The following is a 144,179-nucleotide window of genomic DNA, read 5'->3' on the forward strand; positions in this document are numbered from 1 at the left end:
AATTAATATATGTATGTACACACACACACACACACACACACACACACACACACACACCATTATAAACCACAGTCATTATGAATTGTTTTCTGCCCAGATTGAGTTTCTTAACTGAGGCTGGAGAAAAGTCACTGGGGAAAAAAAATGGCCATGAATATTGCCCCAACTATATAGTTCAGAGACAAGCCCGGCCAAAATCTCTACTGGAGATTTGCTTAGTTTCCTTTAATGAGAACTCCAACAGCCAGAATTTTGCTTGGGCAGCCAGAATTTGAACTGAAATACTCTCTGGAGAAGTCACATCAAAAGCTTTAGGGCTTTCCCGCATGTCTGGGGCTGCTGAGACCTGGCCAGAGTCTTCGTGCAAGTCAGTATAGAACCCATAATGAAAGCTTAGGTTGCTAACAGTAAGTTCAAATCATCCTTTCTTTCCCAATATTTCCAGAGACTTTTTTTTTTTGTTTTCATCAGTCTGTGCTGGCTCAAGTTTTTAGATTAAGTTATTTTGGAGTTTCCACATCTAAAATCCTCTCAAACTTTTAAAAGTGAAAAGCATTACTCAAAGGCATCTAAGTACTTTCTTCTAACACTATAGGTGCACATAAATAAATCAATAAAACTGGTCCTGGGGCTATGAATATATATGGAAAAATTAGGTCCCTAGAGATGAGTTTTCAGAAAGCTAAGGGGATGTGAAAATAGAGGCTAAAGCAAACGTTTCAATACTTTGTAACAGGGTGGCACATTTAAGACAAGGGCACCAGGTTTTAAAGTGGTCCTGTGCAAATGGACGGTCGGATGGGACATTTAATGTAATGCTTTTATCAGGGATAAAGATAGTTGGTGTATAGGTTTATTTTTTCTTTGAAAAAAGCTAACCACAATATAATTAGCTCTCTTTTTTGTCAGTCTGGGCTGCTGTTGATGAGGTATCTAGAGGCCTTCTGGTATAGGTGCCTAAAACGTTAAACTGCATTTAATTATTATTATTACTCAATGTCAGGCTACATAAATGAAAAGAGATAAAAAAGAATCGCTTGCAGCTACATTGCCTTGGTTTGTGATTTCATCGCATCTCACAAGCGAAGCAGGTTTGAGCTGGCACTTGGGGCATGAAACCTCCAAGGAAAACCCAGGCAGCTAGAGATGCTGTTTCAACTGAGTTGAAATCTCTCCACATTCTGGGGAGGGTAGAGGCTTGTCACGCTTTGATTTTCCTCCCCAACTTTATTTTTAAATACCGTAATAACTGTCTGACTTATTTCAGAGAAGGAAAGCAAATAGGGGAAATGGAGTCACAGGGACAGTGGTCTTAAAGGCACATAGTCTGGAATGCGAAGATTTCTTGGCTCCCAACACTTATTGATGGTCTGTCTTGCTGCCTGAAATACCAGTGAGGGCGCCAAAGGAGCAGTGGTATATCATGAAGGGCTCAGTTAACTGTGGAAACTGGAATGGGCTTTCCCACCTGAATGCAGGCAGAGAGCAAAGTGCAGACAAGGAGGCTCAAAAGGCAGATGGACCAAGTTCTGCCCACTTTTCCTACAGTCTATTTCATCCACAGGTCAGGATGAAAACAGATGGTTTGCCAGAGGGCAATATATTGGCGAACAGTACCTTGCTTTTTAGGCATGAGACGTCAAGCTTAGGAACAAGTGCTTGGCACTGAGTTAATTAACTCTAGACATTCAGCTCAAGGATGACCTTCTTTCTACCTCCTTAGATTAAAAAGATAATGAGTTAGGCAGCCCAGAATGGTCAGAAGACCAGGAGAAACTTTAGCTGCATTCTAGCTCCCACTTTTTTTCTGTCATTCTCTAGCACATTAGTTTGCAAGCCCCTAGGACAGGGACCATGGTGTGCAATGTTATTAAACTTCCCCAGGATGAGTGCTGCAGTTGTATACAACAGGCAGAAAACCAATGTGCTGACTAATATGCCGGTTCCTTTTCTTAGCTCCTGGCCAGCCAGTCTGTTTAGATTATGCCAGCCAGTTCTTTAGATTATGACGCCAGAAACTGTTGCTTTTTGAAGGGCTGCCAGGGAGAGTTCGAGCCATTCAGGCCCTTCATCAGTTGTGTCACAATCCATTTCAGTTACCTGTTGATACCTAGCAAATAGCCCTAAAACTTAGTGGCTTAAACTCAACTATTTATTTAGTATGTGATGCTGTGAGTCAGCTAGTTGAGCAAGGCTCAGCTGGGTGATTCTTCTGCTGGTCTCAGCTGGGCTCACTCATGTGCTTGTCATCAGCTGGGGTGGCGGAGGGGAGGTAGTCAGTGGCCTCACTCACACATCTGGTGATGGTTGGCTGTTGGTTGGGAATCCTATCTTAACCAGCAAGTTATTCTGAGCTTATTTACAAGGTGGTGATCACAGGTTTCCAAGAGCAGAAGCAAGAGTAAGTCCCGATGCACAATTGATTTAAAAGCCTTTATTTATTTATTTTTTTGTTCCAGTAACACATGTACAAATGTTGCTTTGGCCAAAGCAAGTTACATGACTGAGCACAGAGTGAAAGTTAGAGACTGTGGCAGGGCAAGGGACAAAGAAGGGGAATGATTGCAGCCATTTTGCAATCTACCATGTGCAAAACAAGGCCAAGAACAAACTTTCAAGGTGATACTTCATTCCTAGATTTTCAAGATGCTAGAGCGAGAAGTCCTAGTTGAGTCCCTGTTTCTCCACATTTCAGGCCTCAGTTTCCCCATCTGACAGATGGGGATAACATCCATTTCACAGGATTGATCCAGGATCAACAGGGGCTAAAAAATTATAAATAAATGTTGGCGATGATGCTTCCACAACTGTACAATGGGTTCACAACTTCTCAACCTACTTGCTCATCTCCACACACAGCGTTTCTGCGAGTACAGAGGGCTCACTATTGATGCTGGTCCAAGAGGGGATTTTAGGTGTCATAAGAACACCACACTGAATACAATTATGTGTGTGATACACCTTTCCTCTGTCATACACCTTTCCTCTGTCATTCAGTTTCAGTCCTTCCTCTTAGGAGAAATCTCAGCTTCATGCCAATGTCTTCCCTTTTGGCTAATTATTTCATTGTTTTAAAGAGGGGGTGTCTCGCTTTGTTGCCCAGGTGGTCTTGAACTCCTGCCCTCAAGGGATTCTCCTGCCTCAACCTCCCAAGGTGCTGGGATTAAGGCATGAGCCATAGAATGCCACCAGTGCCAATTTGTCTTTGACTCCTCTCCGAACCCATGCTAACCATCTCCCTCAGAGTTTTTGGCCCTATTCACAATTGAACAATGCTTTATTTTCAATTTTTACATTTGCTTTCTATGTATGACAGCGGAACCGTTAAAAAAGTAAATATAAGCAAACATTAATAGTTTAAAAAACAATGCTAAGTATATAATAAAACGCGGTTCATTCATTCTTGCATTCAACAAACATTCGTTCAAGAAATATTTGTAGAGCATCTCCTATGGGCCAGGATCGTGCCAAAGGCGCATCTACGAACCTAGAAAACCCCTGCCCTCGGGGAGCTTTCATTCTACGGGTGGGAGTCGTGATGGTGGTTGGAGGAGGACTGGATTTGGGGATTTGTTTCTTGCAGGGGACACAGGACTGCCCGTGGGGCCCGCCTTCCGCGCAGAGCGCTGAGGGGTCCGATGTGACCTGTAGACTGAGACCCCGGCTTCCCCTTGCCTAGAGGCCGGGCAGGGGGCGCGGAGCCCGGGGTCGCGGGGCTGAGGGAGCGGGGCTCGTGGGCGGAGGACGCAGGGCGGGCCCGGCGGGGCTCGGCTGCGGCCCGGGCTGTGGCTGCGGCCCCAGCGGCCGCGCCCCTCCTCCCTTTCCTCCCGCGGAGGCTGACGTGGAGTCAACAGCGCGGGCGGCCGCGGGAGGCGGCGGCGCAGCGGCTCGGAGGCGCCGGGCCCTCTCGGGGCCGCGCGGGGCCCGGGCAGCGGAGGCGGCGGCGGTGACGCCGCGAGGAGGAGGAGGAGGAGGCGGGGGTCCAGGAGGCCGGCCCGCGCATGGAGGAGGAGACCATGAACGGCGACCGGACCGAGAGCGACTGGCAGGGGCTGGTGAACGAGGTGAGGCCTCGGCGCCGGCCAGGCGGGATGGGCCGGGCCGAGCGGCCGCCGTTCCGGGCCCGCGCCCCCAGAGAGACAGAGAGGAGAGGGACTAGCGGGGGGCGCGCACCCCAAGCGGCCGCGGCTGCCGCCCCCGCGCGACCCCGCCAGGTGCGCCGCTCCTCCCGCACTTTCGGGTCTGCGCGGGCGCCACTTTCTTCCGCGCCATCTGGTGTCAGCCTTTGGGGAGGGGCCTTCCCCCCGGGCAGGGGTTGGCCCTGGATTGGAGGCTGAAGCCCTGGGATCCGGGAGGAGAAGGTGCCAAGCCCCACCTGCCTGCCTGCTCGCCACTGTTGTGGAGCCAAACCATTGGACGCCTGGGACTGAAACGGGAAGGTGGTGCCATGGGGGAGAATCCGAGCCCTGGGGTGGCACCTGGGCCAGGTGGAATTCGGTGGTTCGAGTTGGGGGAGTTCAGGGGTCCGTCGCAGCCGTTCACTCATTCACTTGCTCAATTCAGTCAACACGTGTTTACTGCGGGCCTACCATGTGTAAGGTGGGGAGGGGCATTTATCAAAAAAGTGAAACACAAGTGCAGAAGTGATTCGATTTGTGGAAGCACAGAACAACGTGTCCCCCTGCCCTGAGACTCTTTTGCCATAAACATACCCTGGGGGTCCGCTTTCAGCCTCCTATGCTATTTGCTCTTCAGTCCCCGCTAAGAGAAGCTGCTGGCCTCTCCAGGTGAGAGGGAACGCGGATGTCTTCCTCTCGCAGGTAAGTTGCCCTGATTTGCCGCCATTTGTGGGGGCAGTTCCTGGTGTTACTTACCCATGCCAGGGAATTTCTCCCTTCTGAAAACCAAGCTCCAGCCCAAGGCCAACTTGGGGCTTCCTTTTCTTTAATCCTGTGTACACAATGCGGGGTGTATCAGTTTGCTCTTATCTTTCCCTTGTGGGGTATGGGAAGGGAAACCCTCTACTGTCTCACTCCTTTCATCGTTTTCTGGGTCTCCAGGTCAGTCTGATAATAGTGCTTCATGCCCAGTGTGTGCAGAGCGTTGTGTTTCTGAAGAGGAATGACATGCGGTAGCTTCTGCCCTAGTTTAGTTTGCTCAGCATTGGTCTAGTAGTTGAAAGCTCTCCTAACTGTCTGGTGTTATGATCCATTGTATTGCAGCCTGGCTCCATCTTCTCAAACTGACAGGCTTTATGTCAAGGGACAGATCCTCTGGGGACCTTATTTCTGGTCCCATCAGGAATCATACTTAGTAGTCGAGGAGCTGGAGGTAGTTCTTCTTAGAAGTCCGGTGTTAGGCCCTTAAATAGCAGCAGAATCTTCACTACTCCAACAGTTGCATATCAGGTGCCTGTTAGGAGTCAGGTACATTGTGAGGTTCTTGGGATTCAGTGGTGAATAAGACAACTCCCCTACCCTCAAAGAACTCTTAAGGATTTCATGATATAGTCTGGGAGGAAGGTCACACCATAGACAGTAAGAGTGAACTAAAGGATGGAATGACTTCAAGTGCTAAATGGCAGGGGTGCCCCTCAATGGGTTGGGCTTACCTCCACCTTGCACTGACCACATTATTGTAACAATGGGTTTCCTCACTAGGCTGTGTGCTTTGTTTGGCTCTTTATTTCCAGGGCCTATACACTGAGCTCTGTATGCAGCAGGTGCTCAAAAAATGTTTGTTGAATAAGTCAGTGGATCCTGAAGTAGGTCCTTCAGGAGTTTGCCTGCGCATCCCAGCAGAGTTTCTCCAGAGTAATGCCTCCTTAACTTCACAAACATGAGGTGAACACATAGCCAGGGGCCATGGGGGAGGTGAAAATGGGTCTTACTTCCCACCTTAATAATAACTAATGACTATTTCTTGAGTGCATCCTTCATATTAAGCATTTTACATGGCCTCATACTCACAATGACATAAGGTAGGAATTCTTTCTTATTTTACAGATAAGGAAACAGTGGCTCAGACAGGCTAAGGAACTTGCTCAGAGCCTCACCTCTGGTAAGTGGACGAGTCAGGATTTGAATCCTGGTCTGTCTGACTCCTTGCTTGAGCCTTGCTTGTCTGAGCCTCGCTAGGCCACACTTTCTATTTTAATCATTTCTCATCTGTCTGTATCTTCTGCTAGATGGTAGGCTCCCCAGAGAAGGAGACCATATCTGATTCAACTTTGAGTCCCCAGCAACTGGATTGCTGTTTATTAGAGTATGGCCTACAGATCAGCTGCATCAGAGTCATTTTGGGTGCCTGTGAAAAATTCAAGTTTACGGATCTCTCCCATATTTATTGTAGTGAATTGAATTATGTACCCCGCCTGCCCCCCACCCCCTGCCTGCCATAGATGCATCTGAGACCTAACCCCAGTAGGTGCGAATGTGACTTTATTTGGAAATAGGGCAGATATGATCAAGTTAGGGATCTTTGGATGAGATCACCCTGGATTTAGGGTAGGTCCTAAATCTAATGACTGGTATATTAGAAGAGAAAGGACAGAGATTTAAGCTGTGGACACACAAGGGAGCAGGCTATGGGAAGATGGAGATACATGAAAGGAAGACCGTGTGAAGACAGAGGTAGAGATTGGAGTGATGCAGCCACATGGTGAGGCATGCCAAAGGTCGCTGGCAGCCCCCAGAAGGTGGAAGAGGCAGATTATCCCTCAAAGTCCCCAGAAAAAAACAACTGCTGACACCTTGATTTTGGACTTCTGGCCTCTGTAACTGTGAGTGAATATGCTTCTGTTATTTAAGCCACCTGATTTGTGATCATTTGTTACAGCAATGTATTAGTCCGTTTTCATGCTGCTTATAAAGACATACCTGAGACTGGGTGATTTACAAAAGAAAGAGAGATTTCATGGGCTTACCGTTCCACATGGCTGGGGAGGCCTCACAATCATGCTGGAAGGCAAGGAGGAGCAAGTCACATCTTACATGGATGGCTGCAGGCAAAGAGAGAGAGCTTGCGCAGGAGAACTCCTTTTTATAAAACCATCAGATCTCATGAGACTTATTCACTATCAGGAGAACATTATGGAGGAAACTAGCCCCATGATTCAATTATCTCCCACCAGGTCCCTCCCACAACACGTGGGAGTTATGGGAATACAATTCAAGATGAGATTTTGATGGGGACACAGAGCCAAACCATATCAAACAGTCACAGGAAACTAATACACCTACTGCTCAAAAGTGCCTGGGGGTACAGCCCCCTGATCTGCCTTTCTTACAAGCTGAGCTGCCCAGGTGATTCTTCCCCTGCCCAATCAGGTTTGACTGGCAGGGGTTCCATGGGTGTGACTGGGTCTGGTACCAGCCAGGTAAGATTCAGGGAAGAGTGTGCTCAGCAGCTGTGGTGTTACAAAGTGATTTGGGGGCCTGGCAAAGGACCTGAGGAAGACATCGCTGCACAACTAATCTGCACTACATGGGATTTTCGTGGACTTGCATTTATTTCTGCAGAAGTCCTGGGTGCTGCCTCCCACCCTGGATCCTCTCTCCATCACCTCTCTTTCACCTCATCATCACCTGCCCAGAGCCCTGTCCTCTCTTTCAATCAGTTTGCTTACTCCACTTGCCTCAAGGAAGCAGTTTTCATTTAAAACGATCCTACAGAGATCAGTTTTATTTTCACATATTTGGTATAATAAGCTGAAATTACAGCCTTTTCTCAGGCCCTGAAGTAAACACACCCATGCATGTGAAAGAAGCATGGCCGGGGTTCTGTTTTGGAAATTAAATGTCTGGGGAGGGGCAGATATTCTTATTGCCACCTGAGGTGAGCTTTCAAAATTGGAGACATTTCGAAGTGCAGCTATGCAGGCAATCAATAACTTTTTATTTCCAAGATAAAAATCCTGGTCATTGCTCAGCCCACTACTCTATGATAAACTATACGTAATTCCATTTCACTGTTTGAATTTTGGTTAATTAGATAGCAATCAGTCTCCTATTCCTTGAGCATGTTGTATGCAGGAGCCAGTAGGCAGAAGACAGTTAACTGTGGGCCTCCACCCAAAGTAGAGACTGATTTTTGGTTTTTGTTGTTGCTGCTTTAGAGATGAGGTCTCACTCTGTTGCCCAGGCTGGAGTGCAGTGGTGCGATCGTGGCTCACTTTAGCTCCATCTCCTGGGCCCGAGGGATTCTCCTGCTTCAGCCTTCTGAATAGCTGGGTTACAGGCATGTGCCACCATGCCCAGCCATTTTTTTAAAATAGAGATGGAGTCTCGTTATGTTGCCCAAGCTGATCTGGAGCTCCTGGCTTCAAGGAATCCTCCTGCCTCAGCCTCCCAAAGTGCAGGGATTGTAGGCATGAGCCACTGTGCCTGGCCTAGCCACTGATATTTGGAAAGGAGAGGTTGGTAGGTATAGAGACCAGCTCTGTGGTTAATTAAAGTAAAGACCCAGCTTTGGGTTTCAGTTGTTGATTTTGACTCTGAAGATAATAAGAGACCTGGGGGTAAGTCTTGGCCCTGACTTTTTCTTAGTATGAAAGATCAAAAACCCAAACCAAAGTGGATAAGCTTAGAGGAAATTTATTGGCTGATATTGTAGGTTGTATTGTGTCCCCAAAACAATGTATTCAAGTCCTAACACCCTCCCCTCAACTGCCACTACACAAACACCTGTGAATATGACCTTATTTGGAAGTAGGGTCTTTGCAGATGTAATCAAGTTTTGATGAGGTCATCTTGGGTGGGCTCTAATCCAATGACCTGGTGTTCTTATCAGAAGAGGCAAATTTGGGCACAGAGATGCACAAAGAGAAGAAAATGTGAAGACACAGACGGAAGAAGGCATGTGACAACAGAAGCAGAAACTGGAGTCATGCAGCTGCAAGCCAAGGAAAGCCAAAGATTGCTGGCGACCACCAGAAACTAGGACAAGGCAAGGAAGAATCCTCCCTGAGAGCCTCACTGGGGAACACGGTCCTACCAACACCTTCATTTTGGACTCTAACCCCCAGGACTGTGCAACAGTTGAATTCTGGTGTTTTAAGTCCCCCGGTTTGTGATAATTTGTTATGGCAGCCCTTGGAAGTGAATATAACTAATATGACTAATAATTCCATGCTAGGGCTGGCTTTCAGCTGATTCAACACTAAGATAGTTTCTCTCCATCTTTGAGTCTGCTTGCTGCCTGGCTTTGGTCTCAGCCTCCCATCTTCTCAAGTTCAAGTCCAGACGGGAACACGAGACCCTTCTCTAGCAGATCCTGTGAAACCCTGGGATGCTCCATTTAAATCCACTTAGATCACTCACCTATCCTGCAAGAAATCGCTCAGGCGGGTAGTGATCTGATTGTTTTAGGCCCGGAGTTGTGTTTGGAGCCCTGCCCCAGGACACATGGACTGTGAGTGGAGCTAGGGTAGATCCCCAAGTAAAATTGGGGGGCTTCTTTCCAGAAGAGGGAGAATGGGTGTTGAGGGAATGACTGCACCATGTAACTTCTCTGAGCCTCTTTTTTCTCGTCTTTAAATAGGGTAATAAAAGTACCTACCTCATAGGTGATCCTAATTGTGAGGATCAAATGAAATAATAATGCTTGTGAGTACATAGGCCTCTGCCAGGCAAGGCAGCAGTGGAATAGTGAGATTGAACCTCACGACAGAAACTCTGGTTTGTGAAAACTATAATTTGCTATAATGCCTTAATTTTGATTACAAGTTTTTGTTGTTTGAGTAGTGGAAATGTAATCTGCATGTGAAGCCACACCACTCCCTTTCCCTGAATTTGTATTTTAATTCTAGGGGACTTATGAAATACTAAGACTAAGGCTAACTCATTGGCTGGGGTGCTGGGGTGGGTTGTTTTTATCCATCCACACGCTCCTCATTTAGTCTAGTATTTTACCCTTGGTCACTCTAGGTCACTGTTGTGTCCTCTCTCATCCCCCCTCAGATGTCCCCTGGCCCTCTGGCTGTCTGCACCACGTCCATGCTACTTTTGGGTGAATGAAGAACAAATTGATGAACTGCTTTTCACTGTTCTGGGCATGGTGAACTTTGCTGTCTTGCCCAAGGCGGGACAAGTTTTATTCATTTTTAAAATTTGGCTGGGCACGGTGGCTCATGCCTGTAATCCCAGCACTTTGGGAGGCTGAGGCAGGCATATCACCTGAGGTCAGGAGTTCAAGACCAGCCCAGCCAAAACCCCCGTCTCTACTAAAAATGCAAAAATTAGCTGGGTGTGGTGGCACGTGCCTGTAATCCCAGATACTTGGGAGGCTGAGATGGGAGAATTGCTTGAACCCAGGAAGCAGAGGTTACAGTAAGCCAAGATTGTGCCACTGCACTCCTGCCTGGGCGACAAGGGTGAAACTCTGTCATAAGATAAGATAAGATAAGACAAAAACTTTGTTCTGCTGCCCCTGAGTTACTCTAGGGCTAAATTACTATGCTGCCCTCAAATCACCCTGGGGCTATGGGAAACTTTGGGAAACTTGTTCACACAGCATGTCACAACACCAAGGCTGGGTCCTGGGGATTAGTTTTCACTTCCTAAGAAATAAGGCTGTATTTGTTAGGGTAAAGTCTAAGCCACTGTAAGAAATATGCCTGCCTCCAAAATAGAGTGGTTTAAATAAGGTAAGACATTTGTGTCTCTTTCATGTGAGTGTGGTGGTTCAGGCATGGAGGGCAGCCTTGCTCTGTGAGTCATCTAAGAATTCAGATTTATCTTGTTGCTCCACGATTAGGGTATGGTCCTCATCTGTGTGGCTGAAGCTTGTTGCTGCCACCTTTGTGTCCTAGTCCATGGGAATGGGGAAAGAGAGAAGGGGGAACTCCAGGGCAAGGGGCTTTTCTTTAATTAGGGATGAGTGGAGAATTGTACATATCACGTCTGCTCACATCCCATTGGTCTGAGCATAGTCATACGGCCACTCCTAGCTGTAAGAGAGGCTGTAAATGTAGTCTTTAGCAGAACGTGCCCATGTTAACTTTGGGAGGGTCCTATTAAGATATAAGAGTAGGCTGGGCACCGTGGCTCACACCTGTAATGCCAGCACTTTGGGAGGCCAAGGCAGGTGGATCACCTGAGGTCCGGAGCCTGGCCAACATGGCAAAACCCCGTCTCTACTAAAAATACAAAAATTAGCTGGCCGTGGTGGCACGCGCCTATGGTCCCAGCTATCCAGGAGGCTGAGGCGGGAGAATCACTTGAACCCAGGAGGTGGAGGTTTCAGTGAGCAGAGATCGCGCCACTGTGCTCCAGCCTGGGCAACAAAAGCAAAACTCCATCTCACAAAAGAAAAAAAAAAAAAAAAAAGAAACAAAGAAGAATATACAGGACATGGAAAAGATAAGTTATATTAAAAAAAATGAGTAGGTTGACATATCAAAGTTAAAAATTTATTCTCTTTGGAGGACTCTGTTAAAGCAATAAAGAGTCACAGACTGGAAGAAAATATGTGCAGAACACACATCGTGTATCCAGAATATAAAAGGAACTCTCACTACTCAATAAGAAGAAAGGCCAGGTGTGGTGGCTCACTCCTGTAATCCCAGCGCTTCGGGAGGCCAAGGCGGGTGGATCATGAGGTCAGGAGTTCGAGACCAGCCTGACCAACATGGTGAAACCCTGTCTCTACTAAAAATACAAAAATTAGCCAGGCGTGGTGGCATGCACCTGTAATCCCAGCTATTCGGGAGGCTGAGGCAGGAGAATTGCTTGAACCTCAGAGGCAGAGGTTGCAGTGAGCTGAGATTGCACCAGTGTACTCCAGCCTGGGCAACAGAGTGAGACTCCATTTCAAAACAAACAAACAAACACACAAATGAACAAAAACAAAGAAACAATCTGAATTTTTTAATGAACAAAAGGATTAAGTAAACCCTGCACTGAAGAAGAGGGATGGCAAATAAGCAATGAATAGAGGCTCAGCATCCTTAGTCATTAGGGAAATGTAAATGGAAACCACAGTGAGATACCACAACATACCTATTAGAATGGAAAAGCAACAAATTACAAAACTCATCATCTAAGGGCTGACAGGGATGCAGAGCAACTAGAAGTCTCATACATTGCTGGAGGAAATGTAAAATAGTAAAGTCACTTCTGAAAAGGTTTGCAGTTTCTTATAAAGTCAAACATACACTTAACCAAACAACCCAGCAATCCTTCTCCTAGGTAGGGTTGAAGAGAAATGAGGACACATGTCCACACCTGTCTGCACATCTATGTATGTAACTCAAATAGTATACAACCAAAAAACTTTGTTTTAAAAAAATAATTATTTTAGTAGCAGAGGTACTGCTCCTTGTGGAGCAGGGCTACCCCATAGGCAGTGTGCCCAGAGCAGCCACAACCAAATAACTCATTTGGGGGAAGTGGGTTACAGGGTACCTGGTACAGGGTAAAAGCTGATAGTTTTAACATTTGTGATGAGTGACTATTTTGTACTCATGAACTAATGCTGTCATATCTTTCTAAAAACACCTTTATTAAGGTATAATTAGTATATTAAAATGTGCACATATTTTAGGTGTACAATTTGATGAGTTTGGATGTGTGTATACACTGGTGTAACCATCACCACAATCAAGGTATACATGAAATTTTTGAAAAGCAAAAATTAAGGCCAGGCACGGTGGCTCACACCTGTAATCCCAGCACTTCGGGAGGCCGAGGCGGGCGGATCACCCGAGGTGAGAAGTTTGAGACCAGCCTGGCCAATATGGTGAAACCCCGTCTCTACTAAAATACAAAATTAGCCGGGTATGGAGGCATGCACCTGTAATCCCAGCTACCCAGGAGGCTGAGGCAGGAGAATCGCTTGAACCTAGGAGGCGGAGGTTGCAGGGAGCCCAGACCATGCCACTGCACCCCAACCTGGGCAACAAAAGTGAAACTCCATCTCAAAAAAAAACAAAAACAAAAAAACAAAAAAACAAAAAAACAAAAAACAAAACAAACAAAAAAACCCTAAAAATTAAAAAGACAGAAAACGGATCCGTGATTGCCAGAGCCTGAAGGTACAGTGAGGAAATTGGCTACAGAGAAACATGAGGGAATCTTTTGGGTTTATGGATGTATTGTGTCTCGATTGCGATGATGGTTATATGACTGTGTAAGCTTGTTGAAGTTCATGGAACCTCACACCTAGAAGGGATGAAATTTTCTCCAAATTATACCTCAGTAAACTCAGTATTTTTCGAAAGGAGGTGAATGGATATTTAAAACAGCCATTGCTACAGAGAGCTTTAGTCCTTATCTCTCCAATTCCAGAGCTCATCAGGTTTCCATCAAAACTCGCTGTGCCCCCCAAATTTCAGCCCCGAGTCCTTGCTCTGCCCTCTCGACCCCAGGCTGATTGGGCCAAGCCCAGTGTTCCTCCTTGGAGACTGATAACCAGGCTCTCCTTTGTACTCTGATTCTGCCCTTTTCTCGACTTGGAAGATCGTTTCTAGTCTTTTGAGGAGTTATGGTTGAGGGCACCACTGGAGAGACTCAGCTGTACCCTCGTATCTTCAGGAGCAGGCCCTCAAAATGGAAAAGCCAGTCAGTTGTTACCTGTGTTCTGCTGGGCTGTGCCTTTCTTAGATGTAAAGACGGAATGTCTGGCTTCTTAAAAAGCGAGAGAGAGATGTGGGGGAGAATTAGGGTAAGGGTTGCAGGAAATGGAAGCAAGGTGAGAAGATAGGCTGTCAGTTAATATTTTAAAATACTCTTTTTTTTTTTTTTGAGATAGGGTCTCACTCTGTCGCCTAGGCTGGAGTGCAATGGCACAGTCTCGGCTCACTGCAACCTCTGCTTCCCAGGCCCAAGTGATTCTCCAGTCTCAGCCTCCTGAGTAGCTAAGACTACAGGCATGAGCCACCAATTCCTGGCTAGTTTTTCTATTTTTTGGAGAGACAGGGCTTCACTTTGTCGTCCAGGCCAGTCTCATATTCCTGAGCTCAAGGCAATTCATCGGTCTCAGCCTCCAACTGCGGGGAATACAGGTGTGAGCCACCGCGCCTGGCTTAAAATACTCGTTCTTATTAGCTGTTATTATTAGATAAAAACACTATCCACAATAGTGAGCAATAGATCTGAGACACTAATGTAGGCAGTTGGTGAGGCTTGATGGAGTGGGGAAAAGCTTCTTAGAAGTTGAGCTTTAACTGAGTCCCTTCCCTTTGGTTGAAGAGGGCCAGGGAGATCATGAGCAGGCATGAGCACTGGGCCGAGTTGGTGGCCTTTGCAGAGATGCTCCAGATAAAGGCAGAAATCTCTGGGTTGAGGTACAGCAGAAAATGAGATTGGATAACCTGAGGGGACCATATGGTGAATGACTTCAAAAGCCAGGCTGCAGGATGTGCCCTGATATAGCTGGTAATGGGGAGGCACTGAACGCTTTTGTTAACTGGAGTACAAATTGATGAAAATACTTGGGATAGGTTGGTTTCCACTGAATTCAGTTACTGCGTCTGTACTGTCTGCAAGGTACTATGCCAGGCCGTGATGATATAAAAACTAATTTGGTGACCCTGCCAGGAATCAGGGAAGGACAATTTAGGAAGAGATGCCAGTAATTAGCCTTTTCTGTCACCATCAACATTCTCAATTATTTCCATTGCACCTAAGTCCTACCACTTACCAGGTAGTTTTCAACCTAACCCTTGACTTACCTGTCTCTCCTCTGGACCCAAAAGATCTTGAAATCTTTGAGAGTAGGGACCGTATGTAACTTTAGCACTTAGCACTGTACTTTCCCCATTGCAGGTACTCCATACACGTGGAATGTATGAATGCTTGGATGTTTGAATGAATGAGGTGTTAAGGGGTTACAGCATTGGTGGGGATAGAGAAAAAGGGATGGCTATGGGAAACATTCTAAAGGAAGACCCCTACAGCAAGTCATGGCTAGCAGGATTGGAGAGATGGAATAGAATGAGTCCAAGATGGCCCTTGCTGCATGGCTGGAGAGTGGTGGTACTGGAAGTGACAGGAGGTTAGGGGACATGAGTCTGGTGAGAAGAGCATGGGTTCTCTTCAGAACTGTGCCTCATTCAGAGTTTCCTGGGAGTACTTGAGCTCTTGAGAAGCAAGATTAGTGCTTACTGGGAACATTTTCGATGAGCAGCTATCTTCATAGTGGCAGGCTAATTTCAGAGTAAGTTTATTAAAATTAGTATGTGGGGGAAAGTGAGCTCAACTGCTATTTTTAACTGATGGGATTCATGTTCTCTCCTGTGCAGGGAAGTTTGCATATGTGCTCCTAAAATTGACAATTTCCACTCTTATTATGTTAAAAAAATTAATATAGTGAGTTTCACGTTGATTAAAATACATTGGCTGAAGATGAGAAGAGGACTTTGGCCAGTCCCTGAATGAAAATGACCAGAGTGAATGACATTTATTACTCACTGCCTGGTTTTCCACCCATAAAACCATACTGGGGCTTTGGTACCTCCTGGCAGAGAAGTTGCTTCAGTTTGAGGGTCTGCACCTCTCTCTGGCCCATCAGGCAGAATGATGCCAGTGGTAGGGGAGACCTGGTTCCCAGAGAACACAAACCTTTGGTTGATTTTTACTTTGAAGTCTTTCCACTTTCACCTCTTCTGGTCCACTCTCTTCATTATCTGAAGCTATTTTATTACAACAAACACCCTAATACTGTTCAGGGTATCAGATTTTCTTCAAGTCTGCTTATCCTCTGTACAGCTAGCCAATTAAACGACCTTTAAGAAAAAACATTTTTCACAACGTCCTCTTACTCAGAAAGCTTCAGCGGTAGTTCTCCATCACCTGGTGTTCGAGGCTCTTCATGCTGGACTTGACCTATCTTTCTGCCTCTGTCTCATTGCTCCCCGCATAAGCTGGCTGCTCCAGTCAAAATAATCTGCCGTGTATTCTGGCTCCCCCACCTTTATCTTACACCCTGACCTCTTCCAGGTGGGCCTCCCACTTCTTCTCCGACCACAGCCTTCACCAGTCCTTTAAGGTGGGGTGGAAACCCACATCCCTCCTAAAATCCTCCATGATGCCAATCTTGAAGTGAACTCTTTGTCCTGTTGCCTTATGTGGCTTGGCTTAAACTGATCCTTTCACACTCACTCGCTACCTAAGAAAGAGAGGAGCCTTGTCTCTGTGTAGATATTAACTCCTGTATAAGTTGACAAGCTCCTTAGAGGAAGGACTGTGGTCACCTATGTTGGGGCAGGAGACAGGAATTCTGGAATGATGATGTATCATGCACTGGCTCAGGTGTGCAGGTCCTGAGGCAGGGCACTGATACAGAATACAGAACCAAGCTGGTTCTGGCCCATTTGCAGAGCCCCTACTTTGATCTCACATCCTCATTTAGGGAAAGTAGCTCATGGATGTGCCTGCCCACCTATAGCTCTCTTAATGGCAGGCACAAAGGTAGAGGTCAGTGATGTCAGGAGAGAGCCACCATTGTAGTGAGTTGGCTGGTTGATGTGAAGGAGGAGTGAAGGACAGCCCTCATATGTCAGTGGGACAGGATGTCTAGCAGAGGAAAAGGTCAGCATTCAATGTGCTGGTTACATAGTGAGTATTACTATGGGCAAAGCCTTCTGCATATGACAGTTGCCTTCAAGGAGTTTACTGTCCAGTGGTGATAGAGAATGGGGATGAGGTCACTACGCTGTGATGTACATTGTGATAAGCATTCTTCAGGTTAAGGGGAGGCTAATTTAGATTGGAGGATTGAGGAGGGTTCTTAAAGGAGGTAGCACCTGGGCCAGGAAGGTTGGGCAGAATTTCAGCAAATGGAGATGTAAAGGAAGGGTGTTCTTGACAGAAGGAATGGAGATGGCAAAGGTGCAGATGTAGCAAAATGCAAGACTTATTGGGGGAAATCCCAGATCATCTGGTCTCTGGTGGGGACACATAGTGGGGCATCGGGTGTTTGTTAGGTAGGCCTCAAATGCCCTGTTAACTGTGTAGCGGGCGCGAGGGTCCTGAGTATGGCATTCATTCTGGAGGTGAACAATGGCACAATCGTCTCCTTTGAGTAGAAGTAGCTGCCTGGATGCATTGGGGAGGGAACTGATCTGCCAGGAGTGTATGTGAGGGACTGGACAGGCATGGGGCTTGGGGAGAGCACAGGAGCCTGTCTGTGTCTGTCTGTCCCTTTGCCCTTATCCACTTTCAACTCACTTAGGTCTCCCGTTCACAGCTTCATTGCCCGTGATAATGCTCTTGCCAAGGTTGCCTAAGACCAGCCTCCTAACTACCACACCCAGTGGTCTTTCTTTAGGACTTGATTGCTGGCTGTGCAGCCTCTGACTCCAGGCAACCTCCTCTTCTTTTCTTACACGCTGGGCTTCTGCATCCCTCCATGTGGCTACTGGCCATGTCCCCAGGAACTAAACACGTTACTCAGTGTGCCCTCAGTGGAACTCATGCTCCTTCTGTATTACACCTTTCCTCTCTCTCTTTCCTCCTTCTATCCCGCCTCAATGGTATCGCTGTGAAGTCTACGTTGATTCTTCTTCCCTACTTACACCTCCCAACCCGATTCTAATTCTTATTCATTAAGATCCATCTTTCTGGCTTTTGAACAAGTCCTTAAATAGGGCATCCATGTCACCATTCCCACTCTTTCACTGTGGCCAGATTCTCAACCCCTCTCCCTGGAATATCTTCTAGGACCATCTTTCCTCCATGCAGTTACTAGAGTCATCATCTAAGCATAGAAATGATTTTACCACTCTACTGCTGAGAGATCTCTGATGGCTTTCTAGGGACTGCAGAGCAAAGACCATATCCCTCAGTTGGGGCCTTTCCCACTCCCCATCTCTGGTAACTCCTGTATCCCTTATTTCCACCACCTCCCCTACCCTTCGTAGTACTCCTCACTCTGGCCAGATCATACCATGCCCTATAGCATCTCTAAGGCTTGCTTATGTCCAAAGGTGACATCCTACTCATATATTAAAGCCCAGCTCAAATGTCACAGACTCCCTTTGGGTCTCCCACTTCCCTTGGGCCCCAAGAGGTTAGGCAATGAATGGTACGTGACATGTGGGAAGATGGTATGGGGGATTGTTGGCAGAGTAACTGGGTTCCTGAGGATGGGGGCTCTCAGAATGGTGGGTGGTCACCCATGTCTAGCACAATACTAGGCACAGGATAGACACTTAGCAGTAGCTTGTAGAAGGGAGGGAATAAGAAGGAAAGGCGGTTAACCTTGTCATTTCCAGAGTTCTCTTTGAAGCCAGCCTTGCTGGTGTGCCCCACTTCCAGTCTCTCCCCCAGACCAGTCATGGCCCTAAGGGAGCTGGGAGTGTCTGAAGTGCCCCAGAACATGCCCAATGTCCTGGCCAGCTTCCAGGCTCCAGTTGCAGTGGGTTTTGTATGTCACCAAGCTCCATCAGTAGGTAGCTACCTGGTTTTGAGCAAATCTCCCGACTTCTCCAATACCTCATTTTCTCTGGACTTCATACAGTGAGGATGTCTCTTGGTTAAGATGATGATAAAGTGAGATGATATATAGGAAAGTGTTTTTTAAAGCCCCCAGCCCTCTCCAGATGAGGCGATGCTCCTATCCTTGCCTGGGCTTTGGGAAAACCCTTCCCCAGGGCTTCAGAGATGCTCCTGCAGAGAGAGGTGATGTGTCAGCTGCTGGCTGTCAACATGATGCCATGGAAAAAATCATACTGATGGGGCACAGATTGCTGTGCCTGCTTGCTCTGCCATCTGCAGACCCCATGACCAAGGCAGTATTGGAGATGGCAGGGATGGGACTCTCTCTCACTAGCCAGTTCCAATTTGCTTTTTAATTTGCTCCAACCTGGTGAGTGCTGCTGGGGTCAATCTGTAACCTCTTCTTCCTTCCCAACAGTCTCTGGCTTTGCCAGACTTTGCAGCGTGCGTGCAGGCTGCTCAGTCAAGCCTGGGCAGCCGCCATTTCCGCGGCCTCTTCTGAGAACCTCCTAGTTACCTTCTGACTTCATATGCCTCTTATTGTGCCCAAGTCCAAACTCATGCCCAAATTGTTCTTCCCTCTTCATTCATACCCCTCTCTGGCCTTCAGAGCATCTGTTGGGCACTCTCCTTTGCTGATTTACTGGAGTTTGAATAAGCCTTTTATGAAGCTGATTTCAGTGCTTAGGGAAGAAGACTGCAATTGCTCACAAAGAACTCATAGCAACCTCTCTCTGGGATTTTTGCGGGCCTCTTCAGCAGCCTCCCTACCTTCTGTGTCTCCTTGCACCTTTCCATTGCATTAATTACTGCCTGATCAAGTCCCTGGAAGCAAAACTCTAACCGTGACCCTTCCTCACTCACAGACCTCCATAGCTCCCGTCAGCTCTCATGTTGGCCCAACCTCTGCTGTCATTTAAGGCCTTTCTTACTTTCATCCAAACCAAACTTTCCAGCCTTATTTTTACTTTCTCCTTTTCACACATCCTGCACTCCTGGAAAACAACCACTTCCATTTCTGTCTGAAGCCCATGCTTCCACACACCCAGCCTTTGATCAGGCCGTGCCCTCTGCCTGGATCTCTTGTTCTCTTCCTTTTTCTTACTTCTCTGTCAAGCTTCAGTCACAACTCTCTTGCCCCCAGACTAAAAGCCCTCCTCCCCTTCTGTGATCTTACAACATCTAGCCATGCCTCTCTGACCGCATGTCTCCCGGGCCGCCGTGGGTTGGAATTACATGTGTTTGTGCCTTGCCTCCAGCTTGGAGTTACTCCAGCACAGGAACTGACCAATTCATCTTTGAATCTCCCACTGTGACCGGCACAATGTCCTGCATATAGTGGAAAAATCTAAAAGAGATGACAAACCTCACGGTTTCTCAGTTAATACTTAAATTGAAAAACTACTGAATTAACACAAGGATGTTCATTTTTTTTTTTTTGTCCGAACAACATTATCATCTGTTTCTTTCCCCAAAGTCCCTTTGTGTTCATTTTTATCCCACAGACATGACTTTCAAAATATAGATTGTGATCTTTTCAAGGTAGTAAGTCAAATCACCTTTTAATAAGCTCTAAGGGATTTATGAACTTATTATAAGTCAACTCCTTCCTCCCTCCCTTCTTTACCCTCCTTCCTTCCAAACTAGAATTTTATTATTTCAGATATATTGCTTGAAAAAAATCTAGGCAGAGGCTGTGGGTGGGAAATCATTTGTTATAAAGAGCTACTTTCTATAGTGGGATCTGACCTGTATTATAGCGTGTCTGAACGTCCACCAGGCTTTAACTCTCTCCGGCTCTAGTATTCAGGCTTGCTCCAATGGTTATTTACCACCTACGGTTGACTCTCATGCAAAGAAATCATGCAATTTCTTTGGTCCCTATGGTCTTCTCCTTAAGAAAAATAATGATAAAAATAATTCTTTACATTTGTCTTTCTTCAACTGGTATTTACAAGGATTTACTGTGTCTCAGGCACTCTGCCAAAAGTTGGGGTACACAGTCCACCAGGATGTCATCACCTTCCTCCCCATTTCCTTATGGAACCCTCATAACAAGCTTGTGGGTTAGACTGAGCAGGTGGTAGTGACCTCATTATGTAAATAAAGACGTGGTAGTTCAGAGTGTTCGTGAAATGCTCAGAAATTCAGCGTCCTTCTTTGTGGTCACTCAGCAAGAAGCAAGCAAGAGGAGCTCAGTTTTAACTTTCTGTCAGATGTTTTCCCCGCTGAACCCCGGGTTTGTGCTGGGAACCCTGGATTCAGGCCCCCGGCACGCTCACTTCCAGATGAGAGGCGGCAGCCCTTGCAGGCTGCAAGACCGCTTTCCTCATCTCTGCTTCTGCTCACCCGATCTAAACCCCATGTGAGCTGAAAAGGAGACTTTTGGGATCTGGTTCTAGATTCCTGCCCAGACTTCAGTATAGGCTGGAAATTGAGCAACAGTAGACTGAGGAGTCAGCAAGGGTGGGGTCAGGTCATCCTGAAGGGATGGTCTCGTAGTCCCTCTGCTGTGGAAGCCTGAAGGTGGCTGCACCAGATGACCCAGTCCCATCTGAGCAGAGGCTCCAAGGAAGTGAGATAATCTAGTAATACCTCGGACTCACCTCTCCACCCCATGCCTGCTTCATCCCCATTGTAGAGAATTTCCTCAGGTAGCCATGAGGGGCCTGCCCCAGACTGCCTGAACCTATGAATGAGGACACGTTTGAGAAGAAAGTGAATGCGTGAAGGTGTTATCTAGAGATGAGAAATGCCTTAGGTAACTGGATTTTAACTTTAAACATCGAGCAATGTCAATCCACTGCACCCTCCAAATTTAGAAAATGTAGATACATATAAAAGAAAAAAAAGCCACCTACAATTTGGCTACCCAGAGCTGACTGCTGTAATCTTCCATGTTTCCATGCCCTAATTTCTAAAATTGAGTTTATAGGATAGGCTGTTTTACTATTTCATTTGTATCGAGGCTAACATGTAGACACCAGATGCACACATTTTAAGTGCACAGCTCAGTGCATTTTTACATGTGCCCACACCTGCGTTAACCACCACCCAGAGCAAGTTCTAGAGCATTCCCAGCTCCCCAGAAGGCTTCCTATGCCCTTCTGAGCCAAGATATTGCTCCTACCTCATCCAGAGGCAACCATTATTCAGACTTCCAGTGCCATATGCTGTTTTTATAACTTCTTATTCCTAATCAGCAATAAGTAGTGAATAGTTTCCATGTCATTAACTCACCATCATCACCATCATTGTCGTCGTCGTCATCATCATCATCATCATTGCCAGAGCGGCAACTTGGGATTCCACGATATTGACAAACCGTGCCTGCGCTGGTCTTTAAGCCTATGTTTTAGAAATGCCTACTCTATTTTTTCCCACTATCAGAAAGCCTAAGTGGCTGGCATGAGGGGTTCTGTTTCGTTCTAGCACAGGCTGTAGGGGTGTCAGCGACTTCGAGATTTTTTTTTTTCTCCAAGGCCTGGTTGTGTCTTCTGTGGCTTGCTTAGGTTTTTTGAGTATATGTGTGTTATGCTAAACATTCTAATAACCATTGCTGTGTATGTTCGAAAGAGCATCTCACATCCTAACATGCGTTGTGAGATGCCCTTTCAAACATACATTTGTTGCTCTGGTGTTTACAGGAGAACAAATACTAAGGTGCTTATTTCTCTCATTCCTCAACTTCTTCTTAAAGAAGAGAGAAAGTCACTGGACAATTTAAGCACCTGGGTTTAGAGAGAGGTTCTTTTAAGATGACATTGGTGAGGAAGGAAAATGACTATTTTGATGACTGGAATTTGTGAAGACACCAACAAGGAGGCGAAAAGCTCCACACATCTCCCAGAAATACCCTCCCACTCAGTGCTGAACAGCTGAGTCTTGATTATGTAGGCATTAACTGTGCACACTTGGAAACCTGCCTCTCTTCAACCTCTCTCAGTTTAGGTTTTGATTATTTTACTACCACTATCACTACAACCACTATGCTGATTGCTACCACTACTCTTATTATTATTACTAATGGCAATAAAATTATATTAAATTTCCATTTGCGGTGTGCCAGGCACCACATGAAGATTTTTTAATGTAATTTTCAATTCAGGAACTTATATGAAGAAAAAAGGAAACATTCATTGAGCACTTTTTAATGCTTAAGTCCTGTGCTGGATGCTTGACATATGACTTTCAGTACAGCTAAAAGATGGTAAGTAAACATCAGGGAATATGCAAGGAAAGCCAGAGCTGGGATTTGAACTCCAGGTTTCTCTGATTCTGAAGTCTGTGTTGTTCCTACTCTAACACAGTCTCACCAAATGAATGAATGAAGGAATGAAGGAGTGAATGAGTGGACCAACGAACCTGGTACACTGAAGCCCTCATTTTTAAGAAGTCTGTATTTTAGCCTGGGCGTGGTGGCTCACACCTGTTAATCTCAGCCCTTTGGGAGGTCGAGGCGGGCAGAGCACCTGAGGTCAGCAGTTTGAGACCAGCCTGGCCAATTGTCTTTACTAAAAATACAAGAGTTAGCTGGGCGTGGTGGTGGGTGCCTGTAGTCCCAGCTACTAAGGGAGGCTGAGGCAGGGGAATCACTTGAACCCAGGAGGCAGAGGTTGCAGTGAGTTGAGATTGCCCCATTCCCCTCCAGCCTGATCTGCAGAGTGAGACTTCATCTCAAAAAAAAAAAAAAAAAAAAAAAAAAGTCTGTGTTTTAAATTGTGCTAGAAGGGAAACATTCTCTTATTTAAAACCTTGACTACATAATGCCCTGATGTAGTACTTACATACTTTTGTGTCTCATATAACCAATGTCATCTGTCAGTGGTGACACAGAGTTCTGATTGTGAAGTGGATTACAAATCTTACAATATTGGGTGCCCAATTTCCCCATACCAGTTATTTGGGTATGTTGGTATTTTATTTAGGATTAATTTTAATGAAATGCCAGAAATAATAATGGCTTAAATGATACTGAACTTTAGTTTTTTCTGAAGTGCAGTAAATGTGGGGGTGGGCAGTTTAGGGCTGGCATGCTGGCTTACGATCTGTGAAGGACCCAGCCACCTTTCATTTTTCTGGTTCATCATTCCATGTGTGAGACTTTCCACTTTGCAGACCACTATGTGGCAGGAAGGAGGAAGACATAGGCAAGAGTGAACCTGCTCTGGTTTGAATATCCCCTTCACAACTTACACAGAAACTTAATTGCCATTGTGATAGTGTTACTAAATGGCACATTCAAGTCATTAGGTCAGGAAGGCTCTGCCCTCATGAATGGATTTAATGTCATTATCATGGGAGTAGGTTTGTTATTGAGGGCGATCAGCCCCCTTTTCTCTCTGTCTTGAGTGCTTGCTCACTGTGGGATGCCTTCCCTCATTTGTGTTATGGTGTAGCAAGAAAGTCATTGGCAGATGCTGGTGTCATGCTCCTGGACTTCCCAGTCTGCAGAACTGTGAGAAATAATTACCCAGTCTCTGGTATTCTGTAATAGCAACGAAAAAATGGACAAAGACAGTGCCCCTCCCTTAAAGGAAATGTTTCAGAAATCTAAAACATTGGAAAGGAAATGTTTCAGACACTGTTGCTTCCATCTCACTGGACAGTATTTTATATAGGGGATCCTCATAGTACCTATCTCAGAGGGCCTCCTTGTGAAGATCAAATGAGCTAATGTGAAAAACTGCCCAGAAAGTGCCTGCCATCAGTGTTTTGGCTGATGCTTCTATGGTCATACCTGGGATCTGAGCCCATCAGGCTTGGTAGGTCTTTCCCAAGGACTTGTTTTAACTACTATAGTCTTTGTACCCTTCCACGTAAGTGGTCAGCAAGCAGTGCTGATGTTAACCAGGAAGATGATGATTATGGATAATAATGATGATGATGATGATGATGATGAGTATAAGCTCTAAGTAAATGGCGGCTGCATGCCAGTTACTGGGCTAAAAGCCTTCTTTTCGTTATCTCATTTACTCCTTTGGCAAACCCATAGTACCATGAAGTAGGTACTATCATAGTCCTTATTTTGCAGATAAAAGATCTTAGGCTCAGCAAGCAATGGATTTCCTTGCCCAAGATCATTCAGCTAGAAGTGATAGGGCAGGAGTTGGAATCCAGCGGGAAGTCTGACTCACACCCCGGGTCTTACTTGGGAGTATCCACTGCCTTCTGTCTTTTTAAGTCTCTCTGCCTTTGAATTTCATCTCCTTTTGGAATGGTCAGCCTGGACATATATTTAACAATCCATTTTGATGTTACTCTTTATGATGATCCTGATGACTACCGAATTTTCTTTTGACCTTTTTTTCTTTTTTGAGACAGGTTCTCACTCTCTCCCCCAGGCTGGAATCCAGTGGCATGATCATGGCTCATTGCAACCTCAACTTCCTGGGCTCAAGGGATCCTCCTGCCTCAGCCTCCCAAGTAGCTGGGACTACAGGTGTGTGCCACCACACCCAGCTAATTTAAAAAAAAAAAAATTTCCTAGAGAAGGGGTTTCACTATGCTGCCCGAGCTGGTCTCAAACTCCTGGGCTCAAGCACTCCTCCCACCTTGGCCTCCGAAAGTGCTGGGATTATAGGCATAAGCCACTGTGCCTGGCAAATTTTCTTTATTGAAAGTGAGATTCCCAAACCTTGAGCTTATCTGAATTAGTGATGTCTACATGCACTTCTCCAAAGGAATTTTTTATTTAATATTAGATCTTGTAGATGCACATGCAAGGGAGTAAACGTTCAAACAACCCATTTTTGTTGTCATTTAAGTGTCCTCTTGATCAATAGTGATGACAGAGGTGATGATGGTGGTGGTCAAATGGACTGTTAAGAAAAGCGGGTCAAATCATGCCCATCACTGGCTTGCAGTCCACTGGTGATCTGCAGCCAGTGAAGATTTCGCCATTTTCCCAGAAAGCCATAATTAATTTGGGTCACCCGTGGGAGCCTTTTGCTAACATAATCAGGCCATCACAGTTATCAGCCAGAGAAACAGACCTGGATGGAGTCCCCACCTTGAGCAATGTTTCCAATTTAGTTTGTCCTCTGAAAACTTCAGTGATTTGAATCACCAGGATTGTACACCCACCCATGTCCCAGAATAAATTTCCGCCTGACTTTTTGCTGGGGGGCTGAGTTCTGAACTGACAGTTCTTGTTGAGGAGAGTTTCTCACTAATCAGTAGTGTCTGGAGTTGATGGAAAGAAAACAAAAACTATGAAGATGAAGTGCAGGAGCAAGTTAGCAGCACTCAGGAAAATATGAGCAAGGTGCAGTGAGAGGGCGAAAACAGCTCCCAGCCACAGGGCTCGGCTGGGGAGGCCTGCATGCTGCAGGCGGAAATTCAGGGCCCAAGTGGCCCTTTAGCGATGACTCTGAGGTTCTCATCCAGAGAGAAAGACTGTGTTGATCATGATTGGTTGAAATCTCAGCAGATGGTGGTAAGAGCTCTATTTACTTGGATAAATTAAAGTAGTGATGGATTTGCACGGCTGATTTCAAGATCTCAAGTCTGCAGATGACTGCCTTTTGGAGCAGACTGGGATGGAACACCTCCTTGCTTTAGAGTATGTGCACCTGACTCGAGTATCAGCGAGCTGGGAGTGAGGGACTATTCTCAGACGTGGTCCATCTTGGGTTGAAGCTTCATCTTGAACACACTGGCCCTCTTATGGGACTGTTCATCCCAGCAGGGGACTCATATTTTTCGGAAGACAAGATATGTCGACACATTTAGGAATGGAGATTGTTTTCCGTCTTCAAATGGGACAGACTCAGTTCTTTTGATTACTGTGATAATAAGATTGGTGTCTTTAGAGTTTATTGAGTGCTTTTTCTCACGTGAGTAATTTTATAGAATCCTTCCAACTCTCCTGTGAGTGAATGGGGTGCTGTGGCAGAAAGGGCATGGGACAGTCCTGGGTTCAAATCCCGCCTTTGCCTCTTACAAGCTTCATAATTTTTTTTTCCTAAAAACTCTTAAAGCCTTAGTTTCCTCACCTGTAAAGGGGGGTAATGATGTTTACATTTTGGGGTGGCGATGAGGATTAGTGATTAATGTATATGAAATGCTGAATCATCTGTTAGGACTGAGTAGGCTTCCAAATGCTGCTGGCTGTTTGTATCATTATAGAAAAGAAAACTGAAGCACAGAGTGGGGGAGCGGCTTCTTGTGGTCCTCGTGGTAGGAGATAGTGGCAAAACCCACATCATTTCACTGTAAAGCCCAGGTGCCACATTGCTTCTATTAATGATGCCTTCCTGTCTGTATCTCCTAAGTTTCCCTTTTGTTAAAGGACAGTCAAGGAATCAGTTCTAGTTCTGCAGATGTCATCCTGTAACCCTCTCAGTACCTCGTCTATAAAGTGGAAGCACGATTACAGGTCCCCTTTGCCTCCCAGGGTTCGGGAACAGGTCTAAGAAGTTAACAGCTGATAATATGCAAAAGTGCACTGGGCCTCATCAGGAGTAGGGGTGTTAGGGGCTTTTTTTTAAGAATTTCTCTTGAGATAGATAAAATGAACCACAGCAGTTTTACAGCTTTTAAAGTCAGTCGGACCAAAATATTGTACATGCTTTGCTGACTTTTTACTGCTACAAAGCCCACAAGGAAAGCCCTCTGCAACTGAATTGAATTATTATTCTATAATGAAGTAACCAGTGAATCTATCGTTACATTACGTATGTGACAGTTATATGCCATAATGTGTAACTGCAGTACGTGAGGGCTGGTGATGCAAGCCGCCTGCCACCTGTATCCGACAGATCTCAGGCCCCTGGCAACCTGGATGGCAAAGAGAGGGTTTCAGATGCATGGATAATTTTAGTGCTTCATCCTGAATACATACATGATCTCTGAAACAAACCAGAGCTGCAAGGTGCACTGGCAGCATCTCGGCCTGAGGCAAGGTCGGATCAGCCTAGCACTGGGGACAGCAAATTCACTCTAGGCAAGCAATGATTTTTAGAAACAGATGCTATCTTCAGCAAGTGAGTTTCTTAGTCCATTTATGGCCAACAAGAAAAAAGCCAATCTTTTTTCCATGTGTTTCCTTCTCATCTTTATAGGCTTGCAAAGGACAGGTGTATAGTCAGTGGAGAATGCAGAGACTGAGAAGATGGTGAGAGGGAGGAAAGGAGAAGTAAGAGAAGTGAAAGAATTGAAATAGATATTCAGGCAAACCTTCGTTATTCAAAACTTCGGTTAGCCAAGACTGTCAGTGAATTTCACATACCCCCCAGCTACTATAGTTCACATTATAAACTCTTCCAATTACCTGAAATCTCACTTAAATTTCAGCACATCCCCTGGGGCATTCAAATAATCAAAGTTTGCCTGTCAAAAGTAATACCGGAGAGGGGAATGGTGAGTCTGAGAAAGATAGATCATAAAAAAAAAAAAGAAGTCTTCCTTCTTAGAGAATGGCATTAGAATCATTAAGCTATGAACTTGAAATTGCTGAAATGTTATCTAAAAATTACAGAGGTGAATACAGATTTAGAAAAGGCTGTGGAAATGCCCAGGGAGTCTTACAATTGGAGGACAGAGGATCGGCGTGGACAGGAAAGGCTCACACCCAAGATGTGAGCGTGTTAATGTTGCACGGCTTAGGGATTGCCGCAGGCTGGAGAACTTCAGCAAAATGAACATCAGCATGTGACTAGCCCCACAGGGCATTGTACTCCATAGATACCCAAATCCATGTCTGGAGAGGTTAAATGTACGTGTATCTTCAAGTGGCAGTTCTGAATGCCTATCTGGGGTTGGTGAATCTGCAAGACTTTTAAGAACGAAGGTGCTGAATGGAGTGTAGTATACCCCTGTAATGGCAGGGAAGTGGTCCTTTTAAGCAATAAAAACGAGGTCAACATACAAATGTCGTTTTGATGATTCTATAGGAACTGTCCCGCATCCTCTCCATACACACTCAGTTTGTGTAACTGGATATTCTTTTTTCCCCAAAGCATGATGCTAAATGAGATTTAGACATTTAGGCATCATAATAAATTGATGGCTATCTGACTAAAATATGTAAAATCTATCTATCTTTATATGTATGTATATATTCAGCTTGGTGGGAACTGAAATTTATTTCTCAAATATGTATTCACCACACATTGCGGGCCAGGAGCTGTACCTGGCTCTGGAGGTGCAAAGATGAATAAGATGGGCCCTGGCTGCAAAGAGGGCTCAGTCAGACAAGTGGGCAGGTGGGCAGGTGCTGTGATACAGGGTGTGTGAGTGCTACTCTAAGTATACTCACAGTGCTGCATGGCTCTCACTCTGCCTGGGGGCATGGCAGAAGCGTCCCAGACAGGGACTCGGGAGCAGGGCGTAGGACAGTGTAGAAAAAGAGAGAGGTGAAGAAGCTTGAGCGTGGGGGCAGCCGTAGGTGGGCTGAACAGGAACGTGGAGGGCAGGAATAGAAGAGCTGATGATGAAGTAGGAGAGGTGCGTTGCAGCCAGATACTGAAAGGCTCCTGTTTGCGAATCTCCTTAACTTCAGAGTTTTTTTTTTTTTTTTTTAAAGAGTGGCAAGCCCTAATTTACATCCTCCAAAGGACGGGTACCCAGCCTAGACAAGTAGGGAAACCAGAAGGCTGTTGTGATGATCCCTGCCAGAGATCACAGGGCAGAGCAAAACAGAGGTTCCAGGCATGGAGGGGCGGCTTGTTGGAGGCTGGGGAAAGGAGGTTGATTGTCGAATGCTCTTCACCTGGAGCCGTTTGTTGGGTGGGAAGTGAGGTATTGCTGGATGGGGGATGGAGAAGAGGGGAAGGCGAGTGCAGTTATGAGTAGAGGGTGATCGGGGAGGAGGTACCTCTGCAGAAAGAATGAGTCTGCAGTTGAGAAGTTTCTAAATTATTCCTGAACATGAACCCTTTGGCCATGTCTGTTTATCATCTGCTGAGAAGCCTGTCTGGATTCGCAGGCATGCCCTTGCAGTGGCTAATGAGAGCTAGCCTGATCCCATTAGTAAAAATCTTGAAGGAACAGGAGTCTTTGTTTGGTGAGAGGTGACTCCACCCCATCCCCACCCCCTACCCTCCCCCGCCCCCCCGCACTACACCCCAGCTACCTTCATCTCTCATTTATCTGACTATAAAGCACCCAAATAGTAATGTAGTATGTCAGATAGCCATTTAATTATTATGATCTTTTGATCTTTGTTGTAGCAATTATGATTTGCTTTAATGCAGATAACAGTAAACGGGTAGATAAAAGCCCCTCAATGGCCAATAGTTTGGGCTCTTAGGATGATGAGCACAGGGCTACCTTCATGGTGTTTGTGTGTGGGCATGAATTAACATCGACAAATGAGTTGTGAGCTCTGCTTTAAAAATGTAATGGAAATGCAATTCCAGAGAAATTTATTTTTGAGAGAATAATAAAAATATTTTATGATATCTAGTATTCACACTCAAAACTGGGCATATTTTACTGAGCTTATTCCATTCGCGTGTCACTGATTACCTAGTATATTTGGCGTTAGTATATACCAGGTGGTTTCTTCCTTACTCCAGCTGGTAGGTGTGTACCCAAGGGCAGCCACGTGAGCCTCGCCCTGAGTGTTCCTGCAGCTCCTATGCACTCCTGTGTTTCTGTGTATGATTAATAGAGACTTAGAGATTAAAGTAAAAGAATTATTATTACATGATCACCATTTCTTTTTCAATCTTTATTCAAAAACCACAAGAAGGGGAGCCTTAGCAAGGTTGAGAAGTAAACTCAGTAGCATGGATTCTCCCCAGGTTGGTGCGGTGCACATTTGTTGTTTTCTCACTTCCCAGAATTCATTGCTTTTTCTCAATAGCACTTCCAAGTGGAGGGCATTACCATTGGATACAGTCTGTGTACATTAACAACTGTGGACAGGTGCCTAGGCAAAGGCTCCCCATAATCTGCTTTAGGCTATTGGAGACATCCTTGAACAGAGAGACAAAGAGATTGAAATGTAGCAGAGTCCAGTTCATCCCATTTGGCAACCTCTGATTCAACCTTTCCTGCAACAAGACCTGGTGATTGGTGGTTCCTGGTTCCCGTCTCCTTTGCCCAGATTTGCCTTGCTGCCCACCTGTGTCTAAGTCTAGTTCTGCATTCTCTTGCCAAGTCTATAAGGGCCAGTATCCTTCCAATATATTCCTTTGTTAGAGTGTCAGTTACTGTTGCTTACACCAAAGAATCCTAATTGATATACCCAGGTAACAGTCTGGCTCTTCCACTTACTACCTTTGTGATGAAGGATAAATTTACCTGTTTGAGGTTCTGTGTCCTTCTCTGTAAAATGGGACTAATCTTACAACCTATTTCATAGTGGCCATATAGATTAAATATGATGTTTCAAGTAGAACATTTAGCAGTTTGGAAAATACTAGTGCTCACTGGATAGTGGCTGCTACTGTTACTGTTATAATCAAATGAAGGTCATCTTCTTACTCCTAAGAGTGCGTGGCACATAGTAGATATTCAAAAAAATACTAATTTCATTTCTCTGTCCCCTCTTCTGAAAACAAACTGAAACCTTCCTTAGCTGGGAAGGAGAGCAAATGTCGGTGGTCCCTACTCTACACATGAACTTGACCAGCAGAGTTTCGACTTGACTGAAGAGCGAAAGTGGAGGCATTAGGAGAATAAAGTGTGTGTCTCTTGGCCCCTCCTAGTGACCAGAAAGTGGGGTATTTCCCTGTTTTTCCCTGCTTAAGTTGGCACTTTGGAGTGTGTTTGGGCAACCATGTGACCCACTCACCCACTGATGTGATTCTGGCACCAGCTGTCACAGCAGAGGCTGAAACCACGCATGAGTCTGGTTGCCTGGGGAGCACCCTGTGTAACAAAACTGCATTAGACACCGTGATCACAGACTGCATTAAGAAACAGCAAAGCCAGTGTGTTCTCTGTAGGACTGACAGCTCAGATCAAACTGCAGGATCCAAAGGTGTATCTGTAGAGTGGGTCCTGACCCACAATCACTTTCTCTTCTCTTCTGAAGCTTGGCAACACATTCCACCCACACTGTACTGTCCGATATAATTTACACCACAGGATGAAAGTTTCTTCCTGAGATGATTCTTAATGACACTCCCCCATTCAGAGCCCCTCGGGGCTCCTGATTGCTGAAAGAATACAATCTGAACTCCTCAGCACCACATCCAGGCCCTTTCTGACCTGGCCACCCATCTGTCTTTCTGACTTTATCTCTCACACTTGTACTCCCACCCTCCACTGCAGCCAGCCCAGGGTGTGGCTCACTGTTCTGACCACACATCTTCTGGCCTCTCACCTTTGTGCTTTGCTATGGCTGTTTCCCAGCCAGGAGTAACATTTTCCCTGTCACTGCCACTTGTCACAACTCCATCTATCCCCAACCAAGATGTATCCCTCTACCTCTCCCTCCTGATCCATTTCAAATACCACATTGTCCTCCAACTCCTTGAGCACCTTCTTTGCTAAGCTGTGATCACTCTGTCCTCCATGATAACAATAGTAGTAATAATCATTAACACGCATACAACACACGGTTTTAAATGTTTGACATATACTCACTCTTAATTCTCATACCAACCCTCTGAAGAGGCTATAAATATCTTCATTTAAAAATGGAGAAACCGAGGCACAGAGTGGCTAGGTAATTGGTCATGTCGCTAGTGAGTGACAAAGTCAAGATTTGAACTCAGGCATTTTTGGCTCCTCCTGCCATGTTCCCAACCATTAGTCTAAGCTGCTTTTCTCTCTTTTTGGGAGTTTTGTGTCGTCTCTTTTATAGCATTTAGTGTACTGTAGGTAGCCACTATTAGTGAATGATAATCTGCTACTTATTACCATCTATTATTATCTGTGCCCATGCATTGCTTAATGACAGGGATATGTCCTGAGAAATGCTTTGTTACACCGTGTCATCATTGTGCGACCGTCCTAGAGTGTACTGACACAAACCTAGATGGTATAGTCCGCTCCACCCCCAGGCTACGTGGTATGGCTTGTTACTTCTGGGCTACAAACCTGTACAGCGTGTGCCTGTACTGAATACTCTAGGCAATTGTAACACAGTGGTAAGTGTTTGTGTATTTAAAGATATCTAAATATAGAAAAGGTGCAGTAAAAATATGGCTGCATAATCTTACGGGACCACTGTTGTACATGCAGTTTGTTGTTGACACTGTTAAATCTATAGGTGGCCTCTTGGACCTCAGCCATTCCCTGTGGAATTCGATTTAGGGCCCCAGGAGAGCTGCCTCTCGTCCAAACAGGACCTGGAAATGAGTTACAATGTATTCCTCTGAGCTATGCAGTTACCTCTATGGAGTGACTTGTTGAAAATGCTGTTTTGCTCAACACAGGTAATGTGTTGAACCACTATATAACTAATTTGGTGCCAATACAGAATAGTAAAAAGAACCTGGAATGTGTAATGGAAAGTTCTGGTTTGAGCTGACAGTTGTTAGTTACTTATCTCTAGGAAAGCTGCTAACCTCTCTGAATCTCAGCTATTTTGCCCATAAAATGGGGAAAGCAGTTCTTGTCCCACCTGTCATAGAGTGTTGACTGTCAAATGGGAGCGTGTCTGTGAAAGTGTTCTGGATGCTTTAAATGCTCTAAAAGTCATGTGTTCAATCTTTTTTGAGTTTACAAAGCCTTTAGCGTAGCACATTTCCTTTCAAGCTCACAATAACCTCAATGTAGGGGGCAGCAGGTGGTGGGCAGAGCAGGGATTAAATCCTCAGAGCTGTGACTCAATCCCAGAGAACAACTGAATGATTTCCATGGCAGAATGGTCTCTATTCAGGTGCCTTTTACACCCACTCACCTCTCAAAATTCACATCGAACATCATTTCTCAAGCTTTCCTCCCTGCCCCACCCCCACCCACCTGTGCCTCTCTTCGTTCCTTTCACCAGATATTTGTTGAGTGAATGGATAAGTGTCCAGAGTGGCTTATTAGAGAACAGTGGTTCTCAGACTTTTAAAATGTCAGCTCATAAGAAATATGTGAAAATAGGCATATGTGTGTGTTTATTCCTATAGACTTTTCAAATAGAAAAGCTTCAGGAAACAATAATTACCCTTACTACAGGGCATACACCCTGATATTTTCTGCTCTGTTCTGTATCTTTTTTTTTTTTTTTTTTTTTTTTTTAAAAGAAAACAAGGATTGCAACTAATGTATCATGACCCACAATTTGGAAAACACTGTCATGGAATATGCTGGAAGTAAGGAGCCTTGTTCTTTACAACTGGGCAAGTCACTTGGGTTATCTGTGAGGTTTATCCCAGCTCCAGCATTCAGTGCTGACTCTAAAGGGCAAGGAAGTTAGGAGGCTGGGGGAACAGGCACGTGAGCATATGGAAGCTTGAAGATTTACTGCATTTAATGCACTTACAGTTTTTTTTGGCCTATGTGAGGAAGTAGAAATCTAATGAATACTTAGCTATTTGGGCAATTACTGTTGGAGAAAGATTTGATTTTATTCACACATTCATCATCGAGACTGTAGAGATTTGTAAGGGTGACTTTCCAATAAAAGATTCCATATCTGAAGTCCTTGGAGCCCAGATGTGTTTCTCATGCAGGAGTTTTGGGAATCTGAAACGAAATGCAGTACACACACTGTGTATTATATGTCATCCCCAGCAGAGTCTCAGGCAGCAGCCAGGGATCAAACACATTGATTTTTCTTCAGCAAATACATGAATATTCACACTCCGTGGGATAAAGGCCACAGACACCCTCACGTCAGCTTAGGTCACTAACAAGATAGAAACACATTTTCAGTTTTCAGAACCTTCAGAATTCCAGATAGCAGGAAATAACGTTTTGTTATCCAGGTATCATGCCTTCCCTCATCAAAATCCAATGATATCATTTATCTCATGAGGGTCCCAATACTTAGCTCAGTGCCCAGCACATAGAAGGCACCCAGAAAATATTTGACTGAATAATGAGGCCAGCTATAGCTTACAGAAAACTCCTGTTGCGATCAAATTGCTTTTGAGAAAAGAACCTTCTAGTTCCATTCTGAGGCCCTTTAGTTTGTCCCATTTCTTAGAAGTGAATGGAAATCTTACTGTTTGCACTTGGCTCCCTCATGAAAAGGAGAGAATAGTGAGGCTTGTGGATTTTTAAACATTTTTTTTTCCATCTTCCTTCAGGCTTTGCATCTGAGGAAATAAGTGGCAGACCCACTAGTTTTAGAAAAAGTTGTTTGAATCAATAAAACCTTTATTACTATTTGTTCTAGGTCCAGAAAAGTAGCCAAATTCAAAATGTCTCTTTCTTTGTTTCCTTGTACTAGGAATACCAACTAGATGTGGTAACCAACTCCATGAATATTCTGATTTTGGGGGGTGGGGCACAGAATGTTTAGTGTGTCAGGAGCTGGGGTTCCACAGGCTTAGCTCTATAATGAGCTGGGTTCCAATTCTGGCTTCGCAGTCCCTTGGCACATTATGCAAACACTTTCATTTAAGCCTCACTTCCTCATTTATAAAATGCAGATGATAGCACAGTAACTTCATTGCATTGTCCTGAGGATTAAAGGAGATTATGCAGGTAAAGCGTGTGTTACAAAACCTTGCTTTTTGTCATCAATAGCACTACTGATAGTGATCACATGAACCCTCGTCCTCAGTGTGGCGACTCAGTGGACACACAGCCCAGGGGCAGGTATAACCTCTCTCCACCCCAGACAGTCCCGTTCTTTGATACAGACACTGTGAGTCAGGATGGGTTAAGTTATGCTTCAGTAACAAACCCTCAAATCTCAGTACTTTGACACATCAATCATTTTTTTTCTGGATCACACAAAGTTCTCTGTGGACCCAAATGGCTCTCCAGGCAGTTGTCTGCTGTGCTTGCCCCTCCGAGCTCTGTTATCCTGTGGCAGCCCCATAGTGACCTGTGCTTCCACCATTGTTGCTGCAGGGGAGGAGAAAACCCAGCAATTCTCACCTCCTCTCTCAAGTGCCTTCCTCCTGAAGCAACTCACATCCTTTCCAATCCCATTTTATCAGGCAAAGCAGGTTCTGTGTTTCTGCTTTAGCCAAAAGCAGTGGGGATGGACAGTCCTGCCACATGCCTGGAAGGAAAGGAGAACTAGAAATAATAGCAAGAGCCATGAATATTGACTCAATAGATGTTTGACGTTTTCTCACTCGATTATAAATTGCTGCTGCAAACGCAGTTTCAGTCCCAGCACCCTGTCCCACCAAGTGACTGTCCAGAGATTCTGGAAATACTCTGGCCGCAGACGGTCTTTGGAAGTCATTGAGCCAGCTCTGTCTTAGACAAGGCAGAGAAAGCAAGTTCTGGGTGCTCAAAGTGAATCGTACCTTCTGGACTGGAGCCCTTACCCCGTGCTTTCCCCTGCACTCTTCACATCCAGTGATATTCGACAGTGGTGTTGAAATCGTGAGTTCCTCAAGGTGGAGAGTGCCCTGGGAACCCCCTCATCTTCCAAGTGTGGAAATGAGGCCCGGGGAGTGTGCGTTCTTTTGGTCCTTGTGTTTTATGTCTTTCCCAAGGTACCTGCAGTTCATGATGAGCCCATCGCGGGATCTGCTCTCTATAGTCACTGATCCTCCTCTGGGAGCCTAAACAGCCCAAGCACAGTGACTTAGCTTGTCTGGTTTTCCATTCTAATTTGGGTTCCTTCTAATGCCTCAGCCTTATAGTTGGTGATTGTTCAAAGCTGCCCACCAAGAAGGATCTTCATGACCTTTTTCTCTCCAGTTTTTTTGTTGTTTGTTTCCAATCACAGGGATAAGAAATGGGACATTTTAACAGCTGTCCTTACAGGGAATACACTTTTACTTTTTTAGAATGAGACCAAGAAATTTCATCTCATTCTCCAACACTCCCTTCTCCCCACTTCCCAGAGTTTTCTGTTGTTGTTTTGATGAGACATGCATATACAATTGTGCGTCTCTTAACGACAGGGATGCCTTCTGAGAAGTGTGCCACTAGGCGATTTCATCATTGTGTGAGCATCATAGAGTGTACTTACACAAACCTAGATGGCACAGCCGACTACACACCTAGCCTATGTGGTATAGCCTATTGCTCCCAGGCTGCAAACGTATACAGCACGTTCCTGTACTGAATACAAGGCAATTGTAACACAATGATATGTATTTGTGTATCTAAATGTATCTAAACATAAAAAAGGTACCATCACCTTTCTATGGTAGGACCACTATCATATATGCAGTGTGCCATTGACTAAAGTGTTGTTATGTGCTACATGACTGTATAAGATTTTTGGCTAGAAGCAGTAAAATGCAGTCCATGTTTGTACTTGTCTAGAATCCCAAAAGCTGCAAAAGGTGGCTGGCACAGACGCTCACCGGAATGGCTCTGAGACTGTTCCTCGCCCCTGAACTCGTGGGCTAACTGTGGCCTCTCAGTCCCTCCAGACCATTTTAGTTGGTTCTAACTTTTCAGACACTGTGCAGCTTGAAGCTTCCAGAGCCTGAGTTTTTAAAGTGTGGACTGGATAAGAATCATCTGGACCATGGGCTAAGAATGCACATTCCTGAGCCAGGCACCAGAGATTCTGATTTAGTGGGCCTGGGCTGAAGCCCAGGAATCTGCATTTTAACAAGCATCCCTTGCTGGGCGCGGTGGCTCACGCCTGTAATCCCAGCACTTTGGGAGGCCGAGATGGGCGGATCACGAGGTCAGGAGATCCAGACCATCCTGGCTAACACGGTGAAACCCCGTCTCTACTAAAAATACAAAAAACTAGCCGGGCGTAGTGGCGGGCACCTGTAGTCCCAGCTACTTGGGAGGCTGAGGCAGGGGAATGGCGAGAACCCAGGAGGCGGAGCTTGCTGTGAGCCAAGATCGCACCACTGCACTCCAGCCTGGGCGACTGAGCAAGACTCCGTCTCAAAAAAAAAAAAAAAAAAAAAAAAAAAAAAAAAAAAAAAAAAAAAAAACAAGCATCCCAGGTGATAGAGAGCAGTGTTTTCTTTTTCTTTTTCTTTTTTTTTTTTGAGATGGAGTCTCATGCTATCACCCAGGCTGCAGTGCAGTGACATGATCTTGGCTCACTGCAACCTCCATCTCCCGAGTTCAAGTGATTATCCTGCCTCAGCCTCCCAGGTAGCTGGGATTACAGGCACCTGCCACCATGCCCAGCTAATTTCTTTTTTTTTTTTTTTTTGAGACAGAGTTTCACTCTTTTTGCCCAGCTGGAGTGCAGTGGTGTGATCTCGGCTCACTGCAACCTCTGCCTCCCAGGTTCAAGTGATTCTCCTGCCTCAGCCTCCTGACTAGCCTGGGACTATAGGCACCCGCTACCACACTCGGCTAATTTTGTATTTTCAGTAGAGAGGGGATTTTGCCATCTTGGCCAGGCTGGTCTTGAGCTCCTGACCTCAGGTGTTCTGCCCACCACGGCCTCCTGAAGTGCTGAGATTACAGGTGTGAGCCACTGTGCCTGGCAGAGAGCAGTGTTTTCTAGGGTTCCTTATAGATGCCAAAGACTGTCGTGCCAGGGTGCGGCAGAACTACAGGGGAGGTGTCTCACCTTCAGCCAGAGCTCTGCTTCGAGCTACTTTACAAATGAGGCTTCAGCCTCAGGTTTGTCCTGCTGATAAAAATAAATAACATGGAGTAAAATTGTTGGGACCTACAGAACTTTTCCTCTTCAAATCCCAGGCCAATTGGTCTCAGCAGAGGCCCCTGTGCCTGTTTTCTACCAGGCACTTCAGACCCAGAAGCAAGGGAGGCATTTTACTACCCTTCCCGGCTTTCATGGCCTTATCTGGACCGTGCTTTGTGAGTGAAATAGCTTTTCTCTTAGACCCTAACAGAGACTGTTCAAGGTCAAGGAACTTGAATTTCCACTTTGACAGTCAGCAGTGGCCCTTACCTGTTACCCTTCAACAGGCGGGGTGTTCCCACGGAACTTACCTACTGCAGCTTCCAGTGTCTCCGTGCATGAGGATTTTTCTCCGCTAAATTGGAAGGCAGGAGTGTCTCTGGGGCCTCAGGTTTGAATCTGATAAATTGAAGGGATAAAGGTGACTGTCTCTGGGTCACCGATACTCGCAGTGCTGACAACCAAGGGTGCTGATTACGGGAAAAGAACTGGAGGAACAAGGGCAGATGTGTTACATTGTGTGTAAATAGTGTTTTTCCTGTGAAATCTCAATACGTCCCTGAGGACACTGCAGTTTGGGTTTCTGAGCCACTCTCCTCTGATATTTACTCATTGGGGATTTTACTCTTGAGAAATCACAGTGACAACAGAACCATTTTGCCTCCATGAAGACGATGTCAACGTCTCAAAATCCAAGACATTTTAAGGCAGGATTCCAACCTCATTACTGCCAGGAATAAAATTCATCCAAGGTGGAAGTGTCCTTTTTTAGAACTCAAATCCGTCTCAGAATTGCCTTTTCTTTCCCCTTTGTTTTTGAAGCTAAGCAATTACTTTTTTTTTTTTTTTTTAAGGAAAAAAAAATTGTGCAAATGTACAAAACTCTCTTTTTCCCTCTTTCATTTATTTGAAATTGAACTTAACAAAGTCAGTTCCGAGCAAGCACTATATATGAGTAATGCTTTTTGTCCATAAAAGAGCATTGACTCTAGTGGAATGGGAGTGCTGATTCTCGCTCCGCTTTGTGTGCGCGTCCATAATGACAAAGTACTCATGTCAGAGTGTATAATGAAACTATAAATTGTTTTCATGAATGCTCTGAATTTGGTCTTTTACGGGGCAAATTCAAAAGGTATTTAGTGCCACATTTCACATATGTGAATAATACCAGACGGTGCAGTATATCCAATGAAAAGTGAAGTGTCCTATTTGGGCCCACGCTGGCCAGTATGGTGGGTCAGACGTAGGTAAGGGTGGTTTGCGGTGCAGGAGAGTGAGCAGAAGGAAGGATGCCACATCACTCTGAGGCAAGAGTTCCAACCAGGTGTACTCATCTGTTTTGGGAGGATTCAAAATGGGGCTAAAATACTTAGCTTCTAAGATTGGTCTCTGGATGGGGAGTGCCTGCGTCTGAATCACAGGAAAAGTTAAACACATCATCAGGGCCATGTTAGTGGACAAATTTGCAAGTAAGAAAATAGCTGCTGGGTTTGGTGGGCAGTTGCAATCTATTGCAATGATTTATGGTTCAATTATTTTTACTAACTTTTTTGGGCTTTTTTTTTTTTTTAACAAGAAAAACTATATGGACCAGGTGTGGTGGCTCATGCCTGTAATCCCAGTACTTTGTAAGGCCAAGGTGGGCAGATCATCTGAGGTTACGAATTCAAGACCAGCCTGGCCAACAGAGCCTGGCTGTCTCTACTAAAAATACAAAAATTAGCCGGGCATGGTGGTACGCATCTGTAGGCCCGGCTACTTGGGAGGCTGAGGTGGGAGAATTGCTTGAACCCAGGAGGTGGAGGTTGCAGTAAGCCGAGATCATGTCACCGCACTCCAGCCTGGATGACAGAGCAAGACTCCATCTCAAAAAACAAACAAGCAAACAAACAAAAAACCATATAGGTTTACTCTGGAAACTTAGAAAACACAGAAAAGCATCAAGAAAAGTTTTAAAACCTGGGTGAATAATTTGACCACCAAGAGATTATCGTTAGTAACATTTTAATAAAATTTGTATTAAATATCTTAATAAAATTGTACATAATCTTACCTGGATATATAAATCCTTTTTGAACAAAATTGGGGTCCAATTGTCTACCTGTTTACCCGTTTATGCAACTCTTTGAAACGTTCTGGTTTTTGACTTATTGTCCAAGGTTTGGGTTCTGTCGTGAGGGCACTGCATGTTAGCACTGTCGAAACCTTTATGTACATGTCATTTGCTGAAAAATATTTCTCTGGGCATATGAGCTCTAAAAATGAGAATAGCAAAAATTCTCCACAGGGTGTGTGAAGTACGTTGTGTGTTAAATGGAGGCCCATGGATGTTTTTAACCTGTTGCCTGGATTTTTTGCTTTGTAGTACCTGGTGTGTAAGAGGAAGCTGGAGAGCAAGAAGGAAGCCCTGCTGATCCTCTCCAAGGAGCTGGACACCTGTCAACAGGAAAGAGACCAGTACAAACTCATGGCCAATCAGCTCCGGGAGCGCCACCAGTCACTCAAGAAGAAGTACCGAGAGATGATCGTAAGTGTTAGGCTGCCCTGTTCGGCCACTTTCCTGTTCCCTGAATTAAGATATAAAGAGATTTTCACATGCTGTTTCTTTAGAAATGGTTAAATGTAAACAGTTCAAAGTGGAAAAATGTAGAAGTAAAAGTCACCACCTCTATTTCCTCCACAACCCAGTCCCACTCACAAGTTAATCTCTCTCTCTCTCTCTGTGTGTGTGTATGCGTGTGTATGTATATGCTTCTTGCTCTGGCATCTGTGAACACACACGTGTGTGTTTGCACTAGGCTCCCCCACTTATCCAAGGGAGGCATGTTTCAAGACCCTCAGTGGATGCCTGAAACCACAGATAGTATGAAACCCTATATATGCTGTTGTTTTTTAAATCTGATAGCCAAATCAGCTCCTAAGTGACTAGCGAGTGGGCCACATAGACATCGTGGATACCCTGGATGAAGGGGTGATTCACATCCCAGGTGGGATGGAGGGGAATAGTGCAAGATTTCACCACACGACTCAGAACAGCATGCAATTTAAAATTTATAAATTATTTATTTTTGAAGTTTTAGGGAGAACATGTTTGGACCATGGTTGACCTCAGGTACCTGAAACTGAGGACAAGTGGGGACTACTGTATGTGTGGCCGTTTACTTGTTAATTTTATTATATAGAGTTCTTCAAAAAGAGGATTCATAAGTCTACAGTAATACAGAGGCCACTAGCTACAGGTGGCTACTTCGTTTTAAATTAATTAGAATTAAATAAAATAAGAGACTCCATTCCTCAGTCTCAGTGTCACATTTCATGGGCTCAGGTGACTGATGGCTACTGTATTGGACAGTGTATATAGAGAGCATTGCCATCCTTCCAGAGAGTTATATTAGGCCAGATGCAGTGACACACCTGTAATCCCAACTACTTTGAGAGGCTGAGATGAGAGGATTGCTTGAGCCCAGGAGTTTGAGGCCAAGCTGAGCAACATAGTGAGAACTGTTCTCAAAAAAAAAAAAAAAAAAAATTCATGGAGAAATAAAATAAATTCCAAATTTATTTTTAAAAATAATAAAACATGCTGTTTTCCCTCAGCACTTTATTTTGGACATCTTTCTAGGCCTACAGATCTAACTCATCCAGATTTGAATCATCCAGATTTCTAGGCATACAGATTTAACTCAGTCTTTTTTTTTTTGAGACGGAATCTCGCTCTGTCACCCAGGCTGGAGTGGAGTGGTGCGATGTCCGCTCACTGCAAGCTCCACCTCCCGGGTTCATGCTGTTCTCTTGTCTCAGCCTCCCGAGTAGCTGGGACTGCAGGCGCCTGCCACCATGCTCGGCTAATTTTTTGTATTTTTAGTAGAGATGGGGTTTCACCGTGTTAGCCAGGATGGTCTGGATCTCCTGACCTCGTGATCTGCCCCCCTCGCCCTCCCAAAGTGCTGGGATTACAGGCGTGAGCTACTGCGCCTGGCCTTTAACTCAGTCTTTTAAACAGTTGCATGGTAATACACAGTATGGACATAGCCATACTTTTTGTAACTTTTCTCGTATCTTGGGCTTTTTTATTTTCTCTAGGTTTTTATATGGCAAAACTTTTAAGATGCAAATGATACTGAAATGGAGAATGCCAGCTACATAATACTAGTTTTCATTCTTGCTGCTTTTGAGGCAATCTCTTTTTTAAGTGGGGCACTATTACTGACATTTAACTATCTGTGCTGGCATTATTAAACAGCCCTGGAGTAGAAATAGAATAGAATAGATTCCTCAGGTTAAAATCATGTTGACTTACATGTGGACAGCATTAGATATTAGAGTGCTCATTTAAGGAGCATTTGCTTATTCACCTGAAATATTCGTATTCCCTGATATGGCACAAAAGGGAGAGGAATTGAATCCTTTTTTTTTTTTTTCGGAGACAGAGTCTTACTCTGTTGCCCAGGCTAGAGTGCAGTGGTGTAATCTCTGCTCGCTGCAACCTCTGCCTCCTGGGTTCAAGCAATTCTCCTGCCTCAACCTCCCTAGTAGCTGGGATTACAGGCACCTGCCACCATGTCTGGCTAATTTTTGTATTTATTTTTTAGTAGAGACATGTTTCAGCATGTTAGCCCAGCTGGTCTCGAACTCCTGACCTCAGGTGATCTGCCCACCTTGGCCTCCCAAAGTGCTGAGATTACAGGTGTGAGCCACCACGCCCGGCCTGAATCCTTTTAAGGCCAAAAAAAAAAAAAAAAAAAAAAAAAATCTAATAGGACTAGAAGTTCTCAATGTCTTCTTAACTTTGAGCAAACACTGTCCCTCCCAACATTGATTGTTCTGCCCATAGAGAAAACTCTCTCTCTCTCTTTCTCTCTCTTTTCCTCTCTCTCTATGTGTGTATGTGTGTCCCCATCACTGTTCTTTGGCTCTAACTATTTAAAAGAGGAACTCAAACCAAATGAAATATTATTTCAGTTTAGGCTCTGATCAAAAATAATTTTGACAAATCTAGTTTTTTTATTCAAATAATTTTAGAAAATATATAGATTTGGTCCTAATGGGATTGATTCTCTAGAGGTTTTTCCAAAATAACTCTGGTTCAGTTTGTAGTTTTTTTTTTAAAGTATATTTGAGCTTGCTTCAGCACATTACTGGCTGCAGGGTGGGGAGGGTGGGGAGAATCTACATTTAGGTTCATAATTTAGTTCAACTTCTTGTTTCTAAGTCCATCTATATTTTTTTACAGAGTAAAATGTAGCATGTGTTTCTTTGTAGGATGGAGATCCATCACTTCCTCCTGAAAAAAGGAAACAGGTAAGACTTATTTCTGATCTCAGATTGTTTTACTGATAACTTGCAGCAATTGGGAGGATCAGGGAATGTCATAATGTAAAGGACTTCCTTTAATTTCCTGGAATTCTTTCTGTTATTGGGAGGAGTGGGTAGAGATTCCAACTGCAAAGAGAAATTGGGAGTGGAGTGAAGGAAACCCAGTGAAGTCTGAATGGGGGAGGTACACCAGTTGACTGCATTCCCCTTCTTGTTGGGAATCCTGATGGGAAATAGAGTTGAGGGCACATGGTTACAGGACTTGAGCTACCTACTGTTCAGTGGGTACAAGCTGTGGGCATATACCATTTGGTGGGTGCATACTGTTCAGTGGATACATACTGTTCAGTGGGTGCATACCATTCAGTGGACACGTACCACTTGGTAGGTGCATATCTTTGTGTGGCTGTATACTCTTCTATGGGTGCATAGCATTTGGTGGGTGCATACTGTTCAGTGGGTATATACTGTTCAGTGGATACATACTGTTCAGTGGATATATACTGTTCAGTGGGTGCATACCATTCAGTGGACACATACAACTTGGTAGGTGCATATCATTCTGTGGCTATATACTCTTCTATAGGTGCATACCATTTGGTGGGTGCATAGTGTTCTGTGGGTGCATACTATTCTGTGGGTACAGACCGTTCTGTGGATGCATACTGTTCAATGGGCACATACCATTCGGTGGGTACATCCCATTCTGTGGGTGCAAGCTGTTCTGTGGGTGCAGACCATTTGGTGGGTGCATGCTGTTCTGTGGGTGATTACCATTTGGTGGGTGCCTACTGTTCAGTGGGTGCATACCATTCGGTGGACACATACCACTTGGTAGGTGCATATCATTCTGTGGCTATATACTCTTCTATGGGTACATACCATTTGGTGAGTGCATACTGTTGTGTGGGTGCATACCATTCTGTGGGTACATACCATTCTGTGGGTGCATACCATTCTGTGGGTTCCTGCTGTTCTGTGGGTACATACCATTTGGTGGGTGCGTGCTGTTTTGTGGGTACATACCATTTGTTGGATGCGTACTGTTCAGTGGGTGCATACCATTCTGCAGGTGCATACCGTTCAGTGGGTGCATACCATTCTGTGGATGCATACTGTTCTGTGGATCTATACTGTTCAGTAGATGCATATGGTCCAGTAGGTGCATACCATTCAGTGGGTGCATGTCATTCAGTGGGTACATGCTCTTCTGTGGGTGCATACCATTTGGTAGTTGCATACCGTTCTGTGGGTGCATAACATTCAGTGGGTGATACCATTTGGTGGGTAAATGCCATTCTGTGGGCACATAATGTTTAGCGGGTGTATACCATTTGGTAGATATATAATATTTGGTGGGTGCGTGCCATTCTGTGGGTGCATACTGTTCTGTTTAGGTTCTGCCACTTCACACTCTTAAAGGCCATCTTCCATTAAAATTCACATGCCTTTACTTTCTTTTCTCCTGCACCGTGGCCAACACTGTTTATTGACCAAACCAATGGTTTTAGATGCACATTTTTATCATCAAATCCTTATATATATGTGGATCTGCTTCTTAACTCTATGTTCTGTTTCTTTGATCTCCCTGAAAAGTCCTGTGGTTCTACCACATTATTCTTATTGTTTTGCTTTATAATACTTCGAATATCTTTTTGGGCTAACCTTCTTCACTTTGCTCTTCCTTTTCAAAGGTTTCTTATTTGTTACTTTTCTCAGATAAAACCTAGAAACATTTTATCAAGTTCTCCTCTGATCCTTCCCACACAAATCCTACTGGTATTTTGATAGGGGTTTGTTAAATTTATAAATTAACTTGGTCTCTCTCTCTTATAGATAGATATGTTCTGTGGCTTTATAATTAAAACATTTACATTGACTAAGGAGAATCTGATGAATTCCAGTAGTCTGTTAAGCTGCATTCTTACAACTCTAAAAACGCAAGTTCAATGACCTACACATTGGCTTTGTAGCATTTCAAATTGCATTAAGTTTCTATCCCTTTAGGATTGAGAGTGTGGTGGTGGGAGCTTGGACTTTGCAGGCTTTCTGCCTGGGTTGGAACCACTGAGTCACTCTTCTTTATACATGTATTTATGAGAAAGAGAGAGAGAGAATGAGAGAGCAAGCTATTTTCATATATACTTTTGTTAGAACTTTCCTTAACTTTATAGTTGTTCTGTACTGACATGCCCTAAATGATGACTTTTTATGGACTTGAAGGGAGTCCAGATCATGGTGATGTTAATGCTGTGTGTTTCCCATTATAGGGAAGCCTCTGTGCCTGAGCAGGACTTTGAAATGGGTGGATGCAGATAGCAACCCAGGAATGATTTGCTCTCTTCCCAGCTATCACGACTAACCCTGCATCCTGCTTCTGCTCAGTGATGGTGTACCAGCACCACATGTATATTCCTTGATTCTGTGGAGTCATTACCTTGAGACTTTTTTATGCTGGTGAACAGTATGCCCAACACACACACATTTATCCTCAGAGATCAGCTCAGTCCTATGGTTACCCATTCATTCGTTCGTTCATTCATTCATTCAGTGTGCTTACTTATACACTCCCTCTCTATCTTACGGATTATTTTATAATGCTCCAGGTTTGATCTAAAGTCACATTTTTCTGTGATGCTCATTGACTTTTTTTTCTAAACAAAATGTAGAAATTTATCTTTTATGTTTAAAAATTGGAGTTCTTAATCCTGAATTGCCAGGTGTTTTGGGTTTTGAGGTTTCGGTGGTTATAAGCAGCACCTTTGCTGCTATTTTAGAGTTTGTTAGTATTCATGAAGGAGTTTTATAGTTTTAGGGGAATTCACATTCCATAACTTTATAATAAAAAATTTATATCAACTGAAGAGAATCTGATGAATCCCAGTAAGTCTGTTAAGCTGCATTCTTATAGCTCTAAAAATATAAGTTCAACATCCTAAACGTTGGCTTTGTAGCTTTTCATATGGCATTAAGTTTCTGTCCCTTTAGGACTGAGTGTGGTGGTGGGAGCTTGGGCTCTACCGCCTTCCTGCCTGGGTTGGAACCAGTGACTGCTGCATGAGATAGGATGCTTCAGGGTGCAAGTGACAGAAATTCTAAACTGCTTGAACAATAAACGAATTCATTACTCTACATAGCCAGAAGTTCAGAGGTAGTGTGGGCTTTAAGTACTTGATGGTTTATGGCTTCATGAAGTTGTCATGTACTCATTCTCTCCACTGTGCCAAATTTAGCAAGTAAAAATACAGGGCACCCAGTACATTTGAATTTCAGATAGGAATGTAGAAAATTGTACTCTTTTTAAGTACAAAAATGTGTTCCATGTGATTTTGGGGATAGGCTTATATTAAATTATTATTCATTGTTTATCTAAAATTCAAATTTAGCTGGATATTCTGTATTTTACCTGACAACTCTACCATTTTGCCGATTTTAGCTCGTCAGCTTCCTCTTACATTTAGTATCAGCTTCCTTCTGTGTCTGGTTCCCCTCAGGAGAAGCAGAAAATGCAGCCATGGAAAGTAAGTCCTACTCTGCAGTCTGGCTGGGCCAGTGTAGGACTTACTCCCATTCCTGGTCTAGTAACACACACCAGGGGGCTGCTATACACTCATCAGCTTTGATTCATCACTTGGGTTGGAAGTGCTGTTAGAAGTTAGCAATGATGTCCACTAAACTAATTGTGAGACTTTGGGAAGGCTCCTTTGAGTGTCTTGAGTCTCAACTTTCTCATCCATAAAATGGGGATAAATATGGTACCCAATGCATAGTATGGCTGTCAGGATCAAATGAGACAGTGCAAGTAGAGGCCTCAACACAGTGCCTGGCACGAGGTCAGCATCCATCAGTGTTTCTCACCTGCTGCTCCTCCTCGTCATCTCTTTTTTAAACAATTGTATGTTAGCAGGTTGATTCTGTCCAGCACAGCTCTTGGCTGTCAACAGGACACACTGGCCTTGTTGGGACCCTTTTGGTTGCAGTTGCCACTCAAAGTAGCTTGCTCCAAAGACAGGTTCTGGCTCATAGATTATGGGAAGAGTTGGTTGAGCATTCCCCGTGGGAGACAGAAGTGCCACTGGGCCCCAGGAATAGCCACAGCAGGGCCCAGGAGCCCACGCGTCTCGTCAGCTCTCATCTCCTTTTCTGCTTCCTCCTCAGAAGCGGAGATGAGATAGAAAACAATATCACATTCTTAGTCTTTGAAACACTTCGTATTTTTCAGAGACCATGCATATATGCATGCCTGCATGCAGTCTCCCAGCGTTCTTCTGAGGTCACACTGGGATGTGTGTCTTTCGTAAAGGCACACGGCAGCATCACAGTTAGCAATAAATAAAAAGAGTTTAGATTCTGGCATTTAATTGCATGGATTCAAGTTTAACCTTTCCACTTGCTGACTGGGCAAACTATGTCACCTTTCAAAGACTCAGTTTCCTCCTGTTCATAATGGACATGATATTGAGATGTGTTTGTAAAGCTCTTATGAGGAATTGATGTGGCAGTGTTTGTGCTGCGCATTGCCTGTTAGTTGGAGAGTGCTCAATGAGTATTGGATATTTTAAATTTTTCCTGTGACTTATCCAGGGGCACATAGCAGGTTAATGGAGAAGGCCTAGAATCCAGACCCCTCCAGCTTGTAGTTTGGTGCTCTAGTTCAGGCTTTTTCTTCTATATTCGATTCTTAGACTATTTGAGCTGGGGAAAACCGTAGTCAACATTCAGTCCAGCCCATTTTGGAAGTCTAAAGATTAAGTGTCTTGTTCAAAGCCTTCTGCCTAGGAGTGGTAGAGAACCAGAAATTGAGCTAGGAATTTTTACCTGCTAAGCCAGGCTTCTTTCCCGTAGCAACCAATATATACGTGTATGTGTGTGTGTGTGTGTGTGTGTGTATATGTGTGTGTGTATATATATATTTGTTTTTTGCTTTTTGGGTCTTCACATTAAAGGATAGATGAGAACTTTTACATTTGTAGTTCTAGAAATATAGTTGTTGAGGCTTTCTTTTGGAACTCAGAATCCTTTTTAAAACAACCAATTTCCAATGGCAAATCATCCGTTAAAGAAGCTGTGGAGAAATTGAGACAACAGTGATTGCACTAATAGCTTCTCGTGGGATATTGAAATGAAAATTTCTTCTTGTGACTTCAGGCAGAAGTGTACACAGAGTGCCCCTTTGCACTGCAGTGAGAGATCACCAAAAGATCTCCAACGACCCTTTAAATATTTTCCTTTTGCTAAACAAGCAGTTCCTGCAAAGCAGACAAAGGGGAATTTAAATTATCTTGGGTTAATTTTCTTATAAGATGGGATTCTTCGGGGTTACAGAGGTACATTTTCCCCGCGAAAACTCCTTGAATAAACGGTCAAACACATCTTTAAGATCTTTGTCTTTTCCTTTTTTGATTTCAAACAGACATACTACGAAAGGTATCTCTCTTGGTCCAGGAGGGAGCTGTTGCTTTCTCGCCTCTAAAACGTGATGGCTTATTTAGACAGTGACATGTGCCAAGATGACAACCCTGGAAAAATCAGAGCATAGAGTGGTCCTTTGTGGGATGGGAAGGAGCCTTTCATTTCCATAGAAAAGTCTCCTTGGTCAAGCTTATTTTAGTCTCCTGTGACTGCAAATCACAGTGACTTTGTATATACGTCCTGGTTTGTTGCTCAGAACCTAAAACTTCCTTCAGAGATCTCAAGTGCTTTGAGATGTTTCTTTTTATATCACTTTGAATGGTATGACTTTTTCATTACACCAGAGAAACTAGGAAGAAATCCCAGGTCCTGTCCTTAGGAGCACTCCCAAATCATAACAACAGCAACTTTATTGTGAGGACTAATGCACCTTGCCATAAGCCCTTTCAATCCTTGAAACCATTTTGTAAGGAAGGTGGAAGCACACCCCCCCCCCCCCCAATTTATAGATGAGGAAATTTAGGCTCAGTGAGTCTAAAGAACTTGGGAGCTATTAATGGAGCCACTAAGTGGCAGATGCGGAATCATAATGGCCAAGATTAAAGCAAACATTTATTTAAATAGCAACCTCCCAAGCCTATTCAAAAGCGTTTGCCTGTGGGGCCTGGAAATGCATTCATTCACAAGTGTGTGTTTTGAGATTACGAGGTGGCAGTAGGCTGCTAAGGTCTCCTTGCATAGCCAAAAAATATGTACGAATAAGCTCTCGGCTGGTCGTTCTTTTTGTAAATAAGACAGCTGTCGCTGTAGCAAAGGTCATCACTTGGCAGTTGCGGTGAACGGGGGCCCTTGCTAAGCAAAGCAAGTTTCACTCTATTACTATTAACACAGGAGTCACCATCAGACCAAAGCAGCAGAATAGAAATTGCAATTAAGTTTGCCATCAATCACACCTCTCAAGAATGCTTGATGTGTCATCAGACTTTTTTTTTTAATGTATTCTTGCTTAATCTAGTACTTTCCCATATTGAAGGGATGGATGAGGGTCCTAGAGTATCAAACTTTTTAATACCATGTAAAAATCTGGTCTCTTTTTCTCATTCTCTTTTTCCTTACTTTTCTTGAGAAAGTGCCTAGGTCAAGGGCTTGCTTGTCTGTCTCTCTCTCTTATTTTCCTCTCATTTTTGAGTTCCAGTTCTGATATATGTCTTTCAGATTGAGAGGTATGTTACCAGACTTTCTGGAATACCTCATTTTTATGTTATCGTATAGAATAACTTTTCCATGGCTAGGTTAAATGTACAGTCATTCCTCAGTATACAAAGGGGATTGGTTCCAGGACCCCCGTGTATACCAAAATTCTCACATACTCAAGTTCCCCAGTCAGCCCTGCAGAACCTGTGAATATAAGAAGTTGGCCCTCCATATCCATGGGTTTTACATCCTGTGAATACTATATTTTTGATCTGCATTGGGTTGAAAAAAATTCACATATAAATGGATCTGTGTGGTTCAAGCCTGTGTTGTTCAAGGATCAACTGTATTTAATAAATTCTGAAGAATTTAGGATGACTTTGTCACTACCCGATAGGTTCATTTTGCCCACTGCCTAGATAGAGCCAATTTATCAAGACAAGGAGATTGCAATAGAGAAAGAGTTTAATTCAAGCAGGGCCAGCTGAATGGGAGACTGGAGTTTTTTTTTTTTTTTTAATCACTCAAATCAGTCTCCTTGAAAATTCGAAGACTAGGGGTTTTCAAGGATAATTTGGCAGGTAGGGGGCCAGGGAATAGGGAGTGCTGTCAGATCTGAGATGAAATCACAGGGAGTTGAAGCTGTCTTCTTGGGCCGAGTTGGTTCCTGGGTGAGGGTCACGGACCAGTTGGCTAGTCCCAGTAAGGTTATCCAGTTGTCAGAAATGCAAAAACCTAAAAAGACATCTCAAAAGGCCAATCTTAGGTTCTACAATAGTGGCACTATTAGCAGGAATAATTAGGGAAACTGCAAATGTTGTGATCTCTGGAATAATGGCTGGTGATTGTTTAATGATACCTACCTTTCAGTAGAATTCAGGCCTTCTAACTTGCTGGCTTTTCATTAGTTTTACAAGAGCAGTTTAGTTTTTGAGAAGGGCTATTATTTAAGCTATAAACTAAATTTCTCACAAAGTTAGCCTGACCCATGCCAGGTGTTAGAAATACCAAAATTGTTAGAAATAGATAATCGGCCCCATGAAGAAAAGTTAGCATGGAGACAAAAGATCTCTCAGCAAGGCAATCTTTACTTTTTGCAGAAAGGGTGCTCAATTGCAGATGGAACAATGGCGAGAGCACACCTGAACAAAGAAAAAGCAGACATATTTATCCCTTACGATTTAGGTCATCCTTACTGCTGTGTCCTGCATCCATTGGCTGGAGTTGAACCTCACAATCTTAAACTGATACCTGATTTGCTAATAGCCTAAAACTTTCTTAAATAGGTAAGTGCAGGGAAGAACAAAGAAGGAGAAGAAGTTGCTTGTGAAAGGTGTAAGGAAGCAATAACATTTCCAAATAAGGATGGGCATAAGCTATGAGCTAAGACTAGCCTGGGCCTGTCCAGACATGCCTGGGCTAAAGTGTAAGAACTATTAGTTGATAGGAGGCTTTAGAGTAAGGAACTATTATTCCTAGTGTCTACTATTTTATTTTTAAACCAAGACGAGCTTTGAAGAGGAACTTTTCTACTTTCTACACCGGAGAATAAGTGAAGACAGCCAGCCTGTGAGGTTAGAAGCCATGTCATATTTCTCTTACTGTCATAATTTTGCAAAGGCAGTTTCAACTTGCTGTACTGTTCCTGGAATATTGGTCTTTTCCTCTCCTGGCTACTGATCTGAAATATTTAAGGACCAGGTAAAAACATGTGACCTACCCCTTTGATTCCTATTTCCAGTGTCTGGAATAACACAAGGTTAAAAGTGTTTTCTTAAGGTTTTTGTTTTTGTTTTTGTTTTGTTTTGTTTTTTGAGATGAAGTCTCACTGTGTCACCCAGGCTGGAGTGCAGTGGTGTGATCTTGGCTCAGGCAACCTCCACCTCTGGGTTCAAGCAATTCTCCTGCCTCAGCCTCCTGAGTAGCTGGGACTACAGGTGCGTATTACCACGCCTGGCTAATTTTTGTATTTTTAATAGAGATGGGATTTTGCCCTTTTGGTCAGGCTGGTCTCGAACTCCTGACCTCAGGCGATCCTCCCGCCTCAGTCTCCCAAAGTGCTGGGATTACAGGCCTGAGCCACTGCCCCCAGCCTCTCTTAAACTTTTATCACTTTGTTTTTTGTTTTGTCTGTGGGAGAAATAAAGGTTTTCCTTTCTCCTCTTAGGTTCAGTGACTGGGGCCTGCAAACTTAAATGACAGAAGACAAATTAACAGGAGAAAAACAGCATACAATTTTATTAACATTTTACGTGCAATGGAAATTCACAGAAAAAAATAAAACTCAGGAAGCAGTTAGACTCCAGGGCTTATGTGCCGTTTTAACAAAGGAAAGGGGATTTGGGCTTTGAGTGATGACGAATGGTGGGAAAGCAACCAGGAAATATATGGGAGAAATTAATGGAAGATAAGGGTTATTTTAGTAAGATTTGTTTATGAAGAATATTGTATCAGGTTTGAATCAGCCTAGTTGTGTTAACTTCAGCAGGGGCCAAGAGGTTTCATGATGAATCAGTGACCAACTAAATGTTTTCAAACTCACGATTTGTTGTGAGGCTTTCACACGCTAGCAGTCACGTAAGTGTATTCAGTGCATAGGCAGTGATGAGAGAGGGGGACAAACCACAGCGAGTAGCTGGGGAGAACCACACATCCACAGACAAACTAGAGAGGGCTGGAATTTTCTAAAAATGCTGACCAGCAGGGGGTTACTGCTCTTTTTGGGCAGAACTTCTGGTGGCCACTCCTGGTGTCCAGAGGTAGCCTCAGAGTTATCACAGACAGAAGTTCTACAGATGCTTCTCCATGGTCAGTCACTTTGCTGTTTTTATGGCCCTCCACAGAGTGTGCACACTCATTATCTCAGCTGCCACGTGACTTCAGTTACTCGTCAGGTCTCAAGGTGCCTAGCCGCAGCAGGTATTGTCACCTCAGTCCATTATACGTATGTTTATCACCTTGAGGGGTCAACAGTTTCACTGTCACTTGTCATCAGTGACTTCATTTTGAGACAATTAGCATCACAAAACACTATTATCTATCAAGATTCATCTTGGTGCTGACTGTCTCTGGTGATAGGAGTCTCTCTTTTCTTCCTGGTACCGGAGTGGGGAACACCTTCTCACAGGGAAATGTATGCCTGCTTTTAGGCAGAAAAGGGAGTGTAGAGAACTCTTCCTGCATTTGATGATTCTCAGTTGCCTTTAGCTCAAAAGACTTATGCCAAAGTGGCATCATTCAGGGTGGTGTATCGTGATTCCCTTCATGTCCATCTTCTCATTTCTGATAGCAGGGAGAGAAATGGTATAGAATGGAAGCTTTTCTCCCAAATCTGAAAGATTTAGGGCTGTCAAATTTGACCACTGTCAAATATTTGATCATTGAAAATAGGTTCCCTTAACATCATGGTCATTGCCAAATATGATCCATGATTACACAGATGCTCCTCAGCTTACAAGGGGGTTACTTTTTTTTTTTTTTTAATTTCAGTAGTTTGAGGGGAACAAGTTGTGTTTGGTTACGTGAGTAAGTTCTTCAGTGGTGATTTCTGAGAGTTTGGTGCACCCATCACCTGAGCAGTGTGCACTGTACTCAATATGGAGTCTTTTATTCTTCTCCCCTATCCTGCCCTTCCCTTCGAGTCCCCAGAGTCCATTGTATCATTCGTATGCCTTTGTTTCCTCATAGCTTAACTCCCACGTATCAATGAGAACTTAAAATACTTGGTTTTTCATTCCTGAGTTACTTCACTTAGAATAATGGTCTCCAACTCCATCCAGATTGCTGAAATTGCCATTATTTTGTTCCTTTTTATGGCTGAGTAGTATTCATAAAAACATAAAAACAACAAAGCAACTGACCACGGAGAGAAGCATCTGTAGAACTTCTGTCTGTGATAACTTTGAGGATGCCTCTGGCTTAGAGAGTTTTCCCTCTCTAGTTTGTGGGTGTGAGTGTGTGTGTGTGTGTGTGTGTGTGTGTGTATACACCACATTTTCTTTATTTGCTCGTTGATTGATGGGCATTTGGGTTAGTTCCATATTTTTGCAATTGTGAATTGTGCTGCTACAAACATGCATGTGCAAGTGTGTTTTTCATATAATGACTTTCTTTTCCTCTAAGTAGATACCCAGTAGTGGGATTGCTGGATCAAATGTTAGATGTACTTTTAGACCTTTAAGGAATCTCCGTACTGTTTTTCCATAGTGGTTGTACTAGTTTACATTCCCACTAGCAGTGTAAAAGTGTTCCCTTTTTACCACATCCATGCCAACATCTATTATTTTTTGATTTAAGTTATTATTGCATTGTGATTTTGATTTGCATTTTCCTGATAATTAGTGATGTTGAGCATTTTTTCATATGTTTGTTGGCCATTTGTATATCTTCTTTTGAGAATTGTCTATTCATGTCCTTAGCTCACTCTTTGATGGGAATATTTGTTTTTTTCTTGCAGATTTGTTTGAGTTCCTTGTAGATTCTGGATATTAGTCCTTTGTCAGATGCATAGTTTGCACAGATTTTTCTCCCACTCTGTGGGTTGTCTGTTTACTCTGCTGATAATTTCTTTTGCTATGCAGAAGCTTTTTGGTTTAATTAAGTCCCATCTATTTATCTTTGTTTTTGTCACATATGCTTTTGTATTCCTGGTCATGATGTCTTCGCCTAAGCCAGTGTCTAGAAGGGTTTCTCTGATGGTATCTTCTAGAATTTTTATGGTTTCAGGTCTTAGATTTAAGTCCTTCATCCATCTTGAGTTGATTTTTGTATAAGGTGAGAGATGAGGATCCGATTTCATTCCTCTGCATGTGCCTTTCCAATTATCACAGCATCATTTGTTGAATAGGGTGTCCTTTCCCTACCTTATGTTTTTGTTTGCTTTGTCGAAGGTCAGTTAGCTGTAAGTATTTGACTTTATTTCTGGCTTCTCTATTCTTCTCCATTGATCTATGTGCCTATTTTTATGTAAGTACCATGTTGTTTTGGTGACTGTGGCCTAATGGTATAGTTTGAAGTCAGGTAGTGTGATGCCTCCAGAGTTGTTCTTTTTGCTTAGTTTTGCTTAGGCTATGCGGGCTCTTTTTTTTTGGTTCCATATGAATGTTAGGATTGTCTTTTCTAGTTCTGTGAAGAATGATGAGGGTACTTGATGGGAATTGTGTTGAATTTATAGATTGCTTTTGGCAGTATCTTCATTTTCACAAGATTGATTCTACCTGTCTAAAAGCATGGGATGTGCTTCTATTTGGTTGTGTTGTCTTTGATTTCTTTCAGTGGTACTTTGTAGTTTTCCTTGTAGAGGTCTTTCATCTCCTTGGTTAGGCATATTTCAAAGTACTTTATTTTTTTGCAGCTTTTGTAAAACGATTGAGTTCTTGATTTGATTCGCAGCTTGACCTCTGTTGGTGTATAGCAGTGCTACTGATTTGTGTACATTGATTTTGTATTGATCTGGGAGCTTTTTGGAGGAGTCGTCAGGGCTTTCTAGGTATATGATCATGTCATTGGCAAACAGCAACAGTTTGACTTCCTCCTTACTGATTTGGATGCCCTGTATTTCTTTCTCTTGTCTGATTGCTCTGGCAAGGACTTCCAGTACTATGTTAAATAGAAGTGGTGAAAGTGAGCGTCTTTGTCTTGTTCCAATTCTCAGGGAAAATGCTTTCAACTTTTCCCTGTTCAGCATAATGTTGGCTGTAGGTTTGTCATAGATAGCTTTTATTACCTTAAGGTATATCCCTTCTATGCAGATTTTGCTGAGGGTTTTAATTGTAAAGGGATGCTCAAGGGAGTTACATTCTGATAAACCCATTGTAAATTGAAAACATTAGAAGTTGAAAATGTGTTTAATACACCCAACCTACTGAACATCATAGCTTAGCTCAGCCTAGCCTACCTCAAACATGCTCAGAACACTTACATTAGTGTACAGTTGGGAAAAATCATCTAACATAAGACCTATTTTATAAAGTATAATTTATTCCATACTATACTGAAACTGAAAAACAGAATGGCTATATGGATACTCAAACTACAGTTTCTACTGTATGCATAGCTCTTTCGCACCATTGTAAAGTTGTCAGAGCTTCATTAAATCAGGGACTGTCTGTATTTTAAAATCTCCCATTGGTTCTTATAAGTTTAGAAAACATGTTGCATCTGTAGTGTAAACCCTTCTGACATATTTTGCGGCATTTATAGGGGAATTGGAATGGTGATAGAGGCAAGAGCTAGAGTTCAGGGTGCAGAAGGGCTTAAAGAAAGGCTGCAAGATAGCTCCCCTCTCCCATGTGGCTAACCTCCCTCCGTAAGGATTCCTGCAAACCGTTGGGAAGAGGTTGGGGTGAGGTTCGACGGCTCTGTCAATTCCCTGGTCTTTGCCTTCACAACAACTGTCAGTATTTGTAGTCATCATCCCTGTCCGGAGAGAATTTCCAGGGCCTCCCAGTTCCCACACCAGGGGCTGACTTTGGTGAATTGTTTCTGCAGGCATCATTTATAATTGGAGATTGAGTTGTTCCTTGACAAAGGAAGGTATTTCAGAATGGAGAGCTGTCATATCCTTTTGGCCTTGAATCTCACAGCTATGTTTTCATCAAATCTCTCTTCCTTCCCTTTCCCATCACAATTTTAATAAACTCCTATCTAGAAAGAGTGACTTAAATATATGGATTCTACCACGTATCCCACTATATTCAACATTCCACTATTATCAGAGCAAAAATGTCAACCTTTAATGTTGGCTCTCGCTTGATCTGAATATTTAAAAGAGGCTTCTTTTTAAACCTCTTTATGTTTTGCTATTTATGCTGCCTCCTGTACCCAAAAATTTAGAGAAAAGAATCTCTTGGTTTTGTTTTCCTTCTCTGTGAAACCCAGTCTTAGGCAGGCTGCCACTTTTCTCTGACATTTCCTTTACATAGCGCTGTTATTCTAAACTGATGGTCACAGAGTCCTTCTCAGTAACAGGGAGACAAAGCACTCTGCATAGCTGATAAATTATAAGCAGGCACCGTGTGTTAGCTTGATGGATTGTTATAGTGAATGTGTGTGAGTCATGGGTGTTATTTTTGGTCAAAAGAATCGTGTGAACTTTTCTCCTCTATTTTGAGCACTTTGAAATGTACTACTTTCTTTTTTTGTTGTTGTTCTTTAAGGTGTATGTCAAGGAATTAGGCACCATTATCAGCATAGTCATTTTCTAGTTTTCAAAGTTATTGTTTTGGAGTTGAGGAGGTGGAGGGACTGAATACAAAAGATTGTGTGTTGACAAGGAATCTAGCCTGTTAAATGTAAAAGAAAATTATAGTCACCTGCTTTGAAGCAGTGGCGCCACCCCTACCCCACCGTACTCCAGGGGTCAAGTTTAGAGCTGGGGTAGATTTACAGTGAACTCACTTGGAGGCATTGCGATTTTAATAAACCATTGTTTTGCAGCTAATGTAGAAACACCTGGCTCTTTGTAGATTTCTTTTCAGCCAGGCTGCAGAGTAAATAATGTTCAATAATCACATCACTGGGTCTCTAAATAACTGTTTCCTAAAGCAGCCCTGCCCTCTGTCCTGGTCATCACTGGAATTATCGACTGATTTTTATACCGAGTGTCTTCCTAGTTTCCACATCCCTGGGAAAACCATGTGAGCTCAATGCTTTTTAAAGTGAGGCCCAAGGACCAGAGCCAGGCTGCAACCTAATTGTTTCTGGTTCATGACAAAATACATACAGAAATTGAGAGTAAGTGTTCAGAAACTTTCATAGCAATTTGACAGCATGGTTTTATGTCTGTTGAATCTAATGATACACACTTGGGGTTTTATCTTCTTGTCTTCTTATTTGCCTAGTAATTCATTTTTATTAGATTTTACAAAAGTATTGATCTGTTGTGGATTGGAAAAAGAGAACTGGTCTTTCCCCACCAATAGATTGAGTTGTACTGGTCTACCAATACAGTAGCTACCATGTAGCCACTGCAGTTACATTGGTCAGTGAATGTCAGGATCTTCCCACCCACCAGAGACTAAGGAAATATTGATTTAAAAAGGGAAGGTTAGGGAGGTTGGAGATTTTTTTTTCCCTTGTCTTTTGTTACATTTTCATTGTTGCCCTTACAGACATTTCTTTGGGCCTCTCTTCTGCTAAATGAAGGTTTAGGTGGATTTTGCTGCATTTCCTCCAGATGGGGATGCTGAGATTCACCTGAATGTGCGGTTGGCAGCCAGCTCCCAGACGGAGTAAGCGCTGGGCTGCTCCTCCCGCCTCTCCCCAGGGATAGTCACTGCTGCCCAGTGGCCTGGCCCTCCATCTGGTAGGGAGGGATTATGTTTGCTGCCAGGGGAAAGGATCAATGAGCTAATGTCTGGGGAATGTTCTGGAGTTCTGTGGAGGAAAGGCAGAGTCCACCCACATGTGACACCTTGAGCTAAGGAAGGAGAGCTGTGGATGGAGAGGGGGAACCAGGAAAAGAAAATCAAGAATTGAGTCATCTCTTGACTTCACTGCAGTCCCTGTGGTCAGCCTGCTCTTGTGGCCTTGAGCTGTACTTTCACATGGAAGTTTTGAGATGTGATGGGGAGAGGGAGAGAGGGAAGCCTGTTTGCCTTTTCCTCTGTCTGGGACTTTTTCTCCAAGATATCTACAAGGCTTTCTCTCTCCTTTTTCAAGTCTTGACTTAAATGTGACCTTCTCAGTGAACCCTTCTGTGGCCCTTTCTTCCAGCACATTCTGTTCCCTTTGCCTGCTTTATTTTTCTCTGCAGCATGTTATCCTCTAACACATGGATTCATTGTATATTCTATTGTAATATAATGCAGTTAATGTAATGTCACCCATTCAATGTCAGTTTCCAAGGGTAAGGGTTTTGTCTGTATTGTTTGCTGCTGTATCTCCAGGTCTAAAACAGTGCCAAGCAGATGCCAGGTGTCCAATAAATATATGTCAGATAAATGAATGAATGAGCAATCAACAGTGAAGGAGCAGGATTGCAAAGGAGTCAGCTGTGTCCAAGGAAGCCTTCACTGCATCTACACAGCTCTGTTCACTGAGTGTTAGAGTAGGAGCCACGGGGTGGGCACAGTTGAGGGAGGTATCCCACCTTTAATGAGTGCACACTGGATGCTGGGCACTGTGGTAGGCATTCTGTGTTCATTATTTAAAGATCAAATCACTATGTGTTGCCAGCTCCATCTTACAGATGGGAGACCCAAGAGATTAAGAAACTCCTGCCAGGTCATCCAGCCCAGGAAGTGGCATGATCAGAGTGCAGCCTCGTCTCTCTGATTCCTCCCGTTCAGGGAAATTTCCAAAGGCAGTCATTTGTTCACAGTGTCTCTTGTTTCTTTGCTTTCCTACCTACAAAATAGGTTTTGATTTTCCTCATCCATCACTAAATTTTTGTCTTGGGAGAACAGAAATCTGGGAAAATTAGAACTCAATTATTACAAGATGGGAGCTTTGCAAATAGGGGGCTGAAAAATTGGATGGAGTTACTGAGTAATATTCTCAAATAAGTGAGTGGAGATCAGGGCTTGATTACATCCAGCCAATGGGGATGAATGTCTTTCTTTTCTTTTCTTTTTTCTCTTTTCTCTCTTTTCTTGTCTTGTCTTTTCTTTTCTTTCTTTCTTTGTCTTTCCTGCCTTCCTTCTCTTCCTTCTCTCTTTCTTTCTTTCTCTCTCGCTCCTTCCTTCCTTCCTTCCTTCCTTCCTTCCTTCCTTCCTTCCTTCCTTCCTTCCTTCCTTCGTTCCTCCTCTCTCTCTCTCTCTGTCTCTTTCTCTTTCTTTCTTTTTCTTTCTTTCTTTCTTTGACAGAGTCTCTCTCTGTTGCCCAGGCTGGAGTTCAGTGGCACGATCTCAGCTCACTGCAACCTCTACCATGCGGATTCAAGGGATTCTCACGCCTCAGCCTCCACTGTAGCTGGGACTACTGGCATGTGCCACTATGCCTGGCTAATTTTTGTATTTTTTAGTAGAGACAGGGTTTCACCACGTTGGCTAGGCTGGTCTTGAAATCCTGACCTCAGGTGATCCACCCGCTTCGGCCTCCCGAAGGGCTGAGATTACAGACTTGAGCCTCAGCAGCCAGCCAGGAATGAATGATTTTCTATGCAAGTCTCCATGCCAGGCACTGGTTTCAGTCTTGGTGCCCGCTCTTATTATTCCCGATCTCTCCTGGTGAGAGCGCAACCTCCACTCTCAGCTTATTGCCTCTTATTTTAAAAATAGTTATGGAGCATCTACTATGTGCTTGGGAGAGGTCAGTAAAGACAACGAAGTTCCTTGCCCTTCATGGAAGTTACGTTTTAGTAAGGAGAGGGAGACAAGGAGTCAACAGTAAGCAATGAACCATGAAGTAAATGATATGGTATATTAACAGATGGCAAGTGCTCCAGAAAAAAAGATAAGGTAGCACAGGGGAAGGTTTCAGTATTAAATCAACCGGTCAAGATGGACCCTGTTGAGATGGTGACCTTTGAGCAAAGACTGAAGGAGATGAGGAAGTGAACCAAGAGGCTCTCTGGAGGGAGAGCATTCCAAGCAGAGAGAGCAGGGCCCTGTCACTGAGATAGGATCATGCCTGGTCTGTGTGGGGGACCACAGGAAGGTGAGCATGAGTTGGGGAGACCTGGTAGGTAAGACAACAGGATAAATGGGATAAGGCAGGTCAGCCAATATGTAATCATTATCTTTTCCCTTTAATTCTCTTTTTAGTACCCACCATAGGTGCATATTCCCCAAAGTATTAGCATTGAAGTATTTGGAAATGTCGCCATTCCAGTCTGGCCAGTTCCCTAACCTCTCCGGATTTGGGTTTCTTCAGCTGTAGCAGGAAAGGATTCTTTCATATTAAGATCATCTCTAATATCCCTTGTTTGACTCTCCTTGAATGATTTCCCCTTCCAGGAGGACTGTTTGGATTGCTTACTTGCTTCCTTCCCTCCTTTCTTTCTTCATTTATTCATCATGAGCTTTTAAAACACTCGTCGGTACCTGAGCACTGTCTGGAACAACGCACATGGAAGGGGAGGAAGCAGAAAGCAGAATCTCTGCCTTTCAGTAGCTTGCAGTCTCTCCCTGCTAAGTTTCAATGAGAATGTGATAAGTCAGGTGAGAATTAGGGCAAGTCCATTAGCAAAATAAGAATAGTACAGGAGAACAAGAAGCCATGTGCACGAGGAGGAATGTGAGTAAAAGGCTGGAGTAGGTAGGTAGATGGGTGGTCAGGAATCCCAGGTTCAGGAAATGTGGGAAAGGGGTGAGGATATGGCAAAAGGTGTCTGCATGCTCTGGGAAAAGGAACGATGAGGCTGTGAGATGGAGCCACACCGAAAGGGGAGACTGGCTGATTGACCAGCCATGGAGATCGGAGGGACCTGGATCCCAACAGGAGGCAAATCTTAAGGAAAGGATGATGTCATGAAGATGGGAATGAAAGGCAGATTATCCTGGCTATTTAGTACTTCTCCCGGATGTGAGGTAAAATAAGGAAATAAAGAAGGGGAAAACCAGCCCAGGAAACTGTTGCATTTCTTCTGGATCCTGATTTCAGAAATTGTTGCTCGTCACTGACCTCTTTTCTGGCCGCCCACTGGAATTGTAATCAGATTTTCTAGGCATTGAGGTCACACACAAAAACTCATGAGACAACATATATTTGAAAAAAAAAAAAAAGCTATCTAAACAAGAAAATGAAGCTTTTTCTATATTGTTGGCCTGGCCCAAATTTTACAATTGAACTCTATGTCCATTTTCAAGATTTTTAGTGATAAACTCTCTCTCTCTCTCTTTTTTTTTTTTTTTGAGATGGAGTCTTGCTCTGTCTGGAGTGCAGTGGCACAATCTCAGCTCACTGCAACCTCCGCCTCCCAAGTTCAAGCAAGTCTCCTGCCTCAGCCTCACAGTTGTGTTTTTTTTTTTTTTTAACTCAAATAAGACTGACTCTTCCATTGCTTGTCCAAGTGCCCTCTGTGAGCCATTCTGGAAACAAAAGAATATCCCCAAATTGAGGTTCATGGCCAACTTCATTTTTCTGCGTGCCATTGTAGTGGCGTGATTCACACACTGGCTGCATTCATATATGTGTTTACTATAACAGGCTTTGTGGGGTTCAGCTGGAGTTGGACGCCAGCATCCACAAGCCCGATAGAGCCCTGCATTTATCTACTCCTCCATTTCTGACTCTATTTCATAATGTGTTGATATTTCTAGGCGAATCTTGCACAACTATTGAGAGATTCTCAGGACCGAAATAAACATCTGGGAGAAGAAATTAAAGAACTTCAGCAAAGGCTTGGAGAAGTCCAGGGTGACAACAAGGTACTGTGAGTATTTACAGGGAAAAAGCTCTGCTGCAAAACTGTGCATTTGAGGTTTATATATTGCACATTGGAAAAATGTAATGCAGCATTTGTTGAAAAGTTTGTTGTAGATTTTTAAATTTGTAATGAAAATTCGCAGTTTAGCATATCTTGCCTTTTTACATTCCCTTTATGTGTGTGCATGCATGTATATGTGTGTTTCTCAGTGGCTCTAAAATATTTCCACAACCCATTGTGGAAGTTTCATTCTGTTCAGCTTGGTGGTGAATAACACTGTGGTTGAGGGCAAAATAAAACCCAAATGTTATACTTTCCCCCTTATATACACATAATGGATTTGTGGCTCAGATGATTTGGAATTATTCACATTCGGTTTTGAATTTTAAATAGTCATCCTACTAATTATGTTCGCATAACCAATTTATTTTATTGCTAAATTTGGCGATTTGTATGGAACATTGCTCAAAATCCACGGCTTGGCATTAATTAAACTCCCCTGTTGGCAACGTTAATTATAAAATATGAACTCATAAACTCCCAACTAAATGTGTGCACTCTCTCTTCCAGCTGAAGCTACGAACAAAAGTACAATTGAGAAAGGAAAGAAAAACTACCCAAGTTTAATTCTGTCCCCCAAAATCATTTCCCGTTTTGCCAAGATTGATCCATTTCCAACTCCTTGCCCAAGGCGGCTTTTGCAACAGAGATGGCTTTGAAAGTGAACTCAAGAAAACTATTGTGTGTGTGTGTGTGTGTGTGTGTGTGTGTGTGTGTGTGTGTGTGCGCGCGCGCGCGCGGTGTGTTGGAGGGGAGCCGTTCTTAGGGAACTGTTTTTAGATGTTACCAAATTGCTTGACAAATGATGGTGACTTTCATCATTGCTGGGAGTTGTTGGTTATTAGAAGGAGCCATTTTGAAAAATGCTCCCTCTTTAAAAAATGCATAGAATTGCCTGGGTCATCCAGAGAACTCTTCCGTAACAAGACGTCAGAGAGGGTACTGCATACTGCTGGCTTGAGAGTCCTGACTTGAGGGCATATATATACATCTAGTAAGCCTTTCTTTACACAGCTTCTTCTCCACTTAACTGGCCTTACATTTTTTTAACCTCTTGGATTTAACATAAATTTGAATACTTAGGCTTTACTATTCCTGGTCATGAAATAAAGGGTGGGAAAGAATGTGCAAGAAAGGCTCTAATTAACACTGGACAAGCTAATCCGGCCCCTTGTGTGGTTTTATGCATCATTAAAAGGATTTAAGCTCTGTAACCTAGGTGTTTGGTCAATAATTAAAGGACAGACCTTCTTACTCACTTCCTCAAGTGATAGCAGCAGGGCAAGATTTGCTGGAGAATAAAACAAAATGTATGCAATAGTTTTCTTTAAGCCCATGAGAATACTAGAGGAGTTTATAAACCCGTGAAATACTGAAACATATTTAAGATGTGACTTCTGGAGCCGTGACTCTTCTTGACTGACTGATAACATATTTTTTCTATTTCATTTTTTCTTCCTGAGCTGCTCCTCCCCTCAACTTTCCTAAATGTGCTCCTGTCTCATCTTTTGATCACTTTCAATTCTTTTGCCTTTTAGGTATGAGAATTTTAGGAATTGACGTTTGCAACTGACAGTTCACAGAAACAGAGAGCAGCCAGGCGTGGTGGCGCACTTCTAGCCACAGATAGTCAGGAGGCTGAGGCCGGAGGATTGTTTGAGCCCAGGAGGTTGAGGCTGCAGAGAACCATGATCATGCCAATGACCTCTAGCATGGATGACACAATGAGACCCTATCTCTTTCAAAAAGAAAGAAAAGAAAGGGAGGGCATGTGTGTGAGTGTGTTAGTGTGTGTGAGAGAGCATGTTTGTGTGTTTAACACTGAGCACAGGTTGTCACAGTCTGAACTTTGTGATCTGCATGCTCTCTGGGTCTTTATTCCTGTACCTGGGCACATTTATCAAACTTTGTCTTCTCACCTTAGGTTTAGAATTTAGTGACTCCTATTCATGGCCTGTGAAGAAGTTTGCCTGCCAAAAGGGGCATGGGAAGATGTTCTATTGTTCAGCAAACCTTCCCATTTCAGTATCTGGCCTCTCTCCCTCAAAAAAAAAAAAAAAAAAAAAAAAAAAAAAGTCTAACTGCAGTGAGCCCCAGAGATTCCATTTATTCTCATTTGCCTCTAAAGTTACAGGGCTGGTTTATTTTCAGGCTCGTGTGAGTCACGATCATCCTTCCCCTATCCCCCACCTAGAGGCCAGATTACTCCTTCCATAATGACACCAGACTTCCTGTTCCCAGGTTCCTGTGGCTGTGTGGTACAGAATGAGTTAAACCTTCAGTTTTTTTTTTTTTTGTTTTTGTTTTTTTAATTAATTAAGGCACTTTCTACTCCAACTCTTCCATCACTTTCTGCATTCAGTTCTACCTCCTGGTGCGCTAGGCCTCCATGATCACGGTGTGCTAGGCCCCCATGGTCTGACCCCTACTGATTTCTACAGCCACATCCTTGCTCCTGGTCACTTCATACTTGAGCCCTAGAGCACTAATTTCAGCCCCTTTGCTGTGCTGCACTGCCTGTGGCCACAGGACCTTTGCACCTGCTGTTTGCTCAATCTGGAATACTCTTCCCCTTTACTTCCCCTGCAAGCTTCTGTTCCTCTCCCAGGTCGTAGATCAAATGCAGCCTTCTCCAGCTCTTAGGCGTCAGTCCCGTGCAGCCTGCAATGTCTTGCTCTGCCCCTCTGCTCACACTTGCGTGGCACCGCCAGCCCCAAAGGGAAGCTCTTTGAAGGCCGAATTTCCATCTGTATCCTATAAATTAGCATTCTTAGTTCCTGATAGGGAGGTATTTTATAATCTCTATTGAAGGAGTGGAATGGAATAAACGAATGAATGAATAAAGGGAACGAAAAGAAGAGCAAAAGGATTCAAGGAAGAGGAAGAGAAAGAGAAAAAAAGCATGCAAGAAATAAACATACCAACTGCCATCTGGTTGTCATCAGTACTTTGTGGAGTAAGAAGTAGTTTAGAAATTTGGAGAAAGGAACCTTCCTTGAAAATGACAGTTCTTAAAGATTAACAAGGTTAGAGGAGCCCTCCGGGAAAAGGAGGGCTCACGAAGCCACACATTACCCTGGAAAAGCTTTGCAGAAAAGCAAACTGTCCCAACAGAGGGGGAACTAACCCCAGATATGTGTCTTTGAGGAGCTTCTGTGGAGAGAGCAGAGGGTCAGTTGCTGAGCCTTGGGGGACAAAGGATAAGTGTCCTGCTCATTGACTGGTTCAAGTCTGTTAAATCAAGAATACTTAATAATTGTTTTTTTGGACTTCTAACTCTGAGGCCAAACAGCAGGGCTGATGGCATCATTTTATGAGTGACTGTTAAAGTGGAAGATTTTTATCTCTGAGTTGCCATTTTAACTGATGACCCTTATCCATATTTTGAGAAGCCGAGATTCTAGATGTTAAGTACATTTGAAAAACAAGGTGATAGGAAATTACTTGCCTTGGATATTTTAGGGTAGACTAATTTTTCCATTTGTTCAGCTAGAGCCTTGTAACCCTGTGGGCCATAAAGCATTTCCAAACAGCCTCCCGAAAGATTTGTTGCCACCCTGGCTTCCAAGCAGCTTCGCTCTCCCATGGGGCAGGGGGCAGCGTTCTTGTGCCAACATGGGCATCCTGTGATGGGGGACCTGTGTAATCGATTACCTCCTGCGATCTCTGTCCAGTGCCCAAGAATTTCTCAGGCTCCCAAACTAACACAAACTTCCAAGCCAAACCAGATGAGAGATGTGAAAAGAGAAGCCTACTGGATACCCTCCCCTTCCTTAAAAATTACAGTTCTTAAAGATTAACAAGGTTAGAGGAGACCTCTGGGAAAAGGAGGGCTCATGAAGCCACGCATTACCCTGGAAGAGCTTTGCACGTTGCCCAGGGCTCTCAGTGTATCAGTCTATAAGGAATGAGGAAAGACTCAGGCAGTGCTGGGACCACAGAGACAGCTGCAGCTCCCCTTGGCCTGCCCCAGAGGTTGGCCCATTCCTCTTCTGGGCATTAAGAAAAGAATAGATTTAGGGAAAGGGGATCAGGAGGAAAAAAGTGGTCTCAGAGAATTGAAGGATTAGTAGGTCAAACAGCAGAACTAGCAGAGGACATTGGAATCACAAAGACGGCAGTCCTTCCTTATCTGGGGGATACTTCCCAAGACCCCCAGTGGATGCTGAAACCTGGGTTAGTGCAGAACTTGGTTGCCATCAATCAGAGCCCGTTTGTCTTCATGTCTTCTACCTACAAATGTAATGCCATTTCCGTCTTCATCGATCATTTATGCACGGTGGCCGTAGCTTTTGTAGTTTTGAGGTGCAGCAGCAAAACTAGCACAGATTTCTTTTTCCTTCTTTACAATTTCATGGACAGAAGATTGGTTCTTATTGTAGATCTTAGCAACCTCAGCATATGATTTTTTTTTTCCTTAAGTTGAGAACTTTCACCTTTTCACTTAAAAGAAGCAGTATGTGGCTTCTCTTTGGCATGGCCAAGTTGCCAGCATCACTGCTCTTGTGTTTGGGGTCATTATATTTTTATTGTATGTATGTATGTATGTATGTATGTATTTATCTATGATGGAGTCTCGGTCTGTTGCCAGGCTGGAGTGCAGTGGTGCAATCTGTGTTTGGTGTCATTCTTTTTTATTTTATTTATTTATTTTTTGAGATGGAGTCTCACTCTGTCGCCAGGCTGGAGTGCAGTGGTACAATCTCAGCTCACTGCAACCTCTACCTCCTGGGTTCAAGTGATTCTCCTGCCTCAGCCTCCCGAGTAGCTGGGACTACAGGCACGTGCCACCATGCCTAGCTAATTTTTGTATTTTTAGTAGAGATGGGGTTTCATCATGTTAGCCAGGATGGTCTCAATCTCTTAACCTCATGATCCACCCACCTCAGCCTCCCAAAGTGCTGGGATTACAGGCATGAGCCACCATGCCTGGCCAGGGAATTATTAAGTAAAATAAGGGTTCCTTAAACACAGGCACTGCAATACCATGACAGTTGATCTGATACCTGAGATGGCTACTCAGTGACTAAGGGGTGGGTAATGTAGACAGCGTGGACCCTGGACAAAGGAAGGATTTGCATTTCTCCAGTGGGGCCAGGTGGGATGGACCAGGACATGAGATTGCATCATGCTACTCAGAACGGCATACGACATAAATCGTATGAATTTTTTATTTCTGGGATTTTCCATTGAATATTTCCAGACCACGGTTGACCTCAGGTAGCTGATACCAAGAATTAGGGGGACTACCATTCCCTGAAGTGTGCTCCTGAACCAGTTCTCTGAAAGAAGAAGCCTGACTTGTAACATTTTGCCTTTGCCAATGTCTGTGTGATAGATACTGGTGCCATGACAAATGTCAGGTTACCAAAGTGAAGTCACTGAACTTGGAAATATTTGGACTCCAGGAAAAGATAGCTCCAGCCTGCCTCTGCGAAGTGGAGCAGTGCAGTGCAGCCCAAGAGGTCCACCTTTTAAAATTGTCAGACCCAGGTTTATGTTCTCGTTCTGCCAATTATTGTCTGTGGCCTTCGGCAAGTCAGTTTTCTCTCCAGGCCTCAGTTTCCTCATCTGTAAAGTGGCAATAATAATACTTCTCATAGAATTGTTTAATCATTTATTCACATCATTTATTCTGCACATAATTGTGGACTTCCTACATGCTAATTAACATTCTAGCAGCTGAGGACACATCAAAGAATAAGAAAGACAGGGTACTAGCTCCCATGGTGCTGATATTCTAGTTGGGGAGTAGATAATAAGAAAATAAAATACATAAGTAATTTCATCAGACAGTGCTTAGTCTGAGAAGAAAAGAGAATGGACAATGAGATTTAATGATTTAGGGATGGACTTGCATGCAATATTGTTTGTAGAGGGTGTTGCATGGTTCATAACACCTAGCAAGCACTTAACAGAGGGTAAGTGTTGCTGTTATCTTTAGCACAACATGCACCCATATTGACTTAGAATCCACTTGTGCAAGAATTCCACCAGAAATCTTAAGATCTTTCTCTCTATTTATAAGCTATTTCCAGTGAACTAGATATGTCCCCCCGCCCCAGTAGAGACAATGATCCTGGTGAGACACCTGGCATGTGGCAGATGGATCCCCAAAAGTCAGCCCTCCTAATCACCAGCCTCGACTTCGCCAGCATCAAGCATTATTGCTTTGGTGCCGAGCTCCTGGGAACTTTCTTGCATTTTGTGTGCCCCTTGTGGAATAAGCATCTAATAGGATACGTCAGAAGCAGCAACTCATGTTCCCACTGGGACAGATGGCAGTTGGTCGTCTTGTCTGTTTGCTTTAAAGATTATGGCACTTTCTTGCAGAAGGCCAATAATACAATGCGATGTGTTCAAAGACAAGGAAGTTTTCGGTAGGTGAATGCTCCTACCAATGTCATACATTTATACTTCCTGGGCCCCTGCTGGCAAATTTAAATTTAGCTGTTGTGATATTGCATAAACACAGGGTTTTGCCCTTAATAATGAGTTTTATGTTACACCAGCTGAAGGTCTTTAGGTACCTCTGTTTTATCTGGCTTGGTGCCATAAAATGATAGAGACCTTCTGTGAACATACTTCCATCGACATGGGACTTTTAGATGAATTTGGTGAGCAAACCAATTAAGATACAGCTACAAGCCAATAAAGACAGACCAATGAGTGTGCAGGTGACTAATTAAAGTACACTTTGCTAAAAAGGAGTGCTCAGCTGTGGATGTTCGTAATGGTCCAGGATGAGGGATCAGAGAGCTCTTCGGAAGCTGTTTCACTTTATGCTTCAAAGGGAGCAGAGAGATGTCCTAACCTGCAAGAAACCGAAGTAAAGATGGCACTCTAATGAAAAGCTCGGACCTTGGGGCACTATAGAAATTAATTATGAAGAATTACAATGAGTGAGAAGGGGCCTTCACCGCACCCCGCCTCCCCACCCTATCATGTCTTGTTCTACGTGGGATCTTGATTATGAATTATAGGCAATGCTCAGTGAGTCCAGCAAGCAGCCAGTCTAGTTCAGCAGTCTCTCATGTTTTATTTGTAAGTGAATTGGATACACTTGGTCTTCAGATACCTTATTTGAGCCTGCCATGGCTTACATGAGCTCATAGTCTGGGTAGACCATGTGACCAAAACAGCATGATTTTCAGATATTCATCCCATAGACTGAACATAATTACACTTCCTAGTGGAGAACTGAGAGATATCTCTGCCCAAGACTTGTTTTATCATACACCATGTCCAAATTACACACTAAAGTAAAAGTAAATCAGAGCTTCTTTAAAATTGCTTGATGCAACACTAAAGATTTTGGCTCTGGGAGCAACATGTGCTGAACTATCTGACAGTAATTCAGGGGCTTCTTAGCTGTGTGATCTTTGGACAATTCCTTGACTTCTTCATGCCTTAGTTGTTCTTATCTGTACAATGGGGATAGCAGTAGTACTTGCCTCATGGAGGTTGGTTCAGTGCAATTCATTTCAACACGTATTTGTTAAGGATGGACTGTCTGGTCTAGGGCTAACAGCAAACAATATCAGTGAGTCCCTGCTCCCACGGGGGCTCCGTTCTAGTGGGGGCAGATGGACAGTAAGCAAATAAATCATATTTCACAGATTCCGAGATGCATAGTTTTCCCATTTGGACATCTCTGATACAGTCGGTGCATTGTGTAGTTATGATTGGCATAACTACCTCTTTTTAGAGGTGCACAGTGGTGGCTCTTAAAGTTGATGGAGTCTTATATTTGATGAACTGTGGTATAATATGTCAGGAGGTGATAAGTGCTAAGTAAAAAACTAAAGCAGGATAAGGGGCTAGAGAATACAGCTCAGGTGGGGCAGGGATGCCGTTTATATCAGGTGGTCGGGGAAGGCCTTCTGCTCATGTGGGTGACACAGAACACTGAAGGAAGTATGGTGGGAGGGGTCAGATATAGGGACGAGGGGTGTGAAATCCAAAGACCCTGTGAGGGGAGCGAGCTTAGGGAGTCAGGGGCTTGGTACGGAAGGCATGCAGTTTGCCTTTTGTGAGGATTAAATAAAAAAAGTTCTATAAAGCACTTGACATAGAGCACGTTCTCCAGGGGAGCTGCTGTGTAGGAATTGTTGCCACAGTTGTGAAGAGAGGCAGCACAGCATAGACTTCAGAGCCCTGAACTGCCAGGGCTCAATTCCTGACTGCCATTTATAAGATGTGTGACATAGGCGAGTTCCTCCACCTCTCTCTGTCTCAGCTTCTCATGCAAATAAGGATAGCAACAATACCTGCCAGGGTGCTTGGTGGACTTAAATGGGTGAATGGGGATCAGCACCTAGGACAGTGCATGGCATGGCACATTAGTGCTAAGTGTTACCTGGCCAAAAACTTCAGGCCCAGGCACTGTGGCCCACTGATTTTAATTTTTATTTATTTATTTATTTTTTTGAGATGGAGTCTCGCTCTGTCACCCAGGCTGGAGTGCAGTGCGTGATCTCGGCTCACTGCATCCTCCGCCTGCGGGTTCAAGCGATTCAACTGCCTCAGCCTCCTGAGTAGCTGGGACTACAGGTGTGCACCACCCATGCCCAGCTGGTTTTTGTATTTTTAGTTGAGACGGAGTTTCACCATGTTGGCCAGGCTGTCCTCAAGCTCCTGACCTCAAGTGATCCACCCGCCTCAGCCCCACAAAGTGCAGGGATTACAGGTGACAGCCACCACACCGGGCCTGGCCCACTGATTTGTACATGGTTCCCTGTGGGTCACAGTGCCCTCGCCCTGAAGCTTTTGGCCAGTTAACACTGGCCTCAGAGCCCTGTGCCAGCTTCTCAGGGGGTTCTCTCCACTGTAAAGAGGAGATGACAGTGTCTGCCTCTGAGAGTTGTGGGGAGCACAGAATGCGGACTTCCTATTTAATAGATCTAAGAAGCATTTGAGGACAGGCTACGGTTAGCCAGACACGGTTGTGGAGGCCAAGGTGTTTCAGTGCATTTGACAAGCAAGGTTCATGCCGTGATGGAGCTGACAGTGGGGTGGGCACAAGCAGATGAATGTGATTGTTTCTGGTAAGTGTGATGAAGACAGGGAGGCAGGGCAGTGTGGGTTGAGAGTGGCTTAGGGGCGAATGCCTCTGGCGATAATGTGCAGAGAAGACTTCTCAGACAGTAGAGATCTGATCTGACCTGCATGAGACAAAGGAAGTGGGTTCTGGACAGACCTGTGAGTGGGCTCTTCCAAAGGCAGAGGAAGTGCAAAGGCCCAGGACAGACGTGAGAGTGGCATGGTTAGGACAAGGGAGGGAAGCCGGCATGGCTGGAGCATAGACATAGGGGGATGGTTAGAAATGGGGTCAGGAGGCAGGTGGGAGCAGGTAATGTTGGTGCTTCTTCAGCCCTAGTAGAGGCTCTGTGCGGATCTCAGTGCTGTGAAGAGCCACTTGGGGGTATCTATCAGTGGTGTAAGGAAAGCTGCTAGCACATTGCTTGCTTGGACTACATTGGGAGCTTGTTAACTGGGCGACATCCATATACACACTAATGAGTGCGTGCGTGATGATCTCCAGGGTAGGAGACAGAGGATGAAAACTACTGTTTTGATTTGTTTTAAGTGACAAATTATTTTGTTTGAAACTAAAACTGGAATGTCATATAAATCTAGGAATTTGGACTCTGGTGTACACAATAGGTGGCCCACTTGGAGCCTTTTTAATCTCTCATGTCCAGTTTTATTGAAGGTATTTCCAAAAGGTAAGGGGGCATTTGGAGAGGATGTGGAGGAAACTAACAGGAAAAGTAAAGAAATAATAGGCAGGGTCTTGTTTTTGAGTTGCCCTGCACAGTGCCACTCCAAATGAATGTTGAATAAATGCCTTTTGGTGCTGACCTCTCCCCAGGTGAGCTATCTATAGCAGTACATGAGGACTGGGGGCAAGGAAGGGCTAGCCTCCACTTCCTGTTAATGATTCTTTCGTTTGACCCTCTCAATAGCTCTGGCAAATTGACAACCACTGTATAAGAACTGTACCTATACCAACTGAAACTGGGGATTGCACTTTGAAAGCTCATGAAGTTACATAGACAGTGATCATTGCATTGTATCTTCCCCTTGTGGTAATGTGATCTCCACAGATGGAGTTGTGCAGTGCACAGCCTGGGCAGCCATACATGGCTGTCCTGCCTACAAGATAGATTTTATCCTTTTTTTTTTTTTTTTTTTTAAAAAAAACCAAATCACATGTAGCCCCCCAGCATTAGAGAGCTTGCCAAGGGCACATAGCTAGGATTAGTAGAAGCTGGATCTGAATGTAGATAATACCCAGAGAATAGCTGCTCCTGCACCTGGCTGCCTCTCACTGTTGGTTAAAACAGATTCAGGTAAATGAAAATAGGATGAGGTAGAGAATGTTGAGGACTGTGGGAGACGGAGGCTGAGAAGAGATCAAGGAAGAAGCAAGTCATTCCGACTTGGAAGGCCTGGGCAGGCTTCATGGAGGACGGATTGAGCAGGCTCTTGGCAGAGTTGGGGGCAGGGCACCCAGAAGCCATTTTACCACATTGTTTTGCAGCCATGTCCCTCAGCCACTTCCCAGCTGCAGCTGCGCCTCATCCGCAAGCTGACGACTCACACCCATAATTCATTCATAAACATTTATTTCTATCTAAATCAGCAACTGAATGTGTCTATTGGTGGCGGCGCGGGTGCTGTGCAAGGCACTGATCCACTTTGTGGGTTGGCACAGGGAGGCTGGCTGTGCAGTTTTGATGGCGCTGTTTGAGGAAATTAAGTGCCCTGAGCAGTTGCTTCATAGCCATTTTCCAAGGTGGAAAATCAACATCATTTGCCTGCACTACACAGATAAGGTTGGCTCGGGAGCTCTGCCTTCTCCAGCTTAGAGGAAAGGTCGGACTTGCCTAGTGGGCTTCTGTGTGGGGAAACATACATGGAGGAGGAGGATGATGATAATTACAATAATCATAAGAGCCCCTAACATTTATTATTTATTAAACACAGTATATACTCCAGGGCCTATGCTAAGTATTGAAGAGAAGTCCCATCTTTTCTTACTTAGGGTTAAGTTCTGAAGTCAGCACGTAAGAGGCAGAAACTTGTATGTAGCCAAAATTCCCCCGATTGTCCTTTGAAATTGTCCAAAACTTTCATGGTGTATGTATGCTTCGGAATAGTGGTATTATGTAAAAATAGAACAGTGTGACTTTGCATAAATATATTATCAGTCACCCTCTCCCCCTCACTCTCCAGCAGGGATATTGAGCATAGGAATTGGGAGAATCACCCAATGTTTTGGTTTATTTCTCTCTCATCCTCTCTTCCCTCTTCTATTTAATCCCCAAACTCATATATATGAGTATTTGAACTCCCCTGAGTTCAGTGTTCATTTAACTCAACCCTGCTCTCTCACTTCATGCCTACAGCACTTCTCTGAGGCTACACTTTTACTGCTGTGTTTTTACAGAGGAGGATACTGACACTCCAAGAAATTCAGACAAGGTCCTGAGGTTGCACAGCTCACAGTCTGTGGCACCAGGATGCAGGCCCTAGGTGGGCCAACTCCAGCGCACACCAGCTGTCAGCTGGGAAGGCAGGAGCCTTCTGCCTGGGGCTCTGCTGTCTCCCCTGCAGTGACTTCTTAGACCTCCTCAGCTGACTGCACTTGAGCTTCAGACCCAACTAATGATCCAGCTATTACCAACTTGGGCCTCACTTTTAAAAATAAGTGTTTCAACCAGTCCAGCCCTGAGATTTAACAGCCGATATTGTATGCACATTAAACACCAAATGATTGTTAACGTATTTATTGAAGCTTAACAGGCATCCAATATATAAACGATGACTCTCTTATATGGCTGTCAGACCTCAATAAACATGTTTAATAATTAATTGGCATTAAGCAAACATAATTGTGCAATTCTAAATTAAGTGCTCAGTGAAGCATATTGGGAATAGAAAACCACAGTGTTTTATTACTTAAAGTTCAGGCTGTCAGTATGGCTTTTCATAGACCTAGAAAAATACCCTGCTTTCAAAGACAGGACCTGAGCCTCCTGTTGGCCTTGTACTGAAAGCCAGGAGTTGTCTTGTTTCTAGACCCTCAGATCTGATAGACTTTTTTTTTTATTTGTCTTGCTGTTTGCCTTCCTGTGTATCCACTTTTGGGATTCTGATGTCCCAAGCCAAGAGTTGTGTGATGTAATAGAGTTTTTGTATATCAGCTTTCAGTGGAATTACCAGTTTTGCTACAAATTTGTTCTGTGAAGTCACTGCCAACTACTGGATTAGTGAATACCGAACCATTGCTCCTAGGAGAAATGCAAGGTTAGGTTCCTGTAAGCCTCCGGTCACAACATTTTTGTCAACTGATCAGTCATAACCTTGTTTTATGTGTGTCTGTGTTTAACATCACCTTATTTGACATATACAGTTAATTCATGAACATTGAACTGAGTTCAACAGCACTGTCACTCATGCCTGGAGGAAGCTTCTGTAACACACATATTGTCTCCATCAGGCGCTTCACAGCCTTCTTGCACTGATAACACTTAAGTGCAAGCACGTCCAGCCCTTCGGCACCATGCGTGGGGGCCACTTGAAACAGCACAGTCACCAATGAAAAGCACAAAAATGTGACAAATGTGGTGGCACTCACTAGATCATGAAAAGGACGTTTGTCTACAGTCCAAGGGCTGAAACAAGAAGGCAGAATGTGGCCTTGTTTGACCTCCATGGGAACGTGTGTGTCGGGCGACTGTAATTTTTTGCCACTCTCTGCGTGTCTGACAGTGACCATGAAAGCACTGCAAATATTGATTTTGGGGTTAAAAATAAATTTCAGCAAGTAGGCAGATTCACAAATACAGAATCCATGGATAATGAGGATCGCTTGTAACCAGATTCCAGGAAGTGCAGCCATCTGCACATCTAAGCGTCCTGCATCTTCTGCCTGCCTTTGCACGGTCTGTTCCACCTGCCTGGGACACTGTCCACCCGGTCCCAATGGTGCTTTTGCTCTTGGTAGGGACACAGCAAATATTTGTTGAGTTCAACTGAGTAGTTTTCAAATAGGGACCCAAAGTAAGTGTCATTTGAAAATGTACTTTACTTTTCTTTAGTCATCATTTCTTTCAAAGTTCCTTGCTATTATTTATTATTTCAATTTAGTTAATATTCTTCCTTGGCTTAAATTAACTTCCTATCTCTCACCTGCCCATAAATCCTTCAGAGACTCTGAAAATTAAGCCATTTTCTCGACTGGCAATGAATCCCTTAAGATTCATGCAGGAACAAGGAAAAGCATGCCCCCCGCGGGCACTCCTGCCTGGGTCGGATCGGTGTGACAGTGAAAAACTGTCCTCAGGCTCCTGTTCATATATGAAACCCATCCACATCTGCCCTATGGGGAGGCGTGGAATCAGATTAAAACCTCCATAAAAGAAACATTGGAAAGCGCTGCCATAACTTTTGAAAGTCACTCTTCAGTGGCGATCCTTGGAGTTGTGATGGGTAGGTAGGGGATGCTCTGAGACCATTGGGGTCTTCGTGGGCCTCTCACACAGTTTCCATTGCAGCCCCACCTAGAAGGTTTGGAGCTGCAGGTGGATCTTGGCTCTGGAGTCCAGGAAAGCTATGGGTTCTGCAGGGATCTTTTGGAAAATTATGTTTTGGAAGACTGCAATTTTATTCCTGAGGATTTTAAAACATAAATAAAGGCATATTATGAAATTCATGCAGTGAATGAATATTTTAAAAGTTAGAAAGTAAAAAGCAGATAGCAGCAGTCTCACCATCACCAAAATATATACATTTTTTTTCTTTTTTTTTTTGAGACGGAGTCTCGCTCTTTTTTTTTTTGAGACGGAGTCACCCGGGCTGGAGTGCAGTGGCCGGATCTCAGCTCACTGCAAGCTCTGCCTCTCGGGTTTACACCATTCTCCTGCCTCAGCCTCCCGAGTAGCTGGGACTACAGGCGCCCACCACCTCGCCTGGCTAGTTTTTTGTATTTTTTAGTAGAGATGGGATTTCACCGTGTTAGCCAGGATGGTCTCAATCTCCTGACCACGTGATCTGCCCGCCTCGGCCTCCCAAAGTGCTGGGTTTACAGGCTTGAGCCACCGCGCCCGGCCAAATATATACATTTTGAATATTTGGGTGCATTTGGTCATTCTGTGTGTGTGTGTGTGTGTGTGTGTGTGTGTGTGTGAGAGAGAGAGAGAGAGAGAGAGAGAGAGGAGTTCTTAGTATAATTTTAGTCATACTGCATAGAAGCATTAGTATTCTTTTTCCCCCCACTTAACGTGGCATCATAGACATGTTCTCTGGTGTTACCCAGTTCGCATAAGCCTCATTTCAGACAGCTGCAAATTAGCCACTTGGTTGGTTGCACTGTAGTTTGCTAAACATTCCACTATTGTTAGACATTGTTTCTAGTTTTTTTGTGTGTTTTTTTTTAACTCTTTAAATAACAGTGCAATCTACTCTTTCATTTTTTCCTAAAGTTAGCAGCCTGGAATTATTCTTGGCCCAGATTTTCAAAAGTAGAGTTACTGGATCATTGGGTAGGGACACTTTTAAGGCTCTTGATAATGTCACCTCATTGTTATGAGTGTGGGAGTGTGCCCATCTCAGCAGAATCTTCCAGCATTGGGTTATTATTTTTGAATCTTTGCTAAATTTTAATGGGAACCAGAGTTTGTTTCTTCCCAGTAGCAGTGCTCCACCAGACATCCAGCTTAGCGTGTCCAGGCCTTAAACAGTGTACACATGTGTACACTACAATCTATATTTTTAATTTTTAAAAACATTGATGATACTGGCAAGTAATTTCTTTGTTTTGTGCTTTCTCCAGTATTTCTTGAAAGTATCTTATCTTCCAAAAGTTTCTTAGTGTCCTTTGGTTTTTATTTGGATCTGTTTACTCTCTGTCCCTTTTTCTTTTCTACCAATGGAAAATGCAGCTGTTGAGGATGACGATTGCCAAACAACGGCTCGGAGACGAAGAAATCGGCGTGCGACACTTTGCAGCCCATGAACGTGAAGACTTGGTGCAGCAGCTGGAGAGAGCTAAGGAACAGGTTCTCACTAACATCTCTTCGGAGTCGGGGATGCGTTTACACGGCTGGACACAACACAAACAAGAGTGGGCCGTGTCCCCCGTTTCTCAGAGGGTGGGGTGGCTGGGATGCACGTTGAATGCTTTTACTTCCTTGGCACTGCACTAGGGTCCCAAGCTGACTCTTGGGTTTCTGGCCTCCAGCAGGCAGATCTGCTCCCTGCCATTGAGTACCATTGTTCTGAACACAACAAGAAACTTTCCTCCTACCCAGGACAGACAGGGAGAGAACAACACATGACCAACTTGGCCTTACTTTGCAAGTTTCTGCTAAAATGCTGAGCAATGCCTCTTAGGCAAAATCTCAACAAGTGCAAAATCTCAACCCTAGTTAGGTAACATCTAAGAGAACCTAAAGTTCATTTTCTTCCTCTTACTAACTGAAGAGCAGAACAAGATTTCTGGGTCTAGAGTGGATTTGAAAAAGTATGGATTTGTAAGACACTGGGAGCTGCAGGGCATCCTGAAGTAGTCGAGGGTTCAGTTCTGGTTTTCCAAGCTGCTGCACCTCTCCTATCTTAGATATAATAAGTGTCTGGCAGGAAGTCATCCCTCACTTTTAGCTGTTATTGTATTTCAGTGTGTGGCGCTTATGGTTTTAGGGCAAGCGGGTAGTGTTAATAAACTCTCTAAAAATCAGTCAACCAAGTGGGAGACTCCATCTCTGGCCATAAATCCAGTGCCTGAGGAACATCTTGGGTAAGAGTGCTCCCTGTGGTTTTAGATTGAGTCTCTGGAGCACGACCTGCAGGCTTCTGTGGACGAGCTTCAGGACGTTAAAGAAGAACGGTCCTCCTACCAGGACAAAGTGGAGAGGCTCAACCAGGAGCTGAACCATATCCTGAGTGGGCATGAGAACCGCATCATTGACGTGGATGCCCTGTGTATGGAGAACAGGCAAGTGGCCAGGCCCAGGCCTGTGTGTGGGAGGACGGCTAGCTCTGTACAGGCCTGCAGGCTGGGAGTTATTTGCAGCCCTGTTTACTTTGGAAAAAATTGCCTTACAAGTGAAAAGAAACTTACTCCCTCAAAATGATGACATCAATACCATGTATTAGTTGTAAAAGTGAAAAAGGAAAACAGCCCACACCTGCACAGCTGCACACGTCTCCCTTCTCTTTCCCTACACCTTCCTTGGTAGGTTGAGAAGGGCGAGGAACCCATAAGAGTTGCTTGTTATTGCCATCAAGGAGAAAGAAAAGAATAAGAAAATAAATTGAGAAATTCCCTTAGCTATTTCTTTTCCCTGAGGCAAATTTCAGTATGTGTGTGTCTAACTTAATGTTATGTCTGGTGTCGCCTCTTCCTGCCTCTCTTCCCAGTGGAATCGTCTTAATGAGAATTATGTGAAAACTGTGTTGATATCCCTTAGGGGATCTCTGTGAGGGCTGTTTTAAAGTGGAGTGTGTGTGATTTGGGCATGTTTGACCTTGATTGCATTCATTTAAGAAAAGGTCACAAACATGCATGTGTTTCTGCTTTCTGGTGAGCAGGCAAGGTGTTATGTGTAAAAGATAGCTCTTCTGGCAAGTGATTTTTGTTTTTTCCTCTTATACTTCAGTGTGTGTTTTTTATTTAGCCCTTAAACACTTCCTAGTTTTATATATTCTTTTCCAGGTACCTTCAAGAGAGATTAAAGCAACTCCATGAAGAGGTCAACCTCTTGAAATCAAACATTGCCAAATACAAGGTAGCAAAATCATGATGACAATGATGGTGATTCACTATTGTGCATCTAAATGTCATTCTATTTTAATTCCCTTTTATGTGCCAAAGATATTTTAGTACTTGCCTGCCATCCCAGATAGAGTCTAATAAGAGCTTTAACTGGGTAACCAGTAAAAACTAAGACTCCAAAACAAAAAACCAAAGCAGCTTTTCACAAGAGCTCTTTCTGCGGCTGTTATCTGAGCAAAGCATGCCCACCCAGGATGTGTTTTAGTGCCTGGTGTAGCCTCTCCACTAGAATCTGGACTTGTATATTGCACAGCCTTGGTCTATTTGCAATTAGGTTTCTTACCCGTTTTCTCTATAACATGTTCACTCATCAGATGCCATTTCTCTCATAATCACCCATAAGAAAATGGTTTCCAAGTGATGAAGAAACAAAGATTGGGAAGGCACAGTCTAAACCATAATGTTCACGTCACACTGCAAGGACAGAATGTTTAAATTCTCCCCACTGTTATTTAGTCTGATTCCAGCACCATTAGTTTGATAATATCTATTTCTGCAGATGTTAGTTGTAAGTGTTATAATTAGAAAAATCTCCTGGGTTTCTCTGCTTGGAAAATAGATTGATTTCTCTTCCTGAGGGTGAAGTTTTACAGCCATCTAGATACTTGGAAGAACCTTATTTTCCTGGCTTTTGACATTAGCATTTGTTCTCACAAGTCTCCATGCTGTTCTTCCTTTCCATTTTGTGGGGGCCACACATTATACCAGTCTATCTATATGCATTCAGCCAAAGAAGGATATAACTTTTAAAGTTGTATAATTAATCCATAATTTTTAAAAATGTGTGGATGCATTCATTTAACAACATTTATTCAGTTCTATGTGCCAAGCACTGACTAGATGCTACATATCAATTTTAATGTAAGTCTGTTCTAGGAATGACATGTAGGTGGCACATATGTACTTCCTTAATCTGTATCCACGGCAGACATCACTAATTGATCATGGCTCCCTTTCCTTCCAGAAATCACTGTTGGTGCATGAAAATAAACCTAGTCACCATCTCATGTCTATTCAGAAGGAATTTTCATTGCTAGTGACTTCACATGTTAGGCTGCATTCTTGCTTCAGATTTGATTTAATTTAACATGTATTAAGTGCTTTTTGTATACAGGGGACTGTAATTGCTATCATTCTGCCATGCACCACCTTTGTTGGGAAAAAAAAAAAGTCTTCTTACCAGGCTGTAAAAATTATAACTCTTGGGCATAGACTTGGAATTCTAAATATTAGGCTAGCACTTGGAGTTTGCAAGGGGTTCTTGTGTGCCGATGAGAGGAGACATCTGCTAGGTACTTTTCCATTGTTGACTTTTCTGATGGGTTTTTATTCTCTCCCAATCCTGTTTTAGAATGCTCTGGAGAGACGGAAAAACTCGAAGGGCCAGGGTAAATCCAGCAGCAGTGCTCTGACAGGAGTCCTGTCTGCAAAGCAAGGTAGGATATCATGCTCCAGGAAAGACCACTCATGAGCGTAAAATACTAGAACTGCAAGGCCACATCCCATCCAGAATGCTGCTTTTGTGGTCTGGGAACCAAGGCGATCCATAGAACAGTGGCTCCCTGACTTCCACGTGCATCCGAGTTGCCGGGAGGGACTGTTAAAACACAGATTACTACTGGTTCCACCCCAGAGTTTCTGATTCAGTAGGTCTGGGGTGTGACCTGAGAATTATGTATTTCTAAAAAGTTCCCAGGTGATGCTGATGCTGGTTCAGGGACCCCACTTTGGGAACCACTGCATTCGAGGTTTTTCTAATGACTAGACCCCATTTGGGCATATTTCCCTAGATTGTGTTCGCCTTTCCAGAATGCTCTCCCTTTCCTAATCACCAATTCAGCATCTCCAAGGATGCGTTTCAACCTCCTTGAATTTCCCCTTTTCCTGGCCTCTAGGATCAGAAAAGTCTCCTAGCTGCTGAAATCATTTTCTCACATAACATGTGCCTTTTTTGAAGAAGCTTTTATTGATTGCAATTTTGTTCCTCCTTCTCGTCGATTCCAATGAAAAATAATGATCTTCCAGGAACAGTCCAGGGGAATAAATAGCAGCACACTGGCTTCTGACACTTAATATTCAGAATTCAATGCTAAACATAAGTCTCAAGTTGAACATGCTCAGCTGGCCCAGTTTTTGGTTGTTGATAGTGCAGACCAGCAACTATCATATGGCAGTCTTAATCAGCACTACAGTGGCTTAAAAAAAAAGTGCTGAGTCTCCAGCCTACATAACCACCAAGGCTCTTTTCCAAGCAACTTCTTTTTTCCACTCAACCAGAAAAGAACACCCTAGAGTTGTTTTTCAAAAGAAAACTACAATACTCTATAAAAATGTGAAGTAGCCCATCTAAGTTTAGCTCTGGATACCATATATAGCAAACCATCTTTGAATGTTGATACCCAGTGATATCGTTGATGTGGAGAATGCCAGCCACACTCAAACACTGTGGCAGAACCATCAATCTGGCACAGCCTTTCCAGAAAACCTGTGATGAAAAGCATTCTATCAAGAATCTATTGGTATTGGTAAACGAAATCTATGACTCTATGGCAGCGTGCTACGGAAAGCCTTAAACTGGCCCCCTTTGAACCAACAAAAAGCAATTACCGACATATGCAGACATTTTGCTACAATTCTTCATACATTGCTTATAATAAAAAATATTGAAAACACAATAAATGTCCAGCAGTAGTTAAATAACTCTATATCTTTTTTTTTTTTTTTTGAGACAGTCTCCCTCTGTTGCCCAGGCTGGAGTGCAATGGCGCGATCTTGGTTCACTGCAACCCCTGCCTCCCAGGTTCAAGTGATTCTCCTGCCTCAGCTTCCTGAGTAGCTGGGACTACAGGCGTGTGCTACCACGCCCAGCTAATTTTTGTGCTGTTAGTAGAGATGGGGTTCCACTATGTTGGCCAGGCTGATCTTGAACTCCTGACCTCAAGTAATCTGCCTACCTCGGCCTCCCAGAGTGCTAGGATTATAGGCGTGAGCCACCACACCCGGCCAAATAATTCTGTATCTATACACAGACAACAAAGCAGCCATCCAATTTTATGTTTTAAGGGAAATTAATCATGAATGATATTGTTAAGTGAAAAAAGCAGGGTTTTTTTTTTTTTCATTTTTGAAAATATAATTTGTGAGATTTATATTGTTTCTTTTTTTTTAATGTCTGATAGGAATACCAGTGGTTGTTGTCCTTTTGTTTAACTCTTAGTTTGTCTCCCTTTGAAGAGTGCTTTTGAAATACCCAAAGCAGACTTGAAGAGCAGCCATTCGGAGTCAGGAAGGACACATACGCAGGAGCACCTGAGTGACCCTAGGGTAGAAAAAAACAGTGGGAGAAGAAGCAGAAGTTGCAGATGTAGATTGGGGCCATGCTATGGATGGGGCTGGTGGTTTCTGAGAGCAATTTAAGCCATTTCAAGCCCAGCCAAGCATAAATGGGGAAACAATAGTTGTAACAGCATCATGTGTGAAAGAGTCACAGATGTTTTAGTAGATAGTATTGTCATATTATTCCTTAATAGTGTTTTATTGCCAAAGAAGCTAAGGAAATCTTACATTCTATTCACAGAAGTAGGAAATTTGGGATAAAGGAGGTGACAGTCCTACTATGTGCTAAGCTAGTATACCACACTGTAATATCCCTTTATGTATTTGTAAGTGGCATGCAAACAAATTAGGAATTTTCTTAAAGTATACACTTTAGAAACTAGACAAAAAAATAATTTTCTATCAGAGCCATCCCTAGATGACTGGAGACTTGTTAGCAGACTCATCCAGGGCAGGATATGCACAAGGGGTGGGTCTCTTTCATGTGGGTCTCAATCCTTCAATTACATGGAACTGTGTATGTTGTTTGGCTTTCATTTTGAACTTGGCCGTGAATAGGATTTGGCAGTTTGTGGAGTAACAAACATCCAAGAACAGCTAGATTTTGCATAATGTACTCTTTCCCAATATTTAGATATTTGCTATTTGCAGTCTGTTATATATCTTTTTGCCATTTCTTTGTGCCACCTTGCTATTGTTTGCTTAATGTTTTTCTTAAGTCGATTTTAAAGTGACTCATTTTACTTGGCCTTATCCTAAGTAGTAGCACCTGTGAAATCACTGGTTTATTATGCCATATATAACCTTTTCTATAATACCTTCAAACAAATGCATAGCTACTAAAATACAAAACATATTTTGAACTTTAAATAATCTCCTAAATTATCTTATCACCTGCCAGGGGTATCACATGGTGGGAAACTGACACAAAGCAAGGTGCTTGGAGCTAGGAGTCATTGTCATTTGCATGGCTGTGTGACCTTCAGCCAGTGTTCTTAACCCATTTGCACCTTGTTTTGTCCATGAAATGGAAAAAATCAATATTCCGTAGGGTATCTTTTCCCCAAATTTTAAGACTTTACGTGTTAGTCATTATGAAAGTGTTTAAAATACTAGACAAATAATGCAAATATTATTATCCTCTTAAAAATTGCTGATAAAAGTCCTGAGAACTTCCTCCTTTCTGTTTAGTCCTCACACTGGATTTTACTTCGTTGTGTTGACACTTGAGGTGGACTCTCAATACAACACAGTCGCATTTTGAAGCTGGGGACATATCATTATCCAGGAAGGATTGACATTGGTTTGCATTCCAGTGTTTCAGAAGAATGACAACTGAGTTATATATTTTGTATCCTATCTAGTTCAGGATCTGCTATCTGAGGATCATGGATGCAGCCTCCCAGCTACTCCGCAGTCCATTTCTGACCTGAAATCTCTGGCAACAGCCCTGTTGGAAACAATCCACGAGAAAAACATGGTCATTCAGCACCAGAGGCAAACCAACAAGTAGGTGGCCTAACTCTTGGGTTGGGGTGTGGGCGCAAAGGAAGTGGGACGAGGCTACCAGAAGTGAATGTCAACCAGGTGGAACCACGGACCTGTAGGGAAGGTGAGATCCCTCAAATCAAGAAGGAAACTTACTAAACTAGAATGGTGCTTCTGCTTTATATCAGCATCTTGGCTCTCAGCTGGAACCAAGCAAGGAAAGAGTACCAGCCACACTGAATGCTTACTCTGAGCTACGCCCTGAGTAGTATGTATTTACTGGATGAGTTCCATAAAATAATTGCCTGGGTGACTTGACCCGCCTCTCCTCCAGCTCTTCTTTTAGGGGAGAAACTGTCTCAGTGCCATTTGAAACTCCCAGCATAACTTTGAGGGTCTTTGAATGGCAGAAACCGCCCAAGCATCAACTTCCGTAGGCTGCTGGACCTAGAAAAGAATCTCATGTCACTCTTCCAGATCAGCAAAAAAGATGGTGAAAAGACAGGGTAATTAAAATGGAATGTCTTCATTTGGTTTCTATAGTATGTTGACTATATTATGTAAAACCAAGCAGGTTAAAGTAGCCATTAGAGATGACAGAGGCAATATCGAGAGTGTTCAGAGAATGGTGAATAAACAATAAATTAAAGTAGCAAATACTACACATGGTGTTGGCTTCGTGGGCATGCAACCTGTGTTCAGAAGGACCCCATGTTAGGTCTGATCCTCCACTGTCACCATCTTGGAATTCTTAGTCATTTTTTTTAAACAAGAGGGCCCCACATTTTTATTTTGCACTGGACCCTGCAAATTATGTAGCTGGTCCTGCTTGCAAGACAGACATACACCCGGAACCAAAATGCAAGTGTGAGAGAACTGAGCGGGACCTGGAAGGCTAGGCTTCAAGTGACAACGGGAGGGACCAGAGAATCCAGGGCCTGATGAACGCAGGGGCGTGGGAGAGAGGCAAGTGGAAAATGATTGAAAGTATTATAAAAACAAAATAGAAAAAGAGAAACTGGAGTGAAGGGAAGATCGCACCAGAGATGAAGATGTATGTGGAAGAAAGCAGAGAGCAGCAAAGGGAAGCAGGGCAATCTCGAAGGGATGACAAGGGTAATTTATTGACAGGAGAAGGTTTAAATGTTCTTGAAAAATGAAATCTTAACCAAGGAATGAAAAGCCAGATGCTGAAATGCAGATGCTTCTCAGGGGAGGAAGAAGGAATGGGCATCCCCCGCAGCACGAAATGTCCTCCGTGAGCTGGCTTCGTCGTTCCCTCTCTACAGAATACCTCATCTTTCAAGCCTTCTCAGGTCTTCTAAACCCTGGTCCATTCTCAGCAGGTGACTTCAGTTCCTTATTCACTGAGAAAACGGGGCTTCTCACCCTGAGCCCCTCAGCTTGCAGCTGCCCCAAAACCAGTGTCTCCCCATGTTCTGCTCACTCCTGTCTCCAGGAAGTACACCAGCCGCCATCTTGTTGGTCCCTGGGATCGTTTCTCTTCTGGGCCTCTGCTCCTCTGGGACCTCCTCTCTCACCCTCTTCAACCTCTTCCCTTCCTCTGGCTTTTGCCTCTTTGCCCCGAGCCCCCAAAGCCTTTCCTCAACCCTGCTGCCTTCTCAAAAATACCACCAGCCTGGAATGTTTGTGAAGAAGGCCACCTCTCCTTCCTCAACAGCCACCCTGTCTAAATGTGTTCTGGGAGGTCACTTATGTTGGAATTGCTAGGGTGCAGCAGGTGGGGGTGGGGACACTTGTTTATAAATGCAGAATCGAGGATTTGTGGGAGGGAAGGTTAGAATTCTGGATTTTAGTAAGTCCCGAATGAGTCCATGCACAGGAAAGAAAGATAACCTTGGCTTTAATGCCTCCCAAGACCTCTTCCTACATTTCCCAAGGCATTCTTTCTTTGCAGGTCACCAGTATCCCCAAACTCCACCTTTGAGCCTCTTTCTTCTTTAATTTCTTCACATTGAGATTTTCATCTTGAAATCCAAGTAAGATGGATTTCAAGGGGGAAACTCCAACCTTCTCCATTGTCTCATTTCCTTTTCCCACCTCTTCCCCTGACCCCTTACCCCAGACCCACTCCATCTTTTTTCTCTCTCTTTGGTGCTTTTCCCCCCACCTGGAAGACCTCATTCCCTGTCTCTGTCTTTGCCTCTCATTCTCTGCAGACTCTTCTCAAATCTCTTATCCCCACCACCCCATCAAGAGCAAGACCAAGACCCACATTTCCAACTTCTGGTTGTTAGTTTCTCTGGATATTCTTTCAGCTCCTCAAATTCCGTCAGTCAACATCCACCTAGTATGTTTCACAAATGGTTAGGCCCTTTGACCATCACTTCTTCCTTGGGGAGACCCTCCCGCAGCTCCATCCTCAGACCCCAGCCCTACCTCCCCCCGCCTAACCCACCTTCCTGCTACAATTCTGAGCATGCCACTAGCCTTCCCTGCAAAGCAGACTGAGTCCCCATCACCTGCCAAAGGCAGCATCCACAGGCTGTCAGCCTGACATGCCTCTGCAGAGGATTGCAGCCTCCTCTGACAGATTGGTTCCCTAATGTGTTCCTAACCATACCCACTGCAAACATGCCCATTCCCCAGGTTCATAGCACTCTCTCCCTCCTTTGAGAAGGACTGACATTTTCATTTGACCGTGTTTATTTTTGTTTCCATGTACTTTTTCGTGTTTATTTTAAAACCCTCCTCTGGGTTGGTTTGTTGGTTGGTTGATTTATTTATTTATTTATTTATTTATGTATTTATTTATTTATGACAGGGCTTGCTCTATTGCCCAGGCTGGAGTGCAGTGGCACAATCTTGGCTCACTGCAACCTCCACCTCCTGGGTTCAAGCGATTCTTGTGCCTCAGCCACGCCTGACTAATTTTCTGTATTTTTTTTAGTAGAGATAGGGTTTCACCGTGTTGCCCAGGCTAGTCTCAAACTCTTGACCTGAAGTGGTCCGCCCGCCTCAGCCTCCCAAAGTGCTGGGATTACAGGCGTGAACCACCATGCCTTACCTCTGTGATTTTAATTTAATATTAATTTAAGGTTAAACAACAATGTATTTCCAAACTACTCCCAGCTACTTTAATCCCCTTCCTGGAAGAAACGTCCATTCCTCATTTGTTATGTATCCTTCCAAAGGATGCATAGACAGTATAAGCAAATGCACAATACATTTATGTATATACACATACTCATATATTTACATAAATATACTGTCTTTTTTTTTTTTTTTTACAAATGGTAACTGGTATTCATTTTTTAAAAAGCTTCCTTTTTTCATTGTTCTGCACCTTGATTTTTTTTTTCCCCTGTAATAATGGATCTTGGAGATTGCTTTATATCAGTATGTAAGTTGCCTAATGGGCCATCTTTAATACTTAGAAGGTCCTCTGTTTCATACTTTTAATAAATGTTTTATTTGGGGGCGTGTAAAGAAACTAATTATACTACAAATGGAATGAGGGCGGAGAACAGAATGTGACTTTGGTCTCTGTGTGTTCTCCCCCTTGATTTAGCCTTGTGTAACTGAAATAATAAAATAGCTTTTGGAATACACTGGAAACTACCTTGGTCTCTGTGTGCATGCCCCAATTGCAGTCTTAGAAAAAAATAATTAATTAATTTTAAAAAGAAAAGAAGTGGCTTTATTTTGCTGGAGCATTATACATATCAGTAAAGGTGTTCCTTCCTGGCAGCGTGTGCTGCCCTGCTGGTTTTCCACTGCCCAACAGTTACCACCCTCGAGAGGCTCCAACCAGAGCCATCTCGAAGAATTGATGAAGAAACCTAGGACTTTACATCTTGAGCGACGTTCAATTAATAGGCAGTTTGCTTGAGCTACTTCTTGCCAGCAATTTGGCAGTTACCTGGTGATCAAGAAAGAACGGATGTGAGGTTCATTTGTCTTTCAAACCGGGTGGCAAAGCATTTGTGGACGAGGCGGTTGTTCAAGGGCTGTTTCACTGTGCACCACATTTAGTTCTCCAGGGTGGGGAGATGGTGGTGAATATATGAGGACATATTGGCCTTTTGCTATCCTTCCTGCTATGCCTGAAACCGTTTCCTCTTCTCTTTCCCTGGCCAATGGTGAATGAGCTTGGAAGTTCAGCATCTTGGGGAGCAGCAGCAAGAGGGTGTCATGGATCAGAGCAGAGACGCCAAAGGAGGCCACTTGGGGTGGGAGGAGGCAGGGGCATCTCCAGGTGTGTAGAGACACAGTTACCTGCTTCCCCTTTAGAGCCAGACTTTCCTTAAAGACCCTCACTCAGGTATTCCTGCTGTCTGTGTTGTCCAGAGAGCAAGCACAGTAGTGCAGTTCCTGTGTGAGTTCTGTCTTTGCAAACTCCTTGTCCTACCTTCAATGATGTCATTACTATCTAAAACCACTGCAGGGAAGCCATCTGGAGTCCTGGCGTCCTGAGAGATGTCCCTAGACTACTAGGTAGATATATGCTGAAATCTACCCCAAAACAACCCATAACTAAATGAAAATTTTAAAATCTCCCTCATCCTGCAAGAAAAACGAAAAACAAAAAAACCCCAAACCTCTCTCAAGTTTGAGTTTGCCTCGAGCTACTGCCGTTTATCTCCTGCTTTTCCCTGCTAAGCTACTTGAAGAGTCGGCTATATTCACTTTTCCCAGAGTCTGCTTCTGTCTCAGCCCAGTCCCTTGGACTGTGGATTTCATCCCCTCTACTGTCCCGAAACATTCCTCCTTCAAGTGTCAGGCACATCTTCTAAGCCGCCTCTTCTCAACTCCCATCCGGTGTGACCGCTTTCTAGAATAAGACAATATTGACCACGCTTCTCATCTGCACCCCTCTCAACTTGGCTTCCAAGGTGGCACATTGTCCTGGCTCTCCTCTGCCCCCTCCACTGTTCTTTCTGACTTCACATCCTCTGGTGGTGAGCTACTGACTCCGCTCCCCCAGCCTGCACTCTCAGATCTTTGCCTTTCTTCCTGCGTCCAGTGTGTCTGCACAGATCTCCCACAGGCATCTCAAGCTCATCTACCTCCTCGTTATTGCCCCATTCCTGTAGCACCCCTGCATCCCCACTGGCTTGATTTAGACCATATCAATCCCACCTGGACAATGCCCTTCTAACTGATCTTTCTGCTTCTACTCACACTCCTTCCACTCCATTCTCAACTAGGCATCAAGAATACTTTGCCTAAACTTCCTCATGCTGCCTCCTTGCTTAAAACCCTTCACTGAGCTGGGCACAGTGGCTCACACCTGTAATCCTAGCACTTTGGGATGCCGAGGCAGGCAGATTGCCTGAGCTCAGGAATTAGAAACCAGCCTGGGCAACATGGTGAAACCCCGTCTCTACTAAAATACAAAAAAAATTAGCCGGGTGTGGCAGCGTACACCTGTAGTCCCAGCTACTTGGGAGGCTGAGGCAGGAGAATTGCTTGAACTCAGGAGGCAGAGGTTGCAGTCAGCTGATATCACGCCACTGCACTCCAGCTTGGGCAACAGAGTGAGACTCCGTATCTTAAAAAACAAAACAAAACAAAACGAAACAAAACAACAAAAAACCTCTTCACTCTCTCCCCATTGCCAATATAGAAAAGTCTGAATGCTGTCAATATGGCAGATAGGTCATTCATGGTCTGGGTTCCTACTGGTCTCTCTCGATTCATCTTCCACGTAGCTCTTCATTTCTGCTCTACAGTTTTAATAAGCATGTGTGTATTTTCAAGCCCATGTTTTTGCCTGGCCCCTCTGCTCACTAGCTGTGTAAGCCTGGGTGAATTAAGTGACCTTTCTGAGTCTCAGTTTCCCTATCTACAAAATAAGGCTAACAAGAGCTGACACATCAGTTGTTGCAGGACACCAAGGGAGTGTGTGTGCATACCTGGTATACAGCAAGTGATTAACAAATACCAGCTGTTATTAAAGCTTTCCACTGCACTGTCCATGTATGTTTTTGTGTGTATGCATCAGTCAGTCTCCCACCAGACGCTTAGTCTCTCAAATGCAGGGACAGGGTCTCCTTCTCCTCATTATCCCCTACAGCCTGTAGCACAGTGCTTTACAGAGCTGGATCTCAGGAAATGTTTGTTGCATTGGTCAAACTGAATTTAATGGACTCGGCTCCTGCTGTTCTCTCCACCTATCCATGCTGCCGGCTACTAAGACGTAAATAGCCCCTCTTCTCTCCCTGGGCTGCGTCACACCAGGTTCAGTGGACTCCCTGCCACGTTCTTTCAGGGTGAAGCTAACAGAGATCCTCTTTGCCATTTGAAGCATTGTGGCTTGTATTTTGCAAGGCAGCTGCGGCCACATCCATGTTTCAACATGAACAGTTTTTAAGGAGCACTTCATGCAGACATGAGAAAGAATGTGTCAAGGTTGGTTTTAAAGTGCCATTATGGGGCATTGGTTAAGAGCGTGTGCTTCAGAAGCAAGTCCAGGCTTACTTTCCAATACAGTCTCACCACCAGCTGAGTCTTGCTTATGGTTTTGGTCAAGTTAACTAACTTCTGTTCCTCACCTTCCTAGTGGGAAGAGGGGAGTATGGTGGATGAGATTGCTGCGGGCTGGGGAAAGAGAACTTTGAGATAAACTGTGCATCCTTGGGCAAGTTGCCCAACCTCTGTGTTCCTTAGGGTCCACGTGTAAAAGGAGTATAACAATACCATGCATACCACAGGGTTTTTGTCAGGTTAGATGAGGTAACACAGATGAGGTGAGTGTTCAGCATGGCCTCTGATGTGTGTTAAGGACTCAGGAAAGATTAGTTGTTTGTGTTAACAGTAACACAGTTGCTATTGGTGGTGGTGGTACTATTGTTATTATTCCTACTGTCATAACTTCTACTGAGTCCATTTTACTACCTCCAGCCCTGCATCAGATGCTGATAAGAGTCAGGTCAGAGAAGAAAGCACTGACAAACTTAGGCAGGGGCCCTGAAAGTAGATTGCTGGGGACACCAGGAAATTCACTTCGTTCCATTTCTGAGAGAAACGGCTGTGTTATCCCAAAACATCAGAAAAAATATACCCCAGTATCTCTTCCCCACACCTTCAAATGCTGCTCAGACGGCATTCCTCCACCTCCACGGAAGAGTTAAGCCTTATCTTTTGTTTCCAAGAAGCAGCCACCTACAGATGATCTGATCTCGTTAAGAAACAGGCATCAACTTGAACACTGTTGTGATTGCATCTCAAACTCATCAGCTGGTAAAAAGGGAGCGTGGATCAGAAGGTCTGAGCAAAATATGGAAAGCGAGATTACAAAAGGATAGCGCCTATTGAAGGGTCAGGGACATGAAAGCAAAAGAGACCCAACAAATGGAATGAAAGTGGAAAGTAATTGATAAAGACTATGCATAATTTTAAGACTTAGGGCAAAGAAGAAAAGCTCTAAGTACCTAGATGGAAAAAAACCACATAGAGTAATTCCTGAGTTTTCTGTGAACTCAAAGGGAATATTAATTAAGATGATACAAGTCAATTCAGGTAAAACAAGGATGAATCCACAGCCATATGTATGTGCAGATATATACATATTCATGCCTCTGTGTGTATGTGGGTGTGTGTAGCTATCTCTGGAATATAAAGAGAGATAGGAGAATAATTCTAGTGTTCTGATTTATCTTGCTGAAAGGAATTGAAACTTTGCTATTAAGGTGATTTCCACATTATTTTAGCACAGCAGTGCCAAGAAAATCCCCCAAATAAAATAAAGACTGGTTTTTCAATTTCCAGCCCAATGGGAAGTGATTCAAGTTTTAGAGGACTATTAAATCATTTCCCAACTATATTTAATTTTTTATAGAGTGATGTGGGAGTCTGTATGCCCACATGTCTATCCATGCATGTAGTGAGAGTTTGGCTTCCAAGTAAACATTATGGTCTTTTCAAATACACACATTCTAGAATTTATATATCTTAGTGACTCAGAATGGTCACCTTGGAAAACAATGTAATTATTCTAATGATTCTGCAATTACTGAAAACTCTTTTGAAATATCTCTTTTCATTCTTCCCATAGCTAATTATGAGTCATGAAAAAAAGGCATTTATTTAATCAAATATATTTATCAAATATTTCCCATGTATCAGGCATTGTGCTAAATATCAAGAATGTGGACATCAGTAAGACATAGGTCTAAGAAGGCTGATGGTATTATTTATTGACTCAAAACAACATTACCAAGCATGTCCATCCATCTTATTTTTCAGACCTGGTTGTTTCCAAAAATCAGATTCATCCTCAAAGAATCAAGGTGTGATACTATTAAGGGTATTCAAAATTTATTGTCTTCTTTGCAATGAGTATTTCTTAAATAGAGATTCCATCAAATGATATGGGCAGCGGTGGAATCATTGTTTAGCTTCCCAGGAAAACTACCTTTTGGGAGAGGGCTCACTTTCATGTTATTTGAGTATTGTTTTTAATCATTTATGTACTTTCTATTTGCATATGCACTTGCAATAGAGCACATATTATTTACACACATACATACAAATGCTCTGTTTTTAGCATATATCATAAATCTCAAAACTTTTCTACTAGGGCACCAGTGGGATTTCCAGGGCTGCGGGCTGACAGGAGGCTCAGTAATCGACTGTCATCTCCCCTTTTTTCAGAATCCTAGGGAATCGGGTGGCTGAGCTGGAAAAAAAATTAAGAACTCTGGAAGTTTCTGGTTTGTGGAGTCTTCCAGGTAAACAGAACTTCATGAAAACTATTTTCCTTTTTTAAGAAATGAAGCTCCCACATAATTTACAAGAATCTTCTACCTTTTTGAAGTCCTTTTATTCTACCTTATTTAAAGTAGATCATTGCTGAAAAAAATCTACAAGTGTTCTAAATTTAGAAACTACGTGGCAGGCTGGGGGTAGAATCAGAAAAATGCAATAAATATTCAGGGTCTCATCTGTGGAACTATGAAGTTTAGCAAACCTGAATTCTGAAATTGTCACTGTATCTATTTTTTTTTTTAACTTTTGTGAATGTAGTGAATTGTTTCTTTTCTTTTAATCTGTAGATATCCTATAAAGATTTATTCAATTTGTTCAATTTAATTATCAGCCTAAAAGTTAATACAAGAACTTAATAAAGATTTATGTGATTTAATCACCAGTCCTAAAATTGAATCTAAGAACATACAAAGATTTGTCCAATTTAATCACCAGTACTAAAAATGAATATAAAAACCGACAATTTTTCTAACCCAAAATGTACTCCACCACCTCCTTCTCTTCCCTTCTTCCATCCCGTTTTTACTTAGTCTGAAAATCTGAATTTCCTGTGTTTTTTTTTCCAGTTGTACACTGTATTTGGAAGCTCTGGTGTTCTACTTTAATTAGCTATATTTATCCCACTTGTCTTGGTAAAATACTCCTTTTGTGAGACCCCAATCAGCCATTCCCCGTTGACTTTTTACTCTTCAGAAACTTGTATTTACCATTTCCACCATCTCCCCTTTCCCTGGAAACCATGTTGTACCTATAGTTTTAGTTACTTCACCTTCCGCACAAACCAGTCTCCTTCATCCTTGAATCATATGGGTGCTTCCCTGGAATGGACGATAAGTAAAAGTCAGCACAGGGAGGCAGGTGGACAACAATACATTTTCTGAAATGTAAACCTGAATCACTGCCTTAGGTTGCCTGGATGTGTGTTTCAAGAATTGGAATTTTTAGCAGTGATTCCTTGAATTTGACGTCAAAAGACCTAACAGAACTAATTACTGCCGGGTACAGTCCTGGGGATTTGAATGATCCATTTCTGCACAAGAATCTTTTGATGCTGTTAAAGCCTCATCTTCTAGGAAGGCCTTTCTTTTATTGCATTGAATTTCAACACAGTTGGGCAAATTGATCATGTATTTGTACAGTGAGATTGCCATGTCTGTGCGTGTATGGGGGTTTTGATTTTTTTTTTCTCAAAATGACTTGGTGAAATTTCTCACTGTTTTGTTTCTACAATTTATATTAAAAGATGGAAGTTACTTGAGTGAACAAATGCCGAGAATTTTCTGTGGTTTTGTTTGGTCTGGGTACAACTTCAAATGGCTATTATGCAATAACAACTATTTCCTTTTTTCCTTTTGCTGCCTGAAGGCCTGAGCTACAATGTTTCAGTAGGATTTGGGAGTATGTTCTGTTTAAAATATCTTGTTTTTGTGGCTAATATCAGCAGTGCATTATGTCATCCCTGCATGTAAATAAGTAGAAATGCATTATCTACCTTTCCTTGAACTTTTCTGATTAGAATAGTCAATTGAAATAGAGAATTCAATTAGTACAAAACAAATATTAAAGGATGAAATTAGCTTTGGGGACTTGGCTGAATGAATTTTATGCTGTGGCCCTGTTTGTTCTAATCTCTGGTCTCCACATAGATACAAAATGGGAGGACAGGAAAGAGTGGCAGCTCCCCAGATCTGATACAGTTTATGTCATGGCAATAGCATTGACCTTCTGCAGTGGTGATGAAGAAACATGTTATGATATTTTCAAACCATGTTGAAAGTAAAGGGAAAAAGAGCCTCTTCTAGTATAAATCAGATCAGTCTGTTCTTTCTGCTCATTGTTTTTTGTGTCTCCATTTAAACTACTGAATGGTGGAATAAGACACAATACATTCTTTTTCTCCTCCTCCTCCTCCTCCCCCTCCTCCTCCTCCTCCTCCTCCTCTTTTTTTCCCAAAGTAGGAGTCAAATCATAGTGTTTAGCCAACTGGAGAGCAGAGTTCCAGTGACATCAAAGAATTGCCAACTCTCTCTCATTTACCAACACCTGGGAAGAATCAGTGTCTCTTCCAGTAATAGCCCACCAATGTGTTGTTACCCTTTTGAGCATTGACTTTGTGAATTCAGTTCTGTACCAGGCATTCTAGAAATGCTTATCGCCCCCTCCAAGAACCTGTGGTCCACTTAGGGAAGCAAGATGAATATACATCAAGCAGTGAGAGGAAAGTAAGAAATGGCCTATAATTCAATACTAAATTAATGATAAGGATTGTGTGTGTGTGTGTGCAAGGGCTAGGGCTAGGGTGGTGCAATAGTGTAAAGAAGTATGGAGGATGTCAGCAGTCGTAGCAGGCTTCCCTTCAATGGTAGTGTCTGTGGGCAGCCAGCCCTGCGCCAGTTAAGTGTGTGGGCCTAAATGTAACCCAGCTCCACTGATGATATAAGGCATCCATTTTCCCCTTTTCCGCAACAGGGGGAAAGGACACCATACTGTTCAGCGACCCCACTCTTCCTAGTGCACAGAGGTCGAGATCCCCACTGCTGAAGTTTGTCGAGCAGCCCACTGAGAACAAAGCAAATCCCAAGGATGGTAAGTACGCCTCAATTTCTCCATCTTTACCTGGACTGTGCCTGCCACAGAGGAGTGGCTCAATGAACATAGGTCTCTTCCGCTTCCCGTTCCTGCCTGTGCTTTGGCATCATTGGGACATTCCTCAGATTTCCTCTGTTGCTTCTGTGGGTTCATGTTGTTGGGAGGTTTTAACTGCAGCATGCAGGCCCCTGCTCTCTAGGCATGTTGGCAGAGAGGTTAAGAGTGAGGACCCTGCGCCAGGTGCAGTGGCTCACATCTGTAATTCCAGCACTTTGGGAGTGGAGGTGGGTGTTTCACCTGAGCTCAGGAGTTCAGGAGCAGCCTGGCCAACATGGTGAAACCCCGTCTCTACTAAAAATACAAAAATTAGCTGGGTGTGGTGGGGCATGCCTGTAGTCCCAGCTACTCAGGAGGCTGAGACAGGAGAATCACTTGAACCCAGGAGGCAGAGGTTGCTGTGAGCCAAGATTGTGCCACAGCACTCCAGCCTGGGGAATAGAGCAAGACTCCATCTCAAAAAATAAATAGTGAGGACCCTGGAGCTGAACAACCTGGGTTCATGGCCAGTTCCATATCACATTGGCTATGAGAACTTGGGCTGGAGACTTCAGCCTCAGTTTTCTTCCCTTTAAAACAGTGACACAATCATGTCAACCTCAGGGAAATCTTAGCATGTTGCCTGGTACATGGGAAGTCTGCAAAGTGGTAGAATAGGGAGAGAAGCTCCTCCTCTACCAGATAGACAGTTCTGGAGGCAGGATGTTCTGGAAGGGATCAAAGACCTATGTAGAGACCCAGATGAGCCAACAGGTTTGAGAGCCTGATCTCTTCCCATGTGGGAGTCGTCTTCCCAACAAACTTCTTATGTTTTGAAGTTTTGCTTGTCTTGTTCTGCCACCCCAGTGTGGCAGCCAGCTTCCAAGAATGCACCAAATGGTCCCTGTCCCTTGGTTTTCATGCCCCTGTGTAACCGTCTTCCGTGTCGTATCAGGATCAGTCTGTCTGATTAATAGAATACAGAAGTGAGGGTATGTGACTTCTACATCCAGGTCATAAAAGACACGAGACTTGTCCCTTACACTCTCTCTTGGGTCATTTACTCTGGAGGAGACTGGCAGCCATGTCATGAGAACACTCAAGCAGCTGTCCACACTGTTCACGTGGTGTGGAGCTGAGGCCTCCAGCCATCAGCCACTTGAGTGAGACATCCTGGAAGGAGATTCTCCAGCCCTAGTCAAGCCTTCAGCTGCCAACGGCCCTGGTCAGCATTTCATGGCTGCCTCGTGAGAGACCATTAGCCAGAACCACCCAGCTCAACTGTTTTCAGACTTCTGAGTCTTAAGCTGCTAGGTTTGATGTAATTCGTTACACATCAATAAATAAACAATATACATCCACATTTCCATCTTCTCTTGCTCAGACTCATGCCTTTAATCGTTACCTCTTTAAAATACTCTCAAAGTATTTTCCCCTTCTGGGTTGCATCTGCAGATTACACCTCACATTTCCCAGAGCCCCAACTTCCCTTGCCCTGAATACTCCATGGACTTCTCAAGCATGGCATCCCCAACTCTTCCTGCTTTCTTCCGTCTTTTTTTTGTCACCCTCTCAGCTTTTCAGGCTCAAAACCTTGGAGCTGTCAACCACTGTCAACCTTCTATCTCCATCTACATGTGGTCTTGCACTCAACTCTTTCTGCAGAGTTTTCACACCTCAGGACCTACCGCCTCTGGCATGGTTCAGGCCCTCATTTTCTTGTCAGGAGGGTTCCTCTCCTGGTTTTCCATCCTCCCTGACTGTCTTTGCTTTATTCTCATCTTCATCCTGCTACTATAGAATAAAGCTTTTGGAGTACTGTTTCATCACATTTGTGCCGTGCTCAAAAATCCCAAGTGGCTCTCCACTGTCTTCCACTTAACATCTCAACTCTGCAGCCTGGCCTAGCCTACCTTTCCAACCTCATGATTGTCTGCCCTAAAAACTGTGCTCTCAGCTAAATGGACTAACCAGCTGTGTCAGTTAGCTATTATTGGGTAACAAACCAACTCAAAATGTGGAACTTAAAGCAACAACTATGTGTTGTTTTTCATGAGTCTTTGGGTCAGATGGGTGGTTCTGCTAATCTAAGCTAGGCTCTGCAAGCTTTCTCTTGCATACGGATGAGGGAGCCTTGCCGAGCTGAGCTTAGATTAGCAGAACCAGAACCACCCATCTGACCCAAAGGCTCGTGAAAAATAATGCCTAGTCATTGCTTTAAATCACTCATAATAGCACGTGGAGTGGTAAGACCACTTCTTATCGCTGAATAAGAAGACCCAGATAAGCCAACAGGGTTGAGAGCCTGATCATAAGACCATAATAGTTCATGGAGTGGTAGAAGCCAGGACATATCTGGGATTTGAGCAGAAAGGTTACCCCCCAAGTACATGTGGGGAGAATTTCTAGAGAGAGACCCTGACTTTAATTGGTTCCACACTGGCCAGAAAGCAAGGCTGGGTCTTTGCAGCCAGCCTCATGTGGCTGCTTGTAAGGCTGGCCTGAATCACCGTGGCCCCCTGTGTGATTTGGAGCATGTCTTGGATGGTGGTTATGCCATGCCAGCATCCAATGTCCACATGGAGATCCAAAGCCTTCTGTCTGTTCTGGGCTTGCTGAGCCTCGGGGTGGACCTGGGCCTGCTAACCTGAAATGGAGCATGAGCCTGGCTTGATTTTCACAAGGGCGGTGTAAGTCACGGACTGATTCAAAATGATAGCTTCCAGAGTTGCATCATTAGCTCTCATTGTTCCTATCCCATCCTCCGACAGCGCTGGGTGGGAACAAGGAAGCATTTACGCCGTGGCTGTTAGTGTCCAGGATGGCCTCATCACTGTCGCATCTGTGATCAATTCTAACAGAAAGCAGCGCACACTTGGGAGGACAAAGCCTATCAGAGAGCAGCTAACAAAGGAAGATGAATCGCCCCTTCGGGCCAGTGGCAGTGGGAGTGGGGGACACACTTTTGGGTGATTAGCAATCTTTTAAACAAAGAGATACTGTTGCTTTATCTTTTAGAGGAAATATTTTTTTCTTTCCACATTATTTGTGTCATAATGTATTTGTATCTGTTCATTGCCTCCTCATCATTGATATGTGTATCATTATTAATAATAAGTGTTAATGATTCTGTTTGCTAAAACACCAAATAATTACTATTATTTATAATATTTTCCTGTTCTTGGCTGGTTCAGAAATATTTTATAGAAATAGCAATGCTATGTGTCTGTCCTTAAAAATAAAACACCCACAGCTTAAGAGTTAAGATTCTAGAATCTTCAAAGGAGGATTTTGCTCCCACAGCAAGTAACCAGAGGTCCCAGTGATAGCTCAATGCTCGTGACATTTTTAGTAACTTTTTTTTGTCTCCGGATAATGACTTGAGTATAATTTTAGGTATCTTTTGGATTAAAAAAAAGATAGTCTAAGGGTGGCTCATACTTGTCATCCAAGTACTGTGGGAGGCTGAGGTGAGAGGATCACTTGAGGCCAGGAATTTGAGACCAGCCTGGGCAACATAGTGAGACTTCATTTCTAAAAAAGAAAATTAAAACATTAGCTGCAAGTGGTGGCACATGCCTGTAGTCCCAGGTACTCGGGAGGCTGAAGCAGAAGGATCCCTTGAGCCCAGGAGGTTGTGGCTGCAGTGAGCTGTGATCATGGCATGGTACTCCAGCGTGGAACAATGTGAGATCCTGTCTCAAAGAAAAAAAAATTAATAATTAAAATTTAGATTTGAAAAGAATGGGGGAGTGGGTTGGTAAATCCTGCTGTTGACTTACAATCCAGTCCTAGATTCTGGCTCCTGTAGCTCTGTGGTCCTGAGGCTCTGAAAATCTAGCCTTTCTCAGAAAAAGTAAACAGAGTAGGATTACAGCCTGAGTACATTCCTCTTATTGTGGCTGTGTTTTAACCCCTAATGAGGACAGCGGTGTTGGCCCCACACACAGCCCCCGGCACCCGCTGCTTAAAAAGTTCTCCCTGCTAATCTCAGAGGTTTGCCATATTAAAAGAGACTCATACCTTTGGATATGAGCAGAATGTCATCTAACGAAATGGCACAAGGCAAAATACCAGCAACTGAAAGTCCCCTGTGTAATTTAGACCACCCTCACTTAGATGTAAATTAAGGTAGAGAAGATTAAGCTGACCTCCAGTAAAAACACACCACAGATGGTTTAGGGGTTAGGTTGTTACGAGTAAGGTTAATTAATTTTTCAGGGGCACTAGAATATACTATTAAGTGTCCTGGAAGAAGTAATTTCATAAGAGTAATTTCCAGAAGGAGTTTATTCGTTTCACGTTGGTGAAAAATTTAGCTGCTGCAAGTACCGTAATTTACTCCTTTTAAATAAAGCCTCCCCACCATGCTGGAAACCTGCTCATTTTGACCCGCTGTTTCTCATGTCCCCTGTATGACCACTATAAAAATTTTCATCTGTGAGTATGAAAATTATGTGATTGCTTCCCTGAGCTACCTTAGATGTAGATAAATGTTTGTGCAAGTCAGAAATCTTTGTCTTTCTTTTTCAAAAGTACCATTTTAAGAACTTTTAGAGTAGCAACCTGAATACAACCTTAAATGAATACCGTAAATTCAAGGATTGCTTTCATATATTAACGAGTGGTATTTAAAGAGATGTACTCATATATTCATGGATTCACGCAGTCGTGTATATTGTTCATATATTCAAACATTTAATAAGCGATTTATTGTTGAGTCCCCACTATGGAACAAGGTTAAAAAATTAATCAGGCAAGTTTCTATATTTAAGGTAGGAGTCTTACTTCTGGCCAGATTTAATCAAATAGGCATCATGGAAGATGTGGAGGTGGAGGTGACTCTTGAAGTTCATCCCTGGGACATACAAGAGAGAATGATAGTCATGGAGGAATCAACTTTGTGAGTTATAGGTGCTGGGGACAGGGGCGGGCAACATGAAGGGCCAGTGTGGCTGGAGTAGAGGGAAAAAGAAGAGTTGGTTTGCCAGGTAGAAATGTAGATGGATGTTAGTCATGGAAGGCCTTGAATGTGAGGTTATGAGCTTAGGCTTTGTTCCCGAGACACTGGCAGCCTTTAAATGATGTATAGCTGGGCAAAGACATGGTGAGCTTTGTGCTTCAAGCTTGCAGTGCTGCTCAAACTGAAGTGTGCACCCACATCACCCAGGATCTTATTAAAGTGAAGGTTCAGAACCAGTCATTCTGGAGCAGAGCCTGAGACCCTGCATGTTTAAAAGTCCCCAGGTGATGCTGCCACTACTGGACCATGAACCACACTTTAGGTAGCAAAGCTTTAGGGAAGGCTCCTGTCTCGTAACAGGTTGGATGAGTGCAGGAGGAGACTAGAATCAAACGAACCTGTTAGAAACCAACATACCTCATCCTTGCTAAACAGATCTGAATAGTTGTTTTTTCAAAATCCAGGCTTGATTTATTCACACATCTATACATCTATATATTGCGCATCAGGAACTAACATACCTTATCCTGGCTGAACCGATCTGAATAGCTATTTTTTTTAAAAAAATCAAGGCTTGCTTTATTACATTCATGTGTTTCATTGTAAGCACAAGTAATGGTCTCCTTTGCAGATACAACGCTTACTGAGGTCAGTGAATTCTTAGGAGAGTCAACATAGTTGTCTGTGACTAAATGCAGCCTTCAGAAAGCATAAAGTAGATTTGATCAAAATTCTGTCCCTGGGATTTGTCTGTGGTCATCAAAAAGGCTAAAGGAAATGGAAACTTATTTTGAATGTGAAAAGCAAATGTATTATCAGGAGAATTAGAGCTATAGGGTGTGGTGACAGCAGCCAAGATCCACCTTACTTAGCTGAAACCCACAGTCCCTTTCTCTGTTGATACTGATGTTTGTTATCACATCACTGCTTCTGTCTGTGATCATTTTCTCTTCCTTGTGCTGCACCCTTCATCTTGGTAGTTTCATTTTAGTCCTAAAGTCCCTCTGATTTCACTCTTTCATTTCTTCTAGAGCTTCTCAGAGTTTTTACCAAGGTTCAGTCCTTTAAAAACTTTTAAACATTAATAAATGCTCGAAAGTGTATTCAATTATGTAATTAAGAAATGCTCACCACATACCATGCATATCAATCCATACTTTTATGTCATATCAATACTTTTATGTTGTATTAAAATTAGAGTGGATCACAGATGTAATAACATTGTTACATGTTGCAGAAATTCTAAGCTCCATTTTAATTCAAACTTGTTAGATTGTATTTCTTTTTTAGGTTTTATTTATTTAGTTATTTATTTATTTTGAGACGAAGTCTAGCTCTGTCGCCCAGGCTGGCGTGCAGTGGCTCGATCTTGGCTCACTGCAACCTCCACCTCCTGGGTTCAAGCGATTCTTCTGCCTCAGCCTCCTGAGTAGCTGGGACTACAGGCACACACCACCAAACCCGGCTAATTTTTTATATTTTTTTAGTAGAGACAGGGTTTCACCATGTGAACCAGGCTGGTCTTGAACTCCTGACCTCGTGATCTGCCTCTCTAGCCTTCCAAAGTGCTGGGATTATAGGGGTGAACCACTGTGCCTGGCCCTTTTTAGGTTATATTTAACCTAAAGTATCTAACCACATGCTTAGTCTCGTGTGTTTTTAAATACACGTTTTTTCAAAATTATGAAATAATCCTTGTAAATTCGTCTTATAAATTGTCACCACATACCTGTCACCTGCCAGGGTCTGAGTTCCGGAAATATTGGGCATTGTTTGCACTTGCCTTCTGAATGCTTACCTGTTCATTGGCTGGGGGGATGGTCTAAAAGTCACATCCAGCTGAACCATGGGGAAATATGCCTCAGCAATTTATCTAGAAACCTTAGAAATCCAAGCAATGTTTGGTGTTGGGCAAAGAGAAGAGTGGGCAGAGGCAAGGAACATTTCTGAGTGTCTTAGTCAGTTCAGGCTGCTATAACAGACTACCATAGACGGAGTGTTTTCAACAATAAGCAGACATTTATTTCTCATAGTTCCAGAGGCTGGGAAGTTCAAGATCAAGGTGCTAAGAGATTCTGTGACTCAGGAGGGCCTTCTTCCTGTTTTGCAGATGGCGGCCTTCTTGCTGTATCCTCAAACGGCAGAGAGAGGGGGTTCTGGCCCCTTCCTCTTCATATAAGGGTACAAATCCCATTATGAGGGATCCATTTCATGACTATTCTCACCCTGAGTACCTTCCAAAGGCCTCACCTCCAAATACCATCACACTGGGATTAGGGCCTCAATATGAATGTTGGGAGGACACAAGAATTCAGTCTCTAGCACTGAGGCTGATATGGTTTGTCTGTGTCCTCACCCACCTCTCACCTTGAATGGTAATCATCTCCACATGTCAAGGGTGGGGCCAGGTGGAGATAATTGAATCATGGGGGTGGTTTCCCCCATACTGTTCTCTTGGTAGCAAATAAGTCTCAGAAGATCTGATGGTTTCATTAAATGAGAGTTCCTCTGCACACGTTCTCTTGCCTGCCGCCATGTAAGATGTCCCTTTGCTCTTCTTTCATCTTCCGCCATGATTGTGAGGCCTCCCCACCCATGTGGAACTGAGTCCATTTAACCTCTTTCCTTTATAAATTACCCAGTCTTGGGTATGTCTTTATTAGCAGCATGAAAACAGACTAATACAGAGGGACAAAGACAGGACTTAGCGTTGACTGGTCTTCAAGGTCTTAAGCCCATGTGACTATGAAGCATTGCTGAAACTGCAAACAAGAGGTTACTCTATGGGGGAAAACTATCTTCTGGAAAGTGCCAGCAGATTTTCCAGGTAGAGAATCCTATTGGCAGCCAGAAACGTGGGTCTGTCTCTTCTACAAGAAGCTAGCAGAGCCATCGATATAGATCTGGGAGCTGTACTCAGAGGCAGGAATTAAGGTCATATGATAGCCAAAGAGTGAGAATGAATGAAGAAAAACAGATGGCAGATCACTGGGGAAAGTGCCCTCAGAGGGGCCAGAAGGAAATATCAGAATCAACAAAGGAAACTGGGAAGGCATGTGTAGGAGATTGAATACTGACCCTCAAAGAGTTCAGGTCCAATTCCCTGAAACCTGTAAGTGTTACCTTATATGGCGAAATGACTTTGCTGATATGATTGATTTATGGATCTTGAGATTAGGAGATTATCCTGGATTATTCGGGTGGGCCAAAAATGCAATATCATGTATCCTTTCAAGAGGGAGGCGAGAGAGAGATTGTGCACACACAGATAAAAAGGCAGTGTGACCATGGCAGCAGAGATAGCAAGGATGCAGCCACAAACCAAGGAATCCTGGCAGCTATCAGAAACTGGGAGAGGCAGGAAATGGATTCTGCCCCAGAGCTGCCAAGGGAGCACAACCTTGGTTTTGGCCCAGTGAATTTTTTTTTTTTTTTTTTTTTTTTGAGTCAGAGTCTCGCTCCGTCACCCAGGCTGGAGTGCATTGACACAATGTCGGCTCACTGCAACCTCTGCCTCCCGGGTTCAAGTGATTCTCCTGCCTCAGCTTCCTGAGTAGCTGGCATTACAGGCATGCACCACCACACTTGGCTAATTTTTGTATTTTTAGCAGAGACAGGTTTCTCCGTGTTGGCCAGGATGGTCTTGAACTCCTGACCTCAGGTGATCCGCCTGCCTCAGCCTCCCAAAGTGCTGGGATTACAGGCGTGAACCACTGTGCCCAGCCCCAGCGAAATTTTTTTGTACTTCTGATTCCAGAGTTATAAGGGAATAAATGTGTTTTAAGCCACTACATCTGTGGTTATTTGTTTCAGCAGCTATAGGGAACTAATACATCATGCTCACAGAACTAGATTGAAGGAGAGACTACAGGGAGAAACAGCTTGTGAGGAGCATGTGGCCAATGGGAAAGTATGCTACAGGGTGGGGAGGGAGGTGTAGGAGGCCTCACAGGCGGGGGGGACGCAGGATAGACTGAAGGATTGAAGTTGTGAATCAGCACTGGGAAGTGGAAGCAGTGGATATGGGTTCCTAGCTTTACAGATCAGTGTAGCAAAGGAAAGATGAAGTGATAATGGATGGTGGAATCTTGGAGGTTGCATATCTTGTTTTATAAAATAGGAATACAGCACATGTTAAAAAATATAAATAGCACAGAAAGATGGAAAATTAAACTTAAAGTCTTCCTCCACCCTTGCTTCTTGCTGTGGTCCTCAGTCTGCTTTCCAAAGACAACCTACAATTTTTAGTGCATATTATCAGAAAGAATCTCGCAACTTGGCAAGTAAATCTGTATACATAATCCCCTGTTGATGAGCACTTGGATTTTTCCAGACTTCTGTTTTTAAAAACAGTAGTGTTGTAGTGAGTATCTAAGAACAATATGTCTTGAAATATCTGGCCTATAAGTCTTACTAAGTTTTATTTTCTTTATTAACATATGATTGTACCTGTTTCCCTGCATCCTTCGCCACACTGAGCTTTGTCAAACCTTTTCATTTTTGCCATTCTGGTAGAGGAAAAACTACATTTTGCTAGGACTTAGATTTCTGCAATTTTGAGTGATGGTGTGAATCGTTTAATATGTCTGCTCTCCATTTCTGTATCCTTTTCTGTTTCCAGCTTGCCCATTTTCATTCAACATTTACATACCTGTTGGAGATTGTGGTGCATTCAAATGAACAAATTCTGTACTCATAAACATGGGTAAATCTCACAAACATCATGTGAAGTGAAAGGACCCAGCACAGCAAGATTCCTGAATATAAAGTTCCAGGACCAAGCAGATCTCATTTCGGCATTTTAAATAGGCTAATGGTTATCCTTGGCAGAAGAAAAGGGACTGGAAAGGGGGTCCAGGAGTCCTGGACTCGAAAGTGTTTGCAGGGGTTGGTAATATTTTGTTTCTCATCCTGGTTATATGGGTGAGTTTACTTTGCGAAAATTCATTGAGCTGGATACGTGAGTTTTGTGCACTTCTCTTTATGTGTATTATACTTCCATTTATAAAAGAAAGGGAACTATTTTTTAAATATTGTTGAATGCTTAGAATGTGTCAGACACTGGATGAGTCAGATGCGGTTCCTGCTCTCATGGACTTAAATTTAGAATGAGATAAACACGTCAAATGTTTAGCACAGTGCGTAGCGTGGAAAAGCACCCAATAAGCATTAGCTGGGAGGATTTATCTAAAAGAGGGGAGAAACTGATCAGTGTGTGTGGAGACCTAATGGGCACATGGCATGGCTGGGAGGACATGTGTGATGGAATTGTGGGAAATGAAACTGCAGAGTGAAACAGGAGCGCATCAGCAGGACCTCGTAAGGGCCTAAGCGAAAGGAAATTTATCCTGAAAGTGACAAGGCTCCAGTAGAAGGTTTTAAGCAGGAAAATGGCATGGCCAGATGATGCTCAACATCCTTTCTAACCTGCTGCAGTTCTCCAGCTCCCCAAGTTCCAACTTACAGCCTGAAAACATACCTGCACATATCTGATAGCAAGCCCCACTACAGTAGGGTTCTGCTGTGGTTCCATTCAGGGGTACCAGGAAGTGTTCCTGGGGGCCCCTTATTCCTGGTCTAGGACCTGCGCCCAGGCTAAACCCAGTCCCACTGTGGCTCTATCATACCTTTCTTCACTGTTTAGCCGGAGGCTGAGAAGAGATTGGCTTCTGGGGAAACTCAGTGTCTGTTGTTGAATGCATATGCCCGGGTACTAAGAGCTGGCTCCACTGTGCTGCTTCCTAGTCATGCAGAGCAACCATTGCTGGTTAGGTTCAGAAGGAGCATCAGAGTCCTGTCCTGATCACAAAGCATGTGAGTAGGAAAATGAGGGCTGGATGTCAGCACTTTAGGGCTCACCCTTCTCTCCCATGTCCTTCCTGTTGCAGTGCTAGAATTTCCATCCTATGGCAAAGGGGTTTAGGGACAACAACTCAACAGGGGAGGAAGCTTGAGGCTGTATTTGCATATAATTTATTTTATATTGAGGAACACCAGGTATCTGCATTAAGGAATGAGATGCTGATGGAGAATCGTGGAGAAGGGGTGGCACTAAATCCTTCCCGAACTATCCTTCTGCTTCCCACCCTCAATGCAGCCGGAACCTTTTTTCATTACTAACAAGACCCAGTTCTGAGCTGCAGAACCAACAAAACCTTTGTCCTCAATATACATATTTAATGGGCACAAGAAGCAGCCATTAGAGAATGGAACAGAAGCTAACCAGGTGCCTGGAAAGGATGGATTATGACATGGCCCAAGTGCTCTCTTGCCCTCTGTTAATAATGCAGGAATCACTAGAATGCATGTTCACTGGTTTCACCTGGGTCCTGTGTTCCCCTTCATCTCCAGTTCCCTGCACGGGGAGCCAAAAAAAGTCTTGCTCCTTTTTCAGAGGCCCTGTCCTGGTAGGCTGGGCGGGAGGTTGGCAGAAGAGGGGCGGTGAGGGTTGACTTGCTGCCAGAGGTTTAATGCTGTCCTCGTTCTGTTTTCAGGGGAGGCTCAGAAGCAAGAAGGAGATGAAAGTTGTGCCGCTGCTGAGGCGTTGACAGCGCCTGAGGATGCTGGGAGGCCCGCTGTCAACTCCCCAGCAAATCAGAGCCACGGGAACCAATGCAAGCTCTTTCATCCTTCATTACCCCAGTTACCTTCTGAGGAAGAAGTAAACAGCCTTGGAAGGGAAATAATTAAACTGACAAAGGAACAGGCAGCTGCAGAACTGGAAGAGGTCAGAAGAGAGAGTCCCATGGAGGGTCAGAGGAGTGAGACGGGGCCAGCCCCACCGGGCCTGGCCATCCAGGGGGAGCTCCCCAGATCTCACCTGGACTCCATCGAGGCCAGCCAGCCAGCAGCCGAAGCTTCCACACAGGAAGACGGCAAAGGGATCCCAGAGGGCAGAGGTACGAGGAGCACCGTGAAAACCTGAAGGGGAGAGGGATCTGGCACAATGACACATTGAAAGCCCCAGAGAGGGTCAAGAATGAAGCATCAGAACGGCGCGCCCACGTCGCCTTCTCCTGAAACACCTCCGAGTCTGCAAGTGAGAAAATGCTCTGATCCTGTTGCAAACTGTGAATATTCTGATGATGCCAGTACAGTTTGATTTATTAAATGTAGGTCCTCAAGCTTCTCAGTGTCATCTCTTTCTGCCAGAGAGTGCTACTGTGAACAGGGCCAGGCCCAGGAATTGTGTCCACCATATGGCTGGTTGTCAGCATCCGTCTTTCTGTCAGCTTTTGTTTTATCAGAGATAAGATGTTTTTGTATTAGCATTTAATGTTGTCAATCAAAATTACGGGAAGAGCTAGAAACTGATGGGGTTTTTAATCAGGTCCCCATCTTGGTCAAGGTTAGGCAGCTGGAGAGGAAGGTGTAATTGAGCAGAACGTGTCCAGAGGGCCCATGACTGCACCCCATCAAGTCAGGGCCCGCTCGGTAGGACTGCCTGGCATGGGTGTGCTTGGCATGGAGCCCACAGCACTGCTGTTGTGCAGACTGGCAGGTGGAAGGGCCTTCAGCAGGCTGAGAAGTTTGGGCTTCTGGGTTGAAATCCACAGCCCCTGTTGAGGCCTGCGTGCTGAGTGCCAGAGCTGAGTTTTCTGGCTCGTAAATCTGGAGAATTAACTGATCTGAAGTGATTGGGAGGGGTGAGCTTTTGTAAAAGCCGGGGAACAGGACTCCCAGTGGTGGTCTGGTTTTTTGTGAGATGAGATGAGAGCTACAGCCTGGAAATGCTCGTTCTCTGCATTCAACCTGTCTCACATACAGGATCGTATGGCCATTTCAGGTTTGGGAAAGATCTACCTGCTGGGAGCCAGTCTAGTTCCCCGCACCACCTGGAACTTCCAAACCCTTCACTCCTTCAACAGAATGTGGAGGCTGCCTCATTTGTGCCATCAAGTATTAGAATTTCAAAGACCAGACACAGAGCTCATAACCTTATATGGGAAAGAGAGAGGAAAACAAAAAAGCTTCACCACAGCATAGCAAGGGGGGATGTGGAACCAAGAACATGATCCAGGGGTGGGAAAGGGGGGCATGCTCAATCCCAGCTGGTGCTTTCCTTGCAGATAAAGATTAGCTTTTCTAGGTGGCATCCGGCACCGCAGAAAATTAAAAGGTCATCCAGCCATAGCTTTTTCCTTCCCTGGAAAGCCTGAGACTAGATCCCAAAGCTCAGAATGCCTCTGAGAACCAGAATCACTCCTTTGAGAGGCGCTCCTTGCAGGAAAAAGAGGCTCCCAGAGTGGTAGCCTCTCTTAGTGAAAATGCATCCTAAAAATTCAATGTTTGTCCCAGGCTCGTGACTCTAAGATGTGACATCTGGACACGAGGGGCCAGCCACACAGATACATCCCTCCCAGATTGCATCTCCAGGAATCAGTCTGCTAGCAGAATGGGCTCCCCATCCCTTCCTGTGCTGCTCCTCTGAAGTAGGCCAAAGTGCAGCCCAGAAGCACCCACTCCTTTGTCTGGCGCACACTGGGTGGACCTCCCGTGACTGGAGTTGAAATGGGAGCATGCTGGAGTCAGCGTTCTCTTGTTCCTGGTGAGAAGAACATCCCATTGACCCCTGGCCACTGGGCCCAATGTTCCATCCTTCCTTCTGTCCCAGCCTATCCCCCTCCCCACCAGGCCCACCCCACAACTTCTCCTCAAGGGCGGTTGCTCCCGCAGCTGGAGGGCTTGCACAGACCAGCAGTCAGTCGCGGAAATCATTCTTCCTGCTGGACTGGGCCTTGACTGCCTGCAAATGTCCAGCACTACTTCGTAGGATGCCAGAGCCACCGAAGGAAAACACAGCCACGTTTAATATAATAATAATAAAAGGAAAAAGCTCAGCCTGCAGAACTCTGGTTTTGACCCACCGTCGGCCAGATGCACATCTTCAGGGCCTGTTCAACACCTTCTGAAAAGCAGGGCTCGTAATAGACTCCAGCACATTCCATCAGAGTCAGGAAAACTGCGGTGAGTCCCAGAGAATCTAGGGTGCAGGGCAGGGAGCAGGAGTCGTAGGGAGTGATAACCTGAACTGTGTATAGTCAGCTGGGAAGGTCTTATGTTGTTAAGTGAAATGAGAGCCAGTTAGTTGATCCTGTCACAGATGTAACCATGATAACACCCCATAGATATGTGACACGTGTGTCCTGCCCCTGCTTTCCCCATCCAACATGGTTCTTCTGTTCCACAGGCATTAAAGGGGGTTTCTGCAATTACTTACAGCCATCTTTTGTCTTTTTTAGGATCATTGTTTAAGGGTGTGGCATTCTCTCCCCTACTTCACTAGATAACCCTGCATCAGGCATGGTCCTCAAAGCTTCAAGCCACACTTAATAGAAACTTAAACAGTAGGGACGTGAATTCTGTTCTATAACAGGAACTTTGGAAGTAGGGCATTCCAGGGCTATACATTCAAGAAATTCGTCAAGGTGTTCTAGGTTTCCATCTTCCTTCTCTTCCTGCTGTGTCAGCTGCTTTCTCATAACAAGGTGACTGCAACAGCTCCAGATAACATCTGTTCAAAGGCAGAAGGAAGCTTCTTTCTCCCCACAGAGGTGTGTGTGTGTGTTTCAAGAGTGAGAAACCCAGTTCCTATCACATTTTATTGGTCAGAATGATCACCTGGGGCTTGTGGTCACATGTGACGTTGTCCCATAATGATGTCACATGACAATGTCTTAACCATTCCTTAGCAAGGGAGATGGTATTACCATGATCCGTTTAGGTTCACCAAGATTCACCCTTAAGAACTGAAGAAGGGCCCTGGCCCTAGACATTCAGACTCTAAAACACCAAAACAGGATCATATCTTGGGATGTGTAAGAGAGTTGGGAATGGACAACCAATAGTGTTGTCTCTGAACACCATGTCTTTTTGTTGCTGCATAAAAAGCCAGAAAATCATGTTTCTGATGACTTTGGAGTTAGGGGGAGGGGCTATGGTGGTTTGCTCAGAAAAATGCCATCTCATCCCCCTTCCCTGGCATCTTTCTGATCTGTCCTGTTTTGTAGGTGGAATGTTCCCACCTTCGTTTGCCTGTTCAGACGTGTTTGTCCTTCCATTATTTTTCCAGCTGGGTTGCCAGCAGAATGCAGAGCAGTCTAGAGAAATGAAACAGAGCTGACAGGTCTCTTAATGAAAGCTTGTTTGCACACCCTGCCTTTCCTGTGATCGCTGTGTACCTGAGAGCCTCTAGGTGTGGATTTTTACATGAGCGTTTGTCTTTCTTTTAATTAAGGCCTGTAGAAATGGATTGGTTTTTGTAAAGCAGGCATTTCTCATCCCCTCACTCTTGCTCTTCCTCTTTCCACACCTTCTCTACCCATCTTCCTCTCCCCTCCCCCTTCCTTCTCTTGCTCCCAAAGCTATTCCCAAAGCCTCTCTAGCCGGGAGGCTCCTGATGGCCTCAGCTCAATGCCAGCTGGACCCTGCCCGTTTTTGGCAATCTTAAGCAAGCTAAATTAGTTTGCCCATTGTTGCTCCTCTTCTGTGACCTCCCTCCCAAACATGCACCACCATCACGATGCAAAGTTCTAGAAAAGGGCTCTGCTATCAGTTATTCACATGTTGGAGTAAATATTTTGATGTATTATTCCTACTGGGAGCCTTTGCATCCCAGTTCACCACATGGCATGAAAAGTTCTGTCTCTTCTTTAAGGAATGGCAAAGACCAGCTACTTACTTACAGAGATGATCTTCCCTGTCTCTTTAAAATTACAGCATGCCTTTGCCCCTATTGGTTTTTACTCCAAAAAAATGGGGTGGCCTCCTGGCTTTGTTGGTTTCCCACAGCCCTGTGGATGACCTGGTACCCTACTTTTTTTTTTTCTTTTTTTTTTGAGAGTCCCACTCTGTCGGCCAGGCTGGAGTGCAGTGGCATGATCTCGGCTCACTGCAACCTCCACTTCCCGAGTTCAAGCGATTCTCTTCCCTCAGCCTCCCGAGTAACTGGGACTATAGGCGTGCACCACCATGCCTGGCTAATTTTTGTATTTTTAGTAGAGAGGGGGTTTCAGTATGTTGGCCAGGCTGGTCTCAAACTCCCGACCTCGTGATATGCCTTCTTTGGCCTCCCAAAGTGCTAGGATTACAGGTGTGAGCCACTGCACCCGGCCTGTACCCTACTTCTTTTTGAAAAAGCACCTTCTTCCTCTACTTTCGTTCTAAAACCTCCATTTAAAACACTCCCCCTCCTTAGCAATAGTGAGAATCCCTTCAGACTAGATAGGATGTCAAAAGGCCAAAGCATTGCCCCCAACACACTCCTTTAATGTATTCCCTTCTTTCCAGGTGTCTTCCTGAACAGAGAAAAATGTATAGATCAGAGAGATGCAGTTGGGAGCTCCATAGTGAATCTAGTTAGAAATGAGAAGCAGAAAAAATAGGAAAGACCCGTCTCTCAATATTATGGTTGCTTCCCAAAACAAAACAAAACAAGTTGATGCGGCATGAAGGCAATTTAAAATGATAGATACGGCCATGCTGCCTTACATTTCATATCACCTCTTTACTAAAGGAGAATTTTTTGGGATGCAGAGGGAAAGTTTGCATACTATTGAAAAGTTTGACTTTCTGGAATCTATGTGAGCTCAGGAATAGATCTGGGGATCTTAGCAGAGGCCGGTGGTAGCCTATTAAATGTAAAACAATTGGCTTTGTTTTTAAAACCAGCTGCCATTTTGTAGTTTCATTTAAAGAAAAAGTACCTTCTATTCATTTGCAGAACTTGCTTTATTGGATTCTATGGTCACTGTGTATCATAACTATATCTTTTTTGTTACCTGAAATAAAAATGTGGCAATTTTCCTGATAGAGATGATTAATTATCTTTATTGTTTGCTTCCTATTCCACCCTCACCACAGGGCAAGCGGAGGCTGAGCATGACTTGTGGCATACTACAGCAACTTATCAGTTGCAATCTGTCACCTAAAACTATTTGATCATATGGTAGTCATGAAAAATATGGAGAATGTAAAGATTTTATGCATTCAGTCAAAAAAAAAAGGCAGATCTAAAATCAGTTGGTTTATTTCCTGCAGTCTTTCAAGTTGACCAAAGCGCTCACTGATTTGCTCTATTTTCTTACGTTTTTAGTATTTCTGTATATATGCACTAAAAAGCCCCACTCGGAAAAAAAAAAAAATCAGTGCAATTCTGAGAAAAAGCTTATCCTAAACATCTAAAGATAGCATTTCTAATTATTGTCTACATTGTGTTTAAACTGTGCAAACTTGAGCATTATTCTCACTTTACCAGCTGTGTCTAGGTAGAGTCATTACATCAAACGCTTCTAATTTTACAAAAAGAAATCAAAACAAGCGTGTGTTTCAGTCCCAATGACAAATGCAAACCCTGTGAGTCAAACAGGCAAACTGATTAGCAAGCTGGCTGGGAAGTCAAAACAGCAAATATAAGGAGATTAACAAAATAGATCTGTAAGATGAGAGGAGTAAAAATAGACTCCAGGGGCCAAGTGGGGTCCAGTGGGTGGCTTTGGTGGCACACATATGGTTCTGTGCCAGGAACCAGATGTCTGCCTTTATGGCCCACAATCTTCCCTTCATCCTAGGCCCCCTCGCCGCAAGACATGGGATCGCAGAGTTCATGTCATCTAGTCTCTCAATGGATGCAGAAATCCTTCTCCGGAACCTCAGAGGTAGCAACTGTCCTTCATTTGAATCCTGGTTGCATGATGCTTGCTGCCTTACAAGGCAGTCCCATCTATTTATTAGTAGGTAGCTATTTTTTGGATCTTAGCCATTGTTATTAATTAGATACTTATTAGGTCCTTATTTGTTGTGCATACTATGCTATGCACCTCTCATGAATAACATTTGATTTAATCTTCAAAACAATCTGGTATGATGATCTTATTTTACCCATGCTCAGAGAGGTTAAGTGACTTGTTCAGGTCACACAGTTTGTGAGTGTGGCAGAGCTGAAGTTCAAATGGGCCTTTCTACCTGAGTCTGACCTGTTAACCATCATGCTAGATGCATATCTTTGCCCTGACAATGAACTGTAACTTGTCCTCCTATTATTTCTTCTGTGTGTGTGTGTGTGTGTGTGTGTGTGTGTGTTGTTTGTTTTTTGCTTTTTTTGTTTTGGGGATTTTTGTTTTGTTTCATTTTGGTTTTTTGGCTCTGGAGGCCCATAGGATAATTTATCCATCCCATTCCTGGAACAGAAATGGAGTGAGTCTGCTAGGGTGCCTCTTCAGACCCCATCTACAGGGTCAAGGGTTGTGAAGAGAGAAACTAAGAACAGAATGCAATTGACAAGAAGTGTCAGCCTCCTTCTGGGAAAAAAAAAAAAAAAGGTCCACACCTCCCCTGATGGTCCTGAATTTCCCATAATCGAGACAGCAGAGTAGATGATGGGTGTTTGACATTTTAATCCTCTCCATCCTCTGTCCCCATGTAATAGCTGCCTCGTCGCAACTTGTAATTGGGGAGATATTTGAGATCAGGATTGGGAGGTTTAGAGACACTGTTTGCTCATCCCCTTTCAGTGCTGATGAGTACAGTTCAAGTTAGTATTCAAACCAGTAAGAACCAATTGGTGGAAAAAAGTCACCAGGCAATAGCCTTTCGCTCCAGTTGTCACTTGGGTTCAAGAAAAGATTTTAAAATAACAAGTTAGTGCTAGTTAGAGGTAAAAATAACCCCTGGGGACAGGTTTGTGGCTGTGGTTCAGTCGGTCGCACTGCCTTAGGAGTCTGGGAGAAATGGAAGCTGCCTCCCAGTAACCAGGGTGGAAAAGTCACAGCTAGGAAGTGAGGCTACCCTGAGAGGCTAAAAAGTTATTGCAAGTACGTTTATTCTGTGAACGAAGGTGTATGCACAAGACTGTTCTAGCATGGGTATAGATTATAAGTTTCAAAAGAAAGCTAAACTCCCTACAAGCCTTCATCAAAATCAACCACCTTTCCATCCCGTGCCTCCGTTTTCCTCTGGTTTTGGTCCTGCCAAATGCTAACAACGTCACATTCCAACCCTACTCTTCTGTGCTTAGGCAAGATGCAGTCACCTGGCCTCCCTGGCACTGTCTCTGATATCTGGGAAAATGGACCTAAGGCTGTACTCAGAGGCAGATGTGACAAGCTACCAGCCCAGGTGAGATTGAAGGTTTCTTCCCCTCTCAGGCCAGAGGTTCCAGTGTCAGAATCATCCTGAGGCTTGTTGCAAATAAACTTTCTCTTCTCCCTTTGGATTCCACAGCTCTGGGATGTAGCCTAGGAAGCTGTATTTTTTTTTTTTTTAAACTTCCCTGAGTGATTCTGGTGATATTCTTCTTGGAGTCACACGGAAGGGCAAGACAAACAGTGGCTGAACGTTGTTGCCAGCAGGGTTAGTGGGGTGGGGGCAGAGGATAAGGAGAAGTCCTGCAGGGATTTGGGAAGTATGTTTGCCACTTCCAAAAAAAGAAAAGGAAAAACAAAACAAAAAAAAAGCTCAGCTTGGGAGAGAAGCCTAAAACAAATAAAGAAAAAAAGTAACCAAGGCCCCGACGCAGTACTGAATTGCTGAATTTTTAATGTGCAACACAAAGATTGCCAAACATCCCCCCACAGGAGCAGGTCTCAGTGGGGTGGCGGTGGATGAGAAACAGCTGAAGACGCGGGGCATTTGGCCTGGCTTCTGCTGCACGGACTGGCTGGCCGCGGGAGCGGTGATGGATGGGGAGGGGTGGGGGTAGGGGGACTCCAGACAACCCTCTAGAGCGGCCTCTGAGCTCCTAGGAGGAACCTGAAGGTGGGAAGGGGGAAGATCGTCAGGTCGAAGGCGGTAGTCCCAGGGCTTATGGGGTGGGGAAGGAGGGTCCGGATGGAAAGATACCTCAGGGAGCCTAGGAGGCTGTCAGCGTGGGTGGGGTGTTTCGGTACAAATGGAGGCCTTCAGACCTACTGAGTGGGGGGCTCCCAGGGTTGGGGCGGTCCTCAGGATGGCAGGTTGGTGGGTCTCGGTATAGGGGAGACCTCTGGGTGGAGAGGGCTGCGGGGAGACTTCAACAAAGGCGAAGGTGAGACCTCAGGGTGGAGGGTGTCTGTTGGAGCAGAGGAGAAGCTCAAAGGCAGAGGGGGACCTCGGGGGTCCCTGGCCGCCGCCGGGTGGGGGCTCCGCTCAGGCGGCCTTGCACTCGCTTTCGCGCCGCCGCTTCTTGCGCTCTGAGTGCTCCCGCGCCTGGCGCTCCCAGAGCCCGGGCCCGCACACGCCCACCACGCAGCAGGCCAGCCGCCGGCCCGCGTTCCCGTTCTCCACGCTGGCCTGGTTGCCGCCGCGGCCCAGGTCGTCCTCGCCAGCGTGGACGACCACGGCCCGGCCCACGATTGAGTGCGGGCCCGCGAGCGAGGCGGCCAGGCCGGCGCGGTACTTCCAGAGGCTGCCGTCGCGCACCGCGAAGTTGCCGAAGTCGCCCGGGTGCCGCGGGTGCGGCACGGCCAGCGGGTTGTAGTGGGGCCCGGTGGACTCGCAGCCCTGGCTCAGGTCCCCGAACTGGTGCACGTGGATGGCGCGGCTGGAGTTGTTCCGCTCGGTCGGGAAGCCCTCCAGGGCGAAGAAAGCCTCGAGCTTGGCGCGGGGCGCGAGCTGCCGGAAGAGGACGACTCCGGTCACCCGGGGCTGCGCGGCGTCCAGCGTGGCCGACGGCTGCACCTGGCAGGCGGCGTGGAGTGCGCCGTCGTCGTCCCGCCGCTGCGTGAGCTCCTGCCACATCTCCGTGATCTTGGCGTGCATGTCTCGGATCGACTCTGCCAAGTCAGAGTTGGGCTCCGCTGAGTCCTCGCCCGTCCAGGCGTCCGAGGCACCGGCTGCCAGGAGCAGGCAGGAACACAGCAGCGCTAGCATGGCTGGAGTCGGGCACCTGCGGGACGCCCCCGCGGAGATGGGGGCAGAGTGAGGCTTAGTTACTTGAAACATGGACTCTCAGGGACCCCACTGTCGCAGACCCAACCGCCCAGTCCCCAGTGGGCTTCCTGGCCCAGTGGGCATTCCTTCGTGTGGCAAACGTTTGTCCAGGGTCTGCTGTGTGCCGGGCACTGTGTTAGGTGTTGTGGCTGTAAAAATGGCTGCGACCCAATCTGAAGAAACCCACAAGGATCTGAGTCGCAAATGATCATGGTCCTCTCCAGTCCCATCTCCATAGCGTGGAGGGGGTCTCAGGGAGCATGAGGGGTGTCTCATGGCCCTCTCTCATCTCCCCACCTGGTCTCCTGTTACCCTCTTCCTCCATCCTCCCCCACAGACAACCCTGTCCCTGCCTTCTGTGGCTTTGCATGTGCTATGCCTTCTCCCCGAAGTGCCTTCTCCGTGTTCTCTGCTACACTCAGTAGACTTGGAGCTTCTTGAAGACAGAAACTCAGTTTTATTCATCGGTATCCCCAGCACCTGGCCCCACACCTGGCAATAGGAAATATATAATATGTGATTTTGCATAAGGAGTTATGTAAGGGACAAACTTGGCATCCAATCATTCCAGCACAATCCTACGATTGAAGACGGGGCCTGTGCTGGAGAAGGACAGAGGAGGCAGTACCCATCTCCGTAGGAGCCTCCGGGAAGGCTTCTCAGAGGTGGTGACTTTTGAACTGTGTTCCACAAGATGGGTAGGAGTTTTCCAGCCAAGTTGAGTAAGAAGGCCATCTCAGCAGGTAGTGCAGTGGAAGTTTTTAAGAAGAAAAGTGGGTGATGAGGTGGTCTTTCATTCCTTAAGTCCTACAGGTAAAAGGATGTGGGTTGGACTTTGGGATGAAGAGGAAAGGGGAGAAAGAATGGGAGTAGCCTAGGAAGAGACAGAGAAGCAGAAATAGAGACAGTGAGATGAGTTAGGGGGCATTGTAGTAACCCAAGCAGGAAATGAAGGCTTTTACCAAAGTGGAGGCAGTGCACACAGAGAAGGCATGGGTTTAAGAGACACACCAGGCAGCACTGGCAGGCTGGTAGATGAAGGCACGGTACAAATGACCAAGGTTCCCAGCAGGAGAGACTGGGTGGAGGGAGGGTGGGACCTGTTCTGGAGAAGCAGGGAGAGAGGATGAGTTCAGCTGGAGTCTCCTGAGGGTGAGATGCTGGCGGGTGCCCAGGTGGGGAGACAGGTGGGCAGACAGTTGGAAACTTGGGTTTGGCACTTGGAAGAGGAGATGAAGCTGGCAGGGGTTCTCAGTGTTGACTGCACATCAGATTCAGATTTTTAAAAATCAGATGCCCAGGCGCCACCCCAAGAGATTCTGATTCTGTGAGAAAGAAAGGAGAAAGAAAGAAAGGGAAGGAAGGAAGGAAGGAAGGAAGGAAGGAAGGAAGGAAGGAAGGAAGGAAGGAAGGAAGGAAGGGAGGGAAGGAGGAAGGGAGGGAGGGAGGGAGGGAGGGAGGGAGGGAGGGAGGGAAAGAAAGAGGAAAGAAAAAAAAGAAAAGAAAGAAGAAACCTCCATCAAAGATTCTGGAGCCCAGCCAGGAATTATAAAGTCAGGTACATATTTGAATCCCAATTCCAACCTATACTAACTGTAACTGTGACTTCATGGGATTACTGATGCTTAGCTTCAGGTTCCTTACCTGTAGCATAAGGCCAGCCATACCACCAAGATATGTTCAGAGGGATCGGTGCTGCCTCCAAAGAACTGCTTTAAAGGTCAACTGCATTTCCAACACCAAACTAGCTGCCATTTAAGAAACTCTAAGATTGAGTAGATATGCTTTATATAACCCATTTCAGAAAGCCAATTTAGTGTGGTGATTAAAGGGATGGATTCTAGAGCTACCTCATGAATCTAAAGCCTGACTCTGCCACTTACTCTAAGGGTTAGCAGTTATTATTTTTATTGCTGAGTAGCAGAGTAAATGTTGGACTGCAGACTGTGCACTGCCTCATCCCCTGTGAACCTCAGTTTTCTCATCTGCAAATAGGGGTACTAATACAGACTTACCTTAGAGGCTTGCTGCGAGGCTTAAAAGAGATGGTTAGAATTGCTAAAACTTATTGAACAGAGGTGCCAGACACTATTGTAAGTACTGTGCGTGGGTTAATTCCCTGCATCCTCACAAGAACATTATTCAGTAGCTGTTATCCCCATTCTAAAGTGTGGGAAACTGAGGCACAGAGAGGCGTGTATCCTGCTCAAGGTGATGTGTTCAATAAGGAGCTGAAGGCAGGATTTGAAAGTGTGTGTCTGCTCCAAGCCCAAGGTTTAGGCACCACACTGCACATCTCTCATCTAAGGCACTTAGCACAGAGCCCAGTACATAGAAAGTTCTCAGGAAATAGCAGCTCTTAGCTATCAGAGAGAAGCTGCTGGTAGAGATTTTAGGACCATTAGCTAAGAGATGCTGTGGACACTGTGAGAGGAGGTGCCCTTGAAAGGCTCCAAGAAGAAGTATCCAGAAAGAGGGAGAAGCAGAGAAAGTGATGTTCAAGGACTCACCTAAATGACATGGCCCAGTGTGGTACTACTACCCCAAAGCCCCAGGGAGTAGGCAGGAAAGCGGGGTAACTCTCCTGCCAGACCTGGACATGAAGTTCCCCATCATCAAAGACATCTTCCTCCTAAGACAGCCGTGCCACTCAGAAGGGCTCTGCTGCTTAGAAAGTTCTCCGTAAAAGCACGGAGTAAAACCAGATTGTTTTGGGTGTGTCAGTGAGCTTTCTTTTTCAAGAATCCTTGGGAAATAAATATTTTAAGGAGATGTTTTTCTCTTAAACCAAAAGAAGAGCCAGGCATGGTGGCTTATGCTGTAATCCCACCCCTTTGAGAGGCAGAGACAGGAGTATCATTTGAGTCCGGGAGTGTGAGACCAACCTGGGCAACATAGAGAGAACCCCATCTCTACCAAAAATAAAAAAATAGCTGGGTGTGGTGGCATGTGCCTATAGTCCCAGTTACTCAGGAGGCTGAGGTAGGAGGATCGCTTGAGCCTGGGAGGTGGAGGCTGCAGTGAGCCATGATGGTGATCATGCCACTACATTCCAGCCTGGGTGCTAGGCGACAGAATGGGTGACAGAATGAGACCATGTCTCAAAAAAAAAAAAAAAAAAAAAAAAAAAAAGGGAAGAAGAGGAAGAGGAGGAGGAAGAGGGGGAAAGAAAATTCTCTCTTAAACCCAGGTAAACTCTGACTTCCTGTTTCTTAAGCCTTTGACACCTTTTCCCCTTGGGACCAACTTCATTCTTCTCCCACAGCCTCCTGCTCAGTTTGAGCTGTGAAATGACCAAGTACCTTTTTAAGGGCCTCCTTTGTACATGGATCTGGAGGGGAGGACAGTGTTATCAAAGAAAGAGGACAGGGGCCTGTATCCTGAACCACATGGAGGCACCAAGCCTTTATCTCCTTCCTGGGTCTGTATCTGGGAAGAACCTGCCCCTCTTGAGCCTTGGGTGTATTTCATCCCTCAGCTCGCTCCTAGAAGGAGCTCTTTTTCCTAACACTAAAGTCCTCTTGGACTGGTCTTTGCAGATCCACAGGAGGAACGGTTTCTTCCTCCCCTCATTGCCTTCCTCTCCCTTCACTCCACCTCCCTGCTAACCCCTCAGAGCAGCCAGAGAAAGTCCATTTCCCTCCCAAGAAGATGCAATTTGTTCCCAAGAAGAGGCCTGTTGCCCCAACCCAACTTCAGACTCAATAAACACACTCCAAGAAGAACAAAATGAACCTCAGCTTAGCACCCACCTTTCCAGCTCCTCCAAGAGAGCTTTCTCTCCTGAAAAGACTGCTGCACCCAGCCGGCCCAGGAATGCTGGCTGTCCCTGGAGCCTGGGCTGTTAGCCCAGCAGGAGGCCAGCCCAGAGGAGTGGTCAGCATGAGGGAGGCAGGCCATTGGGCTGGTTTAGGGAGGAAAAGCAGGCCAGACAGCCCCGGCTTGTAGAATTGGTTCGCCTCCACCTCCTCCCGCTCTGTCCCCACCTCCCCTACCCCTCCCATTTCTGGGGTTTTGGGCCAAAGATTTCATTCCGTGACTTCACCGCCTTGTAGCCAGTGACCTTCAGTACACAGCAGGGGAATAAAAATGAGAAAGAAAATCGCCTGTTTGGAGAGGTGTACAATGACCTCTTTATTGAGAGGCCCTTTGCTTTTCTCTAAGTCAATAACTTATTGACTTATTTTTGCTGCATGGAAATGGGCACCTCGCAAATGTGCACGGTGTTTGCTGCGGAGCTGTGCTGTCATACCTGAGAGCAGAGCAGCGGGTGGGTCGTGATGACACAGGCTGCAGAGTCCCAGCCTTATCACTTCCTATCTGTGTACGCCTGGAGCAGCTGCACCACTCCCTGTGCCTCCTTTTCATCATCTGTAAAATGGGGGTGTGATGCTGTCCACTCCGCACACCCACCGTGAAGATCCACTGAGATCATCACTCGCCCAGTGAGAACACAGTGGCTGGCACTAGCCGCACTCATAAATAATCATCATTGTCATTGTCGTTACTGTTATTATTAAAGAGATGAAGGAGTCTTTTTTAAAAATGTGTTGTCTGGGAGAACTCGGAGTGTTTCCCTCCTGATGTCCATCCTTTTTTTGCTACCATGAACTTTTCTCAATCATAGCAGCCCTTTCCAAAAATAGAAGCTCTTCTTTCCCAGAAAAGCCCATGTGGGAAAAACCAGGCAGCCTGCTTGCTGGCCTGCCCCTCCTCCCGCATTCCTTCAACAAATGTTTATTGGGTGCTCATCCATTCCAGGCACTATGCTGTGTGCCGGGCACCCAAAGCTGCATAAGTCACCTTGGGGGTTCATACTCCGGGGACAGAGACAGCAGCATCAATAGATGCATCCAGTACAGAGTGGGGAGCGCAGCAACGGAGGATTGAACAGGGCCTCATGAGGTCCCAAACACCCGTTTTGGTGGCAGGAAAGCTTATAAAAAATCTAAGTCTCTGAACTCCACCCCGGGCTGGGTGAATTACTTACCAGCAGGAGCTTCCTAGAATCATCTTGGAAAAACTCAAACTAATGATCTTTATCCAGGGGCAGGCATTCTGCGAGATAAGAGGGAGACTTTCCCAGAACTCGGAGACTCCAGCCCTTCCACCCTACCGTCCTTCCTTCCGGCCCGCTGAGAACCCAGGCACAGTAGCTCAATCTTGCAGCTCTGCGTTCTGTAGGTAGGTGTAGTTGTCCTTGACTAATGAGTTTTCAGAGTTCCACATGCCACTCACCCCCCCGCCCCACCCTGCAACAGTCTAGTTGCTTATTGTCAATCGTTCATCCCATTTGTAAAACATTTATATTTTCATTCAGTTCTTGAAATCATAATTATATACATTCATAGCTACTATTTTTATTATTTGTTTATTTTATTTTATGTTATTTTAAAATGAAAGCCAGTTTATTAAGAAAGTAAAGGAATAAAAGAGTGGCTACTCCATAGGCAGAGCTGGACATTCCTGAAAGCAAGAGGAAGAATGCCTCCAACTTAGGTACAATATTTCTTTATTTATAAGATAACAAAAAATCATAGGGGAGATGTGTTCTACTACAAGCGGTTGTAACAAAGGATTGTTAATCTTTGTGTAACTACCATCTTCCACAAGAATCTATATTATGATTTTTAAAGTGAAGCTTTAAGAATGCTTTCGTTCTTAAGATAGCTACTATTTTAAATGACACTTTCTTCACTTGACTGAATTTTATTTCTTTTCGGGTCCAAGAAAGCATGTGTCCATTCTGGTATTCTAGGACTGGTGCTAAAGCCTAGACTTACTTTCATTTTGATGGCATTCTAGAGGAAGTCTGCCTTTTTCTCGTCCCCTACCATGGCAACATTCATTTCCTCTTCCTTTGGTAACAGCTTCCCAATTTCCTTTCTGAGAAACCACTATACTTTCAGTCCAGCAGGTGGTGTTGACTTCATCTCCTGCTCCAGAGGTAGCTTGTGGCTTCGGTATGATAAATCATACTATTGCATTGGTTCAGGGATGATCCACCTTCACAGCCAATGAGATGCAATGCCACTTTCACTGGTACTGTTGAAAGAGATGCATTCTCTCTTTCTTGCTGGACTTGAAACTGGAGAAAAAAGGCTGGAGTTATTGCAGCCATCATGCTCCACTAAGGGAGAAGCTGTCTGAGGATAAAGCCAATACAGAAGGCAGTGGAATAAAAGTAGAGTGAGAGCTCGGTGCAGTGATAGGTGCATGTGTAGTGCCAGCTACTAGGGAGGCTGAGGCAGGAAGGTTGCTTGAGCCTAGGAATTCAAGGCTATAGTGTGCTATGATCACTTCTGTGAACAGCCACTGCACTCCAGCCTGGGCAATGTAGTGAGACCCTGCCTCTAAAAATAAATAAATAAATAAAGGGTAGAGTGAAATCTGAACCCACTGGCATGGGTTCAGATGCTCTATTTTCATTATATGAGTCGATACATTCTTATTTTGCTTAAGGTGTTTGGGTTGAGTTTTCTGAAGTTGCAACTGAACACTTTATGAAGCACTTTCTCATATAGTATCATATTTCATGCTTCCAATACTTTTTGTGGGGTGGATATTAATTTGGCAACTTTGTTTATAAGAAAATAAGGTCCAGTAAGAAAAGGTAATGGACCCCAGGTTGGAGAGGTAGAAAATGGCAAAGTCAAGATTCAACTCTAGGACTTTGATTCCTAAGCTTGGATTCTTAATCATATGCTTTACTACCACCTAACCTAATGAGAAGATGAAAGCAAAGTTAGAAACAAGTAACAGAGAAGTCAGAGGAGTTCACATTTCACAGTGATCTCTGTAACATCAGTGACTGCCACGCAAGCGAGACACTGAACCATTGACCTCTTATCCTTTTCACATTTGTTAATGTATAATACACTGGAAAGTCAAATGAGCATTGTCAAGCACCAGTTTTAGGAAATGCATTGAAAAGCACTCTTCCTACCCACGTGGAAGAGCTCTCTGCTACAGAACTTTGTACATTTTGTACAGGAATGCCAGTTGTAAATAGTTTCCTCTTCATGTGTTCAGAAAACTGATAGACTTAAATTCTGCCAGGAAATAGAGTGGTTAGCCTGAAGAGAAAATTTCTGAAAACAATTAAGGTTTCAGGTTAACCTCCCTAGAAAGCCAGGTTTTGTGTGATCACTGTTTACCCAACCAGATTACTTCAAACATGCCTGAAAAAACTTACAGCATGTTTTGCCTGCCCGGGGTTCTCCCAGAAGCCCCCTGGGGAGTTAAAGTAAGACCAGGGAATCGCACAGTACAATCTTGTATCTTATCATTTTATCTAGAAACATCTGGGTAACAGGAAAAAGTGGATCCTCACTGGGAGTGTGGGCAGGAAGACAAGAAACATCATTCTTATTATGAATAGAAATATAATGGGCCAGACACAGTGACTCACACCTGCAATTGCAGCAATTTGGGAGGCTGAGGAAGGAAGATTACTTGAGACAAGGCCAGCCTAGACACCATACGAGACCCCCATCTCTACAAAACATTTTTAAAAATTAGCTGGGTGTGGTGGCACATGCCTGTGGTCCAAACTACTTAGGAGGCTGAGGTGGGAGGATAGCTTGATCTCAGGAGGTTGAGGCTGCCGTAAGCTATGATTATGCCACTGCACTCCAGCCTGGGTGATAGAGCAAGACCCTATCTCAAATAAAGGAAAGAAAACAATCACGTCTAACATTTATTAAGTGCCTCTTCTGTGCCAGGGACATGCACCCTTCGTGTGCACCTCTTCTTTTGTATTATTAGTGCTGTTCCTCAGTGAAGAGGAGAGATTGCATGCTGTTCTGTGCCCCATTCTGGCACGTTTGCTTTCACTGTCAACATGTCAACCCTGCCCTTTAAATGTTGGAACAACGTGTATGAAGGAGAAGGTAATGAAAACCAGTCAGAACCAGTAATTTCTCAACTAATTACACATGAGGCCACATGAAGAGAATGACCAATGGCAGAATACAGAAGAAATGCCTTTTCTGATCCAAAGGTGAGTGTGTGTAAAATATTCCCTTAGGAAAACATCAGAGTTAAATCCCTCCACACTGAGTTCTTCATGAACTCTGACTCTCCCTCCAGTTCTACTCCCTGCCCCATGCCTATGAGAAGACTTGGGCCAATTCTGGTTTGCCATAGGGAAACAAGATAGCATGGCTTGGGAATGTCAATAATAATAATAAAAGAGTTGTGTCACATCTTAAAAGCAAATCCAATTTAGTGCTTATTTCCTCAAAATAATGTCATGGTACACTCTACTTGGGGAAAAAAAGAAGACTTTTCCAGCTTATTTTCTAATTATATTTATTTAGCAAACATTCAATGGGCTCAACAGCCATATTTGCCCCAATTCTTACTCTCTCTTTCCCAAGAAGCTGAAAAGCTAGACATTTGCTTTCCCAGAATCCCTTTCATCTGACATTGGTCATGTAACCCAGCACATAGTCCATGAGACATAACCTGATGTGCATTTGGAAAAGCTTTTTCTTTCTTTATAAAAGGCAGAAACGGCTGGTGTTTTCCCCCTTCCTTCTGCCTAAAATGTGGGTGTGATGCCTGGTAACATGGTAGCTACTTTGGGTCCATGCGATGACAAGAATGAGAACGTAAGGCCAACATGTCCAGGATGGTAAAAGGGAAAGACGGAAAGAACCTCGGTCCTCAAAGACCTCACTGAATACCTTAACCAACACTTGCACAGCTCTAATCTTCTTGTAATAGAAGAAAATCAGCCTCAACACATTCTACTATTGTGGGTTTCTGTTAGTAGCAGCCAAATGTATGCCCAGCTGATGCAATCATGTGTCAGACCCTATACTGGGCACCATGACTATGAAGATGTGGAAATCACAACCTCAATTCAAGGAGCTCATAGTCTATTTGGAGAGACATATGTGCAAGGGACTATAGAATCCTCCCAGTGTCATACTCTTATTTTACAGGTGGAAACCAAAATCTAATTGATTATTCCAGTGTCATCCCCATTAGATGCAGAGGAAGCACTTGAAGCCTTCAGGCTGCTGACCTTCAATCTCACCAGTTCCGAGGCTCCATTGACCATCTCTTCACCTGTCTCCCTGCTCATCCCATCACACACACACCCCACAATTTCACCATGAGGAAGAAGTACTCTCCCCACTCTGAAAGCCAGCTTGGCCCAGGCCCTTTCCTCCACACTCCCAGAATGAATGAAGTAATAGAAAAGATGGGCAGAAGATCTCCAAGGAGCTGTGTAAAATGCACAAACATTGCCAAATGTAGAAAATAGAATCTGAGGACACAGGTGAGACAAACTACTCTTGGAATTTTAGAAAATTGATGTTAGAAGGAAATGTAGAGGATAGAGAGATCCTCTTGACTCAGAGTTTATTTTAGAGAAATAATTAGGAATTCTAAATGCTGACAGGATTCAAAACAAAGCCTCAGATCCAAGGCCTAGGGAAGAAAATAGGGCAGCAGCCATGTGTCTCACTCAGAAATGAATCACGGATGGTTCTGGCCAATCTTCAGGGATGATTTTAAATGAAGTGGGTCATAGCTTCCATCACAGTCCCCAAATCACCCTCGCCCACCAGGGTCACCTAAAGAGGAGCAGCTACAGCAGAACTAGCATCTGGAAGATTAGAAGATTCTGTGTTATAGCTCTAGTAGTATATTTGGAATTTCACTTCACAGAATGTTGGAGCAAATCATACAAAGCAGCCCACCTCCTCGTAGTGTTCCTGGGCCATGGTCCAGCTGTGCAGACTCCATCATGCCCTTCTAGAGAAAACAGAGGGAATGTGGTTGAGTCTTAAGACATCCTCTACACACTGGGGATGTACTGCAGGTTTAGCATCCTTCATCCTAAAATCTCCAAAATCTAAAATTTTTTGAGCACCAACATGAGACAATGACACCTTTGCTTCTGGTGGTTGAATGTATATGAAATTTGTTTCATGCACAAAATTATTTTTTAAATTGTATAAAATTAGCTTCATGCTATGTGTTTTAGGTATACATAAAACACAAATAAATTTCACATTTAGACTTGTGTTCCATTCCCAAGATATCTCATTATGCATGTGCAAATATCCCCAAATCTGAAAAAATCCAAAATCTGAAACAATTCTGGTCCCAAGCATTTTGAGTAAGGGATACTTCACCTGTACGAGCTGTTGGCAGCCTTAGCCTGGGACAAAGGCATGAACTTTTAGAATATCTCTCCCAACTTCTGTCCACTTTAGCAGAAGAAACTTATACTGGCCATTCTCCCCCAAACTGTTACACCAAAGCAGGAATTTATCACTCATTGGCCAAGCCATTGCAGAAAAGATGGAATCTAACTACTGGCTCAACTAGTTGATTTCACTTAGGAAGGTGAGTTTTAATAGATCAAAACATTCCTCTGGTTGGGCACTAGTGACCAAAATGAAGTTATCTTTTCACTCATGAATATATTCATTATTTAAACACAAGTATAGATTTGCAACCTCTTTAAAAATGTATTTTCAGAGAGATAACAGCTATTTCTATAAGAAAATGCCAATGCATAGGCTGAAACTATCATCTCCTTTTTACATTATTTCCCTCAAAGCTAGAAAAGCTCAAATTTACTACCACAGGAATTTAAAACTCAGTGCCTTTGGGGGCCATACAGGTCACATAATGAGTAAAGTTGGCTGGATATAGACCTCTTATTTGTTGATGTGATTTGGATATTTGTTCCCTCCAAATCTCATATTGCAATGTCATCCCCAGTGTTGGAGGTGGGTCTGGTGGGAGGTGTTTGGATCATGAGGTTGAATCCCTCATGAATGGCTTAGCACAATTCCCTGGGTGATGAGTGAGTTCATGCAAGATCTGGTTATTTAAAAGTGTGTGACTCCTCACCTATCTCTCTCTTCCTCTTGTCATGTGACATGTTGCTCCTACTTTCACTTCTGCCATAAGTTCCCTGAGACCTCACCAGAAGTCAAGCAGATGCCAGCACCATGCTTCCTGTACAGCCTGCAAAAAGATGAACCAATTAAACCTATTTTCTTTATTAATTACCCAGCCTCAAGTATTTCTTTATAGCAATGCGAAAATGGCCTAATACATTTGCCCTTACACTCACAAACTGCATATCTACATTTTGTCTTTCTATCTTAGTGGAGATACTAACATGAAAAATATTTCTCTTCCATGAGAAGAACAGCAGCTCATTGAAAAATGACAATTCAGCCATTCTCAGATTGGATAAAAAAACAAAACCCAACTATTTGCTGCCTCTATGAGATGCATGTCAAATATAAAGACACAGACAGACTGGCAGTAAACGCGTGAAAAGAAGATTTACCATGGAAACAGTAAGCAGAAGGACATAGTTACATTAACATCATTCAAAAATTGACATCAAAACAAAAGCTACTGCTGTAGATAGTCACAGCAACTGGACAGTTCACAATGATAAAAGGCACATTTATCAAGAAAACATAATAATCCTAAATTTTATATATCCAACAACAAAACTTCAGAATAAATGAAACAAAAATTTTAAAAACTAAAGACAGAAATAAATTCACAGTCATAACTGGACACTTTTAACATGCCTTCTCATTAATTGGTAGAAGAAATAGACAAGATAATCAGTGATTATTTGAACAACATTATCAACTGACATGACTGAACTTGTGTTTTCCCAGTAGTTCCATAATAAATATTCTTTTCAAATTTACATGGAATGTTTGCCAAGATAGATCATCTCTTAGGCCAAAAATAAGTTTTTATTAAATTTAAAGAGGTTAAAACTTTTCAGAGTATGTTATATGAGTACAATGAAGCTAAAATACAAATCCAGGAGATATGCAGAAAATCCTCAAATATTTAAAAATTAAATAATGCACTTCTCAATAACTTATGAGCCAAAGAATAAACCACAGGGAGATCAGAAAATATTTCACATGAATTGTAATGAAAACAACATATCAAGCCATAGAGGATGGAGCCAAAGCAGTTCTCAGAGGAAAACACATAACTTTCAATGCATATATTAGAAAAGTAAAAAGGTTTAAACACTAAGAAGCTAAAGAAAGGATCAAATTAACCCAATGTAAGTAAAAGGAAATAAGTAATAAAGAACATAAAATAATAAAACAGCAAACAGATACACAATAGAGAAAAAATTTAAAAACGAAAGTGGATTATTTTTAAAGATTAATAAAATTGATAAATTTCTAGCAAGACTAATAAAAAAGAAAGAAATCAAAATTACTAATATGATAAATAAAAGAGGGCACATTATTTCATATCCTATAGCTATCAAAAAGATAAATAAGTCTTGTGAACACATTTATGCTAATAAGGTCAATAACTGAGATGCAATGGGAAAATCTTTGAAAAACACAACTTACGGAATTTACACAAGAAAAACAGTGTGCATTGCCCTGTGTATATTTTAAAATTATATTTTGTTATGTAAAACATCCTTCTCACAAAGGAAAGTCTAGGCCAGATGGGTTTGCTGGTGAATTCTATAAAATGCTTATGAAATGTTTAAGAAATAAGTAATACCAAATTTACACAAACTCTTTCAGAAAATAGAGAGGAGTAACGTTCTTCTCAACTTCTCTTCTGAGACTAACATAACCATGAAATTAAAAGCCTGACAGATAAGTATAGCTAATGAACATAAATAAAAATTCCTGAACAAAATTTTAACAAAACAAATTCAGAAAATACACAATATGGAAAATATATTGTGACCGATTACAGTTTACCCCAGAAATGCAAGCTTAGTTTAACATTTGAAAGTTAGTTTGTATAATTAACCACATTAACAGAATGCAGTGAAAAAAATCACATGATCATCTGGATAGATGAAGGAAAAGTAGTTCACAAAATCTAACCCCATTCATGATAAAAAGAAAAAAAATTCTTAGCAAACTAATAATAAAAGACAACTTCCTCAGTTTGATTAAAGGCAGTTATGAAAAACCTACAAGTAGCGGCCAACTTAATGGAGAAATATTGAATGTTTTCCATCTAAGATTGAGAGCAAGGTAATATCTGCTCTCCCCATCTCTAGTCAATATTGTACTGGAATTCCTAGACAGTGCAATAGGACAAGAAAAAATAACAATAAAAAGCCTGGAGGCCAGGCACGGTGGCTCACACCTGTAATCCCAGCACTTTGGGAGGCTGAGGTGGGTGGATCACCTGAGGCAGGAGTTTGAGACTAGCCTGGCCAACATGGTGAAACCCCATCTTTACTAAAAATACCAAAAAAATTAGTCAAGCGTGGTGGCGCATGCCTGTAATCCCAGCTACTTGGGAGGCTGAGCCAAGATAATTGCTTAAACTCCAGAAGCAGAGGTTGCAGTGAGCCAAGATCAAGCCACTGCACTCCAGCCTTAGCAACACAGCAGGACTCCATCTCCAAATAAATAAATAAATAAATAAATAAATAAATAAATAGCATGGCTATTGAGGGGCATATTTAAACTTTATGCAAACATGAATACCTACACAGAAAAGTCTAGGCCAAGTGCAATGGTTCACGCCTGTAATCTCAACACTTTGGGAGGCTGAGGTGGGCAGATCACTTGAGCTCAGGAGTTTGAGAGCAGCCTGGGGAACAATGGCAAAACGCTGTCGCTACAAAAAATTTAAAAATTAGCCAGGCATGATGTGCACCTGTAGTCCCAGGTATTCTGGAGGCTGAGGTGGGTGGATCGCTTGAGCCTGAGAGGAGTCAAGGCTGTGGTAAGCTGTGATCATGTCACTGCATTCCAGCCTGGGTGACAGAGTGAGACCCCAAGAAAGAAAGAAAGGGGAGAGAGAGAGAGAGAGAAAGAGAGAAACAGAGAGAGAGACAAAGAGAAAGAAAGAAAGAAAGAAAGAAAGAAAGAAAGAAAGAAAGAAAGAAAGAAAGAAAGAAAGAAAGAAAGAAAGAAAGAAAGAAAGACAGACAAAGAAAGAAAGAGATAAAGAAAGAGACAAAGAAAGGAAGAGACAAAGAAAGAAAGAGTGAGAGACAAAGAAATAAAGAAAAAGAGAGAGAGAGACATAAAAAGAAAGAAAGGGAAAGAAAGAAAGAAAACAGAAAGAAAAGAAAAGAAAGAGAGAGAAAGAAAGAAAAAAAAGAGAAAAGAAAATTCTAAGGATATTTTTTAAACACTACTGAAAATAATCAGGGAATTTACCAGGGTCACAATATACAAAGTCAGTAAATAAAACTAAATTGGGTTTCTAGATACTAGCAACAAACAAGGGGTTGAAAATGAAATAATTACCATTCATAAGAAGACCAAAAGGAATGAAATATTTAGTAATAAATTCAGAAAAAAGAGTTTTAAAACTCTACACTTAAAATGTGCAAGATATACAAAAACATGAAATGTTTCTGAGAGATATTAAAGTAGATCTAAACAATTAGAAAGATGTGTCATATTTGTGGATTAGAAGATTCAGTATTAAGATGTCAGTTACCTCAAATTTAATACAATGCCAATCATAATCCCAGTAGGCTTTTGTGTAGAAATTGAAAAGATTATTCTGCAGTGTATGTGGAAAAGTAAAGGACTTAGGATTGCTAAAACAATTTTGAAATACATACACACATACACACAGTTGGAAGACCGACACTAACTGACTTTAAGACCTATTATAAAAATTTAATAATCAAGTCAGTGTGGTATTGATATGAGGACAGACATATCGATCAATGGAACAAAATAGAAAATTCAAAAATAGACCTATACATATATGGTCAATTGACTTTTGCCAACAGTGCCAAGGTAATTTAATGGGGCAAAGGGTAGACTGTTCAACAAATGGTACTGGAACAACTGTATATCAATATGGAAGTAAAACAAACTTCTGCCTTTATCTTAAACACATAAAAAAGCTTTTTCAAAATGGAGCACAGACCTAAGTGTAAAAGTGAAGCTATAAAACTTCTGGGATGTAAATATTGCTTACTAGAACACCAAAAGCAGACAAACTGGACTTCATCACATGTAACAATGTTTGCTCTTCAAAAGAAACCTTTAAGAAACTGAAAAGACAAATCACAGATTGGGAGAAAATATTCTTAATACACATATCTTTAAAAGGACTTGTATCTAGACTAGAATTCTTATAACTCAATAAGAAGAAAGACAATCCAATTGAAAAACTGGAGGAACATATTTAACCAATGCTTCACAAAAGAAGATATACAAATAACCAATAAGCATATTTATTGATTGTCAGGAAAATGCAAAACACAATCACAGTTTAACATCACTCTATGTCAATTTGTTTGGCTGAAAAACACTGACAATGGCAATGTTAGCAAGGATATGGAGTAACTAGAGCTTTCATACATTAATAGTGAGAGTGTGAAATGCTACAACTACTTGGAAAAACTCTATAGAAGTTTTTTATAGGTTTAAACATGCCTTTAACATATGATTCAATATTTTCTTCCTAGAAAAATGAAAATGCAAGTCCACAGATTTATACATAAAAATACATAAGAGCGTTATTCATAATGGGTCCACTGGGAACATCGCAAATATCCATCAGCAGGTGAACAGATATATTATTTGCGTTATATTTCCACAATGGAACACTATTCAGAAATAAGATGGAATAAACTACTGGTACATAGAGTAACATGAAGGAATCTCAGAAATATTAGTCTAAGTGAAAGCAGCAAGATGCAGATTAGTATATACTGTGTGATTCCATTCATATGAAGTGCTAGAATAGGTAACCTAATCCTATTGTCGTGGAAATTGGAACAAGGCTTCCTGGGATGGAGACAGAGGAACACTGAGAGAGGCAGAGAAAGAGAAGAGAGAGAGAGAGAGAGAGTGTGTGTGTGTGTGTGTGCGCGCGCGCATGTGTGTGCGTGCGTGTGTGTGTTGGAATCAGCTGCAAAGGGGCATGAAAAACTTCTCTGGAGCGATGACAGTGTCCTATATCTTGAATGTGGGATGCTTACATGAGTGTTTACATGTCAAAGAGCATGCATTTTATTGCTTGTAAATTATCTCTTAATAAATTTGAAAAGCACAGGCATCTTGTAAGCATTAGCAAAGTAAGAAGGTTGGCAACTCTTGGGCTGACCTCATTGGCATGAGGATGACCTCAAATTCAAATCCTTTCAAGGCAAGGTCATCCAAATAAAACGTTGTATTATGTTGTTGGTCCTTCAGATTTAGTCTTGCAAAGTTTGAAGTCAGAACTCTAATGAGTAAGCCCTGGAGAGTAAAAAGAGAAAGCTTTCTTATTCATTGGCGGGACAGTTGTCCTGCTGAGACCCTCCTCTGAGGTCTCCTGGGAGAGCATGCTCCTGACCTCAGGCTAACTAAATTGACAGTTCCCACACAGCACTGATCCGCTCCAAGCCTCACTGTCCCCACCTGTAAAAACAAGGTAGGATTTTGTGAGGATTTTTTTTTTGAGGATTAAATGAGATAATTATGTAAGGAAACCAACTAAGTGCTTGGCATGTAGCAATCATTGAATTCTGTAATTTTATTACCTGTTTTTTGAGGATTAAACCTTTTGAAGTTTTTTTGAGGTTCTTCATTTTATAAATTGAACTGGAGAACACAAAGGTATCAGGGTGGAAGTAGAAAGACTTGTGAATGTAGAATCAATTTCTTTATATTGTCATGGATTTCTGTTTCTTCTTTTTAGGACTCAAGACACTGGTTCCTTTTGTTTCTGTGTTAGCTAGATTTCCTTAAGTTGCAAGTGACAGAAATGCAATTCATGCCAATTTCAGTGAGAAGGAATTTTACTGACTCATATAACTGAAAAATCCAGGATCTTCTATTTTCATAGGTCTAAAACTTCTAATAGTTCCAACAAAATTGCCCAGTGAGTCCTGTTTCCATATCTGAACCAGTCACTGTGTTGCTGAGGATGGAATACAGTATTTCATCATAGGCTTACTCTGTTAGCCAGAAGTAGGGTCAGCACCACCAGAACCGCATGGGAAGAAAGGAAAAGACAGTTTCACAAAGAAAAATACAGGTGCTACTCTGTTTTGTCCTAGTTTTGTATGTCTGACAAGTGGTTTCTCTGGCACCACAGATTGTTCTCCCTGTGTTTGCAATACAATGGTGGATTATGCACAAGCAGCTTAGTGTTCTGGGGGGGAGATTCACTCCTGTGAAGCTACCTACGCATTGCATGATCCTGCTACGTAGTTTTCACATCTATTCCCAGTGAGGCACCGGTTCTAAAGAAAGAACATTAGCTCCATCCACAAAGGCGGAGAAAGAAACTATTCCTACTAAGCATCTAAGACTTGGTCTTGTTGTTAAACAGACTTTGGAATCTCTTTTTTTCCATTTATACAGAGTTTGAGTTCATTTTGGCACCACCCTTTTGTACACTGAAGGTGCCTTAGTTGGGAGGGCGAGAAGGATGAAATTGTTTGTTTTTTCAAGTATTCAGTTTTTACAAGCAGGCTAGTTGGTCACTTGGAACACTTTAATTGCTTCCTGTTATGAGACCAAATTGGATGAATGAATTAGACCATTCATTTAGAAGCCATAAATGCCAACTGAATGGAAAGAAACTAAACTCCCCTTTTCCAAATGGCAGCCAGAAAGTGTCCAAACCAATGCTGATGGTAGGCTGGCATCATCATCCTCACCATCATTTTGTGTTTTCGGACTTCGCACATTTTGCAAAGTGTTTATATAATGTGGGTAGTAGACACTGATGGTTTCCTGTGACTGTTGATCCCTGCTTTTCTTTTCTATCAGGTATCTGTTTTGTTCAGGTATAGAAATCTGCAAAAAATGCAGGGGGTCGCCAAGAAAGTTCCTGATTAATCTTGTTCAATCAGCACATGGTATTCCCTGAGGATGGCCAAGCAGTGAGATGGAATGATCTGGGTCCTTGAGGCCCTGATGGCTCTGCATCTGCCTCCTTTTTAACCTCTGGACTTCCCACTCTGGGAGTCTGTTGTGTAAGTTAGTGTAAGCCAAGACTTTATTTTCTTACAGCCCAAACTAATACAGTGTGCCCATCATCATCACCCATCCATTCATTTATTCATTCAATCTAACATTTCTAAATCCAGTCAAAGAACAGTCTTGTCAACAATACTTCTGGCACTTTAGCTTTGCTAGTGCCAAGGCTACAGAGCAGGTCTATGTAAATGTTCCTGTAAATACTCTGTGAGAATCTGGCCTTTAGTCAGGTAATGTGCAATAAAGAAGGCATATTCCTTCCACCTTCCAGACACTGGAATCAAGACAGTAGTTTTGATCTCAATTGGATCAACCCAAGAGTATCTGCCAGGAACGCTTGTGGCTACAAATAAGGAAAGTATGACAAAAACTTGCTGGAACACTTAGGCATTTGTGGCGCGGAACAAAAAGTCCAGAGCTGGTAGGGTGGCTCCATGATACCTGCAAGGCTTGCAATTTTCCCATCTTTGCTTCCCATCATGGTCAGTGTGCGGGCTTCTGACCCATGAATGTTGCCTCAAGGCTGCAAAGTGGCTTATACACCTCCAGATATGGCACCTTCCTTCAGGCAGGAAGAAGGAAAAGGGAAGTGGCAACACCCTATTTCCCAGACAATTTCAATTTATGTCTCACAGTCAGAAATGTGGCACAGGGCATCCCTAGGGGCAGAGGAGTCTGGCAGAGTAAATGTTCTTTCACTGAACATATTGCTACCCTAGCAAAATCAAATTTTCCTTACTATGAAGGAAGAAAGGATTTTATTGGCTAGGCAACCAGCAATACCCGCCACACTGGTTCAGATATTTACCTTTAGTTTTTTAAGGAACTACGGACATTCTTTAATTTGGGATTTTATAAAGAAAGCAAGAAAATTAGTTGGGAAGGACCAAACTCATTTCATGGAATTAACTGCTTACAGTTAACTTGGGCACAAATAAAGAGGCTCCAAACTACAAGCAATGACAACAATAAGGTCTCATATAATCCTTACCTGGAGGGAGTGATGTAACTCTTAACTGGGTTCAGCACAGGGAAATTTTTCTGCCTGGATATTCATCTCTCATCATCTTGGTTCTGAGCCATTCACAGGTCTTCAGGTCCCACAGTGATACCCAGTGGTTTCCCTCTAGCAGAGCTGGTGGATAAATTGTACTCTCTCTGCCCATCATCATCATCCATCCATCCATTTATTCATTCAATCCAATGTTTCTAAATTCAGTCAAAGTACAGTCTTGTCAACAATACTTCTAGCAGTTTAACTTCGCTGTGCCAAGGCTATAGAGCAGGTCTATGTAAATGTTCCTTCCATGTGGTCTCAAAATGCTTTGTTTTTCTTTCTCTCCTTCAGGGCTGCACAGATACTTTATGTCACTCTCTGTTATGAGCAAGCTGTGATCTTCACTACAAAAGTAGAAGCAGTTTTGTTATCTACCCCAGTTTTTGACAGAAATGCAAAGCTTTTTGCTTGAAAAAGAAGTCCCCTTTTCAGAGCCATCACTGACACTCTAAAACTTAAGGAGATGCTCAGTGCAGCATAATCAAGCAACGCCTCTCGTCCTTCCCCCAACCAGCACCACTAGCCCACAAGCACAGGGTTTTGCTGTTTAACTCCATGGTGGAGAATAGGTGGAGTTCCTGTTTTTATACAGAGAGAAAACAAGAACAAGAAAGTAATGGAAAATTTTAATATTTTTCTTTTGGCTTGCACAGGGAAGTCAGGAGTCTCATCTCTAAGCATCATAGTGAATATGAAATTTTTCTAAGAAACAGAGGGAGACTTTCTTCCATGAACACGCATGAACACACATGGATGATTTTCCTAAAGGTGCTGGGAGATATCTTGGAAATGCACAGATAGATGGTTTCTTAGTCAGCTTGGGCTGCTGTAACAAAATGCCACCGGGTGACGTAGACCATAGACATTTGATTCTCACAATTCTGGAGGAAATCCAAGATCAAGGTGTCCACATATTTGGTTCCTGGTGAGGGCTCTCTTCCTGGCTTGCAGACAGCTGCCTTCTTGCTATGTTCATATATGGTGAAGAGAGCGAGCTCTGGTTTCTCTTCCTCTTCTTGTAAGGACATTTGTCCCATCGTGGGGGTCCCCACCCTCATGACCTCATCTAAACCTAATTATCTCCCAAAGGCCCCACCCTAAAATACCATCCACTGGGGTTTAGAGCTTCAACACATGAATTTTGGGGAGACACAAACCTTCAGTTCATAACCAGTGGTCAAGGGTGGGTGAAAGGGGCATCCTAACAGGGATAATGCAAAGAGGCGTTTTGGTTATTTATTGTTTTGCAACATCCACCCCAAATTTAGTGGCTTAAAACAACAATCATTTTATCATATCTCATGATTCTGTGGGTTATCTAGGGATGGGCTGGCAGTTCCTCTACAGGCCTTGCTTAAGTTCTTGCTTGCATTTTGTAGCCATTTGGCAGCTGGGGCTGCCACCGGGCTGAATGTCTAGGCCTCAGGTGCTTAGAGGCCGTGTGGCCTGTCTCCAGGCCATGGCTCATCCTCCAAGGCCTCTCCCTGTGGCCTGGCTCTACAGCAGGGGAAATTGGACTTCCTCCATGGTGGCTCAAGGCATGGCCAAAGATTTCAGGTCTTTGCAATGCCTGGGCTCAGAAACCCAGAAACATCACTTTCTCCAAATTCTATGGGTCAAAGTAGTCACAGGTCAAACCCAGATGAGGCGGCAGTGAATGTATAAACATGTAAGAGGAGTTTTAATGTTTACAGTGTGAAAAAGAAGAGAAGAAAAGGCACCAGACCAAACTTGGCTATTTCGCAGCTTGATGTGTAGCCAGCACCAATGCCCCACAGCACATCGTTTATGAGACAATCCTGATGTTGAGGGTCTGGATTGAGAAATGGGGTTGTGTGAGATTTTGGAGTCAGGCTCAGAGCCAGAGAAACTCTAACTAATACGCTCATTTCCTCTCTGCAGCTCCACATATGTTTTTAATAATCCTTTCCTTGGAATGAAGATAAGGCCTACTTTAAAGCATCTGAAAAAAAGGTGGAAAAATGGCCTCATTCTGCTATGAAGGAAGCCTTCGTGACCACCTGTAACAGCGCCTTATTTAAACAAAATGTGTGGATTATTTTTAGCATAATTTAAGCCCCAGGAGACTAATGAGGTGTTAACAGTGTGTGTTAATTATGTGGTTTTTGTTGTCTTCATTACAGTTAAGATTCTCAATCCTATTTGCCACCTGAAGTCCCAGTGGAGCCACATTTTACTCTTCTGACCCTGGCATCTTTTAGTTTCCTGCAGTTCACACAATCACGTAAACATATTCTGCTTCCCCTGCAGAGAACCAGATGAGCACGACTCACACACTTAGAGGACCTTGGATTCCCCCTTTTTTTTTCTTATCCATTTTTAATCTCCACTATTAGTTGTTAGATCTTACAGTAAGTTCATGGTGTGGGAAGCTAGCAACATGAGCTCATATTTCATCATTTAGACCTGACTGTCCTTCACTCAACAGAAAACTGCCAGAGACGCTGAAAACCAGGAAGAAGGAGAAGCACAAAAATCAGCTTTCATTGCTTTTTGCAAGCATTTTAATTAACCAAGGAATTGTGTTGCATACACACGACTGTGATTATTTTAAACTTCTGCAATATATGCTGTACTTATATATTGTCCCGAGTGACAATACATCCCACCCAGCATAAGCTTTCCTTAGAAAGAGATAATCACCTATCCCACACTCATTTGAAGTTGCAATCAACATCCCTCTCATGACTTTGTCTGCATCGCTGATGTTCTGGAGTAACTTTATTTGGCAATGGTGTTAGGGGCCTTATTGCAAGTCCAGGAGGTAATGGAGTTCAGGATTTCAGCCAAGGATGTCTTAATAATGGCCTCATCAGGGTGTATGAAGTTGTAATGAAAATAGCAGGTGAATCTGACTGGCAAATAGCACATTATGAGTCTTTCTAGTAATTAGAGTTGTCTAAAAATGGAATGGGCTGTCACATGAGGTGATGAGCTTTCCATCAAAGAGTCAGGATGTTGAAGTAGAGCTTTCTTTTGAGGTGAGGGTTAGACTCAATAATTTTTTGGGCCCCTTCCACCTTTCATCTAGATTCTATGATTGTTTTAGGTCCACACAGTCCACTAGTCTTGACTTTGGCAATTTGCAAGCTGGGTTCCATGATGGAATATGATAGAGTGGAAAGCCAGGCAGTCCTGGGTTCAAATCCCTGCTCTAGCACAAAGTAATGGTGAGCAGGTTCCTTAAGCTCTCTCTGTCCCTATAAATGATGATTGAAATATATTGCTTCTAGGGTTGTTCTAAGTGTTAGAAATAATGTATTTAAAATATGAGGCCCAAGGTAAGCACTCAATAAATCACAGCTCTAGTTACCCTTAAGAATCTAATTCTCTTACTTTTTTATTGACTCTCCACTTCAATGATACAGTCTTGGTTTATAAAACAGAAGAAATGAAGGACTTGTAAAGACACAGGAACAAGGTTATGCTGGTGCTGGGCCAGTTGAACAAAGCAGGCTGAGGAAATCTTCAGGAGTCATCAGGGAGAGTCTCCTGAGCAGGCAGAATCCCCCTTCCCAGGAAAGGATATCAGCATTGCTCAGTGCCTACAGTGTGTTGGGCACACGCATGTGTTATCTTAATTCTCCATACCATTGTCATACCATTTCAGAGAGGTGGACCTGATCATCTCCGTTTTACAGAAGAGAAAACTTGTGTTCAGACAGGTTATGTGCCTAACCCAAGGCCATATGGCTGTTCCCAGATCCACCTCACCCACTCTACAACTAAGTACCCCCAGCATTACTCTGCATCCTGTATTCGCAGGGCAGAGTAAATACAGGTGTCCAAGTGCTGCCTGGGAGAGACACTCCCACCTGATGGGATATGGTGATGGAAAACCAACCAATGAGAGTCTCTGGAAAGCTAGTGCTTTCAGTTTGTAAATTCTAAATTAATTGTGATTTGCCATTAATTCATTTTTTATCCATTTACCTTGGGCTTTACAGAGGAGAAGTGTATGTCTCTTACACCTTCCTATCCCGTCTTGTCCATATGGTTCAAACAATAAGGTATACAATGAAATTACTCCCACACCCTGTCTCCCAGCTACCCAGTTCTCCTCTTTAGAGACAGCTTACCAGTTTCGTTTTTGTTTTCTTTCTTTCTTTTTTCTTTTCTTTTTTTTTTTTTTTTGAGATGGTATCTCACTCTGTCACCCAGGTTAGAGTGTGGTGGTGCAGTCTCAGCTCACTGCAACCTCCACCTTCCAAGCTTAAGCGATCCTCCCACCTTAGCATCCCGAGTAGCTGGGAATACAGGTGCACACCACCATGTCTAGCTAATTTTTTGTATTTTTGGTAGAGACAGGGTTTCACCATGTTGCCCAGCCTGGTCTCGAACTCCTGTGCTCAAGCGATCTGCCCTCCTGTCCTTCCAAAGTGTTGGGATTGTAGGCGTGAGCCACCACACCTGGCCTGTTTTCATTTTCTTAATTGAAGCAAAATTTATACAACATACAATTAGCCATTTTAAAGTGTACAATGCAGTGGCATTTAATGTATGCATAATGTTCTGCAACCACTACCACTCTTTAGTTTCAAAACTTTTTCATCACTCCAGAAACACACACACAAAAATTACCCATTAAATAATCATTCCTCATTCCCTTTCCTCCATTCCCTGGTAAGCACTAATCTGTTTCTGTCTCTATGGATTTGACTATTCTGCCTATGTCATATAAAAGGAATCACACAATATGTGACCTTTCGTGTCTGGCTTCTTTCACTTAGCGTAATGTTTTTGAGGTTCATCCAAGTTGTAGCATTCGTCAATATTTCATTGCTTTTCACGGCTGAATATTATTCTAGTGTATGTCCATACCACCGTGAATGTATTCATTCATCCGCTGATGGACAGTTAGCTTGTTTTTACCTATTGGTTCATATAAATAATGCTGCTACAAACATTTGTTTTCATGTCTCTTTGTGGACATATGTTTCCACTTCTCTTGGGAATACATATGGTAATTCTGTGTTTAAGTTTTAAAGAATCTAGAGGTTTTTTAACGCATAATAATTTCCCCTATTTTTACCCAGTTGCTCGCATACCATGCAGATTGCGCAACACCTTGCTTTATTCACGTTAAAGTGGGGCTTAGAGATCTTTTCAGTGGCGTGCTAGTAAATATTTAACAAATGGCTCTTATGGGGTGAGCTATGCTCTGATTCATACCATTTATAGATTTTCATAGTGTAACTCCCACCATGGCAAATTTCAAGTTGTCACTGCCTGCAAAATTAAGAAGAGACGCTAACAACCTGCCCTTGTGAACTGGTCCAGACTAGCTGTAGCACTGTACTGGATCATCCTATATCAGAGCATGAAGAGCTGCCTCATTCTCCTTTACGTGTGCATAGCATGCCATTTTTGGAAGTGCTATAATTTTTTAACTTATCCCTGATGGCAGACACTTAGGTTGTTTCCAGTCTTTTACTTCCACAAACCAGGCTTTAATGGATAACCTTGTGTGCATGTCACTTTGCTCATGTGCAAATATAGAAGTAGGCATGGTTCCATGACTTCATGAGAATCACCATGGGAGGAAAATCTTAAAAGGCAATTTATTACTTCATTGGACAGTTATGACTGATAGGAAGAATTCCATGCAAAGAAATAATCATTTTTGCCCCAGCTTCCTTGCAAATAAAATGGATGCAAATTAACTAGCCACTTGCCAACGTCAAAATGTTGTCATAAAACTTTGAAATGAAATTGAAAAGCATGCTTTTCTTTGAAAGATAGGAATTTCTGTAAATACAAAGTAGCATGGTTCACAGTTAGTAATCTAAAGAACTTTCATAAGTAGGTTGGTGGGGGAAGAGTACCTGTTCCTAGGAGCTTGTGATTCTGCTCTAGAGTCTCATAAAGGTAAGATTCACAGCAAAGGAATTCAACAGCTGATTAGGAAATAGGATAGTTGAAGAGCTTTAGCTCAGTTCTTATTTAGATTTTTTTTAACCAAGGAACTCTAAGACAATGTTTCTCAACTGTGCTTTTACAGATGCTCCTCAACTTATGAGGGGTTATGCCCCAGTAAACACAACATAAATTGAAAATACAGTAGTTCAAAATGCATCAGGTTACATTCTTATAAACCCATGGTAAAGTCAAAATACTATAAGTTGAACCATTGTAACTCAGATGGTCTTCAATTTACAATGGAATGACAGCTCAATAAACCCATCGTAAAATCAAAAAACTGTAAGTCAAAACAACATAAGTTTGAGGTCATCTGTACTTTAGAATCATCTGGGAAGCTTTTAAAATCTTAGTACCTAGGCCACAGTCCAGATTAATCAAACTGGACTGTCTGAAGATGGGGACTCAGGCATCTGGTTTTTTTTGGTCTTTTTTTGTTTGTTTTCTGAGATGGAGTTTTGCTCTTGTTGCCCAGGCTGGAGGGCAATGGCACAATCTCAGCTCACCGCAACCTCCGCCTCCCAGGGTTCAAGAGATTCTCCTGCCTCAGCCTCCCGAGTAGCTGGGATTACAGGCATGCGCCACCATGCTCAGCTAATTTTGTATTTTTAGTAGAGACATGGTTTCTCCATGTTGGTCAACCTGGTCTCGAACTCCCGACCTCAGGTGATCTGCCTGCCTCGGCCTCCCAAAGTGCTGGGATTACAGGTGTGAGCCACTGTGCCCAGCTGTATCTGTATTTTTTAAAGCTACCCAGGTGATTCCACTGTTCAGCCAAGGTTGGGAAGAGAATATAAGAAAGGAATCAAATTAGGGAAGTACGGGAACACATTTGTCAGGATTCTCTGGAGAAATAGAACCAAGAGACTGTGTGTGTGTGTTTATGTGTGTGTGTGTATATATACACACACACACAGTTTACACGTATGTATATATGTACATACATATATTACAATTTACATACACACATATGTAAATTGTATATGGTACATATCATTGTAATTGGCTTACATGATTATGGAGGCTGGAAAGTCCAAACTCTGCAGAGTGGGCCAGGAGGCAGGAGACCTGGAGGCAGGAAGAATTAATACTACAGTTCAAGTCCTGAGGCCATCAGGTGGGGACCCAGGGAAGAGCTGATGTTGCACTTCCATCTTAAAGACTGTCTGCTGCTGAATTCTCTCTTGTTCAGGGAAGTCAATTCTATTCAGCCCTTCAACTGATTAGATAAAGCCCACCCATTTTATGGACGGAAATCTGCTTTACTCAAAGTCTCCTGGTTTCAATGTTAATCTCATAGGAAAACACTCTCACAGAAATACCCAGAATAATGTTTTGTTTCTTTGCGTGTTTGTTTTAAAAAGACATATTTATTTGGCATCATGATCAGACTGTTACATTTAGGAACTAACAGCATGGGTGCAAGAAAAAAGTCTACATTTAATGCTTTTTGTGGGAATGTTTTATGCTTTCCACAGAACAGAAACTAAAATAACCTACTATGCAATTAATTACAAATACAGTCCTTGAGTTTTTTGCCCATACACATGAGTATTGTCTAACACATGTCTTCTTTGTGGCAGTTAGGCCCTGCCACCACTGTGCTTGGCTGAGTTCACAAATCTGTTGCAACCTGTAGCTTCCCTGTCACTTCTCTGGCTCGCTCTCCTGCCGAGCTTTGTTTCCTGGCAGTAATTAAAATCTTCCCCCACTGCCATAGCTACTGCTGCTACTGAAACCTTGGTTTCATGATTTGGCAAAGTATTGGCCTCCACACCACAGGGGCCAGAGCTTCTGCCTCCAAAGTTTCCTCCCTTCATGGATTCAAAATGTGAAGACTGATTGTTTTAATTGCCAAAATCATGGTAGCTTCCACTGCCTCCAAAATTGCTTTCATCATTACCAGATTCCTTAGAGCCATCGCCACTGCCACCACATCCACCACCACCATGGGTGCCACCAAAGCCACCACAACTACTGAAGTTTCCTCTATGACTGAAGTTGTCATTCCCACCAAAACCACCTCTATGACCACCACCAAAGTTTCCAGAACAATTTTGACCTCTTTGGCTATATGAAGCACTAGCCATCTCTTGTGTGACAGGGCTTTCCTAACTTCACAGATGTAGCCATTCACAGGATGGCATTTCCAAATGACAATCTTATTCTTGGAGTCATGGTCTTCAAAGCTTACAAAAGCAAAGCCCCTTTTCTTGCTACTGCCTCATGCAGTTATGATTTCAATCACTTCAGTTTTCCCAAACTGTCTGAAATCATCTCTTTGGTGATGTTCTTCAGTGTCTTCTTTAATGCCACCAACAAACACCTTTTTCACAGTTAAGTGGACACCTGCTCTTTGAGAATCTTCTCTTGAGACAGCTCTCTTTGATTTCACAACTCTTCCATTCACCTTGTGTGGCCTTGCATTCAGGGCTGCCTCCACCCCCTCCACAGTGGCACTGGTGACGAACCCAAAGCCCCTGGAGCTCTCGGTATCTGGATCTGTCAGACCACACAGTCTGTGAGAGTGAGCCTTCCCCACTGCTCAAAATGGCTCGTCAGACTCTCATCAGTTGTTTCAAAGCTCCAGCCCCTGATGTAGAGCTTCTGCACCTGTTCAGGCTCTTTAGGAGACTGGCTTACACACGATGACCGTGGGAAGAGAGACTTTGATGATGCTTCCTCAGCAGCATCCCCAGGCAGAAAGCCAGAATAACGTTTGACCGCATATCTGAGCACCATGGCCCCACCAAGTCGGCACATAAAATTAACTATCACAATTTAAATTGTTTGGAAATACTAAAAAACCTCACGTTTAGCGAGTGAAGACAGAAGTTTGGTGGTTATTTGAAGTTGTGCTCCTCTTGTTTGGTTACAAACAGATTCTCTCTGAAATTCTCCTGCGGCTCCCCCAAGATGAAGCTTTCACCTGTCATTTGTAAGCTCTGTTCCCAGAGCCCATAGATTTTATTAAAATTAAGGATTATGAGAAGATACAGTGTTTTTTT

The 144,179-nt window shown here is 43.6% G+C and overlaps 2 protein-coding genes and 1 pseudogene across 9 annotated transcripts; 1 reads left to right on the forward strand and 2 right to left on the reverse strand.

The window, feature by feature from the left end:
* Nucleotides 1-3,830: 3,830 nt before the first annotated feature.
* Nucleotides 3,831-112,126, forward strand: CCDC149 (coiled-coil domain containing 149). 7 transcript variants are annotated; one of them, XM_073012488.1, is made up of 14 exons: nt 3,887-4,064; nt 24,762-24,879; nt 40,403-40,564; nt 43,300-43,338; nt 62,163-62,270; nt 77,281-77,397; nt 78,160-78,332; nt 79,053-79,125; nt 80,524-80,608; nt 83,873-84,017; nt 92,616-92,692; nt 94,095-94,127; nt 95,199-95,315; nt 106,812-110,922. In XM_073012488.1, exons 3-14 carry the CDS (start codon nt 40,505-40,507, stop codon nt 107,240-107,242), a joined length of 1,458 nt encoding a protein of 485 aa, XP_072868589.1. In that variant the 5' UTR covers nt 3,887-4,064; nt 24,762-24,879; nt 40,403-40,504; the 3' UTR covers nt 107,243-110,922. The 7 variants fall into 7 exon arrangements, with proteins under 7 accessions (XP_008015928.3, XP_037864573.2, XP_008015929.3 ...); XM_073012489.1 differs by lacking the exon at nt 3,887-4,064 and adding an exon at nt 4,287-4,820; XM_008017737.3 differs by lacking the exon at nt 24,762-24,879 and having other exon boundaries at nt 3,831-4,064; nt 106,812-112,126.
* A 2,709-nt stretch (nt 112,127-114,835) lies between these two features.
* SOD3 (superoxide dismutase 3) lies at nt 114,836-120,101 on the reverse strand. Of its 2 annotated transcripts, XM_073012490.1 has the most exons (3): nt 119,976-120,070; nt 117,235-117,548; nt 114,836-116,179 (listed from the first exon to the last, which is right to left on the reverse strand). In XM_073012490.1, the coding sequence occupies exon 3, from the start codon at nt 116,161-116,163 to the stop codon at nt 115,441-115,443; it is 723 nt and encodes a 240-aa protein (XP_072868591.1). In that variant the 5' UTR covers nt 116,164-116,179; nt 117,235-117,548; nt 119,976-120,070; the 3' UTR covers nt 114,836-115,440. The 2 variants fall into 2 exon arrangements, with proteins under 2 accessions (XP_072868591.1, XP_008015932.2); XM_008017741.3 differs by lacking the exon at nt 117,235-117,548 and having other exon boundaries at nt 119,976-120,101.
* A 22,747-nt stretch (nt 120,102-142,848) lies between these two features.
* LOC140710520 (heterogeneous nuclear ribonucleoprotein A1-like) lies at nt 142,849-143,913 on the reverse strand (annotated as a pseudogene).
* Between the last annotated feature and the right edge of the window lie 266 nt (nt 143,914-144,179).

The sequence above is a fragment of the Chlorocebus sabaeus genome, chromosome 27 (genome assembly GCF_047675955.1).
Source record: "Chlorocebus sabaeus isolate Y175 chromosome 27, mChlSab1.0.hap1, whole genome shotgun sequence".
Lineage (NCBI taxonomy): Eukaryota > Metazoa > Chordata > Mammalia > Primates > Cercopithecidae > Chlorocebus > Chlorocebus sabaeus.

Bases quoted from the DNA above. Each gene is read 5' to 3' on its own strand.
- CCDC149 (XM_008017737.3), top strand. From the start codon at position 4,002: ATGGAGGAGGAGACCATGAACGGCGACCGGACCGAGAGCGACTGGCAG. The intron at 40,565-43,299 runs GTAAGTGTTAGG...GTTTCTTTGTAG, and splicing joins AGAAGTACCGAGAGATGATC to GATGGAGATCCATCACTTCC. The intron at 77,398-78,159 runs GTTCTCACTAAC...CTGTGGTTTTAG, and splicing joins TGGAGAGAGCTAAGGAACAG to ATTGAGTCTCTGGAGCACGA.
- SOD3 (XM_008017741.3), bottom strand. From the start codon at position 116,163: ATGCTAGCGCTGCTGTGTTCCTGCCTGCTCCTGGCAGCCGGTGCCTCG.